Consider the following 142,705-nt stretch of genomic DNA (forward strand, 5'->3'; position numbering starts at 1 on the left):
ATATTTATAGAAATACGGTAAGGTTAAAGAAAATTGAAGCTGATATGCGACAATATGGACTTTTGTTTATAAAGCGAATAGGTGTTTTTTCCTCATTTTTCTTTTTTTCGCCATCCGTTTTTTTTAGGATTGTTATGAACGAGCAAAAGAGTCCTAACCACTCCTAATCACATGGATGTTATAGTGCCTAAATGAGCTTTAAGCCTAATGGATGGTTCAGGAAGTGTCTTGTTGCACAGATGTCTAAATTACATTCGCATGGTATAGAAATACGATAACGGAAATGGTGAATTCCTGACAGGACCGAGCAATGTCCGTTTTCTATTCTTTTGCAATCTGCACGCTCGCAATGCTCTCAACTTCTATATTATTTAGTTATTACAAGAAATCCTCGAAAAATCACCTCTTTTTACTTGTTTCTTTTCACCAGCTACACCCACGCTACAGTTTAGTACCATGAACTGTTATCTTATCGATCACGAACGATCAACGGTGCGATAAACTGGGATGCACTATGGGGACTTTTTTTTATTTTAACGAATCCTTTTTTTTCTCCACATTTGAATACAACTGAAAAAAGCAGTTACTGCTTCTGGAAGCACATTAATTCCACAAAATTTGCATTTCTGATGAAGAACCTATAATTAAGAATTGAACGATGTATAACGTAACCGCGGGTAATGGATGGAAATTATGAGACAGTGGTTAATTGAAAATTTATGGAACATGAACTGAATGCTGGTAGCAGAGATGAAATCCAATATGAAAAAGAAAGAGTTAAATTTCCCGCTTAATACCGGAGGCAAAACGTTGAAATCCTGGTAGCTACATGACTTGAATGCGTTTTTTTCCTCATTGGTTCCACTGTAACTCTTTTTCTTGGACTCTCAGCATTTCCAGAAACCCCAACTTACTCACACGCTTTAATGATAAGCTAATGCTCGCTCGTTCGTACTTGTCGACCTATCACCATTCACAAATTATTCAAATTATCCATCCAAACAACAAGCTATTCAAAAATAAGAACTATTCTTTGTCCTATTTTCTGTAGACCATAAAAAAAAAGGTCGGACCGGAAGAGCTTGTTTCTCCGGTACAAAATAGGAATCTATGTACGATGCAGTTCTACTACTCTATGCAGCTTATTAAATTATATTATTAAATTAATTATCATTATTAAATTATTATTATTATTTATATCGCGATCCAATCACTCTAACAATATCATCCTAAACACCGAAATTGTACTAAGTACTAACACTAAGTAACTACTAATACTTTGGGGGAAAACATGCTTCAATCTTGCGTCCTTTAATAACTAGTATACTGCGGTTGAAAACCGATTTTCAGCAGCAACACGTTTTTGTCTGCGGATTAGTCCTGGAATTTGAAGGTTAGGGACCTTTGTTCTAGATGGTTATATTCGGGTTAGAAAGGCATGAAGTTCGGTGCAGCTGCATAAACAGCCGTACTCGAAGCGGTGCGATGAAGTTCGTGGTGGTCCCACCGTGGTCCCAACCGTTACGCTATGACGCACCTCTTCGAACGCATTCATTTACGTAATTGCACCTAGCTCCATATTGTTCTGACTTGGCTATATAAAGGGCCGCAAAAAAGTCTGTTTATCACGGCGCTCCAAAAATCTCAAAAGAAGAGCTGAGGATCCGTGGAGGATCATGTTGTTTGGTACAAGTAATTGTGAAGAAGATGGAGACGTCAGATAGGCGGACTTCTGCGGTTCGCCGATGAGGAATTAATCTCATCCGGTGGATGATATATAGCGTAGCAAGGAGAATTGCGAGGAAAAACAAGATGGAGACTTTGCCTCCTCAAGAAGGCACAAAATTTCGCATATCAGTAGCCTTGGGAAGAAAGAAGTGGAAAGATGGTTCGAAAATAAAAGAGATGTGAAACACGTCGAAATGTCACCGCACATGGATTTGTTGCATTGTCCCAGAGCGGAAGTGGAGGCGTGATCCATTCGTTGGTCAGAATGACGTCATCGAAGATGATGATGTCACACTTATGGTCCGTAAAAGATGAAGGAACTGATGAAATCAGGTTTGCTCCTACGTTCGCAGCACTATCGCGTCCAAGCTATTTTCATCTTTAAAAAGGCCGGATTTTGAGGTTGACTCAACCAGGCTTTCTTACTCTCTTTGTTCTCTATTTTTCTTTCCTTTCTAGGATTTCGGAACATGCCGCTCGCTTATTTTCATGTGTTTTTTCTTGTGATTATCGCCTTTGTCTATTTATTCTTGAATAAATAGGTATGGAGTTTGTCGTGAACGGTCCAATTCCGGAAAATTTCATGATGAATAAGGAAAATCGTCTCAGCGCTTTTCGTTACGATAAGGAGAGTAATGAACTTTCTGTGCTTGGTAAGTAGTATCCTTCTAAATTGATCCACGACATGAATTAATTGTATTTCTTTAGATCAACTACTTCTTCCCCATCGACTCGATTTCATTCCGGTTAAGAACACTATGGACGCTTTTAACGTTATTCGTAATATGCAGGTATTTATTTGTGATTAAATGTAGTTGGAGGTGGACACTCAACCGAGGTCTTATTTCTGGAATTAAATAAATAAGTCATTCCGTCCCTTAAAACCTAAGCGTTAGTCTTAGAGGAGACTAAAGTATGTCTGTGATATGTTGGCTAAAGCTCATAAGAGGAAAAAAAAATGAAGGAAGAGCTTCCAGAAACAAGACAGCGGTTGAATGCCTTCCTCTTCTTCTCAACTACACTTTACCCATTTATTTGTGTGGTTTTTTTTTGAATTTTGAATTATATCTGTCATGTAAAGTGACGATTTCCTTAATTATATAAAATTTAGGTGCGTGGAGCACCATTGATAGCTGTAGTAGGAGCGCTAGGATTACTGGTTGAGATGACAGGCTTGGATTTTAAAACTCCCGAATCACTTATAAAGTTTCTGAAAATAAAGGTCAGCATTTGAATGCTACTTCTTTCCCGGATATCGTATCGAACATTACTAACAAGTTGAATTAGTCCCAACATCTGCTTGAATCTCGTCCGACAGCTATAAATCTCCGTAATGCCATGGAACAAATTGTGAAGTCCTCTCAGATTCCGGGCGATGTGGCCATGAGGAAGCAAAGGTTGATTGAGATGTCCAGAAAATTCTATTTCCTGGATTGTTTTGTATCCATTTTCATTTTTTTAGTGTGACTGACACTATTCTGAAGATACTTCACGATGAGGAGAAAGAAAATCGAAGACTTGTATGGAACGGTTGTCAGGAAGCAAGTTTTTCCTAGTTTTAGAGATTTCTGGAATAAGCACCCAGCTGAAACTATCCAACTGTAAATCTAACACATCTTTCCCAAATGACAACTCTATGTTGAGATAATTGGACTCAAACCTCCCGGCTCGAAATTTGTCCTGATGACTATTTGCAATACAGGATCGTTAGCGACCTCATCCTGGGGAACAGCGCTAGGTATGAATTTTCAATTGGAAACAGGCAATATTGTTTTTCTATGGTGCCCATTAGATTCATGATTATTTTCCAAGGACTTAAAAAATTGTACTTTAAGGAGTTATTTGCGCTCTTCACCAAGCAAACCTCGTCGAGATGGTCTACGCTTTGGAGACCAGACCTTATAATCAGGTAAACATATGCGGAAAGAAATTTTTGTTTTGAAATTTTTATGTACATTGTTAAATGTACATAAATGATAAGCTGAAAAACTCGCCTTGGCTCTATATATAACATCGAAGAACTCTCAACTAAGAAATCTTGTCACATACATAGCTATGTGGAGGAATTCCACATCAGTGCTGTAAAAAAACATAAGATCAAATTTCTCCTTTAATTTGCCAGTGGTGATTCATATTTGACTGTAATTAAATCATGAAAATCCTCATTATTGTGCAGATTCATGTGTTGGAAAAATTTAGCTTCCGGCGAGATCTTAGTTTAGTTGTGTGTCCATTTTTTTACTGCTTCGATTTCTCTGCACGAAATCCAGAAATTAGTTCTCTGCGAAAATTGAGTTTTCAGACTGGTTCTGGTGGACAAATTTCTGGTATGAATAGTGCTCATTACGTTCAGATAACTGTATTTGGTGGTGTCTAATTAAATTTTCTGTCGGACTACCACCTTCATTTAAAAATTCCTTCAACTGTTTTCTCTAACAATAAAATATTTATAAAATACCATACATTTGCATTTTTTAGCACATCCCCTTTCTCATAAATAACCATTCGTCTTCTATGCAAATCTCTTTATTGAAAATTTAAAAATTGGAGGGAGTTCGTCTCACCGCTACCGAACTTCGTCATTCCAAAGTACCTTTTAAAATAATCACCGATAGTATGGCTGCATGGACAATGAAAACACATGAGGTGGACGCTGTACTCGTTGGTGAGTCTCGTTATTTTTTCGTATTAATTGAGTTCATTACACTTTACGATATCCTGCCTCATCCAGGTGCTGATCAGGTGACTCTTAATGGAGATACTGCTAACAAGATTGGAACGTACATGTTGGCTGTGTTGGCCAACTATCATAGCATACCATTTTATCCAGTTGTAAGTGATTTTAAGAGTTAATTTAGAAGATTTGCTTCGACTAAAAATTGATACTTTTTCAAGCGTGTCGTAGTCCCTTTGAAATTTTATGCCGGCTGTCCGTCGGTTTATTACAACGTTGGTTCATTACATCAGCTGACTAGATCGAAGCAAAACATAGAACGAAAACCATCAGAAAGAAATCACATGTTCTTGGATCTTTAAAATTCAATATGACATGAGGAAGGATCCAGGAGCTACTAGGAATTCATCCATCTCTAGTTTCTGTGTGAAAATACTGGCAACTATCAGCACTTTTTCATAGTAGCGACGAGATTCGCAGTTTCCTTTGGAAAGAGTACAGCTCTTGGATTTCCACATTATTTGCGGTAATATACCCCTGATTACCGACTTTTGTCCATGTTCAGAAATTCCCTTTGTTTGAGTTATTTTATGGATGTTATTAAGGTACCAATTACCTCAATCAATCTTTCACGACAGACCAGTGACGACATTCCAATTGAGGAAAGACCTGCAAAAGAAATGCTTTGCGTAAATGGTAAGTGTTTTGGTAAAGATGGTAAGATTAAGATGAAATGAATATTCATAGCTAATTATTCTATCGAGTGCCTTTCTCGTCTTCTACTTTTTTTTTGAATCCTTAGGCATTTTCGTCGGTTCCGAAGATACTCCAGTATGGAATCCAGCGTTCGATGTAACACCGGCGGAACTGATCACGAAGATTATCACAGATCGTGGGAATTTCACACCAGCTGAATTGAAGGAAAATATCCATTAGTCCCTTCCATAGAGAAGAGTTCAAGAATTAGCCATTCCTTTCTTCTGAACGCGGATTTTTGTTGTTGTTACGTGTTGTTTCTAATTTCGATATTTCCTTCAGAACTGCCTATTTCGATGATGCATCATTCATATTTTTCTCCTACATTAGTCTTTGTTTCCTTAAATTGTTGCGAATTTTTGTGAAGCATTAAAATTTTGTTAAATATACTCCTATTTCTAACCGTGGATACTCATAATCGCGTGGATTAAACCATGGTGAAGGGGACGGATTCAAACGATGATGTTAAAGGTGCGCGTGTCAACTCTTTCACATAATTTACAGCGAAAAACCCTGAATTTCGAAATCTGGAACATTTTTATATGTTTTTTTTTCCCAGCGAGTGTTGCATTTCCGACCACAAATCCACTCAATTTTTTTTTTTTTTTTTGAGTGGGGCTCAGAAAGTACGGCCACTTCTTTTAAAAGAGAAGATAGGAAGCACGAATTTTGTTGATTCTAATAAAAGCTGTTCGAAAGCAAAGTAAAATGTGATGTTTCAGAAAAAAAGAGTAGCTTACTTTCATTTTTTTCTACTGAATAAATTCCATAAGTATGGTAACAACTTCATTTTTTTTTTCAATACGAGTTTCACTGACGTAAATTTCGAGACATTTTAGCGTCATCCACAATCACCTTGTAAATTCAGATCTCGTAAGTGAATGAGACAGAAATAGAGGAATTCCCGGGAAAAAAAAAGGAATAAGAATTTAAACCATGAGCAATCCGTCTGACGCGATGGATCTCAAAACAACCAGCGCACTTGATTGAAAACTTGAAATTCTTTTCTCTCTCGATACCATCTGCAAGCATTCCTCCGTGCACAGGCTTTTTTTCAGTTTCTTTCCGGGACCCTCGAAGGGTGGAGACCTTCAATTTCCCCCAGTAAAATTTTAACAACACAGGAAACGAAATCCTTATCACCGCATAATTTTCTCTGTAGGTGGTATACCAAGTCAAATGAGGTTCATTTGTGTAAAAATGATAAGAAAGAGAGTGATTTAAACAATAAGCTAGATCTCTGCAGTAGGCAGCTCAAGGAGCAAACTGGTATGTTACCGTATATCCATATCCATACATATATATCCATTGTCCTAACCTACAAACCACATAAGAGGTCTCCTAGTTTCCGAGAAAAATTCTTCTTCGAAAAGAAGTAGTGACATGGAAATCGAAGTGTTTCTTTACATAATACTATATTTCTTTTTTTTTTTTTTTGAATTTACTTTATCGAAGGTACAGATTTTTCTCGATTAAAGAGCGAAAACTTCATGCACTACGCAGATAAAAAGCTACCAAGGAACAAACAGCACTTAACAGCTATGAAATCGAATGATCAACAGACGTTCCTCGGAGTGATCGATGTTTTTCAAACAATTGATTGAATCAGTGGATGATGTTTTGTAGATACTGAATGAATACATGATGTTTTAGTAACGATTAAAGTTTAGATGCCCTTAAAAAAATTATTTAAATCCCCTTATGTGAGTAATTTCCCCTTAAAGAGGCCTTTTTCCCCCTAAAAAAAAATATTTAAATCCACTTATGTGAGTAATTTTGCAGTGCAAGAGTTTCGCAAAGATATTCACAGTTTAGTTACGATATATGCGTCGGATAGTACTGCTTACGGTAATGAAAAAAAAAGTCATGATTCATTTGATAGTCGACGTTAACATCCAAAAACAAACATTCCTATACCATAATTTGTTTGTTTAGTTCTCACTGTGACAACAGAAAGTGACAGCAATATTGATAGAGCTGTAAAATTCTTTTATATTGACGTTAAACACGTAAATAATCCTCGATTATTATCGGAGATAACCAGTTTCGGAGTTCACCGACTAGTTTTGAGAAAGCGTGTATGAAAGTCTGGAATCAGTTTTTTTTTTTAGGAGTTTTGAGCGCTGACGATTAATGGTGTCCTGAAAATTTACAGGTTTTTCCTAAAAGTACAACTTAAGTCTACTCAGAAATGTTAGGATTTTTTGAACTAAAAATTAGAACCAAATTGATGTATATTTGTATGAAAAACTATTACAAATAATGATAATATAATATAGTATATAATAGTGATATAATAATGTTCTTTCCTCGGAAATGTTCAGAAATGATCAGGGCACCGTTTCCGATTTCGCAGGCGATAGCGTAACCGGCATGCTCCCAGGATGGTGAAACATGGCGCCACGATCCGAAACCCGTTTCGTCTTCTGTTTGAAACACTCCCAATCTACTCGAAACTGCTGAAACTTGGCGCTCAAATATGTTTCTATCCTGGGTTTCATTTGACCACATAACATCAATTGTGGATGTCATCTTGATCTCAGAGTAACACCTGACACACACCGCTATAACACTCGGATCATTGATGTCGTCCGTAAAATAAACAGCGAGAATTTATACTTCTTTGTTCTTCTCTTCCTCTTCCTTCTTCTTTTACTTTCATTCACTACTGCATGATCATCCGTGGAAATAACCTGACGAACAATGTTTTGATGTTTTCTTCGAGTATTACATTTTTTCCTATTGTATTAACGTCCTCACAAATTACACAACGTCTCTCGTCCGCTGAATGCTACGTTGAATCCGGTATTTGCGAACCTATCAACATTATTTTCTATCCAACATAATTCCATCTCTGCCAAAAATGCCGAAGCAGTTGGCAGAATAGTTGATGAGGAGGAGGAGGGACGATGTCCTCATTAGTTTTATTTGTTGTTAGGCCCGCAAGACATATCATCGAATTGCTAGTCCAAAAATTTATTTGTTCTAAGCTATTGATAATGTTATAGAGAAAATAATTAGTGTACTGTATTAGATGGCTTTCTTTTCATTTTATTAATTTGATAGAACTTTGAAAATTCCGTCCGGATACGAAACGAGCCACGGTGAACCATGGTGTGTGTCGCATGAGGACATCAGCTGAGCGTTGACTGCGTATTTGCGCGTTAGTGTGACAACGTCTACGCAGTGGAATTCCATGGATCATGCGGATTCAACGGAAAATTGTTATTAGAATGAGCTGCTCATGGCTTTCTCAAACGTTCTAATTCTTTTTTAATAAGCATAAAACACCTCAAGTTTAAATCTTTGTCTACTTCACGTCTTCATTGTCCAATATGAAACATTGTAATATTTTCTGATTTTTTTTTCAAAAATTCCTCCGCTTTACTGGGAAATATTTGTCGTTGAAAATGAATATCGTGTCATTTTGTCGTAATTTTATCGAAATATCAAACACATATTTTATTCTATTCATTCTATTTATCGCCACTCTCACTTTCCAAACAAAATCGATTTGTTTTCGGTCGCTTTCGCACCTTCTCCTCTTCTGTCGTCATCGTTTTCATTGCAGTATTGATCGTTATCTACTTATAGATTGCATGAAGCTTTCCGATTTTAATATAACGGATAGGCTACATAATCGATGGTGTCGATTTATTATCCAGCGATATCTTGGACAATTCCTGGAACAAAATCTTACACTTGATCAACTTTCAATTGAGCTTTACGCAGGAAAGCTCACTATTAATGAAGTCAAGATCAATGCTCATGTGAGTGCTCGTTTAAAAGAAATTGAATTTTTCATTTTAACTATTTAATATATATTGTATATGGGTTTCTATTCGTATTTTGTTACGAAGATATAGAACGAGTCTTAGAGTTCATGTAGAAATAAATGGAGCAGTTCCTAAAGTAAATGACGAGTACAATTTCCGCCTTTTGCATGTTGCACAAACGGAAGTTGTTCGCTTCAACTTCCTGGAACTAGTGCTTTTCAGTATATATAATTATAAGTGAGAATTGTGAACGTAGTTATAAAATGTTGAGGAGTTCTTACCATTGTAATTATTTTTACTCAATGTTGAATGCGTAAGGGGGCGTGACCTTTGGTGCTGATTGATTGGTTGAACCATGCAGTCGTGGCGCATCTCTTTTCCATATTTAATTTAATGTCCAAATGTTAAAGGATTTCCAGTCAACCTAAAGTGAACTGAGGAAAAAAACAGTTCTTTGAGTTTCACTGAATCTTCATACACTGTGAGAATAAGTGAGGAAACCGCATAGGTTTGGTTGAGTTACCAACCGTGTAGTCCTCTCTATTTAACTCATTGTCACAAAATTAAGTTCTTGTATGAAATGTATTCATTTCATTACTTTTTTCAGTATGTAAATGAGCTGCTGACGTCCATGAATGTGCCTTTAAGGCTTACCGATGGTTTCGTTGGAGGAATAACAATTGGTATGTCATGGTGTTTTACTGTTTTTTTTTCACATTTTAATGTGATATCGGTTTTCCTTAACATTGCTTTTCTATTGTTGTCTTCTGTACTGACTTTTAGGTTTTGGAAACATGACATCTCTTGATTACCTATTTGTTTTATCAACGACACACTAAATTCGTCCTTTTTGCTTTGTTGGAGGACTTGATTTCTGGATGTTTTTCAAGTTGCATTCTCTTTTCAGAGGTCCCATGGTTCTCATTAGCTTCCGAAGCGAGCAAAATGAAAGTTCATCAGCTAGAATTGACATTTCAGTCAAGAGAAGGTGTGAAGCTCGACAACAAAGATCTTGGTTAGAATTGGTTGTTGACGCACACCTATTATTTTCTGACATATTTTTTCTCCTTTGCAGTTTCTTCAATGATAGGAAGTGTCGTAGAATCGTTAGTGTCGTCGAGCGATTTAGCGAGAAGTTTCTATGAGAATGAGAGGCAAGCGGGAGAAGAAGAGTTTGACACCGAAGCTAAAGATGGGGTCAAAGCGTTCACAAAGGTCTGGTGTTTCACATGATATTTCCGTATTTTTTAACTGTTGATACGGTTACCATAGTGGCTTCTTGAAATTATAGATAGTATTTGCTTTGACTTTGGAATAACCCATCGAGTTCACACCACGAATATTTTAGGTGATTGACGCCATTGTATCTCGTTTTTGCATGGAACTCACCGAAACCACCATTCGATTGGAGAACCCACCGAAATCCATGTCCGATTTGTGTACTGCCATTGAAATCCGTTTAAAAGAGTCAGTATCTGGAAGAATCATGGAAGCGTTCATTGGGCGTATTTAATGGAATTTGTTTTTAAGGGTAAGGTTCATGGATGAACAGATGCGAAATTGTCAACAAGAAGGAAGAAGCGCAGAGACGATTACAAGTCAACCTCAAGGAATGGGAAGTATAGCAAATCTCAACAAATTTATCGATATGTCAGGTAGGTGTTCTGGAAGGAATTATCCCAAATATTCCTTTTTTTTGTTTGCGTTACTCGTTCATTTGCCGCGATCATATCTGAAACTTCGAAGCATTTTCTTGTTTGGAGTGTTGTGCCAGAATTCCTATAGATTTTAGAACACTAGTCTTCGACATAGAGCTACTCATTTATTTTATTAAATTATACTAATTATTCTACTGCGACCATGCACAACTTCAGTATTCTGTCCAAATTTCGTTTGAATTCGGCCTTTTTGAAACTATGACCATTCAACATCTCGGTTTCAGGTGTTGAAATATTTACCGATGTGTTTACGGAGATTGAGGATCAATATTCTGATCCCAACTCTAGTCAAATTGTTACGAGTATGTACATAAGACGTGAAAAACAAAAACATGTAAGTCTCACATTTTATGAAAATTAATTCAATTGGTTTCTTCATTTTTCACTTTGCAGAAATCACCAACACTTTCTACTCATGAATCTGTATCGGCGGATCTTTTTACCTCTGCACTGTCTTCATCTACTGCCAATTTCCAGTCGTGCTATTCTAACTGTAAGTTTTCACAATATGAAAAAAAAAAGAAAAACCGTTAGTTCATCTCTTCTCATTCTAGTAAATGCGGGCGAAACGTTGAATCAGACAATCGGGGAACAGTTTAGGGTTGCTAAGATAGACAACGATCGAGAGTAAGTAACGTTTTTTTCTTAATTGCTTTCCTGCTATACTCTTCTTCTCAATTTTCGTCTTCCAACAACTCTTTCTTACAGGCTTATGTCTAATCCTGTGAAATTCGCCGAGTTCGTTGGAGAGTCTCGTATGATTTTTCGTATTAAAAATTCGGACGCCATAGCTGATAAAAAAGATAATAGGGTATGTTTGTACTTAAAAGTTTCAATTTATGTTGGCTTCTAAAAGTTTGCTGCAGGTCGAAATCGAGTCCTTCTTTACGGGTTTGCATTGTTTTCTCTTGCCTTCACAAATTGATATTTTGAAAAGGTATGTGCTTATTTTCTTTTGCCATTCAATTTTCTGGTTTCATTCCTCTATTACCTGCAGAGATGAAGAAATTTATTTGTCCCATAGGATTTTGACATTATTTCGGCTGACAAAATTGTCGTCCTTTTTCATATTGCGAGACCCTTTGTGAAAGAAACTCATCTTTTTTCATGTTCAGATTTTTCTCATCAATTGCTCTACCCCAAACGGAGAAATTGAATGACTTTGGTAAGAAAATGGATAAGAGCGATTACGACGCGATGGCGAAAAATATAGAGGAGGAAACGTTCCAAAGAACACGGATGACCACATTAGGAATGCAAGGTTTGTTTCGTCCTTCTTCTTTATCGATGCTTTTTTTATTTCTCTTTCGAGACATAAATTCAAGGACATCTTCTTGTTCATTGAATGTTTTCTCTTTGTTAGATTTTTCCGCTACTTTTTGTTCCTGAAAGTTTTGCGATCAGGTTACATCTTTGCAAGATCTGCTCTTAGAATTGCGGAATACAAGCTGTCGTGCTCAGTTCGATTCCTTAATCGTGTTTTACACGGACTTTTTCTAGGGACATGGAGCAGACGCGAGGATTTTCATGAGTTTGATTCAATTAATCTCGAAGACAACCGAACATCGAGAAAATTGAGCGAGCCTTGCCGTGAAAACTACAAGACGATTAGTTAGTGATATTTCATCCCTATTTTTACCTTTCCATTACTTCCCATTCGAATTTTTTTTGAGAACTGCTTGCAAATATTTAGAATCTGAAAGCACCAAAAAGGAAAGTACGCTGTTGTGTGCAAAGATTGGTACCGTACTTTTTTACATTCCACACACTGACACCATGTCTGCTGAATTCGTGAAATCACTAAGTAATGGCTATTATGAGGCAATCGACAATGCTATCGAGGAATCTAATGCGTAAGTTGTTGATGTAGCTGAGTACGGTTCATCATTCCTTTCTGAATAGGTTCTTCTATAACTTTTAACTTCAGATTTTTCACTAAAGCGGCAAAGATCTCATTAAAACATGGCAATTTGCATACAGCTAGAAATATGTTGGATAAATTATATGCTAAAGATCATTTAAGGTGGGTTTTCTGACCTTTAACCATATTTTCAGCTTTCATCTTTGAAATACTCTTGCAGGCTTATTGGATCGTCGGTGGTTTTCCATTACCAAATGGATAAAAGTGGTTCCGGTGAGCATATGAAAGCAAAACTAATTTTTCCGAATGTGGATTTCATCGAATATCTAACGCCAGATTCAAACCCCGTGTGTTTTAATTTTCATCTCGTTTAATTCATTACTTCTCTTCCTCTTCAAAATTTTTTTTATAGTGTGATCCTCAAAATACGCACATACCTCTTCTTGACTTCTCGAAGTTTGAAAATCCTGATCAGGAGCCGCAGTTGAAATTTGTCTACAGCACTTCTTCTACTGTGGTTGATGAGGTGGAGTCATTGTTACTGTTACTGTCTTTTCGAGGTGGTTCCCTCATGTTCATTCGATATTTTTAGTCGAAGACTTTCATTTATATTGGAAATTGTCGCTGTGAGCTGGATTTAAGTATTGTGGATCGCATCGCTGACTTTTTTGAACCCAGACCATTCTTCGATCTTCCCTCTTATAGACGTTCAAGGTTGGACAGCATTGTGAGGTGAATGTTGCGAATAATTCCTTTGTAATTTTTTAGTACTTTCTGCTTCCTACGTATTTTGAATAGTTGTGCTTCTTCATTTCGTATATGTATGTTTTTGTTCAAGCTACCGCAACTAGTATTCTCTGGCATATTCATTTTCAAAGACTCTGAGTAGATACAAAATTTTACCAGTACGTAGAAGAGGTTTTGCCACTTCATTTGACTCATAACATAAGAAATTCTTTCAGAAAAGATCCCCTACAGCTCCGTGAGGATTTGTTCAGCATCCCTGTTGTTGAACAATCGAGCAAATTGATGGTTGTAGTGAAATGTCAAGCTCTTGAGCTAAATCTAAGGTTTTTCCCTTTTTTTTCCTTATGCTTGTTTTGGTTGTTGATGAATGTTTACTGATGCTCCAGAGTTCCTGTGGCGGATTTAAGAAATCCTTGCGGTGCTAGAATGCCGTATCGACAACGACATGTACATCCAGAATACATTGGTTTGCACGTGAGTTCGGTGACCGTGGAGGTTCCTCTTGGTGGAGAGAGCACTGTCTTCGAACTATTTGCTACCGAGATTTACGGTATGTTGTATGTTTTTTTTTCATTCCCTTCCGTTTTAGTAGACGATGTATCCGTTCAGGAAGCTTCTGTGGAATTTCTGACAAATTCTCATGTTCCGATGAAGATCGCCGTTTTCTGTGGGGTGGACAAATATCGGTAGACGAGCCTGTTCAGTAGGTTTTTGCCTTCAAACATATTGATATGTTCCGCTCTTTAGCTTATTTTTTAAAAAATAATTTTGGTCCTACTTGCGATCCAAACTTTGGAATCTAAGATGGCTTTCAGGGAGTAGATTATATGTAACAGAGGATGTTCTCTGTTTGAGGCCATCACTTGTAAACTGAATGTTCAAGAGAAACGTCCTATGCTCATTGTTCATTTTAGAAAAAAAAAGACTTGTTGTGAAGTTCTTTCTATTTCAGCATGAAATTCGAGTACGATCCACGGAATAAAGCTCTGAAAGCATCCGGTACGAAAATTCACTGTGTGACCGGACTTGGTATCAATGACGATATGGCAAAGAGTATTTCGTTATCGGTCATTCAGTCCCTACCTCAGAGAGAGGGACCATTCGCGCAGACTCATAGATCATTCCTGCATAATCATGAAGAGGACAATGATGTGAGTTTTTAGTTTTGGAATCTTCTGAGTGATTAGGACAATTTCTTTTTCACTCGAACTTTTCAGTTAATCCTGGCTGGATCGCGTGAAGAAATGACGTCGTTTGGAGCTAAATGTGTGCTCCAATCTGTTATGGTGATATCGCTTGATATCCCGATCCTTCGAGTTCTGATACCAAATCATTCGTATCTTGAAGTGTTATATAACAGACTGGTAAGAGTATGGTTTTCTTATTCACAGTGAAAACTTTAAGATCATAAGTTTTCCAAGGTAGTATCGTAATTTTAGGTAAACGATCTTCTTCTCTGGCAGCCAGCCGCTCCTGCTATGAGGCCAGGAGATGAAGAATTTAAAATTAACGCTCTTAGCGATGATATGTTCCACGAATGTGGTGGTGACCCTACGGATCGGTGTAAGTTTTTCAGATGAACAAAACTTATTTTCGGATTCTATGGAATGGGTGGCTTCCAGTTTGATGTTTAAGTGGGACTCTTTTCTTCTTTATTCCATTCATAGGGTTATTTTCTGCCGTAATTGTCTAAATAATCTGCAAATACACAAATGCAAATATACTTTATCTTAGTGTTAGCATCTAAATCCTAGCTAACACTGTGGTTTGGTCTTGTAACTCTTTACTTCCCCTGTGATAGTGTTCTAACATAAGTACATATGTATGTATATTCGACGCTGAGTTAGGCGTTGAGGTAGAACAGAGGTAACAGGGAGTGCTTGAAATATAGTCACCTTCTTATTTACTACCATCTAATTTCTAATCCAGCAACCAGCTAATCTAAGTGGAGTCATTTTTCTCGGACCTATTTGTCCCCTATCTGGATTCTTCCTGTTTCTCCTATCTACAGTAGAATATTTTCTTTATAAAATTTACAATATGACATTATATTCTAGTTTCAAATAAGGTAATCCAAGATTTTTTAGATGAAGAAGAGTGCGAAGAGGAGCGTTTTAGTACCTCCGTCCAATCGAATGGCTACGACAAGAATAAGTCGCATGTACTCAGTTTTCTGCTGAATGTTAAAAAGGGAACGATGGTTATGTGCACTGCAGTGAAAGAGGTTTGTTCTCGTTCTACGTTACGAGTTCAATTCAAGGAATTCCTGCCTCTCTGTCTTTGTATAACTTATTATTGCGGGAATGTTTATGCTAATTGAATTATTTTCTGTGTCTGGCATGTCTCACAATGTACATTTCAGGATTCCAAAGAAAAAGGAACTGGTCAAGTTTCTGTTGAACTCTCGGATGCACAACTTTTTGCTGTTGGCGGATATCATGGAAGAATAACTGATACTTATTTCTATTTCACCACTCATACCGTTGGCGTTGGTCATAGAAGTGAGAATATTTTCGCTTAGAAGTTCTTGTTAGCTCCTATTTCTATATCTTTTATTTTTTTACATTTGCTTGTTCAGACGTTTGTACAATGCCGAAGGTTGTGAACCAACCGGATTTCGGAAAATGGAGTCGCGATGACACACAAATGGAATCTATCCCGTCTGGAAGCGAATTCAGTTCACAGTCCACTGATGATGCTGTTGGTATTGCGATATTCCTGTGCGAGCGACCTGGACAAAACATCAAGGCAAACGATTTCATCGAGAAACTCTTTGTTTCATGAGTAACACTCGTTCCCTATTTCAGGATGTGCTGTTGGCTATAGCAATGCGTAACAGCTGCTTACAAATCCGCCCTTTCTCCAAAGTGGAGGAGACGTGGGTTCTACAATTAGCAGAGCTTTTCACTCTACAGGATTACCCTATCCCTGGATATGAACTCCCTGTTGTTACGGTAGGATTCAATGAATGTAGTACTAGTTTTGAAACCCTTTAGCATTGTATCTTCTTTTCAGACGGACCTTCACATTCATTTGGACAACGTTGTTATAGCCTATGATCACTCCTGGACAAATCCTGAAAGCGATATTCGATTAAGGTTTTTAATCTAGATATTTTTTCTTGACTTTCATACTGACTTCACTTATTTTACAGATTGGTACTTGGAGAAAGCGATATCAGTAGCTCCATTATTCAGGATATGAACGTAGCTAAGGTGATTTCTATTTTGCACATGTATACCGTATCTATTTTGTTATTATTCTTGAGATTATTTTTAGTTCTGCTTCAGGTTACCTGTATTTTCGAAGGTGCTCGAGTTTTTATGAGTAACGCGAAAAAGTTCAAAGAGAACGTCCGTTTTAAAGAGCAACGGTCATCCGAGAACATTACTGGTAGCTCTTCCTCCATGAGGAAATTCTTCCAAGTTGTTGAAGTTGGGCTTTTTCAACTCGAGGTGTAGTGAAAACGTCTTTTTCTGTTTTTCTTTTTTTTTCTGCAGTTTGCAAACATACCTTAATATGTTCTTTTTGCAGTTACTATCCTCATTCATCCCTACTAGGGAGGGTTCACCTCTTACTACTCCGCTTCTTGAAATTCGCTGTCGAAACGATATAATAAAGGTTATTTGGAGTAGTTTTTAGTTTTTCGTCGCTTTCTTACATGTATATGTATATTTTAGGCTTGGGCATGCGCCGATTCTCTCGTTGCACTACTAAACGTCGCTTCTGAGATTGCACAATCCGAGAAATATGTCGCTCTTCCTCATAAGAAAACCTCCAGCGCTAGACAGTCCACTGATACCTATGAAAGCACTGTATCTGTGGAGGTAAGATATGTTCTCCTTTCATACCGAATACAAAAAAGACCTTATTTTTCTTGAACTTATGATTTTTTCACTTTCTTTACATTAGCTAATTTTATAAATGCATTACAAATAACATAATTGCTAACTGAGTTGTATAGTTGGCCTTAGAGTAGTAATTTAGCACGACAGTCAATCTTCATCTATCAACCAGTCAGCTGTCAGTATTCCGAAACCAGTTGAGATGAAGATGAAGGTACGTGCATGTTGGAGGTGTTTTTATCTGTTATTTGCAGTTATTGTTATATTTTTGAAGCGTTTATTGGCATCTGCTATGCAAGAACGAACTACTAGTGGTCATTCCGGTGCTATTCCTTGTGGAAGAGATGCGCTTGAAGAGTTCTCGCCAGACTTCTCGTCAAATCAGGCGAAAACGGTACTTTTTATATGATGAGTGTGAAGTATGAAGGGAGACAAGATTGTTGCTTTTTAGCATATTTTATTTATCATATTATACATTTTATATATAATCAGCATTGATCTCAGTTTATTATAGGATTTGCTTATCGATGCCTTAGGGGATATTTCACAGTCGGACCGCAATCGAGCGTATTCACTATCAACCGATGATGAGTTTTGTATGGTGGATGAGGATGTGATAGGGAGCGGTATCACCGTGAGTTCCACTAACACGTCGTTCCTGAATCATTGCATGCCCTCCTTTACTGTATTTTAGAATTCTGCTGGTGAACCAAATATAAAATATATTGGATCTGAAGCGAATAAATCTGCATGGAATACTGCTCTAAACATTGATCCTCACCACTTTCGGGTTCCGAATGACTGGCGCGGGGATGGTTTGGCCGCGTTACCGGCTGACTTCCCATCACCATTAATAAGGTTGATCTTTTACTCATAAGGTTCTTTAAGGATTTATAGCGTCTTTGAACTACGGACTCGATTTTTTTGATAATAAAATGATCTTGTCTTTGAAATGAAGAATTAGCTGAAAGGAATTGATTTGTTTTGCGGAGCTCAGTGTTCGAAACAGCCATTTCTGAAGAATCTAGGATCTACTTTTTAGGTATTTGATTCGTGACATTTCCATAAGCCTTCATTTATATGGAGGATCAGATCTGAGTAAGTTGTTAAATACAAAGTTGAATATTTTGTATTGATATCGGATGTCGTCTTAATGCAGGTGAAGATCCTCCAAAAGAACGAAGCTATAGTACAAGTGAGTATCGTGAGGGAAAGGGTAGAAATCAAGTGGTCTTGCCTGATGCTTTCGGAGGAAAACATCGTGACCACTCTGTTTGTGTCGTCTTGGAGCTGAACAAGGTGCGCTCAAGTACTTAAGCGCTGATTATTTTCTGGAAAAAAAAATTGGACAGAAAGTAATGGATGTCTTATCGATAAAACCAGAATCATGTCCAGAAACTGAGATGGAGAATTTTTTTTCAGATTTCTTGCGTTTACCAATTGTTCAATAAGGATGCCCCACTAATGTCGATGAAACTGTTTACTATCCATAATATAACTCTGCTTGATAAACTTACAGCTAGTCAAATAAAGGAAATGATGTATCAGGTAGCAACAGTGTGTTTTTCCGTAGTTTGTGGGATGTTTTTTCTCAACATCTCTTTAATCTCGTGCATACCTCAATGCTTCTCTCACATCTTTCCGTACAGTATTCGTCCGCGGAGCAACCACGAAGAACGTGTGCACCCATGTTAGCCGTACGGATGGTCGAATCTCATAAAAGTGAAGGAAAAATAAGGGTCAGTTACTAGACAAGTTTTTTAGTTGTAATTTCTCTAAGTGATATCCTTCATTTTCACTGTACTGCAAGTTTTGCCGTCATTTTTTCTTTGTGGTTCTATGTGATTTTTTTATTTTTATTTTTACGACTTTTACGTTTAGGTTTCGATGCTTCCCATAAAGTTCAACATTGATCAGGACACCATGGAATTTTTGGATGATTTCTTCCAAGAAGTTCGAGCAAGCGTAGAGTTGCCTAGTGAAGGTAAAAATTGTTTTTTTTTTCATCCACCTCACATTCCTGTAAAGTGAATAGATACGAAACTCCAAACACTTTTCAAACCGAAACGTAAACAATTTCTGTAAAAGCTTGACTAAATTTATTCTAGTCTTAGCCTGTATGGAACTTCAAGATGTCAATTATTTTCGCTATCTATATGAGGATCTTATTGGTTTTTTGTATTCGCGAAAATTTTACTGAACACCTGTCTAGAAATGTATAATTTATTCATCTTGCTCATCAAATCAATCACTTCACTTTACCGGAGATAAAGATCGAGTCTAGAGATCCTTAATAGTCATCATAACCTTTTCTGTTATTCACTATTACCTACAATGGCGATTTTATCTATGTGCTTCAGTGTCTGATGCAATTGCCAGTCGTCCTATTCTGGAAGTACCTGCAACTGTGCATTCAAGTGCTGATGAACCTTCCATGGAATCCAGCCACATCTATCCTAGCCTAGAACGTGGCGTTTCATTGAACATGGACGTGTTGACGCCAGCAGCTGCACCATCTCCAATTTGTGAATATTTTTGTTCTGGTTCGGTCTTCCTTTTTCGGGATTACCAAGGATTGCGTAACTTTCGTGTTTCAGATGATCTTTCGTATCTGGAACATCGTAGCCATACGGAATCACCTGTCAAAAGACCTATCGCAGATGCTCCTCTGACAGCGTCGGCTGTTTCCATTGGTGAGAGTACTGCATCATGTTTTAGTGGAGTTTTGATTTCAATTGATTAGAATTATTGATTGTGTACACGACTTCATTTGTTTCTGGTTGCATTGGTTTGGGTATTTTTACTGCCTTATTCTCCTTCGCTTCTAGGAGACCTTTTCGGGACGAAAAGTCGTGCTTCTCAGAGAATATCACCTGTGGAAGAAGCTTCATCGCAAGTAAGACGATTTCATTAGAGAGATTTCACCTGTAGCTTCTTTCTTCCACGTCGATTCTTTCAGTCAAGTAGCCCGGATCTCGTTCGTGCGGCGATATCCATAGAAGAAGAGACGTCACCATCTGATGATCTTCATCTAGCAGGCGACTGGAGTTCTAGTAGTGAGATTAGGTTAGCAGCTTTACTTTTTAAATTACTTCTTGGTAAAGTGGAACAAGATTCCCCCTTTATCTATTAAATTTCTCAATGGTATGGCGTTATTATCCTCTTCAAAATTGCATATTTATCCATCCATTCAGTTTTGGTTGCAGAGACTACCGTATACAAATTGAAGTGTTAAAAATCACCCAAACATAGAGATTCCTTTTCATTACAATGTGATCTTTAAGTTAAAAGATAAGAAATTTATGCCTCTGAATTAGTTAAGAACTACTAACAACTAGAATTGTGTTGTGTCCGAATACCAGTTTTTTCAAGGTTTCCTGATTTGGATCCTCCTACCACTAGTGCATCAATCGATAAAATGCTGATGGGTGCTTCCATGCACGACTCGTTCCATCCAGATATGGTTGTCCCGGATGAGGACATTAGCCCATCAGCGTTACTAACCGAAGAGCTTGTCGATACCAGTAGTGACATTGCTGAATGCTCCAATGATGCTGATAGGGTAAATACTTGCTCATTTCTGAAGCACTTTTGATTTTTCTGATTAACTTATTAATTTAGTCCACGATCTGTGATGAAGAGGCATCAACACAAATGGCAGGTTCGTCTTTTGAGCGTCAGTACACCCCCGAACCTCAGGAGACAACCCGTGGTAGCACATTTTTCAAGTAAGCACCTTTAAAATACTTTTTCTCTGTGCAGAACCTCTCAATAGGGTACGTCCTTATAGAGAATTCATTTTCTCACCACCTGTATCAATCTACGTTGATTATCATGGAAAAAACAAAATAAATGTGGAGAAGAATGGACCAGTTCTCGGTAGGATAAGGTCGTCTTATATGTTTTACCCTACCTCATGCTTATGGATTTTCATCTAGGTGTTTTAACCGGGATTGGACAACTCAATCGTACAGAATTTGTCCTCAAAGAGATAGTTAATCGGAATGGTCTTCTAGGAGTTGGACGTTGCGTTAATGCAAGTGTTTCTATTTTAAATCTTTTCAAAAAACGTTCTACTAGAATTTTTTGCAGGTTGCTGTGGATGAATGGATTGCCGATATCCGATCTAATCTTCCAAATGTTCTGGCCAGTTGTGGACCAATAAGTCCTTTTGTACAGATTGGTTGGTTCTGTCTGATATTTCCTCTTCTTCTGTTTTGTTACTGTATGTCCCAAACGAGAGGCTTTGTTAATTTAAAAAAATCAATGAGCTGAGATTGAATTATTTTGGTTATATTTCATGTTTAATTTTGTGCTTTTTGTCGCGCATATCATCTGGTGTCTTCTAGCATCGTTTAGTTTCCTGGATTTCTGTTGAAAAATAAATTATCCACGTACACTGACGTGCTGACACTTACTTCCAAAAAAACAACGTTTTTTGTGGTTGTTAAGCTTCATTATAGGGAAAGGAGTGATGGATCTTTTCTGGCTTCCTGTTGCCGAACTACGGAAAGAGGATGGGCATGTAGTGAAAGGAATTCAGAAAGGTGTTGGGTCATTCGGTCTGTCATCCGCAGCTGGTGTTGTCGGAATGGCTCAAACGGTTGTTGGTGTAATTCAGGTAGCAGCTTTAAGGATATATGAGTATAAATTCCCTGGATATCTATGTCATTGTGTATCTAAAATCTTTTCTAATGTTCCAGATGCTTGCTGAGTCAGTACTTCGTGAAGTTCAACCATCTGCGCCTTATCTGAACGAAAGGAATCGTCGAGCCGTTGCTGCCAGAGCAGCTGCGCCAACTGATCTTCGTCACGGAATGCAACTTGCATATGATATTGCATCAGATGTAGGTTAAATCCGTAAAACTTACAAACTTCTCTTGGATATTCTTTCTATTTTTCCACATATTTGAATATTTAAGGGTTATCGACAAGCACGTGACGATTTGGAATTAGCAGCGCAAGAGGATCGTGCTTCCGGACAGTCCTCTTTCCGTAGTGTTCTCAAAGTAGCTCCAAAGACTTTCATACGACCACTTGTTGTGAGCAGTCAAATTGGTTACCAATTATTGGGAGGTATGTGAATTGGCTTCTACTGACTGTTTTACACGTTTTTGAACATTATTTCACCTTTTTTTAGAGAGTAGCTGAGAATGTCACTCACTTTATATTATGCACATTTTTGTTGCTGTTCCATCCTCATATTTCCAGGACTTCGCGCCCAATTGAGGCCCGACGTCTATCAAGATGAACGCCATAAATGGAAAGACGAAGAGGTCCCCGGTGGTAGCGGACAACATTGAGAGACAAGGATCAACTCGCCTCTTGAGGGCTTTCATAAATTGCCTCGCTTTCCTGTGATAAGATATCAGTTAACTCAGTCGTTCCTAGAAATTTACAGGTGCAAATATTTCCCTAACGTCAGCGCACTATACTTTCTTATTCAATCTCAGTGCTAATTCTACAGACTACTTTAGTTTCTTGTAAATAAAACACTAGTATTTGTAGGTTCAGTTTTACTGCCTTGTTTTAATTCGCGCTTCTATCAGTTTGTTGTTGCTGTTTCTGCCTGCGAGGCCTTGGCGGTTACTGTATCAAGATACGTGTCGTTGTATCAATTCCCTCCCGCCACGAAAAACCAAACCAGAACCCTATTCCGGTTTTAACGAACATATAGGCTTTGGTTTCATCTGCACAGTTTACTTCTCGGTTGTCATTTTTAAGTCGGATAGCTTTCCTCCTTTTTTTTTGTGATTTCCTGTATAGTTGTTTGCCTTTTCACTGTGTAAAACGGCAGCATTGATGCTACTGTACTGTACTGTACTTTTCGTTGCTCTCTATTGTATGTACATTTCATTCAGCTTTCCTATAATTCTGTGCCTATATGTTAATATCACATTCGTTAGCTTTTTTTTCCCATTGTTTGCGATAAAACAGATTCACTTTGAGGTTGTTAACAGTTTCTAAGGATTTCTTTAAAGATACTGCTGTGGAAAAAAAAAGGAAAAGAAAATGATAGAAGAGATGGAATTAGTGGCTTTTTTCAAAAGGAAACTCGTTAAATTGAGGATAGGTGGAGGCTGACCGGGCGGCTGGATGTTACGATCTTCCATGAGTCCATAAGATGACCCAGGTGTCCTAATTGTCACTATGGAACCGAAGCAGGTGGGTTTCTATAGGACCCATGAGTGAAGTGCCTTTTTCCAGCTTTTCAAAAATCGCAGAAGGAAATGCTAGCTTGTCGTTTAAAATATATATTTATAATAATACAAACAGTAATAAAATATAGTACCTATATTGCGCTGGAGCATCTTTCCTTTCAAAAAGAGAACCTCTAGCCTTTGGAGGTAGTTTCTATTCAAAAATGAGTTAGTGCTGAACTCGTCTGAGTGCTATGGAAGGGAAATTTGAAACAAAAGCAGTCTTAGCTGGAAAAAAAGTACTTTGACACTCCATTTGGAGTGGAATTGTTTGACAAAGTACTTTTTTCAATTAAGAATCTCAACGCGATAACCTAAAATAGTGAATGAGAAAGAGTACAAGAATAAGGGAACCATGAAGTGCGAAAGTTCGACTTTCCTTGAATCTTGGCATAGAGATTGCTTAAATTCGACTATCAACAAGGGCACCATGAGCTGATAAAAATAAACAAAATAAGAAAAACGAGAGTATATCGAATGGAAGAGAACGTGAAGGATTGTGAACCTCATTTTCCAGAACGTTTCTACGACTTTGAATGTCTGCCTTGTTTCGCTCCCCAATCAAAATCCCGCTTTACCAGGTCCCGGTGGCTACGTAAAATTCGCATTTGAGCACTTTTTCATGTACGTTGAGTTCCTTGAGGCTACGTAAAATTCGCATTTGAGCACTTTTTCATTTACGTTGAGTTTCTTGAAATCAATTTTTAGAGGAAAAAATTGGAACGAAAGAAATGGTCGTTCGCAACGTAAGGGTTGTTACTTTTGTGATTAACAAGGATTATGTGGAATATAAATGAAGTTATATGGGATTTTGAAGTTATCGTTGAGGATAATGAACTTGAGGGAAATCCTTGTCATTCTTTTTAACTGAACAAAAACAAAGAATCCAGTATCTCGTGTTTTCGTGTGCTGTATAGTGGACACTAATTCACATTCACCTTCGTATTCCACTCTCAGTTCCTAATTATGAGTAAATGTATAGAGATTTGAGGGATATTGTAGAATTTTTGTCAACTCGATCAATTGTGGAATTTTCCTGCAACAAAATTGGAATACAATACTACCAACACTTCAAAAAGTCAGATTATGTGCGCTGAGAAATTGTTGGAAGAAGGTTATTTTTTTTAGAAAAATCAACAATTATGACAATTAAAAATTATGACGTTACGATGACGTTAAATAAATCTTCAAGAAGTATCGTACTCTGATATTCATATTTTCACTTTCAAATATTTAAGTGCTAGGACTTCACATAGCAATCCAAACGATCTTTTGTCTTGTAAATTCGACATACTTTTGTTCATATTTTCTATATTCATGCCTTTGCAGAAGGCGAAAAAGTTGAAATATCAGGATAAGGAAAGGCTTCATCTGAAAATATCAAGATAAGGAAAGGCTTTGAGGCACACTAGTAAAAAAACCTTTAAAAACTCTAATAATCGATTTTCTTCAAGTTGTCGAGTATTTGAACAATTTCGAGCATTCGAGCATCTGGCAGCGTGTGACGTTTTCATCCGGAAAGCTGCCATAAACAAGGGTGCGGGCTAAATGCGAAGTACAAAGTTGTCTCCAACGCTACTGTTCCAGCTAACTATCGCTCCGCGACGCGATTTATGGCGATTGTACAGGAATCACACAAGCCAAAAAAGACTTACTTTTTGGAATTCGGAGAACCTAACCCCTAGCAATATTACGAGAAATCTTCTGCTCAAAATTTAGAGCTTATTTCTCAGTTATTCTTCCTGAGAAGTCACCAGCCTTCATCAAAACTCACCTTTATGTTTTTTTTTTTGCAATTAAACAGCACAGATGTTTTTTTACACCGTTTGGGCGTTTATGTTCAGTTCGAGGCAGTAAGAATGTGAGAAATAATCGTTAAGGGTTCCCATAATTTTCCATAGTTCAAATTTCCAACTTTCTCCCCCTTTCCCGTCGCGTTATCGCAACTCGAACGTCATAGGCGGCCCTACGACGAAGACGCGACAGTACTGACAGTACTGTAGTGTAATTAGCGAATACAGCAGTCTTGGCGACAGTTCGGTTGGTTCGCACCTTGTCTATGGTGGCTTTCGGGGTGAGAAATCCGTCCATCCGGATATTTGAATAGATAGATTTTCTGGGATCTCGGAAAATTCCAAGAATTTCGAGATCGTTTGCCAGGATATCTGTGTACTTAGAAAAATAGTTAAGCTTATCATAGTGATCTACTCACAAATGCTGTGTTAATCCTTTTATCCTGTTAAAAATCCAATAACTACGTTTATTTTAAGAATATGTTCTTACAGAATAATATGGTTGTATTTTTTTGTTTTATTTGGGGAGGCAAACCCAACATTGAAACGATGAGGAGTTCTTTATACTGTTATCGTCAGTATATTGACAGATTCAATATAGATAAGAAATTAAAGAAGGAGAAAAAAAATCGGTATGAAATGACAGATAATCGATAGTATCTAGGTTTCAAAGCTATCCTTTTTTCCGGAAAAATTCGAGAACTGCATGCTCAACCAAACATTTTTTGGGAATACAACAGAAAATTTATTAGATGACGTCATTAAGCCTCAAAATGTACAGAACGAGGTGGAAATATGCATAAAATTATCTCGTTTTGTGAGTAATCTTGTTGTTCTTAGTTTCTTTTCGAAGATAACCCCTTAATGCTAAGATTTCCGTTAGAGCTAAAGTCAGAGTTCTTTTTCTTCAGAAAAAAAAGAAAATGGGTCCAATATCCGATTTTCACTTGTCCAAACTGTAAGTTATAAGTTTTAATGGATTTCTTTACATGTTCAATAAAATTCAGCAAACAGTGAACCTATTTTCATACCAGTTACCATATTAAAAAGAGTATATCTCCTCTATTTTGAAGAAATAATCCGAGAAAACACATATCACTTGGCATCCACAGAAAAAAAAATCGTGAGACAGAACGAAATCCTGTAAGGGTTCTTTGCCTTCTAGTTTCTCCACATTAAAACCTAGGACTCTATCAAGGATTTGGTTGTGTTTTCTGTGTTTTTTCTACCACAAAAGCCTGAAAAAATACGTGGAAGAAAATTTCTTCCTCTTGCTATATTTTGTTGTATTTTTCAAGAAGAAAAAAAAATCAGACTTTAACATTCAATCGCAAAGGACTCGCATGATTCCCCAAAAGATTTCCATGTCATTTGTTCTTCTACTTTAATTTTTATCAGTAGCATCACTGTAAGCGCTCTGAGGAATTGATATCAGGATTGATAAGAAGAGGTTTTCGTTGCATTGTGTGTCACTTTCGTTGCTCATCTATTCACTATGTTACATATTAACAAATTGGACTCACTTATGAGAGAGGAGTTACACATAACAGCTACCTCATTAGAACGGAATGAGATATACGAAATATATCTGAGGTATATTTTCGTTCTAACATTTATTTCATTATTATATGAACTTTATTCCTTTGTTATTATATTAACTTTGTTTATTCGTGGCAACTGAATCCAAAAATTAAGGTTACTTTACAGATTACCAGTAACTATCCATATACCTGTGACCCAGCAAAACCACGCACTTGCAAACATGTGATCTTATCAGCGCTTGCTGGAAATTGTACTCCTGTTGACATCATATTCTGGACTAAACTATAATACAATCTCTGGAAGAGCTAAAAAAATCACGTGAAAATTGGTTAGGATTCAGAATGAAAGACAAGTAATTATCTGTTAGTTTTACTGAAATGTAGACTTTTTCCTTGAAGTGGAAAATTTCTTATATGGACCGGAAAAATAGCAAATAATATATGGAGAAATTTTGAATTTGTAGAAGAATGAATAGAATTGGAAAAAAATTTTAATCAACGCTAAATCGATTGATATCTTAAAGTTGTAAGAATTTGGCAAAGGCTGAAGTTGTGTGGTTCTGGATTTTGGAAAATTTTCATTAGGGGAATTATTAGGAAAATTTTTATTTTATTAGGGCTAGAACACAACTTGAAAATTTCTTCTTCGTAAAAAAACACTTTACATTTAAAAAATATATGCCCCCTCGGATTTTTTTCTAAATGCTAAAAGTCTTTGAAAAACCAAAATACTGCATTCATAGATCAAGATTATGAAATTCAGTAGCATCGATCAATCTCTGGATGACTTTCCTGCAGTTGATGTACAACGGAGGAACCATACCTCTCTCAGAAGACGTTTTTCACGAGTTCTAACGTTGCAACTCGAACCTCTTTAGTGACCGTTAAAAAAATGCAACTAATATGTTGAAGCCAGGATCACTGATAAAGGATAAAGTGTCTGGCCCCAATCAATCCGCTTGGGATGCGCCTTCAGCGACTTGAATGTCTAATGTAAATAAAGCTTAAAAGTGTTGAAGTGTTGAGTGTTACTGAAGTTTTTCTCACAAAAAAGAAGAAAAAATTAGAATTTCTAGGTTGCATCACTTTATGGGCACATTCATGGGTAGTGGAATATTCAGGGCAAATGAGCTCGGAGAGATTGATTTGACTAGGATGGCTCCGATAAGAGGAACATATACCGGTAGGGGATTCCTATCGATAGGGATTTCATCCTCAACAAAGTTCACTCATGTTCACCTCCTTAGGTATACGACCTATGGGACTATTCGAAGGTATGCTACCATGTGAAGATTTTCGTTACGGGGACTATTTCAAGTGTACACCACCAAATCCACTCAAATGTGAAATTGAGTGAGCTCTCCTTCTTAAAATTTTTTCACTGAGATGTTTTCTTATTTTTGCGTGCGCTGTGAGATGCTCTCAATTCCATTTTTTTAACAGACTGCGTAACAGGACTGGAAAAGTCTTGTACTCTCTACCAATTATAAAACGATGGATGCATCCAGACGTAATTCGACGAGAAATCGATGAAGATGGATTATGTGGAACACTGTTCAAACCACCAGGTGAGAAAAATTCAAAAGTTCATATACAGAAAAAAGATACGAGAGAATTAAGTTAGATGTGAATTTCCCTTAGGAGATGGTCCATTCCCTACTATCCTTGATATTTGTGGAACTGGTGGTGGTCTTAATGAACAAAAAGGTGCAACATTATCGGCGGAAGGATTCTGTGTACTCTCCTTAGCGTTTTTCCAATACAAAACACTTATCGAAGATTTGAATGATCTTGATATGAATTATTTTAAGGTTGGTTTTGTTTTTTTTGAGTAGATCAACGGAAATTTGTCATAATTAGAGTTTTTCCCTCAAGAACACCATATTTTGACTCAATTTCAGAAAGCGATTCATTGGTTGATAGCATTACCGTTCACTAAAAATGAAATTGGTATACAAGGAGTTTCACTTGGAGGATTACTTGTTAATATGCTTGCAGTGAGGAATCCGGAGGTAAACACGAGTTCCTCTTTGTACTCTTTTACCTCAAAGCGACTAACGTTCATATTATCTTTTCATGAGTAAATGATATTAAGTGAAGAATTTGTGAATTTTTTTTTTTTGCAAAAGCGACAACAGCAGATTTTTACCTCACAAAGTTCCTCACAACACTAAGGATCTTTCTGGAAGAGTAGGAAAAAAAACAGCATCATAGTTTTTCTAGGATGTTTTTCTCCATCAAAATGCGCTGACATAAAAGTCTTCCTATTTATTTATTTTGTTTATTTACTTTCCAAAGAAAATGTTTTTTTCTTCCCATAGAGAAAGTTTATAATAATTCAGATAGTGGCAGTGTGCTCTATCAATGGTACTCATATACTCGGTGAAACGACAAAGATTAAAGAAAATGGCGTGGATCTTCCCTATGGAGAGTGAGTACTTCAAACTTTTCTTTTCTATTTGTTTTCAATTTTATTTTATTTTATTTTATCCTAATTTTACCTTCGTCTATAGTTATATGAATTAATTGCTAAAAGTACCACATGATTAGAGTACATAGATTGCGTATGTAACAGAAATTTAGTTATTTTCCTGTAGATCATCGGCAATTTCAAGGATTGGAACAAGATTGGAGGCTAAAAATTGGACTAGAGGGTGTAGACGTGGAGGGCGAGATCGCCAGCTATCAATAGTCCCAAATCAATCAATCAATCAATCAACCAAACGTTATCAGCTGATTAGTGTGGCCACATTCGTGCTACAAACTTAATTTTTCGCAATATTATGACATTTTTCGTGGTTTTAAAAAAAATTCTCAACAAACAAAATTGAGAAGAAGTGATTTCTTCGAGAGACAATCATAAAATTAACAAATATTTGTAATAAAAATGTATTTTATACAAAAACAATGTCTCAGTGGGTACAGGGGAGCTGACACCAACAAAATGTGCCGATAAAGATAGCTGAATAATAAATAAGAAGAAAAGACGAAAGGAAAGCATTACTGTTTGTTTTCTATGAGATTGAAAAGTAATAGTTACCGATTCGATCAGTCGATTCGAACGATTCGTTTCGATTCGACTGATCGAATGTTTGCATGGGCGGTTTATAGGAATTCTGTCATGTGCCGAGAGATCACAGACAATGAGCAATTTTCTGAGAACGGATTTCTGGAGTACGTAGCAGATTTGACTTAATCTTTTGCTGTTTAATTTTATTTAATTATGATGAAAGGAAAACCTTCCATCAACAAGGGGAACAATTTTTAACGTGAGCGCTGGGATCGAGCATAGTTTTGCTTGGAATCACACTAGAAAGTATTTCGATGACTGAAGGTCCCGCAGAGAAGTTGACTTTTCAATCAAAAGTGATGAATATCACAAATTTTAGTTTTGTTTCAATGACAATCTTTCATTTTTTTCCCTGCTGCTATGAGAGATTTGACAAAAATTTCGACTTTTTCAGCATTTTAAATAGTTTACCAATAGTTAGCATCCATCTACGTGATTTCATAATGATTCCTTGTTTTTCAGGACTCCAGTTGAGAAGATCTACTTCCTCAATCAAACTTTGTGTAACGATAGAGCGGTAAAAGAAATGACATATACTGAGGATGCAGATATCAAGGTGGAAACAGCTCCAAAACGCACAGCTTTCAGATATGTGGTAGGTTTGATTTTTAGAGGATTTCATTTTTTATTTTGGTGAACAAAAAGCAAAAAAGCCTTATTTGAGCGAACTCTGTGGATTGTACGGAAAAGTAGAAGAGAGGAAGGATTTCTATGTAAAATAATCTAGGAGCAGGTGAAAAAAGCAGATATAAAGCAAAGATCTAAATCAACTGCAGAAATCCGAGAAGAAGTGACTAAAGTCGCCACCTTTTGGATGCCCTTTTCTACCTCCAATCAATAGTCCTTGATGTGTAGATCAGGATTGAACGTTACTTTGTGAATCAAATTTTGTTCTCCGGAACTAACGTTGTATTTCCTTGGAATACTACTTTAAATTAGTTTTTTTTTTGTCTTCTGTGGAGGTGTGATACCGTTGACGTTTCTTGCAGTGCTGACCAGAATTTTTCTCTGTGGATTTACGGTAAGTGAAGCAAAAAAAAAAATTAATCCATGCAATTATCCATAGCGATAGGATTATCTGTAAATAATGACAAATAATAATAATGTTTCTTACACCAACAGCTTGTTATTATTTACAGATTATCTCTCTAATTTCTATTTTCCAATTTTGATCAAAAGTAAAACAGTACTTTAGGCTTCCCTGGATGACCTATCCACTCCATCAATATTTGTCACACGATTACACGAGAAAAAACTAAAGGACACCGGTCATTATGTTGAGGTAGATTTTGCTCCAGGAGGACATTTAATGGAACCACCATATTTTCCCTCACAACCATTTGTGTACGCTAAATTTACAGGTGACTGCATATATTCGGTGAAAGATCTCGGATACTGTATTATATTAAATATATTTAGGTTGTTACCATGCATACGGTGGTGAACCATGTTTACATGGTGCATCACAAAATAAGATATGGCCGAATACAATCGCATTTTTTAAACGATTCCTTGGTGAAACGAAACCGTTACCGGATTATTCAACAACAAACGAAGCACCACGTTCACATTTATAACAATAATTCTATGTAAAATTGTTTGCCGGGATGTTCAGGAGGTTTCCAGGTTGTTCCTATGTTAAATCCACAACATTTTATCGTTATCAGCAGCCTCCAAGGAAGGAGACAACGCTAAGTTGGCCGAAACTTTAAGCATTGTACAATAAATATTCTACCTCCAAACCTCACTAGGTACTCTAATATAAGTAGAATATATAAATATGAGAAGTTTCTTTGAAAAAGGGATATTTGAACTATTACATGAAAGCGTAATCAATACCTGCTTTCGGTTTTACTGCAATCCATAAAAGTAGAGTAAATACAAATAATTCACCCAAATTTATGTGGGAATGCTTTTTTTTCAAAATCATTTATGAAACGATCCAGAGGAAACCAGAATTTCTACAATTCACATGTCAACTTCAGTTAAATAAGTCCTTAAAGAGAATCAGAACCTTTGTTAGACTTAGACTACAAACACAAAAAAAAACAAAAAAAAAACAGGATATTCATGAAAAATATGCAATGAATAGAGCGCTCGAATTCATTTCAAAAGGCTTTTGAAAGCGTATGCGATGCGCCCTATAGATGTTTTCCAGAAGGGACTAACCGACACATTAGGTTAGTAGCCCTATCCTTGCAGAGAAATTTAATGTCGTTTATCACCCAGGAAGATATTCTTTGTATAGATCTTGAATCCAACCTCGAGTATACCTTTAAATCTTTGGTGCAGTCATGTGATCCGTCTTAGACCGACTTTTCCAGATTATCGTGAAGTCTCCTTTACTGGATAGTATGTCAATCCTTACCCAAAGAAAAAGTAGTCCATGAAGGATGGTGAACTTGGTGCTTTTCGTTGCAGCCTACTTCGTTTAGAATTGGTTGAGAAAATAAACAAAAACAGACAACGTCATTAAACAACAAATTTATCACATATACACCAGTAAAGTGAATTTGTAGAGGTACTCCATGAGTGCAGTGAAAAAACATTTACTCGTTAGTTCATCCCGCAAGCTCGAGGAGATACGCAGCCAGAGTTTTTGTTCCCTGAAAAACGGTGGATTTAGTGACAGAGTTCCAGAGACAAATGTGGTTTTGTTTATTTACATACCTTGATGTAATTGGAACGATCCAGTTTTTCGTTTTGAGAATGCGCCATGTCATCACATGCACCAATCGGTAACAACATCACACTACGACCCGTAAGTTCCTGGAAAAATGAAACCCCAAAGTGTTTACGACAAAAGAAATCGATATACATATTTCATATAGCAATTACTTGGAATGCAAGAGTGATAGGAATGCTTCCACCCTCACGAGTGTAATCAGGATCAACACCGAAAACTGAAAAAAAGACAACAATAATTTACTCTGCCCCCCAAGGAAAAATTTCGAAGCATTAAATAATTAATATTAGTAACATTAATTAAAATAACTCGTCACTTTTAAAGCTGACCTCTCTTCATAGCACGTGCTCCTGCTCGGAAATTTTCATCCTTATAATCAGCCAACCATGGCATTCCACTATGGCCAGCGAATGGACTAAACAAATTAGTCACTCATTTAATTACTATTAATTAATTATAATTATTAAATATCTTTTACTGGAAGTGATTTGGAGAACCGCGTTTGGCCCACAAGTCATTAAGGTAGTCCAGAACGAGTTTGTCCACTACTTCAGGTGTCATATTTGGCACAAGACGGATCGAAAACTTCCCAATCACCTTAAAAAATAAACATATTAAAAAGAATTATAGAAAAAAAAACAGTCTTGCATAATATAAGTAATAAGCATATACCTTACCTTGCTAGGAATGACAGTCTTTGCTCCGGAACCGCTGAACGCACCCTCGATTCCATGGATCGAGAGAGATGGGAAACGCCAGCGATTCATTAGAATCTCTGCTTTGGTAGGTTTTAGAAGTCCATGTGCAGCGATATCATTCCTGTTAAACAGATCATTTTAATGAATTTAACTTAATCGAATTTTTAATGGATAACATTTACTACATATATACAGCTATAAAGTAAAAATGTTAGAGATCGAAATAGTTATAGCGCTCGAGGAGGCGCGGCGGAGATAGCGGGTTTTAGTCGTGGTGGGACCATCGCGAACTATAGCGATAAATGGTCCTACCAAGGATCTCTCAGTGATCTTAACCGCTACGCTTCATCGCGCTGTTTCGAGTTTACGCAATGCAACGAGCTTCATTTCGTTTCGATCCTACTACAAAGAAATTCCTCCGATTTTGAGGATTCGATACTAAAAAAGGTTGTTCAGGTTCAATTTCAAAAGTAATTCATGAATTTCTTAATATTTCCAACGAGTTGTATTGTAAATCTACTACTCGCATAAAACACAAGGCTACAACAGAATACATACACAGCTGGTGTCAAAGATGTTCGCCCAATTGACCGCGACGCGTCCGCCGCAGAACAAACCCTCTTCTCTTCACCCTACCCCAACAAAAAACACAAAAAGACTACGAAAAGCACACATCACTGTTGTCCAAGATGAGGGATTTGGTCCCTACCGTATTATTGACATATTCTACTTACTGATAAGTTTCTAGGCAGAAATCTATATCCTCGTAAGTTTTCTTCTCCTCTTCAGTGAGAGGCGCAACAGTACCATAGATATGAGGAATCTTGATAGTACCGTCCTTTTCAATTAGTTGTGACAAAATCCAGACCATATCATTCATCGCTTCCGGGCTAAAATATAATCGTCTTAGAGTGGATGTTCAAGAAAGAGCAATGTAGCGACGAATTTTATCCCTAAGAAAAGTTTCTCAACGAAAAAGTCAACTGACACACTGCCTCCGTATGTTCCCGAATGAAGATCTTGCTTTGCACAGCTTATTTCGACAAAGTAATAGCAAAGTCCTCTGGAAAATAAATTATTTATTTTGTTGATAAACTAGTAAACTTGTAAATAAAAAGTAAACTCATTTCAGTGAAAATCTGGGATGATTTTAGATCTCGACCACATTTATTTCAGTGCCGGTAGCTGCACTATGGCCCCTGGTAAGCCGCGACGCTAATCAATAAGAACAGATAGTGGGACGCAAGAAAGTCGCAGCGCTGTCACGTTGCGATATAGCGATCCGCAAGACAAAAATCAAGGCAAGGTTATAAAAATGCAACGAAAAAGACTTATGTAGGATAGAAATCTTGCATTCCCGACAGCAACAGGGATTTCTGCTGTTAGTGAACAATTTCTGGCAATATTTGCCCGGAGTGGGAGGGCTAAGGTAGATATGCCGTCACCTCCTCATCCATTCCCTCAAAAAAAGAGGTCAAATTAATACTATACTAATCTGGGAAAGATTGCGAAAAAAAGAACTCAGTAGGAGCTAGATTATCACCGCTTCACCATACTCAGTTTATTGCGCAAATTTGTGGTTTATCGTAACCCTGGCCCCTACCCCTCAAGGCAGATAGCGCCCCTCAAATATTGGAAAAACAGGATAATTTAATATTCTTAAAAACTCGAACCAGAACCTCGAACAGAAGTAACGTACCTCAATCCATAAGTGAGACATGGTTTGTTCTTTCCAAGCCAATAGTTATCCGAAATACATGTCATATCAACATTGGTGAGGAAACTGTCCTTATGATGTTGAAGAGCTGGTTCAAGCCCTTGAGAGCCAGATTCTTCCATGCATTCAAAAACGAACTGAAATTAAAAATTATTCCGAATGATACAAATAAATAGTATGAAAAAATCAATAGCAGCACACCTTGAGATTCACAGGAATGGGAACTTTCTTTTTCTGGAGGACGCTGATAGCGTGAATCCATGCAATAACTGGTCCCTGATATCAGGAAAACATTTTCAGGAAGTAAATTGACATATTAGTAGAAGTGTTGTGAAAATGATGGGAAAGTAAAGGAATCTTCACTTACCTTATCGTCGGTCGAACCTCTTCCGAACAGTTTTCCATCAATTTCTGTTAATTCGAAAGGACTCGTATTCCATCCGTCATGAAATCAAAATGTTATTTTAAATGAAACGAGGAGATTAGATCGGAACAACTATTTACATTCAAGGTTATGGATTAAATAGAGTTAAAAAATTGAAATGAGATGTAAGCATAAACTTAGAAATAGTAGTTACATGACTGAAATAACGATTCCAGGAAAAAATTCAAAGTAATTAGACGGTCGATACCTCTTTGGCAGCTGGCTGTACATCAAGATGTCCATAAACGAGCACAGTCTTCTTATTTGGGTCATTTCCTGAACAGGATTGATCGATTACTATTAGTTGTACATCTATAGATGAAGCATAGTCTTTGATTTTCAATAATTGCATGAAGAAACGCACGAAACTACGGTGTAATTTTCAGGAAACAAATAAATAGTCCAGAATAAACGTGAAATCCTGAAAGCACTACGCTTACCTAGACAACCGAACAAAATCGGCGGTATATCAAGTGTTTGACCATCAGGATGAGTCTGCTTGCCGGCTTCCACAATTTGCACTGTCGCGCCAAGTCCTTCAAGCTTCTGGAAAAAAGGAAATATTCTTTGCGTAGTTTTCTCCAGTACTAAACAAAACACAGAAAGACAGTTTGGAAATATCACAGTGAAAACCGGGAACACTCACTATAAATTTATACTTCGGATGGACGTTAGAGTGATCGATCTACCCGACGAAGCAACTCTATGCACGAAAAATACTGTTGAAATAAAGAAAATGAATTGGATTTAATAAACTGAATGGATTTCGCTACTTTTGCTGGTGTGAAGTGTTGTTTCGATAGGTAATATTATTATTAATTTAAGTTACGGGGTTTTGTTTCATTACTCATTGGTGTATTGTTGTATTCTATTGGTGTAAAGAGTCTCTTCGTCGTATAGACTGATCGCCTTGAAGCTCATGTTGTATTCAATTTTTATGGAAGTTTTTAGAGGTATTTATTGTGACACTGCGAATCCACGGAATTCTCCTTTTACTAGAGAGAACCCAACCACGGAAACTTCACGAAAACGTTGCCTCCAACTATAAACTTAGTTTACTTTATAAGTAAAAGGCACCGGGAGAAAAAAATTGTTTTGCTGGATCCTAAAGGCTGATAATTTGGTGTGACTTAAACAATTCACCTTTCTTAACTTTAGCATCTATCCTGTTTTTACCATATATTTTTAAGGATCATTCAATCAAAACATGTTATCTGGAAAAGAGAATGGTACATGGTAAGGAAAAAAAGCGCTTTTTGACGCAGAAAACCAAAATTCTAACAAAAAATGTTCATTTATAACATTTCCTTTGTAAAAAATAACATTACAGGAGTGAAAGGACGGTTAACTGACCTTTTTCACCCACATAACCATTTTTACACAATCAGAACGACGATCTGGATCACTAGAGACGGATGGGATGGCGACAGCTTCCTTGAGCACTTTAACGAACTCATCCTGACGAGCATCTATCTCACTGAACATTCCGTTTACTCAAAAACTATAGGAAATCGATGAGTTCTCAAAAAAAAAAACAACAACATAAAACCTACTCGAATATGATTTTATAGGTTTCGTCATTGATTGGCATGATTTCTAGCGTGAAATTCCTGGAGAAAGGAAAAATCAGTGAACAAATATCCTGGAGATGAACGCTATTCGAAATGAGGAAGAGAGAGGAATGCAATAAAGGTTGAAGTGTTTCATGGATGAGGTTATCCACAAGAGTTCAACGGTCAACAACAATGACCGGCTAGCGGGGGGAGGGCGGTGCGGAGGTCCGGTGCAAAAAAGAAGTGGACGATTATTGATCGAAGCGGTGTGCGAGATGACGGAATTACGTCATCGCGTATTTCCATGAAATTATGGATTCATCAGACAGCATGATTGTAATAATCCGAGGATAAGAGGTGAGCTCAGTTCGGTGCAATATCAGCTTATTTTCCACGTTTAGCCATGGTGAGTTTACGTTCACTTGGTCGCACATGGAAAATGAGGAAGTGAGTCTAGGTTGAGGTGAAATGATCCACCTTTTCATTCGAGCCTCTGTCTTTTCTATTTTCTGACCTTTTTTAGTGCAGCCAAAAAACATAAAAGTAGATTCGAACGCTTTTGGAGGTGAGGTCGAGTATAAACCGTGGATAGAAGTCATCCAGACTCCATCATTTTTAAATTATTTCTACTAAATTAGTGTAGATTATTTCTCTGCTTACTTTATTTTCCTTACTCTAAAAATTATCTCATCTAAGACTAATTTAAATGAAGTTTCCACTCTCCCCACATCTAAACGGTACCTCGGAACTTCCACAGGAGGATTTGAGTTAAAATGAGTAAAATGAATGAAGGAAAGCTCGCCAGGAAACAGCATGGAGATATGGACGTAAGCCAGAACCTTGAGTTACGACAGCAGCATAACAGCATTTTCGCACACCGTACAACGATTCATCTACCGACGTCCTGCGGAAGTTCCGGTAACGTGTCCGAGTAACTGAAGTATAATGAGATAAGCGTTTTTTGTCAGGATCTCATCCAGAGAATCTAGCATTTTTTTTACTAATATCTATTAATTGCGGCGGTGCTTTTTGCAGTGGGAGGATATCTTTGAGGGAATGAGGTGCCAACTACCGGAAACGTAACATGAAGTAGTGTTTGTAGTCAGGATCTTAGGATACTTCCAATCCTTAAGCCATAGAGTTGGAAGATCTGTCCGGATTATCAAGTCTTATTGTTTCGTTTTGAGATTCTAAGGGGAATGAGAGTGCCATAGTATCCATGAGATCCCTCAATCTCATCCTCATTTAACCTCAATTAATCCCAGAACGCTACATAGCTAAAGATCATACGCCAAAAATGCAAATAATCGTCCGTACGTAGGAAACACGAAGGCCATACGTGTTATCTGATGTTAGGATGACAGCTATTCCAGTTTTTTTTTCCAGAACTGGTAAGATTGCGAGGTTGCAGTTTTTCATATCGCAATCGGGAACAAAACGAAAAAAGCGATAATCTGAAAGAAATGTCAAATTGGGTGCAAGAAGAACCATCCATGGTTGAATGCACGCAAGAAATTGTTGATATGAGGAACAAGAGGGGGAAAAAAATGATTTTTTTTTGTGGATTGAATAGATGTGTAGAGGAAAGTGTGACAGTTTTCAGAAGAGGACAATTCTCATTGTATTTGGCCTCATTAAGAGATAACCATGGAAGAGAAAGAAGATAAGAACGTGTTTGAGCGGCTAAGTAGATGGTGATAATTCGAGCGTATGTATTTGGTGAACGTCTTAGGACCCACTCGGATGGTTCACTAATAAATGATAGCTAATAAATAACACGATTTGATCACTATGTCTGATAACAAAAACATTAACTGAGTATAATAACCACAAATCGTTCTTTATCTAGAGTTTTGAACATGTTATTGTCAGGAATCCAGAAGAATTCCATGAAAACCTATTATGCTGAGGAAAAAGATCAGTATTTTTATTTTATTATTCTGTTTTTATTTCTGATTTTTTTTTCTTCTCAAACTTCAATTTGAATCTACACTATGATTTCTTTCGCTCGATTTCGTAAAGTTCCAAAATATTGAAACATTTTCTCGATCTTTCTTCCTAAAAAATCTAGGATTTGAAAACTAAGTCAAGGAGGAAATTTCACTGTTTCCTTGGATATAATCGCCAAGTTTTATTTATTTTTATTTACTTACTTTTTGTTCTTCAAAGTATTGGTTAAGGAAGTGCATTCTGGAGAACCTCTCTCATGAAGTTCGTTTATCACATACAGATTCTGGAACTCTGCTGCGCAGTGTTATCCTTAACAGTGAATCTCTGGGCATGATGTCATCCGTCTATTTCTTTAACACCTCCTAGCATGTAGATACTGTTAATTCTATTGAACTCAAGCTTGACTCAAATATTTTTTTTTGCTCTTCATCTTCCGGAATCATAATCAACGACGGATGCATTCAACGGAGTGGAAGAAGTAGGGAGTGTATGCGGAGCAGCGAAGGAGCGTGCGTTGCGCGTCGCAGTCACTCGGATGAAGGTGATCGGGGACGACTATGTGGCAAATGCACAGTGAAGTGGTATTTGAATTATACACCATAAAGTAGACAAATAAGTAACTGATAATAACAATAGCAAGGAAAAAAAAGTAGATTCATTTTAGATTTCAATAAAGAAGGAGTTTTGTAGGACTGACATCATTTTTAGAAGGATAGTTGCTTGAAAACCAAATAAAAGAACATATTTATGTAAAGTAGTCTTCAGGATTAGTATCCCGAAAAAATCGCATTCGTAGAAAATGAAGCGATTTGTAATCATACGCGTAATCACTGAAGACATCGTGCTCAATTTCAAATCGACTACACTATACGTAGATGCACCTCGCCGCTGTTACTCAATTTTGTTGGATCAACTAGAATAGCACGTGTTCCTGGAGAATTATTGTCGATTTTTAATAATCTGTACTCACCTCGGTAGTTATGAAACGGATGCAGAAGCAGAAATGTTGGTTATCTCGAAATATTTTCATATATACGTAGACCTAAGGTGCATTGATGTACGTGCAAGAACACTGATAAAATTCCATCCAGAAAGAGGTAGTAGCAATAAAAGATGAGTGCGGCAGCTATCGGAATTCCTTGTCTGTGTCTCGTCAAAGAACGACAGCTATTCCAAAAAGAAAATCAACTCTTATCAAACATCAACAACAGAATCACGAGAACAGAAATTAATTGAAAATTCGAGACATTCAAGCCAGGTACGGTAAAACTTCATGCGCAGGTCGCGAGCAAACCGCGAGAAAGTCGGGCGTATGTCGCGATTATGGAACAGGAATCGAAGCGGCTACAATTGTCAGTTATTATAACTCTACGGAATCTCTCTCGTATTTTTAATTTGTTCTGCAATCATAACGACCCTGAATCAAGGGAAAAGCTCCAGAAACGTTGAAATAAAATAAAATCTTTGATTAAACGCGCAGAAATTTATGACTAGGGATGAAAACAACAACTTAATAAGGATTAAATAGTATCTGTAACTCCGTTTTCCACAACGATGAATTTTTCAGAACAACAAGAATCTCTAAGGAGGATTTGTCAGGACAACGGCAATCTCTAAAGGCTTCAGCATCTAATGAAGTGCTTGTCAGTAGAATTTATCAGACCGCAATAACCTCACCGATTATACTAGAATTTTCAGCTTTTTAGAAAGATTGCTTTTTGCTAGAGGAACCAGCGGAAGTCCACCGTCCTATTTGGTCCGGAAATCGCGACAGGGGGTGACGGAAGTCGCGCTACCCACTCTATTCTAAACTTTTTTGAGCCAGCATTCAATCCTGTTTTTTTTAGAATGGCTATAGGGTTGATTTGTCTCATCTACGAAGAGGTATAGGAATGATTTCAAAAAGAGAAAAAAAAAATTAAATTATTAGTGTAAAAATACCAGCAAACTACTTCACAAATTTACTTGCACGCGAAGATCGTGATCATATATTTTTTTTTCGTCATTTCGAGTGTTCATATCTCTCCTAGTCATCAGTCATAACAAAGGACAGAATATTTCTGTACTTGACGCAATACTGGATAGAAAAAAGTTATGAGCGCACGGAATTGTACAAAATAAAATTGTTTTTTCTTTTAAAAATGAAGAGATTAGATAGTAAAAGCAAATAAATCAGAGAGATAGACGTGGTAGTTGTTTCATTATTAAATCATAATTCAAATTAATTAATTAGATTTAAATTATGAAATGTAAAATTCTGATTCTTTATTTCTTCCTGTAAACTGTAAAGATATGGTCGTCCCATAAAAAGAAGCGACTTCAGAGTTCTTTGCTCGGATGACTGCGTCGCCTGACCGCACTCACTCACTCACTGCTTCACATGGATCCACATTCTTTTCATTTTACCTTGCTCCTGATAAAACGTACGACGCCGATATCCAGGCAAATGATTTCTCCTTAAATTGTAAATCCTTGCTTCTCCGTTCCTTCTTCTTCTTCTTCTGCTTCTTCTTCTCTTTTATTCTCACTCACATACTTCACAAGCGTATTATGTGTATATATAGTCGAGTTAAAACGTGAGGAACCTGAGGGATGGTTCGGTTGCGTAAACAGTTCTGCTCGAAGTCGTACAGTGGACTAGCGGTAGCGATCGATGTGGGACCTTTGCTCATCCTCACAGCCCAATAGCAGCCGTCGAGGGTCTCAGCACGATCGCAGCTGCTAGCTTCGTAGCGCCAGCGCTACTAATTCCATTGCATCGAGTTCAAGTCGTTCTGAGCCGACCATAACCTTATTTTGATTGAAAAGTTAGTAATAACGAGGATTTTGAGATCTTTTTTTTGATAGCAATACACTTCATGGATAACTGAAAATATGCGTTGAAAATCCCCTTCCAGAAGAGATAAAATCTTGTGGAATTGTTCTTTGTAGTGCTCTCACTGTGAGCTATACATTAATTTTTCGGATTTTCGAGACTTCTACTTTTAAACAGTACAGAGTCCGTTTTTACCTCTGCACAGTTTTTTGTACGACTTCAGCGATCCATTCTTATTCAAAAATATGTTTGGTAGGAGTTGTCTTTTTCTACTTTTTCCTGGGATGCCATCGGAATCTGTGTTGCTTCTGTTCGAACACAGTTTTGAGCTTAATCACTTACCGAAAGAAAGTGTGAAGAGCTATTCTGGAAGTAGTCGGGTTTTTTTCTTTGCAAAATACCAATGTACTGTATTCTCTGAGACTTATAGAGTAATTAAAGGTGGGACCTTAGAAGAATAAAAAAGCCATGAAGTGGATGTGAATTTTGAGATCATTTCTAGAACTTCTGAAGAAGGATCACTATTTTTTCGGATGCTATTAATGTATTGAATGAATTTATGAGATAAATCCATGTTTAGCTTAGCATAATTTTTGTTTTCAACTAGCAAAAAGAAGTCGATCAGCAATCCTGGCTGTCTAGGCTGTCACAAGCACGACGATGTCTGCTGCCACTGTCACGTCTATGATGTCCTCCGTGGTGTCGTCCCCAGTAGAATGGAGGATAAATACCAGGAAATCCAGGAAATCCGGGGAAACCTAGATGTAAATAGCATAATTCCACCTCGGTAACGAAAGAGTTTGAGTCCAGAGAGACCCTAATCCTTGTGATAAACCAATTATCGTTCTGTGTTCCTTACCACCTATTGGATAACGCATGTGAGGACCGTCGAAGATGTCAAGGAAACGTCCGTAATCACGTCCACCACGTACATTAGCGACGATAGGTCTTTAATCAAAACATTTCACGATTGAAAATGAAAAAAAAATCGAAGAAATTACCAACTCATTGATTGTGGGTGGAAAATAGACTGGGAATGTCTGGACAGGAGGAGCTTATTGTACTGGATACGTGGGCGGTGCGGCTTCTGGAACGCCATAAGGGGGATGTGCAGCTACTGCGCCGAGTAATGCTAGTACAACTAATGTATGCATAATCCTGAAAATAGTTGGTATGCATCCAAAAGAAATATTGTAAGTTCTTTCCAGGATTTTTTTTTCAAAGGAAAGTAGAAGAAAAGCTGAAAGACAATGTAGACGTTGGTGTTTGAATTTCAGTAATTCCTTTTAAATTCCTTTTCCAAATTATGTTTTTGTTAGAAGAATAACTCTAGTCAAAACAATTATTCGGCATATTCAAACATTTTTCGGGAATCAATAATGTTTTATTACAGAAATAAAAATCGTACTTGTGGAAAACTGTTAATCATCGACAAAAATTGCGTCTTTTTTGATATTTAACAAATTGAATACTTGAACTCAACCATATCGCATAGGAGCGAACATTTCGATGAATTATAGAACAAAATTTTATTTTCTATATATTACCATTTTCATTTTATTAATATCAATATTATTCTTTATCGTACTATTTTTACTTATTTCGTGGATTCTGCCTCTTAATAGCTAGGTTCCAAGGATAAATTATGCAACAATGAGCAATTATTGTCTAATAATTGTTTGAAATAATTGTTCACCGTCAGAAATACTGCATTTCCAGTCGATGAATAAGTATTTTCTAAATGTTTGTTGCTTATTTCTGTAAGAAGACATTTTTATTTGTTGAAAAATGCTTTTAATTGCCGAATAAATGTTTTGACTGGAGCGATCCTTTCAACAGAAGCATAATTTGGAAAACCAATATAAAAAGAACCAGTGGAATACAGAAACCAACGTCTACAATGTCTTTCAGTTCTTCTTCTCCTTTTCTTTGAAGGAAAATCCTGGAAAAAACTTACACTACTTCTTTTGGGTTCTCACTAACTATTTTCAGGATTATGCTCTCATTTATTGCACTTGCATTACTCGGAGCAGTAGCTGCACGCCCACCTTATGGCGTTCCAGAAGCTGCACCGCCCACGTATCCAGTACAACAAGCTCCTCCTGTCCAGACATTCCCCGTCTATTTTCCACCTACATTCAATGAGTTGGTATTTTGTACGGATTTTTCTCATTTTCAATCGTAATATTTCTTTATTGAAGGCCTGTCGTCGGCAATGTACGTGGTGGACGTGATTACGGACGTTTCCTTGACATCTTCGACGGTCCACACAGGCGTTATCCAGGCTATCCAGGTACGAAATGGAGGACATTAATTAGTTTAGCCAAAGAATTGGGATTTCAGTGAACTCTAATTTTTTTGTTACCGGAAAGAAATAATAGTAGTTGTTTTCAGTTTTTCCCGGTTTTCCTGGATTCCCTGGATTCCCCGGATTCCCCGGAGGTTTTCACCCTATCGATCCCCTATCGAACCCATTCTACACGAGAAGACATCACAGAAGACATCGTAGACGTGATAGCCGCAGCGACAGCAGACGTCGTGACGATTGCGACAGTCGTGACAGCAGAGATTGCTGATCAGGATATTTTTTTCCCCGGTTAAGGAAATAAAATGAGGCTAACTACTGTAATCTTTTCAGTTGTCCTTTACTTCCTCATCATTAACAACGATAACACCACACACATATGTGCTGAACTTACCCTCAAAACTCAACGAAACCTCATTGCTATGCTCTGCCGTCTTGAAGGTATCACCCCACGAATCTGAGGTGGTACGGATTTCAGGTGGAGTATTCGTATACGGGATGGAAGACTTTGGAGAGGAGGGTGATTCCGTCCATTTCTTCCTGATTGCCGTAAAAAACGGCCCGGAACATGCGGCTTCGGGCTTTCTGGCGCACAATTTTCTACAGGGAGTTCGACGGGGCATCTTCCTGGCCGTTTCCTAGGCAATTAGGAAGAAATGGATGGAATCACCCTCCCCTCCATAATCTACTTCCTTATAAGAATACTCCCCAAACAGTCGCTTTTTACGTGGAAGGATGCGATCATCCATGGATCAAGTTTGGATTTCACAAGCCTAGGTGTTCGCGATAATCGCATTAAGAACTGACAACACGAAACAAAGAACGGGAATCCCGAATCTGACTCCGGGAAAAAGACAAGCTTGAAAAGCAGTTCGTGGATTCTAGTGGCTTAAAAACATTTTATATACCTAACATCACAAAAAAAAAAATCAGTAATGCTTTGTTCAACATTCATGAATAAATAAATAACAAAACTCATTACAAAATTGGTAAAAATAATGTACAGAGATTCATGGTACATTACGAACATTTAATTGTTCGTATTACTAATTTTCTACAAATATTTCCTAAAAATTTCCTTTTATTCTGGATGTATGCCAGGCTGGATAACGAACGTCACTTGTTTCGTAGGGTGACAAAACTGATTGACCGTCCCATTGCATAATTGTTCGAGAGTACCTATAATTAATTAATCGATAGATATTATTAATTATTATCAATTATAGTTAATTAATTAGTGTTCATGTTGTGATTATGTCGGGTGCGAAGAATTCGAATTTGACTGTAATTAGATACTTTTGGAGTTTTTGGTTATCTTTTTAGGATAAATATCATTTATAAAAGTTAACTATAAATTATTTAATAAAATTCGTCGACGTAGAGTGCAAAGCATTAAATTACAAAATTTAAAGGCAAAATTTTAAACTATAGCAACTTCAAAAAAATTGTAGTGCTATTTTAATTATAGTAAAAAATTGTAAGGCTATTTTAGTTAGAATCAGTCTGAGGAAGTTCCGAGAAGACACAAATTTTGTGCAGTGCCGGAGAACAATTAGCAAAAAAATAGCTTAATAATCTTTATTTATGTGTTTATAATTATTAACGCTTTTATACAGTTAAAGTTAAAATAAGAGTTAAGATTAAGAGTTAAAATAAATAAAATAACTAATGCTCTAATTTTTTGTGAGAGATAGCATTTAAATTCTAAGGCAAAATTTAATTTTTCCAAGTTTAAATACAAAATTCCTTCTTTTTCTTTAATTAATATACTTAATTCCTGCCTATACTTCTTACATTTTTCTTATCCACAGTGAAAGCGAAGAAATCTCGCGAAAGCAAGGATAAAACATCTGCTTTGTTCCTAAGATCATTCATCATGGATGAGAACCGTATCCATATCAGAAAACTAGCATTTTCTTGCAATTTTTCTTTCTTCTCGCTCACCATTTTGGCCAATCATGAGGGGCGTATCTGGCTAGATATCCTTGTTGAACCTTAGTATGTGGATGAGGATGAGCATATGCTAGAAATTCATCGTCATATTTATATGTTTGCCGTTTGGAACGATCCATGAGTGCACAATTGGCCAACAGAAAACCTGGAACAATGTCGGTATTTTAGGGAATTTTACTGCGGGAGGTGAGGATCGTGAGATTCTTCAAGGATTAAAATGTTCTTTTGATATTTCAACAGTTTCCAACGAGGAAAAAAAACCATTATGAAGTGAAAAATTACAGCTATTTTATTTGAACTAAATTAAGGAAAACTTGGATAACTAGGTCACCTGAGAAGACGACAAGTGCGAGACGAAACATTATTCGGGACAGACAGATGTGGGCCAGTTCAACCGACTGATCAGCGATTTCGTTGTCGACTGATCGATCTTATCGCGGAAAAAAAAACTCGTACGAGCCCAGGACCGCCCCTTATTATCCTATTATTTGGCTAGTCGTCAAAACGGGTCGTATATTGCATAATCTCGAAACGAGTTCACTTTTCTCTGGCCAGTTCAGAGCTGTGCTGGTTTCTCTCACGACTATCTATACGGGTATTTTTCTTGTTCATAGAGATATGCTCATGGATTGAGATAGCTGTGGAAATGAGATATTCTTACTAAAGGGAATTCAAACTCCAGAAACGGTCGAAATTCGTGGAAAAAGTTAGAAAAGATATAGAATGAAAAGTAACCGGGCAGTTTGAATCTATGGTGTTTTCCTGGAGATAATTCTGGAAATCCAACCTATTAATAAAGGAGTGACAGTGAAGGAGAAGTTTTTAACTGCATCTAATCTTTTTTTCTAGTAAATATTAAAATTCAAAGCAAACCGTTTTACTTGATTGAAATATAGGCATTAGGAAATTTAATAAAATTTGATGATTAAAATTTTAAAAACCGAATAGAATGCAACGCCTAAGGGAAAACCTTGCTTGTTCACGGCTATGATTTTGACACGTGGATTCACTGAACTCATTCCAGAATTCAAATAGTAACAGTTCTCATAATTATTCTCATCGTATAAAAGATTTTTATGCAGAAATAATTATCCCTTTCGTTCTAGCAGAGTCTTAGAACTCGTCGTAATTTTTTTTTCTTAGGAATAGTCAGATTTTTGACACATGAGATCCTTCTTCATGACGTTTTTTGATTATTTAAGGTTGCAGTAATCCAGTAATTGACACGAATTGTGAAAGTTTCCAACACCTATGAACATGTCATGTGTTGCTCAAAGGAATGTCTGAGGTTTATTTTTTTCTGTCTTCTCTTCATCAGGCAGATACAAAACAAGCTACATGTCTAGGATTTTTCTATAATTGAGTCCCATTTCTCGGGAGAAATGTCATTTGTCGATGTCATCAAAAAAGTTGGACAGGATCAAGAATCAAGGATTTTTCTCTAAAACTATGTACTTAACAAATCTACTTAATTTATCCACTCTATAAAAATATTACTGAATAAAATTTGTTCCCATGAATGAGTGTGTTTCGTCTAGAATATAATATATTCTTCTACTCTATTTCAAGTACGTATAGTAAGTAGTAGTATATGTATAATATAAATTGCAGGTCGTCCTTTGTTTAGACATATTCCATTTAATGATGGTCACTGAAAATTACAAGAGAATGACATAAGTTTAAAAAAACAACCAATAAGTTAGGAATGAGTACAAAAAAAGAAAATTCCGACTGAAGGCGTAGGGAAAAGCTGAACTATTCTTTTTTTCTAGCGATTTTTATGAAACTCGCTCCTTTCTGAACGCAATTTTTAATTATTTCTATGACTGTCTACGCAAACACGCGCTAAGTTCGAAACTACAAGTTAAATTACTGTATTTATTTAACCATTTATTTACTTCTTTACTCTACAGTCTGCGGTACGGTAGTCAATTGTTGCTCCTTTTAGTTAAAATGCAGTATCTAAGTGCAATCTCCTAGTCTATAATAGTAGAAGAAAAGAAATTGTCGGATTCCCCAGGATCAAATAGCGAGGGTTATATTTTCATGTCATATCTTCAAGCATAGTCAAAGAAGAGTGGAAATTCTTCGGATACACGATCCTTACACTCGCTTACACATTGTCATGGAATCTGTTGATTTGTTATGGGATCATTGTCATGGAATTTGTTGTCTGTTTCAGAGGAAAATTTCCCTCTCCATTGACTCAGCTATCTTCATTTCATATCGTTGCAATCCGTGTAATGACGAGAAGATTGAGGAAGTCATGTGAGGGAAAAAGTGGACTCTTGGAAGCATTGGATTTAAGAATGTCAACATTTCATCAACAAATCGTTCCTTACTTTACTTATCTGAAATTAAATGAAAAACACAGGATCTGAATCGTGGATATGAATAGGAAACTTGGATATTGTAATATAATTAATTAAATAATATATTATATATTATATATAAATGTTGCAAGCACAAATACATACAATACCGACAACATCAAGACATACTAAACAACTAGGTATTAAATATTTGAAAAAAAAATGAATGAAAAAGTGATTTAAAAAAACTTGAAATGTAAAGTGATAATAATTTATAAAATATGGTTAAAATAAGTGTAATGCAATCATTTATTCATTCATTTATTAATTAATATATTTTGTGGAGGGAGAGAGAGAAAAATAAAGACAAAATGTATGACAAACACGTTCTTCTGATCCTGGCCAGATTTCCAAAAATTTGATGTTGAAAGTTTTTTTTAGGAAGGGGAGCCACTTCTCAAAAACCGATTAAATTATTTAAAAAATTCGAAAGGAGCATTTATCAATCCGTGGAAAAATCAAATTCCACATTTTTTTCCATCAGTAGCTGTAATCGCATCCTCAGTTCACCATTTTTCAGCTTCAGCGACTTTTTCTACTTAATACTAAAGTTTCGGTCACAACTACGTGGATTTGACCCATAAGTTAAAAATTAAAAAAATTGAAGTTTATAGTAGTAATGGAAAAAAATTAAACAAATCATAATAATAAAGAGTAATGACTTCTATGAATAAGTAGTAAGTATTAGGTTAGTAAATAAGGATAAGTAATAAGTACATAGTAATAGGTATTCATAGAAGCAATTAATTAAACCTCCTAAAACTGTTCCTTATTTGCCGGTGACCACCCTATGTTTATTGATCATACCTGTTGATCTACCGCACGCCGATGGGATGTCAGAGCTCACGTCGGGTCTTTTTATTAGCAGCTGGTTTAATTTCTTCTGCAATTTTTTTGCTGCTGTCATCCAGTATTATTCCATCATTTATTATTTATTTTATGAATTCGGAAAATCCAGAATATTCTCGATAGAATACGTTTTGTTTTCTGCGGTTTGGCACTGATTTTATTCGTGTAACTGATGTTCAAAGAATGTTTACGCTTATCAATCATATCGATTTTCACGTTATCTTTTGTAATTCAAATATTGGTTGTCTCGATTTTTTTTGTCCTTCTATTTTTGCACGTGTATCATTTCGAAATTTTCATATAAAAATTAGTGCTGCTTCTTTTCCTTGAACTCCTTTAAATGGTCCTCTTTTTTCCCTCGTTTTCCTCACATTTTCAGTTCATAGCTCACTTATTTGAATGAAAAATGTAAAAATTGATTGATTATTGTTTTAAAAAATCTGCAAGAAAGACGTAAAAGAAATAGAAAAAGAAACAGTAGAAGGAAAAAAATCTTTCGTACATATACATAGGAATCCTCTTGTCCATAGATGAACTACTAGTAATCCTAGTGAATTTAAAAACAACTAACGATTTGCACTTTCAGCTAAACTATCATTACTATTTTGTCAAGAAACTGCTTACATTGGATACAACTCGTGGTTGATTTACAAATCCACGAATCTATTCGCTGTCAACTTTTTTTTCCTGACACCCAAGGACAATCGATCATATGTAGTCAGTCACGTACTCGAATTCCATGTTATTCGACATTGCTTCAGTGAAACCAATTCCTTACAGTCCTAGGACAGATGAGAAAAAAAAAAGAAAAAAGAAAAAGAAATGTCAGAGCGTAAATGATGCTGTAATATCGAATGTTGCAAATACTGTTAACAGTTTTATGTTCAATCTTTAAATGTCTTGTTGATAATAAAAATATTAATATTATTAAAAATATTTGATATTTAAATTATTTCTTAGTGCATACAACAGAGGTTTTTGAATACAAAAATTTTCTTTGCTCCTATTCGTAGAAAAACTACGTGCTTTGTGCTTTTTGTATGTTTTTTTTTGTTTTGTGGGAATATTTATTTCGATTTTTTTAAGGCTTATACATAAATTCTAATGATAAAAATCTCATAATTCTTATAATAATTCTTAAAAACATAATTCTACAGGAAGATCTCTGAGCTGAATGTTGATGACTTGAGTTGAAAATTGTAACCGATAATGAATAGATGCTTTTATTTCTAATTTTACAATTTTTGGTTCCTAAAGGGATATCCTGGGCGTTTTATGCAGATTCCAGAAAAAATTATGCAGAAATTAGACTTTCTATTTGCTACTGGTTAGTTTAAAAAAAGGTCCCGTTGAATACACAACAAAATATCATCCGAAACCTAATAGTGAATCATTCTATCGCTAATACTTTGAGAAATTCCATCATTTCTCGAACAAGCTCCGGAATTCCACACCCGAAGTACAATAAGAGAGGGCGTGGCCGGAATGACTGACAACATACTATTCATTTAACGTCTTGTTTTCATTTTTCTTACGTGTTGCATGGATATTTGCAGGATTTTTTGAATTAATTTGTGTTGCAAAAGAGTTTTGGGAAGCTGTACTTTCAAATCGCAAGTTGTTTCCAGGATTTCGCTCTGATAATTTTGTGAAAACCGTTTATTTGTGCATGAATATGGATCAAACAATCAATTTCTGAGCTATGTAGATCCGGGTTTTTTTTAGGTTCTGGAGTTGTTCCATTTTAATTCGCTATATGTTTCCTCTAAGAGCGAAATAGATGATTCGCTGGTCGAAAAATTTGTGAACAACTGGCTCGCGACAGGATTTTTTTTGAAATTTTTATTTTTAAAATTACTCGAATAATTTTGTTAGTCTTTTTTCAAAATTCCATGTCCTTGGATTATTTACCATGGATGCTATGTTTCTATTCATCACAAATCCATTGTCGCAAATCAACTTTTATTCAGTAGGCATTTTCCTGGTATTTTGAAATTGTTTGAATTTAAGGATGACTAAGAAACTACTCGAGCGAGTCCTGTAAGATTTATGATTACAAGTTCGTAAATGTTATTGCCGTCACTTTACAATATCTGACTCATATAGGTTGTTTCATCAAAGGATTTTTTTGCGAAAACTATTTATACACATTTTAAATTAGAATTATTAATTAATTATTACATTTTTGGAGAGGTTTGATCGTTTCCGATTGTGAATTGAATCGATCGCATATTTTTGAGGGTCTAACGAAGGCGATGTGCCGATACGTTGGCCCATAAAATTAATTAACAACCTCATGAACAGCTCATTAAAAATTAATATGAAATATTTATATGCAAATTGGAATTTCGAATTTTAAGATGACAGATTCTGAATGCGTTCTTTTTTTTATGAGAATTTCGTTAAATCATCCACATAGTTGCTTGATTTTTGGTCGATTTCTTTCTGTTCTCCAGGATCAATTGGGAAAAAAAATTTCTTCTCGATAAACAATAGAGAATTTTGTTGAGCAATGTCCTGTATTTTTCAACTGGAAGTGTTTTTTTTCAAAGTAAAAAAGAACACAATCTCTTCATTTCGTTTTTTTTGCGTTCTCAGAGTTTTCATTATTCACATATATCACATTTATACGTACCACTGCTGTAGAATATACCATGTAAGGAAACTATTTGTGGCTAGAAACATAAATTTTCGTTTTATTTTCATTTCCCGAGCAAAAAGAAGTGAAAATGAATAAATGAAGAAGATGATAATGAATATAAAGCACCTAAAAGAGATTTAACATAAAAGATGTTTTGCACCATCGGAATGTAAATTAAAAAAAATTGTTGTTTGACAAATGTAGAGATTTTTAAATATTCGTCCTTGAAATTTGAGAAGAAAACAATACAGTGTAAAGGAAATTTGATAAAAATTATCTGTATCGTATTGTATGTAAATTATACATGGAATTATTTAATTATGTTATAATCATATGCGGAATTGTAACCATATATTATCTCTATATGGTCTTGTTAGGATTTGCCTCAGTTATTTGAAACTCTATTATTTTTCATCATCATCAATGTCTGAGATTATTTTGCGGTGCTGAACAACCTTGTCATATTTATCCAGAAATATCCTCCTCCAACTGAAGTCTGCTACTCTCAGCACAGGACCTTTTCTTTAAATTTTACATGCCTTCAACTTGATTTTGATTAGCAGTGGACAAAAGGACCTAATCCAGACTAATCCTTTGTCTTCTGTAAGTGAGGTTACTTTGGCGTTTTAGCGTTTTTGGTTCATGGGCGCCATAAGAAATACATCTTCCTGGAATTAGTCCTGTTGTCAAAAATTGTTCCAAGCAAATATCTGTACGAGTCAAAGTAACCAAGATAAACCAACTTTTCAGCTTCTTTTTTTTCCGAAATCAAAAGAAAAATTATCCAGCATGTGCATTGTAAAGCTTTTTGAGATGATTAAACTGCATCGTTGATTCGTCCCTTTGATTTGATCAATATTTTTTGTATGTTCCTATTTTTTTCAGTATAGTTATAATCATTAAGAGCCTAAATATCATTAGTAGGATCTTTGTGTTAGAATTTCTATAGCGCTGGTTCCACGTTAAAAGAGCAGCTTTCCATTTAAAATTCAATTTTTTTTTCGCAAGCAACAGCGAAAAATTCTTGTCCTTGAGTAAATCGTTGGGCTTATGAGGTCCATTAAGTGTTGTCGATCCAAATCTGTCGGTTAATAAAAGAAAATCATGTGCTCAAGATTGTCGGATACACAAATTGTGTATTGTACCGGAATAGGCGGAGCGTTTTAGACGCCCCTTCACAACAATCCTGGGCCTCGGAGCGCAATATGCGCGGATATGAGGTTGCGAATATGGGTATTATTACACTTCAATGGATAACTGCATTGTATTTGCTGACGTTCACGACAGGCTGCTTTCTGCCTTTAGTGGTGGTGGTCCAGAAATCGCGTAGGTTCATCCACAAACTATTGAATCCATCAAAGAGTGCTTTATGAGTGTTTCCTTATGAATTCTTCTTCTAGATCCAAGGAAACCGGTAAGATTAATTGTTTTTCTTAGCTTTTCTTCCGTAGCTTAATAGACTTATGGAAAGCTGGAGATCCAAGTAAATTGGTATGTCCTCAGTCTTTAGCAATCTTCTGGAAATGCTATTCCAAATTCCATTAAACTTTATAAATAAAACCCACGCGAGGAGAATATGCCGAGGTATTCTATTTTATTTAAGTTATTATCTTCCTAGAGCTGCTTGGAGCATGTAAATGGTGTTGTTTCTATCATATTTCTCGGTTCTCCTTCAAAGAATTATTATTTATTATTTATTAATCATTTTTATTACTCATTTGTTAATATTATTATTAAATGTTTTATTCAGTTATTATAATTTTTTATTATTTATTATTATATAGTGTTACCATTCATTTTACTAATTATTATTGCTAATCCTTATTCCTTCTGATTTAAAAAATTTTTTGGTGATCCAACATCACCCGTTCTATCCCACTTCCATTCATTAACAGGAAAAATCCATTTTTATCCAAAATCGTTTCTGTTTCTTTAGTGAACGCACATTTTTCCCAGCTGATTTCAAACGCATTCCTTTAAACGCAAACACCAATGCTCAATTTGTGGCAATGTCCGTCGCAGGATTAAATTTCAGGACGTTTTAACAAAAATCCTATTTTGTTTCTTCTATGTAAATATCTACATAGGTGGTACGGTTATATTTCAATTTTTATCACATGCTTTCAATATCATTTTGTGAACTCGAGGAATTTATGGAAATATGCAAAGTTTTTGCTAAAATCTGAAACTACTTAATTTTTTATCCAAACAATTTTTATGTTATTTCTCGGTGAGACTTTGTCTACGGCTGTTACGGTTACTTTTTTGTGGTATTCTAATCTGGAACTTTTAGGATTCGCCTCTCCAGAATTAATTTTAAAAAACAACAAAAATCGCTAAATTTACATAAAAACTGCGCCACATTAGACGATTTCTCAACTCTTTGCTCTTTAGTTCATTTTCCTGAAGTTATTAGGATCTGGAGTCGTATTTGCTTCACCTTGTTCACTATTCTATTGGAATAACCTAAATCGTATCATTCATCTGAAATTATTTACCCTTCAAATTTTCTAAAAATCGAAAATCTCTAAAAAAAAATCCAATCACTTTTTTCCCTTAGGGCAATAAATTCTTTCAACTTCTCATGGGAACATCTATATCAGCACCTCATCACTCAATGTTGAGGTCACCTGTTCGCTGGATGAACGTGAAATATCTGGAAGTCCACGCCTATTTTTATTTAACGCATGACTAGAGCAACCACTTCTACGCTTCCAGAAAAAAATTACTGCCAAGAATTTTTCTACGCTCCCATAAAAATGTACTGTAAAGAATTTATCTTAGGAATAAGAATTCTGTTCAAGATTTTTTTCGATTTCTTTTTTATTTTGAAAGATTCATTTTTGTAGCTCCAATGACCTTGTTACAGAAAGATTTCCAGGAATTTCAATCACGTAAAAAATATTCCAATTATTTATGGTTAGGGATGAATATTCTTCCCGATAGATATAGTCATGAACTAAAATCATAAATGCTGTCGCGTAGCACTTCAGAACTTCCTAAAATTTTTCTTCGTGAACTGATTATTTCAAACTTTTTCTCATAGTTGACCAAAAAACGATCAACTTCATTTAATAGTCCTCATCAACCTTTTCTGGATATTCTCATATCTTTAGGAATCAATTATAAATCCATAAAATGACAATGGTAACGGCGGTGAACTAGTACCTATACATCATCCTATTTTCCCTGATGACGCCAGTGTTCATCATAGGAGACAAAAGAAGAAAATGATGAATACGTAATCGATTTCAGAATACTTGGGATGAATCCCTGCATTCCCTATTTCAGATCCAGTAACATTTTCCTGTAGGAAGGGATCTATGGTTAATGAAACTTTTTCATCCCAACGTTGACTAGACTTAAAATGATTGATTTGAAATGATTTAGTTGGAATCCTGATGAATATCCAGGTACTGGGATGACACTCCGCTCTATTTTATCTGCTCCTCTCTTTATCTATGAACCTCATCATCCATTCAGGAAAACAAATGAATTTTAAGGGGAAAAGATGCATCCACAAAAGAAGAAACATGCTGCATATCCTTTTTCAGCTGGAGTCCTTTAACGTCGTTAGGTTTTTCGGATGAGAACCTTCACCCTCTCGGGATGCTTCCGGTAACAAACGAAATTTAGAAGAATTCCAGAACAATTTATTTAAAAGAGTCGTTTATTTTCTAAAATATGAGTTATAATTCATGTGGTTTGTGTTGCTGCGAAATCTGTCGGAAACCCATGGGACCATATATTTACTACATTGTCATTACCATTTATTATTATTATTTACTAAATATACTTCATTTGCAATTTCGAAGTTGATAGCCTTTTAGCGGTTCTTTTGAGTTCTTAGATTTTCTATAATAAACAATAAACAATGAACAATTGTAAAACAAAGTTTTCCAGAATTATCTAAAGACATTTGCCCAAATCTGGAGTGTTCGTTTCTTCTTATGACTTCTAAAATATTGAAATAATTACATACGTCTCTTGAAATAGTTCCATAATTCTACCAGGATATCCTGTTTAGTTTTCTTGTCTCAGAAACACGTGAACTATCACCGGGATGAATTATTATGTTTCTTCACTGTATGTATGAACCTACCTCGAACAGCTGACATGAAACAAACAGATCGGTAATGACTTGCGTTTGACTCGAGGAATGCCAGCAAGTCATCCAGAATGTCCTCCGCATTCGTTCGATGACATTCTAACATTCGAGGCGCTCATCAACTCAAATCCATCAAAATTTGAGATGATCCTGACTAGATTTTTACGTGGTCCCGTATGTAAAACCAAGTCTGCTACTCATTTCTTTTTCGGACAAGAAAAAAAAATCTCAGGATTGGTAATAGATTAAGTGCGTGTCAGCGAGGATTTTGTTGTTCTCATGCACTGCTGTGAATTGGCTGTTAAGAAGAAAAAGGAGGACTGGAGAACTGGCGTTTATATGGAATAGCTCGTTTCAGTGCACTGCAACTTTTACTTTCTTCAAAAAAAAAAGTTTTGTAAAATTTATGAAACCAGTTCTATGCGGACAGGTTCAGATCTGCAGAGGAGGTTCTGAGTCACACAAAATGCGTGTTCGAGCGTGGGATGCGAAGAAACAGTTGTTGTTTTGGTGAATCGAAGAGAATTGGGAGGGTGACGTGAACGAGCGGTTGACGGTGGTCAGATGGTGAAGTATTGTGTTCGAATCGTGGATCGTTCGGGCACATCCTGAAATCCTACTATTACTATTATTTTCCTCATCAATATCATCATCGCCTCATTTTTATTATTAGCACAATAGAGATGACTATGGTCAGAGTAGTGTTCATTTTCGTAGTTTGACATTCATTAAGAAAGTAAATAATTATAATTACTATAAATAAATTTTAAAAAAATAGATAATAATATCTCTTTTGCTTATTAACATCATACACTTTTTAGATATTTCATTTTATTTTTGTTTATAATTATTTCTATTTTTATTTGATTTTAAATGCCTGTCCTTAGCCTTTTAAACTCTTCAAATATACCTATGTAATATATGTAATAAATATTAATTTCTAATATAATAAGTAGTGATGTTATATAACGATCAAAGAGTTAATTATATATTATTATTTTATTATAATACATTTACAAAATATTTTAATATAGTTCCTGATTACTATACACTTATTATTGGATATCGCCTACTTGGAAATATGGATATATATTGTTTAAAAATACATCGTATCATATTACAATAGTCCTGAAAAAAATTATTTTGACAAAATTAGAATTCAGTAAATATCATGAAATATGTCATCACATCCGATTTACGTTATCAGCCTCCATTTTTTGGAGCAGATGTCGATTTTGTGGAATCATATCCATCGAATATCTTGAAATTTTCATTTTCTGTTGTAGATAGCTTCTGCAATTCTTCTAAACTGCTTCTCATTTGTATTTTTTTAGCAATTTTAACCAAAAATTTTCAGTTATCATAGCTTATCGTATTAAAAAATCGTCAAATATAATTCGTACTATGTAATGTTTACGTTTGAATATGAATTTCTAGGATTTTCACCTTTCCCATGTCTGGATTGTGTCCACTTTTCCAAAGTTTTTCTAATAATTGCTCGAATCGCTGCACCTTCACACCAAGTTTGAGTCAACATTGTGTTCAGAGATTTTCTCAAATTTTCGGATTGGGCCGGTCCTATTGAGTGTTTTTCCAGCGAATTTACTCACTATCTTATATGGACGAATATTTGCGTTCACTGCAGGATCCTCTTGATGAGTTAGAGAGGCATTTGTGAACTCTTGGTTACTAAATTTAGAGTACCAGTAGTTTTTCTCGTTTTTTTTTCACTGAACCACTTATTTTAAAAAATTCGGAAGTGTTCCCTCTAAGATCAGTAGAGGATCGTTGAGGTCTTAGCACTCTGGATTAAATGATATTATTGAGAGCTATCCGGGCTTGGTTAGTTCCAATCAATCGAAGTAACTGAACAACGTATCATTTGTAATGTTAATTAACCATTATGATTATCGGTATCGTCCAGATGTGAGGTTTTGTGACTCATTCCCTCCTGATACTTACTCTTTTAATCTGTCCGTCTCTTGTTCTCGGTTGGAGTTGTTTAGAACTATCTCTATGTATTTGTCAGATCGTATCTTTAGTATTTATTTGAATTTTTTTCTATTTTAGAGGAGCTCTTGGCCTTCTCCACGCTTTTTTAAGTCAATTTTATCCTAACAATTAAATTTTGTTAAGAGCAGCGTTTGGAGAAATTTTGGTGTCTGGCTGAATGTAATTTTTATCTAATTTTTAGCTTTTAGCTACAGCAAAGGCCAGAAAAAAAATCCATACAAATTCAGGAATCAAATCTACAGTCCTGAGCGTCAAACTGATCATCTTTTCCGACAAAGCAAGTTAGTACATATAAACGTAAGAGTGGTGAATTCCACGATATGTGCTCTCATTATTGGTGTAGATGTAAAGAGTCGTTTCGTTAGGTGAAACGATCAGTCTGCTGCTATTGATCCATCTAATGCCAACCTGCAAAATACCCGCCAGTCCTGCTAACCAACAGAAAGAATCCACCATGAAAAATTTTCTCGAACGCTCTCCGTAAGCCCTTTAGAGGTTCAAAAAACGAGCAGTTCAGCGGTCAGCTGTTACCTGGTCGTTAATCCAGCACTATCCGTCTGGAATAGTGCTGCACCACTCTGTAGGTTCAAGTCAATGTTCTGGATGGAAATTTATGTAGAATCACTTTATATCTGTCCACCTGATAACCTCCTATAACTTCTTTTCCTACTTTGCTGAGATGAATTTCCTTGGATTCGGCGGTCGAGCTTCATCCTGCCGATTACCTGCTGGAGAATATCCAGACTATAATAGCGCGTTTCCGAAAAGTTGTCGGCTCTCGTACGATCGTGCATGCTTTGCGTGTTAATACAGTACTTGACCGGTCCTCATATGGTGGAGGGTAGGAGAAGTCGCGTTGAGGCGAGACGGGGGTTTGACCGCGGGGGTGGCGGGCGATGCATAATAGCCGGCTGGTTGTCCACCACCACCACCACCAGTCGTCCATAACTCTGTCTCTAAATGGTAGGCCGAGAGCAAACAGAAGTGTATGCATGCATTCGGCCTACATGTTCGCCGACACCTCCACATATCCTCCACCATCTAACTCACTTCCTCTTCAAAACTTCAACTACGTTTACTTTCGTTCTCCCCCCTCCTGAGAGCGTTATTGAGTCATCGTACGGCAAATTTGTACTGTAAAGTTTTTGTTGGAGAAAAAGCTAAGCGACCTCGTTTCGATCACGGCATGATTCCATTTCTGCAATGCTATTTTTCTGTTCAGGAATTCTTGAACGATTCTAATCCAGCAAACACAAGGAGGTCCTGTAGTTTTACTACTGTAACAGTTTGACTTTAAAATTCGCTATATTTCACGTTTTTGAAGTGTCATGAATTACGTAAAATTTTACTCGTAACAACTACGTAAAATTATAAAACTTTTAATCTTATATTGATATTCAGAAGCATGAAGGTGCTCGTTCTTTTCCTGCTTTGGGTGGATTTCGCTAGGATTTATGGAGAAGAGGTAAGCTTCCTTATCACATCAGTGCTTTTTTTCTTTTGCGTATCTTAGTTGGATTCTATTGGATTTACGATTGACTAGCATTACTAGTTTGCAGAATTAAGAGTTATTTTTTACTGTTGAGGGTCTGCTAAATTTTGTTCATACAAAATAATTAATAATACCAATGAGTCCTGGGAAAATTAACAGATAAAAAACTGGAATTATGCAAAATTCAAAATTTGCTATTCAAAATTAACATTTTTACAGTAGAGCTGAGTCATAAATAAAGATCGTAGTCGTTTTGATGAGATTTTGTTTTTTTTTTTTGATCTCCCAATAAAGAATGGCATGTTTTCCTGAAAAAACGATTTGAGAAGAAGGTAACAGTGGTCTACAAATGGCCGTGTGGCAACCACTTGTATATAAATCCATGTGGTATGTTTATTTTAATGTCCTTCGACGGAAGAATTTCTGTTTATCTCATCTATACGATCTGTTAGCAACAAAAATATGAAAAATTTAGTTTAGTGTCAGTAATCGTAAGAATTATCTGGATTATAGAAATGTTTGCAAATTTTTATTTTACAAATATATTTTTTCGGCTTTTAGCCGTTATTTTTTTTTTGGTATTTTTTCTCAAATATTGCCGTAGTTTTTCACAATTGTACGAAAGTGCTACCACTTTTTTTTCAGGCCTTCACGTGCGACGATACGGGTGAGGAATGTCCGACGAAAATGTGTTTCTATGGAATTGATCATGAACATGTAAGTGTAATGAAGTTCTATAGGAATTCTTCGTTTATGGTTCACATTTTCTGGATTTTATAGTTGTTAAACGTAAAACATCTCCGTTTTAAAACGAGCAGTTTAAACTCGTCTACTCCTACCATTTGTTCTATTTTCATCATCAACATGTTATTAGACACCATGACGGGACCCAGTGTCCCTGGATTTGTTGTCTATAATTATGCGATATGTACCACTCTGAACTAACTTCGTGGGTCGCCATTCACTTTGTGGATCGAACGATTAACAGACGAGACAAAGTCGAGGTCGACCCATTAACAAAAGCGTTTCGATGAGTGCATATTTTCGAGAGGAGGAAAACCTGTTTTGCTTTTATTACTCGTGGAGAAAATACATTGTTGTTAATGTGAAGCATTGATTTCACTATTATGGATCGTTCAACGTTGTCACTTTCACGAATCAGTTCTTTTCCGGATTTTTTAGAGTTGTTATCGAGCTGGTTGCGACACGAAAGAACAATGTAAAGGACGTCGACACAATGAATGCTTCATAGGGAATGGATTGGTAAGTAATTGATAGGTAATTAATAGGTAATTTCTCCAGTTAGGGATCTTTTAGAAGAGTACTCATGGATTTTTGCAATAATTTATTGGAATAATAGAATTTAGAAAGGAAATGTTGCTGTTAAGTCACGGTATGAGCAGAACTTTGCTCGAGTTCCAACGAAAAAAGGAAAGAAAAAAAGAAATTAGAAAAAAGAAACTCTTGAAATACCTAAAAATGACAAATATCTTGAACTCCTAAAATCTGGAATCTCAGAAATAGCATAGGTCCCAGATAGATTCTACAGTAACCGTTGATGAATAAAAATGCTCCGATTATATTCGTGAATTATTGTTTTCAACTACTATTACTAGTTTTTCTTTTGTGGTAAGGATTTTTATGAATGTGAGAGGAGTGTGAGAGTTGTGCAAACGTTACTCGAACTGGTTTCACCATGATTGTAGTTCTCGGTAAATTTAGTCTTACGTGAAGGGCACTACGACAAAAATATATTTGTCTACATATTCTTTGCAAATTTTGCTCGTTCTATATGAAAAATATTTTCTGTATTTTTGTGTTATATTTCTATATTCTGCCGCAGCATTGAAATCACTGACCATCGCCTATATGTACTTTATTTTTTGTATTTGTTAACTATTTTTTATGCAGCACCAAAAGTTTTGTTTCGTAAATTGAGTAACAAATTCATACATATAATGAATACGATACATAATAGAAATATATTACTGTGATTAATATTGTTGAAAATATGATTTTTATTTGTTTACGATTTTTGACCACCGCCGTCCACCAATCAGATAAAAATGGGCGGATATTATCAACCAATCATGGATCAATAAGCGAGCTGTAAACTAGCGTGCTCGGTCTTATACAACCTAAATTTTTATGATTTTGGTTTTTTTTACGAGTGAATAAATTTTCAGCTTTTCTAGCGGTGTTTGAACGTTGTTTGGGATGTATTTTATAGGCTGTTGGTAAAAATTCTTTTTTTTTCTAAAATATTATGTCAAAAAATTCCCTCTGGATTCCAATATATTCTATTCGTGCTTGGAAATTACACGAACGCAACGCTAAGGGAAAATGCTGTGATTGCCCTTTTGATGGAAAAATCGTGAATGAAGGAAAAATTAGCTGAGGAAGAAAAACTCTATTATGGAGGCGATGTTATTGCACCGTAACGGAAACTCGTTAAAGAGTTGTGTTGCTGATGCAAACGTTCCTCACATGCTAAAGTTTTAAACGTTTCGATTTTATCCTCTTTAAGAAAAGGAAAAGAACTCGCAAGCAAGGTTCTGAGCGAGTATTTCGGTTCCATTCTCAAGTATACCTCATCAACGAAGAGGGAAGTAAAATCCCGAGAAAGTTGAGATTGGAACATGTATCCGGTATGGTTTTATTCGGTTATTTATACATGAGGTCAACCTAGATAGATTATGGACAAGGATACAGAGTTAATGGATAAAAAGTTGTGCGATTAAATAATTTTTCGTTTCTATTTTTTTTTAGAAAATTGCATGTGCACTAACGTTGCATATTTCAGGATGCAAACCATACAATTTTTCTCGGGATTTTTTTCTCCTTCTGAAATAGAAACCAGCAATATTTTTCCTAATTGTAATACGATCGATCTGATCAAAATAATTGATTAAATTGGTGAAATTCCACGAGTTTTGGTCATCAAGTAATTTTTTGTTGAGATCATGTTGTTCCCTTTTTGTCATGTGACTCATACTAAAAAGATAATGATCAAAATTTTCCCCTTCTTCATTTTTTTCAAAAATAATTGCATTGGAGAACGAAATTTCGATAATTTCGGGTTATTTAGTCTGCACCTCGTCATTCTGTATGGATGTACTACATATATGACTTAGTTGGTCGCAGTTAATCTGATTCCGATCCACTTGACATATTTCTGGATATAACGTGAAACATCCGTATGAAATTCAAACAATAGGACTCTTCGCTTTGTTGAATTTCACGGAACTATTTGCACTTCCGTAAAATTTGAATCTGGATTATTTGTGGTAAATATTTAGTAGTTTAATCTGCGCTTTCGACGGTAAGTTAAGATAATCGATATGCATCTTCCAGCTTTATCCATTGTAGAAAGTAACGCGGTAGAAAGGTTAAAGTTTTAGATTCGGAGAAATTAAAAGAAAACCATTATGAAAAATATCTGGACATTGCCATAAAATTTTTTTCTCAAGCTTTTATGTTTTTGGATGATTTTTCCTGGAAATTTGTGCAGGAATGGATTTTCCAAAGTTGTGGATCTGTCCACAATGTGGCTATTTCTCTTTTATCAAATTTTAAAAGAGAATGAATTTTTTCCGAGTCACGTTTAACGATTTTTATGAAAATACAAAAAAAATTTCAAATCAATACTTTTGTTCTGGATGGAAAGCTCTACGTTATTATTACGCATGAAACGGTAGATCCGTCTCTGAATAGACACATAACCTTTCCATGGAAAATTCTGCCGTTTTATCCGGAATCGTTAGGAGCAATTACGGTAGTAACACTTCAGAATTGTGTAAATAAATCATGGATGCCGCCCTTTAGTAGTACGATCCTTGCAAACATGGAGAAATTTTGTCGAACAACATCGGCAACGGTGGTTTTGAATAGTTTAAAATGACCTTGAAACTCGTTCAACTCTTCCAAACTGTCCGCATTTCGGACATTTTCCCATCCATCCAGTACATTTCATTATTATAGCACACATGTTGTTGTATGGAACGTGGATGCGCTGCCAGCTATAAAGGTCTTAGCGATTGCGTTGATGATCCGAAAAACAGCACCGAACCGAATGATATAACGACTTCCGTCACAGATGTGGCCACGGAGGAGGAAAATGCCGGCAGTGAAAAGGAAGAGTTAACTACTGAGTGAGTAATAGGTTCTAAACAGGCCTGTACTAGTTGATAAGTCCTCTTTTTTGTAGGAGTTACACATTACCGGCAGCGACGGACGTTCCAGTGACGTCGGCGGAAGTTGTTTTAACCACCACCACCACCGCTGCCACCACCACAGAGACTCTTTCCACGACATCGGAGGCGGATGAAATTACCACTGCGTGGAGGGGGACCACTTTGGCAGCAATTTCAACGGCATCAAAGGAAGAAGAAACTTCCACAGAAGCGGCAAGGACATCTACGGAAGCGATCAGAACATCAACAGAAGCCGTACAGACATCTACCGAACCGATCAGAACATCAACGGAAGCGATAAGGACATCTACGGAAGCGATACAGACGTCAATAGCAACGGATCGAACGACATCCTCACCCACTCCTTCCAGAGAAACGACAACCACACGTGGTGAAACCACCACATCCAGAACAACCCACCCAGTAATCGTAGCAACTCGAACGACAACCGTATACACTCCTAGGACTACGAGATATACAACAACCCAAATCCATGACGAAACAACAACGGCTCAAATTGAAGAATTCCGATTGTTACCGGATATGCCGCATGTTCAAAAGCAAACAGACCCGCCTGAGCAGAGTAGCACTGAGAAAAAACAACTAACTACCTCCTCAATGAGGACGACAACTCAACGTTTCACTACTACACCTGTTAGAACAATACCACCTGCTATAAATGAGCCAATTGTTGAACCGTCTAGTGAGTTGGAACCAGCACGAACAGAAAAATCTCATCTCATATCCACAGCGAAGAATCTGGATGAAGAGCCGGAATCTGATCCGCCCACTATCTCATCCGAAGAGTATGAGGAGGAGGAAAATAGCACACAAACTAATGGTGAAAAAATTGATACGTCTTCACTCATCTCTGTCTATGAAGTGACAACATTGGCGGTGAAAAATAGAGAGGTTTGTTCGAATTTTTAGTTTTTTTTTTCACATATTAAACGGTAAACGAGAATTTTAAGATTCAGGAACAATGGAAACCGTCTGTACCATGGTGGGCCGCTGTTGCTATGGGCTTTTTAGTATCTGTGATTGTTGCGTGGGCGGTAGTGTTCCTGCTTCGAAAGTAAGTCGCCTTTTCACTTAAATGACTACATAGGCTATTGTAGCAAGAAAAAGATTAATAAAAAATATATAAATTGCCAGAATTTTTAATGGGCATAGTGGAATCCTGTCCATTGGTTCCGTTTTTTGATTTGTACGGAGGTAAATCCATGAATTTCTTCTCAGTCATAGAGTTCAAGAAAATTCTAAAATGAACGGCGAGCACACTGAGGGCGCTTCTTTTTTTTTAAACAAAACGCACTTTTTTTTCGGAAGAACTTTTGCCGAACGATTCCAGGATTTTTTTCGCTACTTCTTAGTTTTGATATCTTTTAATGTTAGTTTATCTTGTAAATTTTTGTGAAATCCTTGTTGCTGAGCAACTCTGTATTTAAGATCGAGAAGACGATCAAATCCAATGAATAATTCCATTCTTTGTTATTCTAATAATTATAAATCCAGGAAGTTAATTATTCGGATAGTTATAAAGAACAATACGATTTTTCTCCTACCGTGAACTAAGGCAAAACCAAAAAAATATTAATGTAAAAAAATTAAGTGTAAAAAATATGAGATATTGAACAATTGTGGCTATTAATGTTGGTTTTTAATGAAGAAAAAAATTTTAGTGCAAATAGCTGGATAAATTTATCCAATCTGGTTTATTCAGCAATAATCACCTAGATTCAATGTAATTTTACAGTTCTGCCTGAAATCCTGAAAAATTCCTCTAAGTAATGTTTGTTTTAAATAATTGCAGGACAATTCACCTTGAGGTTACATGCACTATATGTAAATATCGTCAATTTCATCTGAGATTACACTTCTGCGAACTTTTTTCCGTAAAATAACTAGTATTGTTTATAATTTTTAATATTAATACTATAATCGATATTATTTGAAGTGCAGTAATCAAATAGTGGGCCATAGTGTCCTAAATGCTCCTATGGAATTTTTCATTAGGTTTATCAGAATTTTTGAGAGTGATTGGGATCCTTGAAATCCTGAAAATATAGATTCTAAGAGCAAATGTTTGAAATGAAAAGGAAAAAAGTGGATTTTACACAAAAATAATCTTTAATTCATAGAGAATTTTTGTTTTCAGACTCATTACGTGTTCATTTTACATTCATAGATTGTATTTTTTCGATGCAATAAGACATTTTTTTCTCCCAAAAAACGAATAAATATATAAATGGTTTTCTATGAAATTAATTACTGACAGTCTTTCGAAATTATGCTTTCTCTTTCAAAATTAAGGGATTTTCAGGAAAAAGCTACGAGAAGCTGAGAGTGCGAATCGAAAATCGGCGGACAAGGAGGCGGCCGTTGCTGATCCATTATTGAAACCAACAGAAATCCCCGACAATTAGTGTTTTTCTCGATTTTCACGAAAATAATATTGCTTTTACAATAATTAATTCGATGCTTAGAACATCTCATCACAACTTTCAGCATACTGTACCTGCCGATATAATCGATTTTCTCATTGTGATATATTTAAATAATAACTATTAGCTTTGAGCTTTTTGTGATATTGCAATTTTAATACGGAAAAAGGGTACATTCTTCACATATATCTTCTCTGTGTGTGTGCGTCTCTGTTTATTAGTATTTATAGTGAGATTTGCACCTTTGTTGGGACTAGCTTTATAATTAACCATAGAATTGATCATATCGTTTTCTTCTCCATTTTTTTTTCCAGAATCAGGTTGAAAAGATAATAAGAACTCATCAAATAGTATTTAGTTGATATGATTTTGTAGATTTTCACTTGCTTACATGACATAAATATCAATTTTAAACTTTTGTTTATTTGTTTTCTGTGTTGAGGTTCAGTGTTCAGAAATGGTGAACAGATGATCGAAAACAGGATAATGGAGTAATCAATAGTAATAAAATAATAAATAACAATAAAAAACAAGTAATTATAATGTAACTAATATTATTATTAATATTAGTTACATTATAATTACTTGTTTATAATGATACTATTAATAAAATAATGACTAATTGTAAACTTCTTTAAAAAAAAACTACTACTTTTCGATATGCTAAGGGCGATACAGACGATTAGGGAATTTTTTTCGTTGGATCTGTTTTCGAAGAGGAGTAGGAGAAACCCCTCCATAGCTTAAATTTTCACCTCGGATGTATTTTGACTCAAAGAAGAGTGTCCTACCTCGTATTTCAGCTAATCATTGAACAAATTTACGGAAAATACCACACCAACTGTTTTCTGAAAGGGCACTCATGAGTATAATAAACAGCACTATGAAATTTTGAAGCCATTTTCCACCACTTATCCTGGATTTTCTGCCTGGATTATCCCACTTTCAGACAATCATGTGTTTTGAAGCTTTTAAAGACTTTAGATTATGATTCTTAACATACCCCAAAGTCATTCTTTCACTTTCAGCAACTCTACACTCTAATTTTATTTATTTTTTCCAGAATCGTTAAGGTTATCGAAGGTTTTTTTAGATTAAATCAAGCACAGCCAATTTATTGATCAGAGATCACAAATTCGGTACAATTATCCTGAGAAATTCCTCCTACAAAGCTCCCAAAAACCGTACGTACGGAAAGTTTGTGATTTCCTTTATGTCATGCTTTCTGTATCTTCCTGTAGCTTCCTGTAATCCAAAGCCATGCTCCAGCGGATCAGGTTATTCCTGAAAATTTTGTAAAATTTGGGACTCATTTTAAAATTCCCCTAAGATTAAGGAGATTTTACTATCCTAAATTCTCATGCAGATCATTTTACATTTCCTCCCTTCAGCTCTTTGAAGTAATCCAGTTTTTTTTTCATATTTAATTTTTATTTGAAGAACTTAGGAAAGAATATTTGTAATAATTATTTAAAAATAGCAGTAACACTTGAAGTGCAGTGCCTTTAATTTTTCGCGGACATGTTGACTCAAACTAGAGGAAAAATGAGATAGAAGCGGTTTTTTCTTGAAAGTAGAAAGTATTGAATATCACTGGAATTCATCAGGATCGTAACTGCTCTCAGGATATCTATTTTGTATATGATCCATTTAAGGATCGACTAGACTATTTTTTTATTCCAGAAATTTCTGAAATTTCATTGTAGAATGAGCGGATTGGAGTCCGTTTGTCTGTCGATCCTGAATAGCAATTCAATAAGGGTTTCATTCCAGAACACAAAGTGAAGGCCGCGCAAAAATCCGGTCATAGCTATGGACACAATCCACACAACCACAATCCGCCAGGTTTCCACTCTCATATTTTAAACCAGTTTTTACTAATAACATACGAGTGGTTTAAATCGAACCGATAAGAAATATGGATTTTTAAGAAGTTTCTATTTTTATTATATTGAAAGTAGAGTTGGTACAATAATAGTAACCAGGGTGTTTATGCTGACTTAAAATTCAACCGTAACCACCAACTACAGTATTTTTAATCCTACACGTAGGTATAGATTTCTAGAGACTATTCTGCTTAACATTCTCTCGTGATTAATTACTTTTTTAAATAAAAAAAAATCCTATGTGTATAGAATTCCGGACTCCACACCACTAGAGAATGATTTCTTTTTCATTTTTTTCCTACTGTGGTAACCTTGTTTTTTTAAGTGTTTGAAAGTAAAATATAAATTATTTTCACTCTTTATCAGAGTGCCTAAAATTTGTCTAAAAGTTAGGATCTTTAGGCCACTCCGGATAGAATCTTCCCAACCATTACGCTCATAATGATTTTTACTAAGCTTCAAGAGTTTCTTTTTTTAAATCCAGTCTTTATCTTTTGTACCTTGTGCTGTCTTAACCAATCAAGTTTTCCTTGATTCGACAAAAATATCATAGCTTTTTTCCAGATATAATATTTAATTTTTTATTGTAATTTGCAGATCCTAATAATGGTTTTTTAATGCTAAACCCGATTATTTTTTTTATGAAAGACACTGTTTTAAATTTTTTCCTTGATAGGAATAGCTTTAATTTCTCCTTAACCGGTTAGAAGCTTAACGCATATCCTTTTTTTTTGAATCCATTAAGTGCGTCAGGATGAAATTGACACCCCACTCAGACATGGAAGCCCATCGAAAAGGCAAACTTCCGCTTCGACACCATTCTTGTTCAAGCTTTCGTCTAGTATGACTAGTTCAGGGAAATTGTTGTGTTGGGATTTGAGGGTCCCATAAAGCTATAGAGTTTAGCTAGTACTAAAAACACTCAGAAGTGTTCAGCCTTAGTGAATTAAAACTTGAACGCACTGTGTTTTTCCGTCATCTCTTCCGACACCACAATTTTTTTCTTCGAGTGGTTTAAGTAATTTAATTGATTATTTAAGGGAAAATTAATTAGTAGTAATTTAATTAGTAGTGTAGTGTACGCACAGAAGCTAAAATTGAAGTGGATTGTATTTCTCCAGTGTTTTTAGGGATATTTGCTTTGTAAATCATCTAAAACTATCAAATGAAAATTTTTCTTTCTAAAAACAAAGCATATTAGTGCAATTTTTGTCTTCGGAATTGATTACTATGTTAATTCTTTATTAGTATTTATATATTTATATTTATATATTAAATTATTATTTCTTTCAGTTCTTAAAAATTACGCATATTAAGCGACTATTTAACTATCTTATAGAATTTATATACAGAGTCGATTAAAACTCTGAACGAAAACAACAGAGCGATTCAAGAGGAAATAATTAAATTTGATTTTTTCTATCTTAAAAAATTCAATTTTTCTGTAAAGCTGCGTTAATATTTCTAGAATAACTTCGCAGATGTTGTTGTAGAAAAATATAACCAAAATTCTTGGAATTAGATATGATTCTATGAAAAAACATTTTTATTAAGAGATTTCTTTAAAAGTTGAAACAAATGTAATGTTGTGGGCATAACACGAAACTTATCGATTTCAAGATATCGAACTGAGATCAAATCCGCTTAGTTTAAAGTAATTCAACACTTCCTAATGGTAGTTTTTCTTCTATCAGTTAAATATGGAAGAAAATCAGGACGTCCCCCGCTTAATCCATAAAGAAACATAATCTGAATAATAAAAAAATTGAGTTTTTTTTAATGGTCCGAAGTTTGTCACGTCGTTGCTTTGAGCAGTTGGTTGATCAACGTGGCGAGCACTTACGATGAGGTGGTCTAATCATTTTGTTCGTATTATTGATGGATCAATCATTTTTCTTCTGGATTTTTTACAATTTCTATTTTACCCTGTGGTTTTTGTAGTGTTTCAGCAATTGAACGTAGCTTCGTACTATCTTCTACAATATTTCGTTTCTCACTTGTCGAATTCTTTTTTTTTTTGCCTGAAAAAACTTGTTTGGTGACTTGTAGACACTGTATATCCAGAATTTATAGTTCTTTTCCTACATCCAGAGAGTTTTGCGCAATTATACGTGCGAACAAGTTTGTTTAACAATACCGAGCTGAGCACTTTGAACGTTTACCTACATACTTGTACCGCAGAGAGTGGTTATTTCGAAGAAGTTGACCAGTTTTCTGGAGTTATTTTCTAGGATTCCCATGAAAACTTTACTGCAAAAGCAAAACTTAGATAAGAAATATTTGTATCCCATTTCTTTCGACATCTTCTTTTTTTTCCTTTTTTATTCCTTCACCTTCATTTTTTCGTGAAAACCAGGGTAGCCCCGCAGTATGAAAGTTTGTTTTAAGCAATCAATTGTTTTTAAAAATTCCAGCTAACTCGTCTTTTCTGGAAGTTTCCAATAACATGTGTTGGCTGTTTAACCATATTTACGTAATGTATATCTCTGTTGTTTGCGATTCTCCTATTTTTTCGTTGAATTAATTTTTTTTTCAACGAAGTTCCACCCAATTCTTCTTTTTTTGGAAATTTCCACTATTACATATTTGTTATTTCATTGTATTTACGTGATGTACACATGTCTGTGTTGTTTGCCATTCTTCTCTTTTTTTTCGTTGAATTATGGGTACTCCTATTTATTGTTGACTATGCGTATGCGATGATTACCGGTAAATACAAGAAAACTCGTTCTAAGAGAGGTAGGAGTTTATTTGAGCGCGTATACGGTTAAGTGAAGAATTTTCTGCATTTCTTCAGGATTCTGAAGTTTCCTGAAAATGAATCACAGACTAATACAAATGTCTAATGTTTTGTCTAAACCGAAGCCGAATTGTAGGATTGAGTTTCGGACATGTATATATACTTTGCCGAATAATAAACACCTCGGGAACAAATCCTCAAATGGCGACCACGGCTCCGACCCCGATGTGATTCAACTCCACGGTCATCTTCATCGTCCTTCATCGCCAGTTCCTGGTCATCATCAGCGCTGAAGGAGCCTGACTTCGCAACGCCAGATTTCCTCACGGAAAATTCCTCAACACGACCTCCGCCCACCGCTCTCCAGCGTCCTCAAGTCATCAACAAGGAAACGAGAGCCTACCTACACACATCTCTTCTCCACTGGACAAGCGTGCCAGGAGCACCGATCATATTCAAAGTGCAAGTGAAACAAAGCCGGACGAGAAGGAAGCTCAAGTTCCAGTGAGCGGCTCCAATCCAGGTACCACTCCGAATCGATTCACATATATGTACAGCATGTCCAACAGTGGCAAAATCCTGACATGGTCGCCAGGATGACGATTTGTTCCCAAGGCGTTTATTACGATTCCGGCAAAGATATATTCATGTCCGAAACTCAATCGTACAATTCGTCTTCGGCTTCGACAAAACATTAGACATTTGTATTATCCTGAGATTCATTTTTCAGGAAACTTCAGAATTCTGCACAGATGCAGAAAAAATGTTTCAAGACAAGACATGTTTCCACTCTTTTTTTCCACAATAACTGTCTCTCTCTATTCTTCGATTTATTTTCTTTTTATTTTTTCTATTTGTTCTATCACCTTTCTTGGAGTAGTAAAAAAAATGACTACATACTTCCTGTTTGTTTTCTCACTCTATTTGTCTATTCCTAAGAAAACTATAGGAATTGTTTTAATCTTCGTTTAACTCACAGCATTTTTTCGTTCTTTTTCTAAAAAAAAATCTTTAAGAACTAGTGACATAAAAGAAAGGATTGAGCTAACTACTGCAAAGAAAGTTTCTGGAATTTTCTCTAACTTCTCTTTTATAATCTTGAGAATTTTTTGTGCATCCTGAATCTCAGTTAAGCGTCGAGAAATAACAATGTAAACTACAAAACTAGTACATTCGTCGGAATAGCAGCAGTTTGAGTTCGATTTACCCTCCTTGAGGGCAACGCATGCAATTATTTAGCAATTTTTCACTTCTGGACGTTCCTTGAAATTCAGTCACTCTTCCTTGAACTAAACAAAAAATGGGGTACTAGACATTTTGACTCGTTTAAATCGTTTTCATTATGTTTGCCTTTGTTTACTTATTTATTTAGTTTGGATTACCAAAGGAATTATAATTATTCACTAATTTGTGCCGGAATGACATAATTTACTTAGTTTACCTCTGGATAATGTGGTAAGTACAAGTTTCATGGAACATGCGACATGTTGTTGGTAAACATTTGCAATGCACATCGATTGCGTGTGGCATTGCGACCACTGAGGCTATGCCCTTTGGCAACGAGCCTCACACTCACCTCAACGAGTTACCTCATTTTATTCGAATTTTCCCACAGTTCAACACATGTTAGAATAGATTAGATTACAGTATGCTGTAAACAACTTGGAAAACATCACAAACTTATGAGATTGAGGGTTTCTCGTTGCGTTCGTGTCGTTCATATTCCAGAAACCTCGGATTGCCGGCTAAGCCGTTTTCTTTGGCCAGCTCTCGGCTTATCCTCAAGAAATTCTCACATTCATTAGTTGGAAGATGTTTAGAGGTTTTTTTCTCTCACAGTTATTGCTGGATTTATTGTTTTTGGAAGTAGTTTCCGGTTTTATGAGGGATACTAAACGCGATCGAATAACTATTACTCGTTCACCGCATTATTATTTCCGCCTTTCGTTGATTTTTTTCTCAGAAATGGCTACTTTTTCCCGGAGAAAATTTTCTTTCTCCCATTTTTTGGAAGAAATGTATTATGCACGCAGGGGCTCATGCGATCCGCCTTCGATTCATCAATAATCCAGAGAATTCTGGAGTTGTGAGTATGCGGGGAGATTTTTCGCGCTGGCAGCAACCTGAGCTGAACGCCATTCTGTTTGCTAACCAACAATTGACATGCATGCATGTCAACTGACTAACACATCTCATTTCACCTGCTTCAGCTTCATTTTATTTAATTTACGCATTTCATATACGTTATATTCATGTAAAATGCTGTAAATTAGACACATTTTTTTCACCAATTGTTCCCTATCGATTTCTCGCCTTCTCCTCCCCGAGGGTAATGAAGCAGCTCTTCCGTGCTTTGCTCTTCAAGCATCACATTCCAGCAATTTTGCGATGAAACCACCATTTAAGCCACTTATTCGGGTTTCGTTGTTTGTGAAATTTTCACTGAACTACTGAAAAATCCAGAAAAAGGATTCTTTATTTGTATACTTCCAGTATGTAGATGTAGAAGTTAACATCCAGGGGATTCCTATTTTTTCAACTTATTCATTCATCCATTCATTTCCTCAGCCTACCATTTCTATCTGGATTTATTCCTCGACCAATTCTTTGATTTTTAAGCACTAAGAAAAAAAGTTTTTTTTTTCAACTGGCTGAGTAACAGAGCTGGATACAGCATTTTTCTAATTATTTGTGTAGTTTTTGTTTTATTAGTGAATAGTCAGTAAAATAGCATATATTTTTGTGTATATTAGTATATTTCCAACAAACTTTTCTTCACACTAACTCAAATAAATTGTCAAAAAGTCAGTCATTAGCCTAAGTTAAGTAAAAGTCAGTAATTTTCCTTTTTTGGGTAAACGATCAATTCTCGTATATTGATGGAAAAGTGAGTTCCTTTTAAAGTTTTTGAGTATAGAATCTCATATTTTCCTCTCTTTCATCCTCCAGTCTTTCTCATTTTTTCCTATTCGATTATCTTTTGTGGGAATATATTTTATAGTGTGAAGTATATATGTACTGACCACAACTTTTATATTCTTATAAAATTTGTTTTCAGGAATGTATGTATGTTTCCTTGAATTCCATGGCGTATTTCGTTTGCTTTCGCTTCGCACAGCATCATTCCTTATTCATAGATGTGCAAGATGTGTTTCTTTTCATTTTATTGTTTTTTTTTCCCATATCGATGCATTATATTCGAATGTTTCATTCGATGATCGTGAATTTAACTTTGAAAAATCCTAATATGATCATCAATGTGTACTTTCGAGGATCTGTTTACGTCAAAGATGCACTTTCCCATCCTGTTTTCCATATGATTAGTGGATTTCAGAACTCTTATTGACAACAATTCACTTTTTCTTTTATTTGTGTACTGATAAAAGTCGCTTAGTATAAATAATATCTTGTTAATATGCTTACTTTTTAAAGTATATTTATTATTGTTAATATATTTATTGACATATTAGCGTATTTACTTATTGTTAGTATTTTTTGTTATTAATTTTATGCTCAATTAAGCTCTTCATAACTCGTGATAACAATACTATTGCCCCGAGTAAAAATATTACACATAAATTTTAAATTTTACAATGAAATTTGGCATGAATGCGGTCTCTTTTTCTAGGATTTAGGTTCCAGTGTTCTTATTTTTGTCAGCTTCTCAATTTAAGGATAATTTTTCCTCGTCTCCCCCTGATCTTTTCTTTTCAAGACCGTACAGCTCCACACTACCAGCTAAAAAGATATTCATTATACATAATAATGTATTCTAATGCTTCTCAACCTCACTAGATCCTAAAAATTTTTATTTTTCTTAAAGGAAAAAGACCTTAAAAATAAAAACGCATCGTAACCATATCCTTGCGTAATTTTTCACAACCGTTCTCTCCAGGAAAGCGTGGATAGTTTCCAGGAAATCGGTGAACTTATGATTCACAATGATTCAGTTTTCTTTCAGAGAATGGCGATTTCGGATGACGAGGATCATGATGAATTCAATCTAACAAAGAAGAATTCAGGTGCTTATTCAGCGTTCTTTGTAGTTTTTCTGGATTTTCTCCGTCAATATCGTGTTTCTTTTCCAGCGATGCTCTTCTCAAACGAACTCACAGCCCTCTACACACTTCTGGCCATACTTTTAATAGCGAGTCTGGCTTACATTATCGTCAAAGCAGTAATACATTCACGAAAAAACGGTTTCCTTTCGTCGGTAAGCAAATCCACATATTTCTTTCAGATCCAGGATCCAGAATTTGAGAAATTGCATCTGTCATTTCTTATTTCAAATCGCATGTTAAATAAGTATTCCTCGGGATCGCGTGACTAAATCGACACTGACATGGTCGCTGTGGAGCTGTGTACATCATGATTAGCAACGAATGTCCAGAAATCCATTAATATCTAGGATATGTGAAAACGTTAGCAGTGAAAGATGTGGGAAAATGCACCTATATCCCGGGATAATCGAATTTTACCGTTACCCGTGATTGAACTCTAAATTTTTTGGTGGTTTGGCTTGGCAAGACTGAGGGAAACGAAGTTTTGTCCACATTATCCAGGAGAGCAACTTCTTACCTCAACGGCCGAGTTACCTCGTTTTATTCGATTTTTTGGACAGTTCAACAGATGTTAGAGATGCGTGGGCTACAGTATGCAGTAGGGAACTCGGGAAACGTTACAAACTTATAGGATTGAGCGCTTTTTGCGGACATTGAGACGTGTTCGTATTCCAGAATCTTCGGAGTGTTGGCTAAGCTGTTTTCTTTGGTAGGTTCTCCGCTTATCCTCAAGAAACTCTGACATTCATTAGTTGGAAGGTGTTGAGAGGCTTTTCACCCTCAACTACAGCCGCATTTATCGGTTCTGGAACGAGTTTCCGGTTTTATGAGGGATACCAAACGTGAACGAATAACTGTAACTCTTCCAGGGGATCATTGTTTCGATCTCCCAGTGATTTCCTCTCACAAAGAACTTTTTTATTTTTTTTTTCTGAAAATTTTACTTCCTAGAAGATTATGATTTCGGATTTTATGATAACGATTCTGAAACATTTAAATCCTAGCGTTGCTCGAGGTAGAGCTCTGAATCTTTTTTTTTTGCTGGATCAGCTCTCTCAGACTAAGCGGAAACGAAGTCCCAGCCACATCATCCAGACGTGCACCTTTGTTTTTCGTTTCGTTGACGTCTGTCGTCGAAGCTGTCGCAATCAAAACAACCAAGACACATTACTGAAAGAAAAAACACAGAAACAAAGATTTTCAAAGGCACCGCCGCTTGGAACATGTGAAATTTGCTATTTGTTTTTCAGTTTCAAAGCCTCAATAACAAAGTTACTATTATGAAGAGATGGTGAAATTTTGTAACGGTAATCATTAACGTCAGTCAGATATTGTGGAAGTACTGCTCTGAACATGTATCCTAAGAAAAACTCACAAGAAAGGGATGCATGAAATATATTTGAAGTCCTAGGAATTGTTACCAATAATTAATTTGCTCCTAACATCAAAAAGTTGAACTTTTAGAGTTTCCGATTTATGGATGAGGTAATTGTGAGGTAGTCTTCTTTTGATTCTGATGTAAACATGGAGAGATTATTAGTTGAGCTGTGTTAATTTTTTCATAACAGGTGCTATTTTTTTAAATAATAGTTGCCTTCACTCGCGAATTAATATAATTAACTTTCGAAAAAATACTCTAAATATATATCGATTCTGTTCTTTTGCCTCTTATTCTATTCTCTTTTTTTCTTTTTTCTATTCTCTTGTATTTTCTTGATCTCTCTCTCTGTCCTTTCTCTGAATATTATCATCATTATGACTGAAATTAATTAAATTTGACCTGGCCAATTAGTGCCCATCGTCTGGAAATAAAGAAGGAACACGTTTGACTCCTTACCTCATTTTGATGTCCTTCATATAATTAATTGTACTGACGTCGAAAGTAAAATTTTACTTCGTAAACAGTAATTTTTGTATTATTTAGAAAAACAGCTCTAAAACAGCTTTGTCTATAACACATTGATCAAATTCGACTAGAACTCAAGAGTTCGTGAATTATAAAAAATGTTTATGACAGAGAAAAGAAAATTCTGGAATATTCGATTCGAATTTTCTTCCATTCAACAGGAATGAGATAATTGCAAATATCAATGAGTAATTGAATTAATAAGTTACTCAAACTTAATTCCTTTTATATTAGATAGAATTCAGGATTAATGAATCGGAAAAGGTCTTGGATTTGAGGTGGATTTAGATTGACTGGTTGGAAACGGTTGACGAAATTGGTAGAATCGGTAAATAAATCCATTACATAGATTTTTTTCTATCGATTCGACGAAAGATTCCTATCTTAAGTCAATTAATGATTAGATTTTGACTAAATTTATTTATTTTTTTCAGAATTACGCAATGATAGAATCAATGGATCCAGAAATGATTTTTAAATCCTTAACAACGCACATATTTTTAGGGAACGAAATCAGAGATGACGCCGATCAAAGGGAAATCGATTGTGAATGCAGCGTAACCGAGAAGTTCTCTGGAAATGTTTTGTAGAGTTAGCTACCTCTATCTGTGTAAAAATTATTATTTTTTCAATTTTAAGCATATCACCCGCATTTCTGGTAGTTAGCATTTTTAGACGAGTTTCCGTTGACAGCTATCCTGTGCTTTAATTGTTTTTTTTAAAAAGTAATTCCGTAGTTTAAAAAAGATTTCGTGATGTAATTCGTAATAATCTCAGCGATTAATAATCGCAACACTTCATATTCAATTATTTAATGCCGGTGAATTTTGTTAATAAACAGTATGATTTATTCGATACTCTTGGATTTTACATTAAAAATATTTATTAGGTAATCTACTGGAGCACCTTTTTTTTTTCCAGCTCCTCAACACGCTCTTGTTTCCAGTTGTCCGCCGATCGTTCGAGCCTTTAATAAAAGAAAAAATCAGGTATAAAATAAAACTTTCAATTTCCACACATTCTTCGGAAGAGAAAAAATGAAGTAAAAATAAAGCTTTCAATTTTTTCTTGGCCTTTGCATGTTTAAATTAGGATAATCAATGTCATTTTTTTAAACAAGTATTTCAAAAATACTCACCTTTACCCTCACTCCCTTGACATAGAAATCACAATCTGACCATTCAGAAGAGGAGTCTTCCTAAAAAAAAATCCCCAATTTAAAAGCAAGCCATAAATATGTGAAAATTTGTATGTTCAACAGACTAAGAGATTTCTGGAACGGAAGTTCGGAAAAAAGAGAAAAAAAAAGGAAAAACAAGCATTATGGCTTTGTGCTTGGATTTGTTGAAGTTAGGAATTCTAAATTAACCGGAATACTCGACACTGTATGTAGTGTACAGTGCACATACCGTAATTAAGTACACAGGTGGTAATTTTTGTAAGGATTTCATCTAAAATCAATGCTTTTTCCATAAATCAGGAACGCTTCGGGAATCTGCACAAAAGAAAAGGATTCAAATCGGAGTAACTGAACTGTGTACTTCCTTAGAAAGAGTACAGAACAGTTTAAAAAGACGCATAGAGTTCATAATTTTCAGGATGTCAATAGCAGGATTTTACTATATTCCATGGGTTCACGAAAGAAAAATCTATATCTTGATATCTACACAAAATTCTAACATTTTAATCACTACCGTAGACATTTTTCCTATTTTTTAAGACATTTTTCTTTTTTTCTTCGAATCATGCTGAAAATCTATTAGGAAAGACGAAAAATTCGTCCGACTGAGACTGAGACACTTTTCCTGAATTATGAAGGAACGGTGGGAGTTCAACTAAGAGGTTGCAGTTACTTTTGTTTTGCGGCAGCGATTAAACGCAGATGTCCGAGATATTAGTGGGAAATTTGGAAAAAAATCCGAGAAAAGAGAGGAAAATTTATGGGAAGAAAAATAAAAGCAAAATAGAGTGAATTAAACAATTAAAAAATAAAAATTGAAGGAGGCGAAATAGAAAAATAGGTTTTTTAGTCGATTAACCGGAATTTCTGAGCACAGTACCGACAATTTCTCTAGTGCTCTTACATCCAAACGAAATGAGCCGGGAAATCCTAAATTTTCGTTTCTCGCCTTTATATCTTTTGTAGGTCAAAGAGATCAGAAACGATCAATAGGCGCGCGAAAAAAACGCGGGAAATCCGTTGGTGGGTGCCCAGTAGGTGTTCTGAGTTTCCTTTGTGTGTGGTCTCATTTTTCTTTGTTGTGTCCTCCGTATCCTCATTGTCCAAAGAGGATTTTTCCTCTTTATCCGCATTAAATAGCTAACCTCTTCTGAAATAATCGTTTTATGATTTTGTACAGGTCTTCCTCTTACTGATCCTCCTCCATTTCCATCGCATCCATTTTCAATCATCACAAATCCTGGCGGTGTATCGATGATGGATTCTTGTGATTTTGTAACTTTTTCACTGTACAGTTCGCAATGCTCTTTTATTGAGTTGAATACAGCTGTCTGGAAAATGAATGCAAAAAAAATTGACTGATCCGAAATTATTACAAATTTTATTTCTGTACCTTACAAGCGTACACGTTGAGGCAAGCTTGTAGACAAGATGTAATACTTCCAGAAGGTGTTTGCTGGATTGGAATCCTAGACAAACTCTTCTGTACGTGAAGAATGAAAATCTCGTCGTTTTGGCATCTTTGTGTCGACTCTGCAAAGTACTCATTGGTTAGTTACATTAATTCTTCCCCTCAGGGTAAAATGTGTTATTTTTTTGCACCTGGTAAACAGAATTTCTCGGCATAAATGACGTCCTGATTTTCCACTAAGGTCCCAGGACCATGTGGTTCGGCTAGGATACTGTACAGTTCACATTTACGTGTGAGTGGGAAGTAATTTAACGAGTTGCATACGAGATCTTCCTTATTTGGACCCTGAAATATGGATAGCGGATTTCAAAGAGTTAAGAAGACTAAGTCTTGTTGTCCTGTACAGGATTTCCTTTTTTCCAATGATTTCTTGTGAAGAATTTGAAGCTTTCGTGAAAGAAAATCGTGCAATTTTGAATGGAGGCCAAAAGCAGATACAAAACATTTAAAAATAGATTTTAAAAAAGTGGAACTCCAAAAACATTCTGGACGAGCGGTTTGATACTTTTTTGTAGTAATAAGATGATTTAAAAAACATTTTCAACTGTTTTTTTTAAAATGAAGAATCCCATACAAAAATATTCTAGCTTAAAACTTGATTTTAGGATTTCTGGATGGATTTAATAATACCCGTAAAGTAAACGATAATTGCTGTGCGACCATACCTGATTACTACTGCAGAAATTTGCACAATCGCCTTGATCAACGTTGTTGTAAACCTGAACCATGGAAACGTGGATAAACTTGTATTTCTAATTCTATATGGCTACTAAAGTTCAATTCTCAGGTTAAAGGCAGCATTCCAGGAATCTGACGTGGTGAGGGAATTCGCGGTAAAAGCTAGAGATGGGGTTGTAGATTGGGGGATCCAGGGTGGTTCCGCTTACCTCCTCCTAACCGTGGTAAAAAAAACGGCGTGGGAACCGCTTTAATTCCTACGAGGTACGTTAGAACGCTGCTCTACGTGCACGTTCCGGGGTCCCCTAACCAGCCTAATCATTGATTTCATTTGAATAGACTGATGAGGTGAGACTTCGACCGCTTCATAGCTGGATGCGGCACGTGCACAAGCGTGGCACCGTGCAAATGAAATCGTCCTAGGAAAAAAAACTGCGCCTTCCACGTTGTCTTTTTTTACGACGATAAGTGAGAGATGAGCGGAACCAGCTCGGATCCGGGAATCTATAACTCTAACGTTTCCCGTGGATTTCCTCATCATGTTGGATTCGTGATATGCTATCTTTAATTTATGTGGAAAAAGTACGCAAATGAAACCTAAACAAGTTCCTCACCTTTACCGTACCTTCGTTATTCATCGGTCGAACGATTTCATCTCCGATTACTACGTAGTATGCATTACTAGTAAAGCATTGTTCTGAAATGATTATCTTCCATATCTGCTTCTTATAATTTATCCGTGAATCCCATACCGCTTTCGGCCACATCCTTAGTATTTTTGCTAATTTTTCCAAATTCTTTTGTAGGTTTTTTCTGGAGTACTTTAAGATCGCCATCAATCGTTATAGCTCTGAAATAATAGTGGACTCTGAATCTGTAGCTACCTCTTTTGCTTTTCGTTATTGATTTATTACAGAAGATCCCACAATAACAGGAATAGAATGCCACAAAAAAAGAAAGAGGTGGAAAATGTAGCCGCTTTTTTGGATCTATGTCCACAGATCCAAAGGTGCAGATAGAAGCGGTTTTCCAACTTGTTAGCAGGTTTTTTTTTTGGTCTCGTTAATCATTTGCGAATAAAAATTCTTGAAATCCATTTTGAGGGGAAAAAAACCGAAATAAAGAAAGTTATTCAGTCAATTTCTTGAAGAATTTCTATGTAGATCCAGATGAATGAGGAATTTATCTAAGTTACTGTGTTTTTCGAGCGGTAGCTATGAGAAAGTTTTGGAAAAAAATAGAGATACAGTAGCATTTGCTTATTTAAACTCACATACTAATCCTTTAAGCAATAAAATCCGTCAACGATTATGATTTCAGGAACGTATTCCGGAATTTTAGAAAGATTTGATATAGGTCTAAAGATATCGAACGAAATTAAATAACTATTGTAAAAATAATAAAATTCCCGCACAATGTAAAATTGATAGGAGTCTATTTGCCTCCTGTCCTCTTCTCGAAGGACCTCCTAAATTGTTTAGCATTCTCGCGGCAAAATATATACATAAATATATTATATTATATATATACTAAATATATTATTATATGAAAAGGTATCACATAAAAATCTAAGATGGAACCTGTATTCAATCCATCCTAGAATTGAGAATGTTCGGAGGAAAAACAAAAAAAAAATAGAGAAGTAACTAATAAGAAAATGAGGAAATTTATTCACTTTTCGTTTGGGATATCCTGGTTTCGAATGCGCGAACTGAAGGTCTCAATTTCGCCGAGAGATTCGAATTCCTGGAATAAATTTGCTTTAAATCAATATTTTACTAATGAAAGTATGTTGTTTTTCACCTCATTAGTATTTTCTTGTGCAGATGTAGGCGATCCAATGACTGCGAAGTTAGCATTATTATTTTTGAAAGGAAATGTACCTGTATTTAGTAATAATTAGTAATCAATAATTATTAATAAACCAAAAAAAAAACCAAAAAAACCAAAAAAACCAAAGAGGTCCAAAAAAACCTTAAGAAATGTAATTATAAGTCACTTACTCCTGCAAATCTCATCTTTATCGATTCTCTTATAAAAATCAATACCGATTGCTGGATAAAGAATTGCAGGAACCTGTAAATTTTATATGTAAGAAACCAGGAAAACAATTACAGTAACATAATCAGGATATCATTTTAAAAAATTGGGAAAAACCGTGAATGAAATGAATTGCGTACCTTCATCCCGTCATGATCATAGAGATGACATATCTTTAGCGCTATATTATAAGTGAAAGAACGACATAGAGGTTCCTAAAAAGTTTTAATAAGAGGATTTGAGGTTAGTGTGAGTGATGAGGAGGTAAAGAATCCCTTACTTTTTTCCGCTCATTTCCGGCTGCCATTATACAGTAATCAGCGCAAGCTCTAAGCGTTTCCATTTGATATTCGGCCAACGGTGGATAGTTGTCGATGGTTCTTCTTGTAATTCGTTCGAAACATCGATTCACTGTAATTTTTTTTTAAATTAAGATGAATTTACTAAAATTAAAAATGATACACGTGAGGTGTGGACAAGTTGAATATTTATTTATTTTTATTTACTTGTTTATTGAAAACACCTACAGTTGTGCCATAAAACAAAAAACAAAATGGGTCAGAGCTCACTAGAATTTCTCCTACATTTTACACAAGAAGACTGAATATTTTGTTATATAAATATTTTATGTTTTTAAGTTATTTTTATACTTATTTTAATATATTATATTTAATTCCTTGAAAATCCTGGATAAAAGAGTAAGCCTTCCGAGTGCTAACAGTCCCTGGACATTTATTATCGGAAATGGAAGATTCAAAGTATGTAGAAATAGGTTGAATATTTGATTTTGAGAATATTTTAAGTTTTTATGTTATTTATGTTGTGATTATTCGCAATATTTTTATATTTAAAACCTCAAAAATTCTGGATAAAACAGCAGGTGACACTTACATGTGGTAGCAGTGCGTGTTGATCCAGGAATAACAGTAAAAGCGATCAAAATCCAACATATACGAATCATGATTGTTAGGAAAGGGAACACTTTAATTGGGTCACAACGAGAATCAGTTGCACAGTGGCGATCACGGGGGGAATCGCGAATGATTTGTATCCGATTTTACTCACTTTCACTCACATTTCGCGATCACCGAATGATATTCACCATATGGAAGAAAATTTTGATCTCTAACACTCTTCGAGTCTTCTCGGATCGCGTCTATCCAATTAATGGTTGATCTGGAAGTTTTTTTCTTCAGGATTCATGTATTACTCATTTAAGAATTCCTTTAAAGTTCACGGAATGAAAAGGCTAGGGAGGGAGTTCTGCAAGTTATCTAAGAAACTTGACATTTTATTCAAATTCTAGGATAAGCCGTGAGATAAACGAGGATGTAAGGATGAAAATCCAGGAGGAAAAACAACATTTATTTATTTTTATTTTTTTCTCGTTTCCAACTTTGGTATTCGGGAGATGAGGCTCAGAAAAAGCGAAGAATTAAGGCAATTTCAAGGCCCACTCGAATGTTTTATTGTTGTTCATTTATTGTTTACTAAATTATAAGTTCAGATTGTAAATAACTTGTAGGTTTTGATTTAGAAAACAACGAAAATTGCTTTGGTTAATACGAAATGTAAAGGTATTTATGCGTAAAACGCTAAGCAAGAAAAAAAATTCAAAAAAACTGCGGTTGTGGAAATGATTGGGTAAACCAGGAAAAAAGAATTTTAGTATGGCACCTGGGTTTCGGTCCATGCTTTGACCTCCTGATTAGAAATTGTTGATCCATTATAATAATTATAACAAACAATTTTGCTATTATTTTAATTTTATTGTGATTTTAACAGTTTACGCACATCTCACCGCTTAATACAGGATGAAAACTCCCTAATTATTCCTAACTGGCTTCCAAAAAACCAAGCTGTCTCCTTTTTCACACATTAACGACCTATTTACTGAAATAGTATGAAGAAAGTTGACGGTAAAAGATATCTAAAGTAAAGATCTGTATTTCTAAAGTAAAATAAATAAATGAAAGTAATAGGTAGGAAATAAAGTATGCTTCATTCTTGTGATCACAGATTCTGTGTCCATTATTTATTTCTTATGCCTTCACACAGATGTGGGAATGAAGCATAATTTCATTTTACATTACACTTAATTTATCACTAATTTTTCGCAATTAACCTGTCGATTTTTGTAGGAGGCAATTTTTCTCTTCTTATTTTTTCGGTAGGCACCTGAGAAAAGTTTACCGTTTCTAAACATTTTGAAAAACATTTTAAAATTTTGAAAAAATCATTCATATTGAGAATAAGAATGTTCGAACCCTTCAAAGATATTGGAGGAGAATTGTCATTCCTATCGATTAATTTCCTCTATAACTTTAGTAGAATGAGGGAAAACGCGGTGCAAAGCAGTTACCAGTTAGAAAAACTTTTCATGTACTAAACATCCAGGCAGCATCCTACTAAGAGTATTGCTGGAATTTGCTACATTTTTTTTTCTGGAAAGAGAAAGAAGGGCAATTAAAGGGGCACTGTGCCCAGTAGCTTCCAGAAATAATCACAATATATTTATTAGAATTTATTATTATCATATGACACAACAATATCTCAAAAGAACGGTTTTTATTCAACATGGCTGGACTTGCAAATCTTCACAATTCGAACATTCTCTTGAACGCACTCTCATCTAAAGTAAATCGTTGTTATCCTGGATAATTATCATCGAAGCTGGAAATTTTGCATACCCGATGATTCTCGGTTCCGAATTCGCATGGACCCCATTCGGACCATTGTGATACGTCAGGTGAACTTTCTGGAAAATTTCGATGAGTTTTTTTTTTGCGTATGAAAAACACACCTGGAATAAAATTCAGGGAAAAAATTGATGACATTGTTTTGATATTAGTTTACCAGAGCCTCTTCTTACCAGGAGTTGGTAATTACCATTAGTTTGGATTGTTTTTTAATTTTTTAAAAATACTTTATACGTTTTTCTATAGTTTTAACTTTTCAAAATCCCTACTAACGTCCAAATAATGTGAACTCGGGTCTTCATTCTACTTAATAAATCACTAATAGATGATAATAATCAATAATAATAAATAATAATAATAATAAAATTTAATCCACTGAATCCTCGATAGTGCAGAAGTTCGTCCAATCCAGAAAAGCGTTGATCATTTCACCCACCTAACATATTCGATAATAATGCAGGAAGAGTTGAAGCGGTCAGCTGACAGCCGTTCTCAATCACCATAGTCTGCTCGTTTCCCTGCACGAGTAGTCCAGAATCAGTAGCCGGAGATGCCCCGTGAAGGATACAAAGTCCAATTTTATAGGTGACAGCCTTAAAACGAAAGAAATCAATAAATTCGCTGAATTTCTGGACGTTCTAAATCGTACTAACCCTACACTTTTTGCTATCAATACATGCGGCCACGCAAGCCACAACAGAATTCATTCCAGGATATGAGGTTATAATTTTCTTATGCATTTGTTTGAACGGATAAACGATGTATGGAGTTTCGGCTGAGCAGTCCTTTTTCGCTAAAAAATTAGGAAAATCCATGGATTCATGTAATTTTGACTTCCGAAATTCTCACTTTCAACACAAAATTTGTCCGCAAAAATATAATTGCTGTCCTCGGCCAGATGAGCTGTATGGCGATCGGATCTGGATCGTTTTCCATAAAGATAGCATTTTTCCTCTATGGGTTCATAGTTTGCCGAATAGCACGGGACAACATCGCCATTTGCATTCTGGAAAAGTTAGTTATGGATCTTCACGAAGATTAGAGAAAAATTACGTTTTAATAATGTAATATTGATAAATTTTACAATGTTTTGACTGCAGTACATCACGCAGCTACTTTGATCGATTCCTTTCAATGTTGCGGCTACATTTCTGGATGCCAGACGATATCCAAACAATACGAAGTAGCTGATTTTTTCTTTCTTCGAACACTCTAAATATCTAAGCGGATAGTTTATCCTGAACTTCATCCTAAATATCAGACTGAACGATTTTACGAACCGCTGCTATGCGTTGGATTCAAAAAACTAATAGCGTTTCGCTGTTCCTCATGAGGTATTCCCTCATCCTCCTCAACCATCGGAATCAATACTGAGGATGTACTACTAGCTTCTGTAGCAGTTGTCGTGGATTCCTGGAGAGAAGCAGAGGTTTACGGACGCATTCTTGGATAAAGCAGAAGAATATACCGTTGTATGTTCTCTTCCTGCTCGAAGATCCAGAAGATTACTGTATTGGGAGATATCGATAGGATTTCGAACAGGCGTTAGGCTGGCAGCATATTGTCGTGGACGTTGCTTGTAGCCACGTTTAGGCACGAAAATAGCGCTAAGGATTAGTAAACTCAAATAGGAGATTTTTTAAATTTTTATCAGTCAATTTTTTTTTATAATTTTTATCATGTTATTACTTTTGTTAATTTTAACTATCACGAATCAAAAAAATACGGAAAATTTAACATTTTTCTCGGATGATATTGCAACTAACCAACTTTGTCCTGACATACACCTGCCCAGCTTGTACGCTCATAGAAATCATGGGTATCGGCTGGTACCACTTGTGATCCTGGAATCCGTAAATTTAATTGGAAAAAAATGGATGGCCAACAGCAAAAAAAAAACAGGAGGGAAAAGAAAAACAGAATTTATTGTCCACTACAGCAAACCATCATGAAATTCGCCGTTTGCGTTTTGTTTTTGATTGGTTTCGGAGATAATTTCAAAAATTCTTCTCGTAAAATCAATTTTGATTATAGTTTTTTTAAACTGCATTTTTAACACATTTTACAATACAAAATTATTCAGGATACTCACCATTATAATGACCATTATGTCCATAAAGTTGACAAGTTGAGAAACGTTTATGGTAGACAACTGCCGCACAGCCATCCTGTATTCTTCATTATAATATTATGAAAATATTGGAATAAAAAAAGAATAAAAAAAATATTTTATTCGAAACTTACACCCATTTTTGCAGCATTAAGAATACAGTAATTTAGACAATCACCAACGGTCACCCGGAACAATTCAGCGATTGATTGCGAATTCGACACCGCATGGTTATGTTTGGTGGAGAAACATTTCGATGCTGGAAATATAAGGTAATCCACGATTTCTCACAGTATTTTGCCAAAAATTAGGTTAAAAACCAGTAGATAAAAGATTTTTTCTTCACGAATCAATTTCCTTGCGATATTTTCGGCCTCACTTGTTCGATGGCAGAAAACTATACTAGTTTTTCTTTAATCAGTGAGTTAATATTTATTTCTTTTTGTAAACATTTCAGGTGAGACTGTTTTTATGATTTTATTTTAGGATTTATAAGGATTATAGGAGTTGGGATTATTTTAGGATTATAGGATTTAGAAGAACAAATTGCAGATGAAATTGCCATATGTCACTAGGTCAACCACAGGAAACGATAGGATAGTTTAATAAATGCATCTAGAGCTTCATTCTAAAATTATTAAATTAAATAAAATAGAAAAATAATGCTTACTGAATGTGCTTGATGAAACAGAATGAAATAAGGTTAGGAAAAGCGAAATTCGAAGTATCATTGAGGTTGCAGGAGCGTACGTATGGATTGGTGAACGGATGAAACAGTGAAAACGTCCGACGCAACCATGACCTAAATAATATAGTCCAAAGATAGCCTCAGGATTCGGATGTTAGTAAGAAACAAAAAGGTAAATACTTGAATGAATACACTTGATAGAAAAGTTTTTCCGTTTTTTGGAAGAAGGTAGTGTTTTTTTTCTGGAACATTTTTTCCGTAGTAAAAAAAAGTACAGGTTGCTTGTTACTGGTTTCCCATTAATTTTGAACTTGAATTCAAAAGTGATAAATAAATGAAAAAGTAGTGAAACAAGTAAAAGTAGCAAAAGTAGGAAAGAAATATAAGTGCAAAAAATTGAACAAAGTTAAATAAATAAAATTTAAAGTTAGTGACTACTGAGACTTTAGTCAATCAAAAGTCATTTTCAATCAAAAAATGAATCCTTTTATTGATAAATAAACTAAAAATTAACCGAAATAGACTAAATTCCTATTTTTTGTTGGTTATATATTATCGCGCATCAGTGGAGCATATTTGAATATTTCTTGGTTCACAAAGGGGTTTTTTTCTTTACGAAATTCTTCAAAAAAACATTTTCAGGGGATTTTCGGCCTGCCGAATAAGATTATTATTTTTATTTTAATTTTTTATGCTCGTGTTTTCCTTGTGTTTCCATACAAAGCTTTTCTTACTTTTAGAAATAATGACAGATGAAGATGCCGAATAAAATAAGCGAGATTTTTTTCGCCTATTTGAAATTCCATCATTTTTCCAGACACTTGATGTTTTGTTTTTGATTTATCAGAAACGGAATTCCTAGAGATGTCTCCATTTGATTTCAGTGGATTGCACTGCATGGAATTTATCCTAGGAATGAAAAATGAATTGAAAAAAAATGAATCCTAGAAAAATGTATCATTCCTGATACAAAACGATTTTGTCAGCAGTTAGCGCAGATGTCATACGATTTTTGTTTTTGCACCGGAGACAAATGTCAGTGCGGGCAGATGTTTCTAGTCTTTTTTCTTTCTTCCAACCATGCTTAACATCAGAAGTCCTTTCGCTTCATCATCACTCACTGTAACACCGAAATTCTACAGTTTTCAATTCGATTTGCTCATCTAACGATGGAGGTCATGCTTAAAAATAACCACATTTTAATTGTAAACACTTCTCATGCTTTCCTGTTAGTTTCATGCAATGAATTGTTACTTAAAGTTCCCAATAATTAGAAATATTAAGAAATATTTTTGTTTATATGGCTTTAAAATTTGCTTCCAAAAATTCCCTTGTAGATTTTCAGCAGCACTTTTCCTCTTATTTTCAGCAGCACTTTTCCCCTTATTTTCTTCTGCAAAAAAAAAAGAGAAATGAATCGCTGGGATGTAACGATATTCCTTATTTTCTGTGCGTTACCGTCAACGAACCAACAGATCGCAGTTCTCGTCGAGGCTTTTAACTTCAAAAGTTCGGAAAAAACTCACTTCAGCTGTTCGCGTATTCATAATATTACGGTAAGACATTTTCTTACGCCCATGTTTTGTGTTGTATTTGTTTACTTTTTAAAACTATTGTGAATACAGTCTGCTAAGTATCATGTTTGTACAATTTCGTAGTGTTCTGTATGAAATTAGAGAACTAGGAAATTTTAGGGATATCTGCAAACTCTTTTTCGATAAAGAATTTTTCCATTCTAAATTAGTATATATATCAATATGTTAGGCAAGAGCGCGTATTAAAAATTTTAATGTTAGTTAGAAAAAGATTAGAAAAGTTGTCGTTGTTGTTAGAAAAATTAGGAAACTTTTCATAGAAACAAATGACAAGAAGTTATGGCTTTGAAAGATTATTCCTATTATTTATTTTTCTTCGATCAATCCATATTTTTTTTAAACAATTAGTTGACAAACACTGCTAATATCCAGAAATTAGGGTCTTTTATTTTTTTCCTCTATATCGCCATAATGGTTGGGCCTAACGATTAAAGGCACAGTAGTCGAATAGTACCGTGTAAAATTTCACCTACTTTACAAACTGGTTATCTACATCCATGATTTCCTGTTGGAATCGTACCTTGTACGGGATGTACATAGCATCCTGGGTTTCCCTGGTTAAAGCAGAATATCGATTTATTAAGGAAACAAGAGCATCCTACATACTATAGTAATTTGTTGTAAGATTTAAAGTCAAAACACTGAAGAGATCGAAAAGTATTGATTACTGTAACTAGTAGTACGAATAGTAGAGTGGTTACTGTGCATGGTATGATGCCATTTATAGCTTTTTTGGTTTTTTTTTTTGAAAACATTCTCATTGTTTTCGAGTATACCTTATTTTGATCCTGCAATTTATCACTGGCAGGAATGTTTTTCAAAATACTAGCTCTTTTTACAAAAGAAGAATTTAAAAATAAAAAGTAGGATTTATGTAAATTCCATATCAGATTGGTGAAGAAGAATTAAAAGACTGGCATTGTATTGGTGGAACGTTGTCCAAGCGGAATCAAGCAGGAATGTGGATTATTATTACGGTAAGTATTGTGGATCTACTATACGAAATTTGCAGTTTCTCACAATACGAAGCTCTTTTTTCTCGGAATGATTTTCCTTTTTCCTTCCAATTTTTCCTTCCAGTTTCTTTTTCTATTTTGTTCCTTGTTGTTCGATATTCTTCCACAATTAATTTAGCTATTACGATTAGTATAGACCCTAGATACTTCGAAAAATAAAAAATAATTTAAATAAAAAATAAAAATAAATATTTTCTTCCAGATCCCTTTCACTTTGATCACCGATGAAAATCAAATTATTCTGGAAATTCAGTACGATGGTGGAACAATCGCTGCTCCATTTGATCTCGAAAAATCTATCTATGAACGATTAGAGTCATTCTCGATTGTGAACGTGGATTCAATTCTTCCCACAGGTAAATAGGGTGGTATTCTTGAAAAACGGTTAAGTAGTACTGTGTAAACTGCGTGAAGTGGACCAAAATCCTGGGTAATTTTTTTAAAAGTTATCGCCTAAAGATTTGTAAGCATGTTGTTTGACCTCAACAGTTATTTTTTTAAACTGTAAAATCCAACAACAATTGTTTTCCTAAAAAAGCTCCGTCCTTGGTTGGTCGGTCGTACGAGGACGTTACTAAAGTAATCCATAAAGTAATCCATGAAGAAAATATAAGAAAGTTATGGTTGAGGATTGCAATATTATAGCAGAAATTGTCTATTTTCTATGTTTAGACTAAATGTAAGGACAAAAGAGTGCCTCTTTAGGATTTTTTTTGATTAGCCTCAAGTCTGGGCTTGATCCTGGATTTTTGCATCTGGGCAAATGCAGATGTATACCTTATACCGTACACTTTGGTTTGTAAAGTAAAAATCGTTTAGGGTGTATCTGTATCTCTCTACTCTATAAAAACAATTCCTCAAAAGCATGATGAACAAAAAATCCTGAGACAATGTAGATCAAGTTCATTCAAATCATTCATTGAAACGACCCGAATACTAGTGTATGTGTGTAGCTCCGTAGGCGATTACGCTCAAAATGGGACCCTCGCTAATCAAATTGATTGATCAAATCCAGACGCTAGTAATTTTCACTGGAACTAGCAAGGGTTCCACTTCGAGTGCAACCGCTTACAGAATTGTGTCAGGCTTCAGATCATTTCCAAGAACTCTTTAGAAAGCCTAATTTGAATTTTAGGTTCATCAATTTCAAGGATTCTTCCATTCGACGCTCAAAGTCAATTGTTAACCAGTTCAACGCCAAGGTTACTTTTCTATCTTTGTTGTTTTTGATGTAAGAGAACAATACATTTTTTCATTACTCAAAATTCATTAGATTTTTCTCATATGTCCCATTTGTAAGTATATAAGGATAAAATACCGTAAAATTTAATACAATATAATGACGCGTAATCAAAAACTCTCTCTCAGAGGGACAGATCCATTGGCTGGACAATACCTGAGCTCGTACCGAGTATATTTTTCTTTTTCAGGATAAATGGGATGGAAAAAATTACCTTTTTCTTCTTTCCAATGGTGTTATCTGTCCTACTTGGTTAATTTGTTGACGTAAAATTGATGCAATGGTGGTGCTTCGTTGTGAGACTTTTTTAGACAGCATTTTTTTTTTCTTGGACAACAGCTGTTTCTGGATAAATATTTCCAACGATAGACAAGTGGATAAGCATTTCCGCAGCTTGATGAATTTGTTCGCAGACAGGATAGCCCAGATTTTTAACCCGGATAAAAGTTATTTCCCAGAGGGTCTTTATCCAGATGAGTAAATGATACCGGATACAGGCCATAAAGTTCAATCAATTCCAATCGATGCGAACAATCTCGAAATGTGCAGCCGCTCACCTTAACAGGGTATTGTTACCGAGTAGACATTTTTCGGGATAATTTATTGCAAAAATACTTTTGTATCAATTAAAGGCATCACTCCACGTATCTGAGGTGGTACGGATTTCAGGTGCAGTATTCTTATACAGGATAGTAGACTACAGAGAGGGAGTAATTCCCTCCATTTCTTCCTAATTGCCATAAAAAAACGGCCCTGAAGATGCGGCGCGTGCACAAGGCTGGCACGCTCCAATCGAACTCGTTGTAGAAAATAGCGCGCCGGAACGCTTGAAGCCGTATTTTCCGGGCCGTTTTTTACGGCAATTAGGAAGAAATGGACGGAGTCACCCTCCTCTCCGTAGTCTCCCATCCTGTATACGAATACTCCACCTGGAATCCGTACCACCTCAGATTCGTGGAGTGATGCCTTTAATTTACCCACTAGTACCTGGGAAGCTATAGTGGGTTGTGCCAAATATTCACTGTTTTCGGATCTTTCGTTTGGCTTTCGGATCGGAAACGCTCAACTTTGGCAAAAATACTAAGATCGCTTGTTCGCTAATCCATAAAATTCAGGAATCAGATTTGATCACGCCGAAACAGTATTCTTTATGAATTTTGGAGTAACAGATCAGCTTTCTAAGAAATTGTTCTTTAAAATGGATTTCTTCCAAATTATTTAAAGTTGTGCTTTAATATGTCTGAACTTTTTTTTTTCAAAAAAATTCTGCTTTTATTGATGATACTGCTTGTTATAATTAAAATTCCCATCCTCAACTTTGTGATTAAGAATGCTTAGTTCCTTCCCTCCCTTAATCCAGCAAAGTAAACAATAGAAAAAACGTGTGTCATGATTATTTTTTTTTTCTAAAATTTTCCAGATCGGCTCCAATCAATATCACTATGAGCTATTTCCAGTATCCAACTGATATGAATGGAGGAATAAAATGGTGGATGGTTTTACTGATAATATTAGTTGTAGTAGAGGTGAATTCATTTAAAAATTTCATGTATGTTCTTGATTAAAAGAAAATTTTTGCGAGGATAATGTTACTGAGAAGGACTTTTTTTTAAAATGTTACTTCTTCCAACTTCTTCCAGAGTTTCCTGATCATCATTCATCTATTGATAGTATTGGGTAGGTACTGCCTTATGGTGCATGCATCAAATCGTATTACGGTGGAAATGCGTGAACGAAGGGTGAGTTGTGATTCTATGGATAAAATCAAGGATTCGGAAGAATTATTTTACTGAGAATTCCGCCTTTTTCAGAGTGAAATGATTCGACGATTTCGTGAACAACAACTTGTAGAGTGAGGTAAACATTTTCATAAGTAAGGAAAATTTAGTGGATATAAAGGCAGTATCCCACAAAATTACGGCGATGTAGTGATCTTTCGTGGATAATGTATAGGGTTAGAGTTGTGGATTACGGGTAAAAGCGTGACCACACTCAATTTTTTTCTAGTCGTCTTGAAAAAAAAACAAGTAGAAAGGTAGCGTTGTAAGTTCAGTTGTAGGAAAGTTTTAATAAAGGAAAGAAAGAAAGGAAAATTGCACAAGATGGACGTTTCTCAGGATGACTAAAGGGGGAAGTGAGTGTCGTCACAGTCATAGACGTAATCTATGTACATACAGAATCCTGTAATATCCATAGGAGATCGCAACGTCGTTAATTTCTTGGCATACTCTCTTCAATAGAAGTCTTTTTTTCTTGCTTTAGAAGTATATACAGGAAAAAAAATCATGTCATCTGTGAAGTGATGAAGAGATAAAATATTTCGCAAAAGTTTAAAGTATGTCGAAAAAGAATCGAAGTCGAAAAGAATAACTTTTTTCAAGAACTTTTTTTTTGCACTTTTTTTTTGGTGGCAGTTCAACCATGAACGCCTTTGAGATCTAAACGTTGTGGTACGGTACCACTGAAGCTCACCACCCCCTCTAAAAATTGGTTCCAAGCCGCCGAGGAAATTGGACTCTGATTCGTTTACATCCATTCCAGAAACGATTTTTGGTTCCTGATTTTTGGAAATTCTATAAAATAACATTTTTTTATATACCACTACGTCGAATAGTCAGCAAAGAAAAAAAAACAATTTTATCCATGTGGGACCCAAGAAAACTGTAAAGAGGCCCATGGAACCAGTTTCTTACACCTTACTGAATCGCAATGATCACCGGTGATCTAGTTGGTGATATGATACATATGTTATTAAAATATTTTGTGTCCGGTTGAGATGGAAGTGGGTCCCATCACGATTTCATGTTCCATGCAACGTGCAATGATTACAAATATAATTTTTAAGAAATTTCGTAAAGTTCATCTCTCATTTAGGATCCCGTAAAGAACCACATTGAAGAGTATGTATACGGCAGTGATGGTTTTTATGTATTTGTTTACAATTTGTTTAGGGCAGATATTTCACGCGTCTACTGCAAGAAGCAATCAAAATCCTAGGAACAAATGAAGCAGCCGGAGGCGAATATTTAGAAGCAAATTAATTGCACTAAGAAATAATTAGTTTCTAGATGTGCAAATAATTTTCTGGAATATATTTACCTTAGTTAACAGGGTTTTTTTTTAGCTCTAGTGTATATGTACTTGCTATTTATTTACGGATCGCAGTGTTTTTGAATTAATACATATTTTACTTCCAAACCTAGATCTACGCTTGAATTGCTTCGTTCTCTCAGTCTTCACCGATCCTCAAAAAGAGGCCCCGAAAAGTCTGCGGACTTTTCGGGACCTCTTTTTTGACTAAACAACTGGTCACCCATGGACTATTGATCCTTCTTAAGAAAATCTCTGTCAAATGTAAACAGTTGCGGAAAAGTTGCTGTAGCAGGAAATATCGTATGTTTTATATCCTGGAGAAAAACGTCAAAAATATCCAAGAACCGGAATGTGTAGTTGGTGAATATCATTATCGCTTTGCTAGCCTTTATAACTAACAGAGTAGACCAACCACTTCTTTTGAACAACTTCTTTTATCTTCTCTTTGCGAACAAAGAGAACATGAAAGAAGTTGTTCCAGTCGACGTCAAGAATTTCTGGAGAGAAAAAAAATCAAAGGAATCGAGTTTCTTGAGGTAGTGAGTTCTTTTGGAATGCACACCAAATTGCTTATAGACATTCCTGCTTGTAGACGTTCCGCAAAAGGTCAAGTATTTCTTTTTGATTGTAACCGGGTACAAATAAAGAATCCGTACTGGTAGCAGATCCTTTCTCATATAGAATATAGGAAGTTCCCGATAAAATTGAATCCCATTATCCAGAGGAGGAGACATAAGCCGTTAGGATCTCAAATCTTTGGTCATTAGGATCGTAAAGCTTTAAATCTCTAGAAATTAGAAATCTAAATAAAGGAATAAGAAATCAAGAAAGTAGTTAAAAATCATCTTTCAATTATTTTCATTGGATAAGATTCCAACAATCTAACAATTGTTTTCATGAAAAGGGGGTAATTTATTAGGAACATCAAGGAGAGACGAAAAAATCCATGCAAGGTTGCAGTAAATAGAAAAACTACTTAATTTCCAAGACTTTCGTGATGTTTTCGCTCATTTCGGTATAGAATGATGTTTATCAGTTGTTTATTTTGGATTCACAACCTTCTGGAGTGTTTCGATCCGATTTTTGATCAAAACTATAACACTACACATGTAGAGTTTAAATTACTAATATATATTAGTTATTTAGATTTAGGATGTATGTTTTTAAATGAGAAAGTAAGTGAATGTAAATTTTTAGCGATAAAAACTAATATAATTGTGAAATAAATGGAGTAGTTAGAAGGGTGATCAAAAGAGTGAGGAATTAGGTAGATCATAGAAGGGCGACCACCCAAGATCAATCGATATCAGCCTGGTCTCGTCATTGTCTTCTTTCCTTTGCGTGGAATGATCCGTTTTTTTTTCAGTTTTTCCTCTTCCGTCCAGTATCATTCAAAGAATAAATGTTTTCGCTTTTGTTATGTGAATTTTGGGGTAAAACCCGAATAATTCTGGTGTTTTGGTGTTCTATGCGTGAGTGTCGTGGATTTATTCAAACGATTTTTCCATGTCTCTGTCAGTACGAATTTCTCCTTTATGATCTCTCTTTTCGCTCTTTTATCCTGATTTTCTGTGCTTTTTTCCGACAACTATTGCTTCTCCTAGAAGGAAGGAATTAAGTGCGTTGCGGTAGAATGATATTATTTCCTTAAATTCATATTTCCACATAATTCCTTCCAGAATTTTCTAGTAGGTGTAAAAGGTGACAAAATTTTTCTAAATAGTCTTCTTTCTGAGGATCATTGCAATGTTGGATCTGGATGCGATGTTTTTATGTATTGGGGAAAAATTTTAACTTTTACAAGCACTTATCCCAATATGGAATCAACCGTTATTATTATTATTAATTATTAATTATTATTATTATTCTATTTATTATTTATTATTTTTTATAGGGTTCTAGCAATATCAAATTATTCTATTTATAAGTTTTTCTTATTTTTTATAGGGTTCTAGCTCCCTGATGTTTCTTCCGAACTTTTTTTTTATACTGAACAATAATTAATCACATTCTAGAATAATTAATTATTAATAATGATTCGATAATTTTATCTATGTATGTACTCCGAAAGTAAATTCGCGTCGGCATCGATTAGGGAGGAAAACTCAGTTTTTCGTTCAGCTACTGTTTGTTTTTGTCAGGAACGATTCTTTCACTACGATTCATTCTCTCCCTCATTCTGGTTGTTCGGTTTTTACGGGAAATTTCGTGTCTTAGATTATATTGAAATAATTTAGCGACTATGTTCATTCCGTTTATCACATATTTATTTATTTATTTATTTATTTATTTGTATTCCATAATGATCTCAAAAATTTACAGGAAATAACCTTTCTTAAAAGAACAAATTTTCAATCTTGTTCTTGTCAAAGTCACTGGAAATGTCAGGAGTTGTAAAGAATTTCTGGATGATTATTATGCTGTAATTTTCTATTAGAAATGTGTTCGCAAGAAACAAAAGTTTTTTCGCCAAAATTAACTGCGAAAGTAGATCTCAGTTCTTGTTTTGATGTAAATAAAGTTAAAAACTCGTTGTTATTTATATTTCTATATACTTTCTATATTTTCTATTTATATATTTCTATATACTTCTATTGCATATCTATGTTTCTTTTATTTATATTTCGAGTGGCTGCACTGTGAACAGCTGTTTTGTGAAGAAATAAGCAAAAGAAATCTTAGAATGATTTTTTCTGGAATCTCTGTTTGAAGAACTGTTGGATAAGGGCCTTTAGGCTCATTTGAGCTATAAGAACTCTCCAAATTAAAGACATTGCTTACTTCATTCTCTCGTGGAGTTTTTTTCGAACGATAATTTCGCGGATTCGCAGAAAATTTCTCGCAGAACACTATTTCGTGTCCTGAGTTTATGTACTTTCACATGAACTACCAAGGAACTAAAAAAAAACGAGTCGTAGTAATAAACTTAGTGCTTACAGTCTGGAACCTATTGTAAGTTGGAATGTGTCGAAAAAAAAACGGAGTAATCATTTTTTTTTTGTGATCGTACATGTTCTGAAGCAAAGCAGAGGAAATGGTGGGGTGCAACACATCATTAGCTGCGAGAAAACATTCCGAGCTCATTCAATGTTTGAGGATTCTAGAAAGTTCTATGCACTTTTCTTTCTATGGTTCACGTGAACGAATGTACCGTGAACAAATTTTATGAAATGAGCCATTTGGTAAGTGAGGAGAAGGACATCTTTTGTGAAATTCACATTATTTTGAACGTGTCGGTCATTTTTCCCCATAACCATCTTTTTTCTAACTTTTTTCTTTTCCAAGCGCATAGTTCATTCCTCACCGTTCAATCTCATGAAATAACTGTTCAACGCTTTAAAATTGAAATGAGTGAAAATTTGAAGGGAAAAAAGTATGAAGAAGAAATTTTGGACAATTGGAAGAGAATTTTTTTGTAAAATCATGGAAGAGTCTTGGAAACTACATATTTAGATAACTTTTCTTTTCTAAGGTGTCCTCTAAAAAAAAAGAAAGTGTGGTTATAATTGGAAGAAAATCCATTTCTAAATTCCTGGAAAAGTCTTAGAAGCCTACTTGTGGCCTACTTATGTGCTGAGTAAGATCTATTTCAGATTCATGCCGTCTTTGACGGAATGCGGAATAATATAATGATAATATAATATAATATAATATATATAATAATATAATAGTATAATAATATATATTATGATAATATGTGTAAAATAATATAATACTAATATGAAACACTTTGATGGTACGGAATCGTGTACAATATATGCATGCACTCTACCTCGAATGTGTTTTTTTATCTAACAAAGAAAAAAACCGAAATTTTCTAGTATTTTAACATTCTGCACTGTTTTTTTTTATGGAAAAGTAATTTTTCCACTTGAATGGAGATCCATGAAGCCATCAATCACAATTTGAGTATAGCTTTTGCTCATGTAGTTTCCCAATTAAATTTTGTGCAACTGATCCAACGAATTTCCTTTTTTTTTCTTTAACTTCGGCAAAATAAGGTCAGAATAGTCAATTGACGGGTCGGATGATCGCCTCGAATTCGAAGACATTTCCTTTTCGCGGAAACAAAATCATGTGGAAAAAGTTAAGCGGGACTCAATCCGAGGAGTAGAATGAATGGGAAATTAGTTCGGATTGGGTTGAAATGTGGTCCTAGATCTTTCAAAGAACAATAAGTAGTGAAAAAACTGGGCGTTGTGTTATTCCTGAAAATTCATTGGAGTTGCTGCCCTCTAATAATGACCAGAAAAATAGCAAATCATAATTCAAAAAAAATTGATGAAATAATAAAGTTACGGTGTCTTGCAAGGTATACACTGCGGATTCATATTTTTATTTGGAATTCGAATTTGCGGGTTAAAAAAGAAAGAATAAGGCACCTAGTTATACTTTGTGCTGCAGTAATACGGTTTCTTACCGTAACCTTAACCATTATTCGGCTGTTCTCCTGTAGTATTCAATTCTAGAAAAATTATTTGAAACTGCACCCATGTCTTCCTACAGTTCTTCGTTCATCATACATATTTTGCTAATATTTCTTTCTTATTTTATCTTAAAGTTGTAACCGTTGACATAACCGCTATTGGCTTGGTTTCTTATTATTGATGGCGCTGTTCGTGCCGTAGAAAAACAAATAAACAACTAAATAAACAAGAAAACCGAACAGAAACAGGTTTTAATCTTTTTCAAGTAGTTGGCATTCTACACTGAGGAGCGCTTTGATGTCTATTCCACAGTCTTTGAATCTAGTTTACAAAATCCGAGCTGAAATTCTCTATTCACAGTCAGTTCATTTCGTTTTTCTGCAGATCTTGACATTTATGTATTCGGAAAAGTAAATGACCATCAAATTTTAGCTAAAACTCAGAAATTGGGAGAAAAAAGTTCTTCTGGAAAGTTTTGATCTAGTTGCCATAATTTTTGGAGAAATGTTCCTCAAGAATTTTTATTAAAATATTTTGAAAAAAAACAGCATTTTTGCTGCTTATAGCTGCAAATTCTTCTGACAATTTCGGTTCATTATTTCCAAGTTTTCATGAACTTTTTTCCATGAAAGTAAAGTAGTTGAAGTTGTTATGTTAGTTTTACTCAATGTGTTCACAATCGAATATTATATTAAATGAGTTCAGTTAAGATAATATTCAAAAACTCAAAAATAAAATAAACAATAAACGTAAAATGGAAGTTGACAGGTTATAATAGATTTACTATTATATATAATCAATAATTATAATAGTATAATCTATTATATGTACCGTAGTATTACGTACATTGTGTTGTTCATTTACTTGATATAATTATATATTTTTATACTTTTATATTATTTATTTTTATTTTATATATACAGCTAATATTGTCATTCATAAATTTTACATCTTTCAAATTGAGGTCTTAGAGTTTCAAAAAAAAAATCAAAGCAACATATTGCTCCACATGATAACCCTCTGCTTACAGTTTTTTTAGCGTACCTCAAATCGTATTATAGGGTCACAAATTTTCATTATCATTGGAAAAATTGTGGAAATTTTTGTTTGAAGTCATGGGTTCTTTTTTTCTTAAATACAGTATTGAATTTTCTGCTTTATGTGGTCAGACATGTCGTATTGAATGACTGACGATTGACTGGCTCGGTTAGCTCGCCACTGTTTGCCGATCAAACTAGAAGAGCCCCCCGAAGACTAGCGATGCCCAGTTTGAATACTTGAAATCGGCCAACGTTTTTTTTCCCCCTTCTTCTTCTTCTCCGTTCATTGATGAATGTCCAGAACTTGATGCATTAAAGCTTATTTCCTATGGATCAAACGTTTTGTTTTGCAGCTATAGGTATAAAGATTTCTCTTGAACCTGCTACGATGTCATTCCTCATCGTGCAATTGCTCAGAATCTAACGAGAGAATTTTTCGGGGATTTTTACGGTGAACTGCTGGAAATTTCCGTTAAAGTGCTTCTTTTTTCTCTTTCCTTCTCCTAAATAGATTTGTTTCTATTCGTTTTAATTCAATTATAGATACCTGCCCTACTTAAATATCTGCCCAATCCAGCTGATCCAAATATCTATGTAGAGTGCATCGTTCGACAGGAAACATGATGTCATCATATCTTTTTTTCATTTATTTTCGCTTATGTTTCGTGGATCATCAAGTTCTGGATAGTTCTGTTTGCGTCAGATATTCGGAATCTGAAACCGTAACGAAATTTCTAATTTTATCCCACATTCATCCATAAGAGATGTATGTAGAACAAATAATGAGCGTAGGTGACCAAGGGTCTTTTCCTAAACGATGTTAAAGAGTCGAGTCGATTTTTTGATCGAAATGTACACATTTAGAATTGCTTGGGTGGATTGTGCCCAGGAGAATACCACAAATATTTGTGGATATTTAAGGAAAATTTCAGGAGAAAAGAATAGAGTGAACCACAAACAGAATTGTTTCCTTTCTCGTTACGATGCTAAAGTGTACACTAACGTATCTGGAGTGAATTTGTGTAAATACGTTGGGACCTTGCTAAAATGGCTTTTGTTTAGAAAACCGGTACTATTTGTTAAAGAAGTAATAGAAATGTTAAGAAACTTTGATTCAATTAGACCAGAGAACTTCTTTTGTGAAAGCCATGCTTTTTTTCCCGCTGACGCTTGCGTTGCGACTCCGTAGCGGACAGCGGCCTTCTTCCTTCGTTGATTTCTCGATGAGGAACTCAAAACAAACGGACGGAAGCTTTTTTTATTCACTTCATAAACGAAAACAAATCAACTACAGTCCAGAGAAAATGTTACGATCGCGAAAAGTACGTGATATTTTGTGGTTTCAAGCGTATTGTTTACTATACGAATTCTAGGATAATCCTGGGGATAAGTCGCATCGCAAGACAATTAATCGCACAAAAGTAGGTGAATCTATTTGAAAGTGGACTATGTCCTGCAACCATTGACGTAAATGATCGTACTCTCGAACTTTATTACGGTTATTTCGTTCCATTTAACATTTAAGAAGTTTAGTTTTTAGAAAAAAAGAAGGATAATAAAGTTGCTGACCACAGCGGATAAACCCGCAAAATTAATTATTATTATTTTGTATACATGTTCATTCGAGCTTTTATTATGCGTAAAATAGTTTTTTTTAGTAAAAAAATAGTTGCACTTCGTAAAATATTTTTTTGCAGGTGAAAACATCTAAGTATGTGTAAATATGGCAAATTTGCAGTAATCTAAAACAATATATAATTATATAATTTTAGTTATATAGTTATATATAATTTTTCACATGTGTTTTTTTTAAATTTCTTTTTCTTTTCTTTTTCGAAATAAACCTTTGTTTTAACGTTATAGAATTTTTATATAGTAACTTTGAAGAAAACAAAAACGTTTTGAGTGGAGTTCTTTGAAATTCGGTTCAGATTTCACTTTAGCAATGCTTTGGCAAGAAAATATTTTTAAATAATCTTGAAATAAGGGTAAATAACCTAAATAAAAGGAAAAAATAAATTTCTGAATAGAATACTTCTATGCTTTACTTCTCAAAACGTTCGAACTCCGATTAAACTGATCTACCAAAACATGCAGTTCCTATTTTTGATTATCTTCAGACCAAATTATTTGTTATTTATTTTACTGGTAAGTTATGAGATTTATATCTGTTTTTTTAGAGAGAAAATAGAAACTAAGGAAAACTAGGCATCTATCAATATCCTAGATTGTTTTCTATGTAAAATTTTTGGGAAATTGTACTTAATTAGACAAATTATCTAGCCACCGCTTGCTGAAGAAGATTTAAGAAGATTCTCGGAGAAAAGTCGCTCCGTGGTCCTTTGCTGTGTTGAAAAGAAATGATCTTAAAGAACAAGAATTGCTCACTTTCAAGCACAGACTCATGTGTAAAGAAAAGATCTGGAATGTCTGGAGCAGATCTGGATTCTTGACATATGAAATAACGATTTGATATATCGACTTATCGATCAATAAATTTAAATTCTTTGAATTCATTCATTCTATCCGTATGAGTTCTATAAAATATCCGCGAGCTTTTTTTTTTCGGAAAAATAGATTTCTGTAATAGAAAAAGATCTAGCTTCGCTCAGATAAATTTTTAAAAAAACCAGAAAAAAGGTATTTTTTTGCTAATATGTTTATTCTTATTATATTATTACTTTATTTATTAATTTTTGCTAATATTGTAGGAGATTTTGGAGATATTTAAATAGTCAGAAGATAATATATAGCAGTTATAATTGGAATATACATTAATGTTATTTATTATTATATCATATTAGTGTAATGATTTTACTTTGTTGTATTAGTATCTCGAAGTGAGGAAGAAAGTTTGGTCACAGTAGTGACAAAAATGTGACTCGTACTTTAGTAATGAAAGGAGAATCGACACAAAAACCTGTGTGGGAAAGTAGCGATAAATTTTCTTTAACTTCTAAGAACTTCTAGAAGTATTTCAGCAAACAAATGACTAGAACGTTTTTGCTTTCGGCTTAGTTTCTTCAGTTTTTATGATGTGAAATTGAGATGCGCAAAGTAACTGTGTTCTTTGATCGTCCTAAGAGGAGATTTATTCGTGAGTTGAACTGAAATTTACCGAGGAAATGCTGCGAAATATGTAAGCGAATCTGTCCAGCAAATAGAACGTGCGTTTGTTTCCACATCGTTCAGCGGCTTCTTTCCGATAGCAGCAGCAGCAGCAGGAGCAGCAGCATGCGTGGGCGAAAAAATTCGAGCGACAAACATACGCAACGAGCAGCGGCGAAGAACGAGAAGAGTTTGAGCGGTGACGTTACGCGTGCGCTGCTCAACAGCAACGTATTGGACAACCACCACCAGCACCAGCACTTGAAGCAGCAGCGAACGAACGGACGGACGGACGGACGGACGCTGCTGCTACTGTTTCGATAATTGTTCGATCATTCAAATGTGTTCGGCCAGTGTCTTCTTCCTCTTCCTTCTTCTTCTTCTTCGCCGATGCTCGTCTTGCTATGTTTGATCACTTTCCTTTGAATTCTTCGACGTTTCACGCAAACCAGTTCCTGCTGACGCTGCTACTGCTACTGCTGCTGCTACTGCTGCTGCTGCTGCTGCTTCGGCGGCGGCGGCGGCGCCGGCTGCTGCTGCTGCCGCTATCGTGTTGCGTCCATACAAGGATCGTCGTCCGTCCCTGGATTGGCACCAGTCTTCGGCGTCGGCCAGAGTGCTTTCCAGTGATTGATGCGATATGTGCTAGTCAGCGCTCTTTACTAGTTATATGGAGTTGACATGCTAAGTAGTTTAGTTGACGTACTCATCATTCTAGTAGCACTGTAATACCACCATTGAAAATCCCTTAAAAAATTAGCTACAGCTGATAGGCTATGGCTAGATGCCTGATATTTCGCTGAATCATTCGATTTTCCGAGAGCTTCTGGATTTCCGGTATACTTTACACAATTCGTTGTTTTTTTTCCACCGGCGCACACTTCTACTTGCGAACCAGTCTGCAACAAACAACTTATATTGTATACTTGCTGAAGAAATCTGCACATGTCTTGATGGTTCCGTTCATATGGAGAAAAATTTCGTGGATATTCTTACATATTACGAATTATAAAAAGGAAATATACTATTGGATTCAATAAGATTCCGAGATTTCGTTTGTTTTTTGACTGATATAATTCGAAAACTATTACAAGGATTTTTCAATCGCTCATAGGTGCTGATCCTTAACATCAGAAATCCTGGTTTTTGTGGAATTTCATAGGACTCACTTTGAAACTTTCTAATTCACAATTAAAATAAACTTTCTTATTTTGTAGTATTTAAAAGAACAGTCTTGATAATATTAAAGTTTTCAATGCTAAAACTTCAATTTCTCATGTTTTATTGTTATTTTTTTATGTTTGAGACATTTGTATCTAAGAAAATCCTTGATATGATTGATATAGACCTATGAATTGCTGATGGGACTTTTTTTTTCGAAAAAATTGAACAAATATCACTGGAAAAGTGTATAATGCTTAAGTGCTACTGACTAATATTAACTTCAGAAAAAATATAGTAATATCATAAACTGTGGTATCGTAAATTATAATAATATTCCATCCAATCACTTCTCGGTTCCTTCACAATTTTCAAAACTCTGTCATTAGCCCTCACGTGATTTCCTGGCTTTCTCCTAGGTAAAAAAATTTCAACCAGACTGGATGGAGTTTCACTGATCCGTTGAAGAAAGAATTATTTGTATAATCTCATATGGAGAAACTAGCTCATACTGTATTTGAGGTCCTTTTTTTTGTTCGTAAGGAGGGTTTGACGGTTTTTCTCCTCAATGAGAAAAATTCTCTTTTATGTGAGAAATGTGCTCTTCAGATGAGCCATTTAAACATCTCATTAGCACAATTGTTAAGTCCTTGTCACTAAGAGTTGAGGAAAATGTTGGGATGAGACTCTTGACCAACTTACTGTCAATTATCTAACCATCATTTTTTTTTTCACCCGTTCTTGAAGTGAAGTGATTGTTTTATGGAGTGTTGCGTGAAGATTTACTATGTCCATGACCTGTCCGAATGAACTCGCGCCCTAATGCATGTCTGTCTCGTTTTTTTCATTTGCTCTAAATTCGTCTACCACTCAACGTCCATCTTGTTTGTATTGACAGTTACGCAACGTCCAGGGCGTGTTCATTCAGCTGAAAAAAAAGCGCACACACACCATCTCTCTTCACGATTTATTCATGGAGTGCGAGGAGAGGTTGGTGACGACGGGGGCAACGGTCAACGGCCTTGATTGTCCTCAAAATGTCACGCCTCTCCACTTGGACCTTTCAATCCCATATAGAACTCTATTCCCGGGGAATTCGTCGACAGTTCACTCGTTACGATGTTTGCGGACGACAACGACAACGTGTTTTCGTTGTCGTTGTCGTCGTCGTCGTCGTCAGTTTTTGGTACATCGCTTGGATTACCCGAGGAATAGAGTGACGGACGTCGTCGTTCAAGCGAGCACCGACGGGCACCGCTTGCTGCTGCGTTGCGCGATGACTTCGTGACGCCGATGAAAACATCTTGTAAACTGTCCTCCTAATGGATGCGCAGCGTCATCCATTACCTCTTTGTGTCTACAGTACACTCCCCCTCCCCCTCCCATCATTTTTTGACACTCAATTTGCACTAAGAGTACATTTAAACGTTGCAAATTTCCTCATTTTGATCAATGTCCCATCCTACATTCAACTCATTCCTTGTTGATCCGTAATATAAGTATTTATTTAAAAATTCCCTAAAATAAATTACGATTTTTATAAGTCTATTGAAGAGATGGACTACGCTATTGAAATATTAGCTTTTTTCCCCCTACGATGAACATTTGCTTCAAATATCTACGTTAGATTAACTTTTTACTCTTTAATACTACTTCTTACATTATAGAAACCTATAATTCAATTATTTCCAGCTTTGAAACTAAACTTGCTTTGCAGTCGAAAAATTTTATAGACGTACATTTTGTCTGTAGATGACTAAAAAGTCTGTGAATCTGTAATTTGTGCTAGTTCTGGAAAATTACTAGGTTACTTCGGCCGTTTAGTACCTCAGCTACCTACTCATTCCTCCTAAACGTTAATATTTTGCTAGTTTTTGTTTTCCTTTGGAATTTGTTTAACATACGCCATTTTTCAAAGCACCGGTCTTCGCGATGACCTTTCGTCTGGGAAAAAAAGCGGTCTTAAGCTGTACTCTTAGAACACTTCTTTATGGAATCATTGAATAGAGGAAGAAGATAGAAAATTGAATAGTGATTCTGGATTTTGTACTCTGCTTTGCAACAGAAAAAGAATCTCATGAAAATTTGTCTCTTGCTTATCTACCGTTTATTTGGCTTTTTTTTTAACTTGTATATCATACATCGTCTGTCAATAAGTCCAGACTCTTCCATGTTACAGTAGAAGATTTTTTCAAGGATTTTTTTTTATTTTACATCCTATTTAGATTTGAGAAGCAAAAATTACTTTAGCTAGCACTAGTTGCAGCTTTACAGATATGTACCGTTAACTCTAGTATGACATAATTAGGACTGTGACCATCTTCATGGAAAACAATGACGTAGAAGTCTAATGTCCATACATCTGGATTCGCAGCGTGTTACTTACAGGAAATGACATTAGTGTGATCTCTGGTTTTAGTTCATCCAATTTCCTTACAGTCTTCGAAAAGAAAACACCTTTGCATCTGCTACAGGTACGAATCTGGTCCTAAAGTCTTTAATTTAATAAAATTATTAGGATCAAGGGCAAGCTAGTCGTGATAAGTTTTAAACTTTAGTAGTACGACCACAAAATATGAACAAATCATTAGGTGTTTTATTAAGAACCTGCATTTATAAAATAAACTCAATTGTTATGAACAAAAAATGAATGAGCAACTAAAAACCAAAGTGCTAAAATATAGCTATAAATATAGTAAATAAATAAAAATTATAGCTAACTAAACCTAATCTAAACTTAACATTTGTGTGTTTTCTTTAAAAAATCCTTGATTTGTTTGCTAAGTTTCATCTCTCTTGTACTAAATACCTTAATCCCGAATCTATAGTTCCTTCCTGCAACTCTATCTCATAGGCTTTTCTCACCTCTCCTCCGCTTCCTTTTTTTTTGCTCTACTTCCACTTTCTCAACCCATAATTTTCTGGGACTTCACCTGGTCGTCCTCGGCAATTACGTTTACTCGAAACTTGTTTCCTGTTGTTATTTATGTGCGATTTCGACGCAAGAATGCGACGATGTATAAGTGGAGGCTGGGCGCGACCACATCGCTATCGCTGGAATCGTTGCCAATGAGAGAACGGCGACAGGAAGAGGAAGATGTCGTTCCCAACGAAGAAGAAGAAGAAAAAGAAGAAGCAGAGAGAGAAAAAAAACAGCACGACTCTATATCTAGCTTGCTATTTATCTGATTCGAACACAAACGATTCGAAACCGGGTATCCTGGCGTTCTTCTGACGATCTCTTCAAAACGCTTCGAATAAATCAACATCGAAAAAACATAGTCCTTTTGTAAAAAAAAAAGAGAGAACCGCCGACCAGACCCGTTGCGAGCTCGGTTAAGCGCGAAGGGCAGGTATTTTCCGGTGTTCGCCCCACAAAACAACAAGTTTCCAACTTATATGACCTAGTTTACCTATTGTTAATGCGCTCATTAGGCGACATAGTGTGTAATACTAGTATGAGTCTGGTTTGACGTTCGCTCCATAGAAAAAAAAACCCCTCCAGCAACGTATTTGCTGTATTCTTCGGATATATTGTCGGTATGGTCGATCAACACGATTCCTAACCACTACAATTCAAACATCAAAGCAAAAGGATTCGATGAATACTCTCGGAAAGAAGGCGTGACCGACTTAATGCTATTTCGCATGCATTCGTTACACATATCCGGTTTCATTCATGATCCACCTTATCAGTATTGATTGATCACTATCTGTATTGAAAAGCATTCTAGAATCTTAAGGAATTTTGTTGTTAGAGGAAAGTTTAGTCTATTACAGAAATATTCTAGAATTTTCATTGGTGATTTTATTGGTTTAGTTCTGATTCGTGGCTGTTAAATCTTTTGATTTTCTAATCCATAGAGAATTTTTTTCTGTTTTCTTATTCTTTGGATACGGGGCAGAGGAGTACAAGCTGTGTGAAGATGACCATAGCTTCTCTACTGTTCAACTATTCCTGGAATCGTTTGCGATCTTCGACGTTCAAGGCCGTCCAGACAGGAATCCATCCATTCATTGAACAGGTGGGGAACGCGCATGTGTGTGTGTGTGCGTGTGTGTGTGAATACCAAGTGCTAACGGGAACCAAGTGAAGGCTCTTTTTGTTCTCAATTCGACGATGCTCCGTTGCTTGTGTGTGGTGTCTGTGTGTATTGTGAGTGTGTGTGTATGTATGTATGTATGTATGTGTGGGTATGAGTGCGTCCTTGGACGCGCGATCCGCTCCGTCCGAACAAGGCCGCCAGCATCGTTGGGAAGGGACCCACGACCGCTTAGCATCCACGGCCGATGCTGCGCAATGCGCACGTTTTTCTGTGTACGCATACTTGTCTTAGCGACTTTCACTTCGAGTCGAGTGTTTCCTCGTTACTGTGTGGTTTTTTTCCCCCCGTGACCCACTGAGGTTTCGCTACGTTCCGATCCGGCCATCATACGGCGGCAAAGATCGTCGTTGACTTTCTTCCGTCTCCGACGATACTCTTTTGATAATGTGAGGAGGAGGGCGATAAGAGCATTTCTTCAACTGGTACACACACACACACACACACACACACGCATATGTTCTCATTCATGATACAATTTTTCTTTCTTCTTCTTTTTTTTTTCTAAATTTCCCGGCTAATAAATGAAAAACCTCTTATCTCGTGAACAGATAACGGAATTTGATGAACGGTTTGCTCGTTTTTCTCTTCCCCCCTCCCCACCTAGTGGTCTAGTAGGCGTTGTACAATAGTACGAAAACCGTCACCAAAACTTCTCCACCACTTCATTAGCTTCAATTATATCTGTACCTGTGTGCAAGTGTGTGAAACCAGTGTTTACAGTGTTTACGCGTACAGATAATAGTTGTTAGAGCAGAACTGGTCGAATGTTGTCGAGGATAAAATGTTTGATGGCTCAATGTGAGGAGACGAGCCTCTTAATCACGTACTCCTCTCACTTTCACCTCACATTCTCCGCTAATAGCTTTGTCATATATTTTTTTTCTTCGGATACCTCTAGATCTAGTTATCTTTGATGCCTATTGCTTTCCCATGCTGTTAAACATGGTATTCCATGGTATTCCATCGCGCAGTACTCCTGATTATCTGGAAAGAAGTGCAACCATCCCATGGATCTGAAGAAAGTCCTTTGCTTTAGGGCAGTGACTTCTCTTAACTGTGGAAGTTTCGGGAGTCGAAACTCTTCGCGTGGGCAGCTCTCAGTGATTTTTTTTTCTACAGAATTGCGGTTAAGTGCGTACATATTTACATGCGTCAGCTGGAAGCAACAATCATTCAAAAGAGAAGCGGCCCAACGCTTAAAAAACTAGTAAATCCAGAGGCATTATGTACTCGGTTCGGTTTTGCAATTCGTTGATGTCTTGACAGTCTCGACTCCACAGCCTAAGCACATCCGTTCATCGCTCTTTGAAGTACTTCTAGCTTACTCAGAGAATACAGTAAGCCTGGATCAGTTTTAGTGGTTGGTAATTTATGCAAAATAGTGGTTGTTATCGAAATTGCATTTTATATCCTACTAGGTTCTACGATCTCCAGGAGCACTCTTGAAGTTATACTGTCTCATATCCTTCTAAATTCATTCCTACTCTGCTCACTTGAAATCTCTCTAAATATAATGTTGGAAAATATTTTTAAAATTTCAAAAAAGACTGTTTACTATTCAGAATATAAAGAATTCTGGTAAAGATAGCGTTAGAAAATACCTATTAGACATTTTTATGTGCTTTCATCTCCTTTTTCCTCATTGGCTTTAAACATATTTCAGGAATTTTCTTTTAAAAATTTAAAATCGTAAAATGTTGCATCAATTGGTCTTTCCCAATGTTTCGTAGGTTTCGCTATCTTTAAATCGCGACTTTCTTATCTTAAGCGTTTTCTTTTCGAAGATAAAACTTATCATTGAAAGTTAAAGTTTCAAAATCTACATGTTTTGAAAAATAAAAGTACCTTAGCATAGTTCTAATAGTTGTAAACAAAAAAAAAAGTCCCTTGGAGGCCTATACACATGATAACGCATATAAAATCTTTTTTATTTCACTGAATGACAGTTCTTCTTTCCAGTCCAATATCGGAAATGTCGTTACACATTGTTCTTCTTCACACTTTTCTTCGATGACTGCCAGAGTTTTCCAGTCAAGGTTATCCTTGAATAAGCAAGTAGTCAATTTAATAAAACTTTAAATATTTTCTTCTATATATATTTTTTCAAAAGTATGATAGCAACACTTATAATTCACACTAAAATACTTTTTTAAGTTTTTTTTTCTTTGTTAACCATTATTTCAATGAAGCGAGCATCTAGAAACTGTGGAAATTAGTTCTCGAATACGTCTAAGAGCTTGAATTTTTATTAAATTAATTTGAACGGCTACAAATATTTATTAATATTTATAACTATTGTTAAGTCAAGTTATTTAAATAAAGAGTCAATTTTTACGAAGAAAAATTGAATAAAGCTGCTAAGAATTATCATTATAAACGTATCCACTGCAATATTCGACGAGAAATTTAGAAGAGATTTTCCGTAACATTTTCTTTTTCTGGAATCCGCCTCATCCTTCTTAGGTCAGTGTTGAGGAAATACCTCAATTTTATGGTTTAATCTATGTTAAAAAATGTTAAATATTCAAGTTTTTTGAGCTTAAAACATTTTGGTTACAACTTTGAACTAAAGCGGTCTGATATTAATAGATAGTGAGGCGTTTATGATAAACTTTTCACTGTAGCAACTGTACTTTCTCTATAATTATCCAGAAAAAAACAAATATTAGTTTTTTTTTGTTGGTACGAGGAGGTATATTCTTATAAGGAATTAGCCCGTGACATGGTAAAAATTATAGAAGTACGTGCGATGTGAATATTTTACCAATAGCAGTAGTTTTGAGGAATTTTATATAAGTGCAAAATTACATGAGATTTCTGAATTACCGTTTCACTAAATACTACAACTACTTGAGATCGTTCTAATGGAATTCTGTAGTGGTTTTTTTTCGTAAGAGAATTGTTAGCTGAGACGAACTACTAGAGAATGTTTGACTTCACTTTGAGGAAAAAAACTGTCTATAACGGGTTCAATAATGTTTTTCTGTAGGGACACGATGTTATTCTGATGTTTTACGACGGTACTTATCAGTTTTTCTTCACCACCTTTGTCATATTCTTCAAGTACAACCTTCTCGTGGTTTTTGTTCACGTGCCGATACGATTTTGCTACACTTTCGTTTGTATGCGTGTGTGTGTGTGTCTGTAAATGTCGTAAATTTCGTACTACAATAATTCTACAATAAAGATTTTGATACGATCAGTATATTTCACATCGTTTTCAGGATGACACGTTATGATATGCGTTACGTATCGCCGGTAAACATTTCCGTAGTGTATCATCATCATTCCTTATTTGTTTAGTGCCTATTTGCATAGGAATATTTGCAACAACAACACATTCCCAGAACAACAACGATATTTTGAAGATGAACGAAGGGGTAACTTAAAGGGTTATATTACTTTGTTAGGAAATTCTAAGAGTACTTGTAGGTGCAAAAAAAATTGTATTTTTGTACATTTTTTGTAGCAATAACCTGGTCTACTTGTTTGATAAAAAGACAAATTATTTTGCTCTAAAAACAAATGAGATTCTTTTAAAATGCGACAGTTTTTTGGATCGAATTTTTATTTTACTCGTTTTCTATTTACTCCAAAAGTTTCTGTATCTGAGAAAGTGTTGGTAGTTTGAGAAGAAATAATTCGTAACTACTAGTCCTGTAAAAAAGTAGTGGATGCAACCAGAAGGAGTCATTTTCATTAAGAAAGATAAGGAGTTGTGAAAAAAATGAGCAGCTGACTCAAAAGAACAAACAAAATGAACTGCTTGGAAACTAATAAAACACCTTTTTTCTTCATCTTTCTTCTCACTTTTTTTTTGCGAGTTTTATACTCTTTTCTTTCCGATCCATAATATTATCCGGTATTAGTAATAGTAGTGTACTTAGTTTAATCAATTTTTGTTTTGTTTTAGAAACTAGTAAGATTGTGATAAAATGAGTTAGGTTTTACATTTTATTTTTACCTTATTCTTTTTCTATTTATTCTGTAAATTGTATATCATAAAATTCAAGGTTAATGTGAATTTTTCTATTCACATTATACTGTTCATATGTGGTGCGGTTAGCATCAGGAAATCGTTAAGAAACTGTACGATCGTACTGTGTTGTGTTTATCAGTGCAGTCCGCTTTGAACAACATGAGCCTATCGTTTTATAGCTGAATATGGTCGCATTGCACATAAAATTTTTCGCCGTACCACCGTGTCAAATTAAACTTTCGTAGTTTCCCCCTTTGTTTGTCGAAACTCGTGTGATAACGTTGTGTTAAATCTCTCGTTTTGATAACTTCTTCGACTTCATGACGCCTAAGACTCTTACTTAGTAGTGTATGGATCTTCTTATCCTTCGGAAAACTTCCACACCTCTTCTATACGCCCATTTTAGTCTTCAGTCCGAATAAGTCAGGCAGCGATCACTAATTCCATGATTTCAAGTCTCAGCAACTTCGGGAGAAAGTCAGTGGTCATAGATACAGCCATTCTTCTTTTTCTGTCATGTGTTCTTCCTTAAAACTCATCCTCATGGTTCCTTTATTTTTTTTCTGGCGCTTTTCTTCTATGATTTTGCTCCATATCAGTGTTTGTACTTAAAAGTACAACAACATTGAGTTTCTAATCGTGAAGCTGACCATTTTCTGTACCTACAGCCTCAACCGCCTCCTTATCAGTACCGAGTATTTCCGGCGATTATCCGAAACGTTGAACAAAATGAATGCATCAGCAAGTTTTGATCGGTCTCGGATCGGTGTTAAGTCACAAATGAGTCATTACCTCACTTGATCAAGGTACTTGTCCACCGCCCACCCACTAATTTGTTCACTCATAAGGAGAGATTGGTGGGCGATTGGGTTATCTACTTTTTCATCTATGTACCTACCTCTTTTCTTATTTATCTATTGTTTATTTAATGATAAAACCTGGAGTTTTCCCTATAAAAGCACGATTTTAAGCGATAGTTATTTCTGCTTTATTATGTTGCAGTACTGTTTGTGATCGTATCGTATTTGATACAGTTAGTCAACGATCCAGTATGTACATATATAGTTCAGTCGCGATAAAATCGCTACCTGATCACGGCTTAACTTTGCACCCGTTGTTCATCGTTATGTATTCCGCTTTGTCGTATCATACCATATGTTTAAACTATCGCTATTCGATTCCGTACACATTTATTACAGTATTACATCATTCTTTCTTCTTTCTTCTCGTGTTTTTTTCTCTCCTCGTTCATAATGTGTGAATTTTTTCTTTGTGTTTAAGGCTCTATGCCTGCTGCAAAAACGGGATTCAATCGGGTGTTGGACGACTTAGCACGTCGTCAACTACGTCTCGATTTTGAATTCGGTACAGCTGCCGAAAAATATGAGCCAGTACGTAGCATCGGAGCCGGAGCGTTCGGTATCGTTTGTGAAGCAGAAGAAACAACCAGCGATGGGAACTTCACAAAGGTATCAAATATCAGCTCCTCTTTTCCAGAAATTTCCACACAAAACTGACGTTGACATTGTTGACTTGTTGTTCGGTGGTAATTTTTTTTCTTGCCGTCGCTGTATTTTCCCTGTTTCTTTTTTTTTTTGGTTTAATATTTTTGAAATATGAGCTGTAGTTGAATCTAGCAAGTACAGATCGAACACATCTACGTCATACTCTACAATTCCGGATGAATGTCTGACGTACCGAGATATCCAGAAAAGACTGATTAGCGCCAAGCATTTTGTATCTTTTTTTTTCTCATTTTTTTAGTAGCAGGGAAAATCATGACACGTCGATTCGAGCAATATTCTTTGAAACTACCATACTCTTCTCTCTACATCTACCATTTAAAAATTTTATATTACCTTAGATTACAACTTTCGAATATTATCATAGTAATGAGGAGAATAACAACCTTTTTTCTTCAATTATCTTAACATTCGAAATCTTCTCAGGAAAAAAAAAACTCTATTTTTTTCATTGTGTATCGTCTAAACGTGCACAAAGAAGCTAAAGTGCATTAGGAATCGATGCATTTAGTCTGACGTAATGTCGTTCAATTTAATTTGTTTAGAAAAAAAAAATACAGTTTTGGTCAGTTTTTTTACGAGATGAAAAAAAAGTGTCATCTGCACTTAGTCAGAAAATCATCTGACAGACCATAATCATGGACGAAATTTTGGCCTTAAGGGAGGAATTACTGTAATATTTGTTGCTGCGTGTTCCACTCTTCATCTCTGCGGACCACTAAATTTAAAAAAAAAAATCATTAGCAAGAAATATGTGTGCTTACGACCGAATTTCAAAAATCAGCACTCAATTTTTGTTACTTAGGAAAATTGCAACTCTTTTTGGTTGTGATGATGCATGTGGTCAGAGTGCTTCTTTTATTATATTGATCTCAAAATTAAAGTGAAAAACTAAATCAGCATAAAAAACAAAAAAAAACCTCTTCGTCGAGAAAGAAATGCTGTTTCAAATGATATTTTACAGGAGAAAATTACAAATGTTGCAATTAATCCTACATAACGCTAAATTCTCTTATTCAGTGTTTTAAAGTTTAAATTTAACTTAATTTAGTCAAGTTAAATAAGTTAGTTTAGTTAGTTATTAAGTTTAATTTGAGAAAAGCGCCACTACTTATGCATCAACCTAATAAATGTAAATTTAATTCTGTTAGTTGAAAAATAAGAGGTTTATTTTTTTTCTATCATTCTCCGCCAGTAAGAAAGGAGAACAAAGGTGAAGTAGTTTTCAAGAGAAATTCATGAAATTCGGAAATCGTGTCCATGCAATCATTGGATGAGAACTAAATCCAGACAACATTTATTTAGGTCGCTATAAAGAAGATCGGTCATGCCTCTGCAACTCCAACGTTAGCTCGTCGTACACTAAGAGAAATCCGTGTATTACGTCATGTACAACACGATAATATTGTGTCAATGAGGGATATATTTCGTACACGAGGACCATTAGGAATCAATGTTTATTTGGGTAAGCATTTTTGCAGTAAACATTCCTGAATATCTTTCACGTCGTGCAATTCTCCTCTCTCTATCATTTATTTGAAAAAAAAACTATTTGTTAATCAATGGGAAAGAGGAACATGTCCTACACTATCATTTACTAATAATATATGTGTAATAGCAGTAGTAATTGTATAAATACTAGTAATAATATAGAAGAATATATAATAATATTCCTCGTTGTAGTAATGGATCTCATGGAGTACAGTCTTCATCAAGTCATTCATGGATGCGCAAATGAATTGGACGATTATTTAATTAGAAGATTTCTTCATCAGCTTCTAATGGGACTTCGAGTAAGTAACACTCTTTCCTTCTGTTCCGCAATATAAATCCTTATTGGCGAACCCTTTGTGAGGTAGAAATCCAGAAAATCTCGATGTGAAATTCGTTAGTGGTCGTGTTCCATTTCCATTCGTCTCCTACTTTTTGAGTGTTTGTTTATGTAGGTAACGTTGTTATGCTAGGTATTCCGGTATAAGTGGAGTAGAATTCTTTCAAAATTTTTATTTTGCATAAATTAAATGCGACTGTGCCGAGGATTGAACATTAAATGGAAACAAGCTTTTTGTTTTCGTGTACATTCGCAAAAGAATCACTACAATAGAATATTTAACGTTTTGCAAAAAAAATATCAATCATTTTTTCACTACTAAAGCTGCTCTTGCCAAAGGCTTTGAAAAACACGAATTCCGGAAGCATTAGTCAAAAAAATCTGTTATTGAACTTGTGTACAGGTGTACTGCGCTCGAATCCTGAGGTTGATCAAAAATCGAACATTCCAGTCAATTATTTTGCCCTCGAATAGCACTTATTCCAGAAAAAAGTTCACATTTTAACATTCCATAAAGGAACCAGATCACAGCCTCTTTTTATATACGTCGTGTTAATTCCTCGTTCCAATTAATACCGGGCGTATTTCTGTGACGACTCGTTCGTAAACGAATCTATGTTGAATTCGTAATCAAATCTTTTAAATTCGACTTGAAATGCGCATTTATTTAAAAATTTATGCATAGACTTAATGTACGATAATCGTATTCCACGGTAGTACTTCTCGGCACAAACTTACTACATCTGTTCTGTTTTTTTTATTAGAAAAAAATTTAAATAAAATAAAATAAACTATCCTTGCTACTAGTGTTGGGTTAGCTTTTTAGATAAATTTAGTTTTAGATCTTTTTCAGATTAGCGACGTTTTTGGGATTTCAAACGAGAAATAAATTATTTGAATCTATTCACAGTTTACGCTTAAAAAATAATTTTAATTCATTGAAGTCTTAGTTAAGTCAGAATTAATAATTTAAATTTAATTATTTGAGCTAATTTACTTTAGCTTTAAAATGACCTAGTATATAAAATAGAATACAAGAAAAATTAATATAAATAAATACAAATAAATAAAATACAAGATTCGATACGTATATCATACATACCGATTTTTTCTGTTATTTTTTGCCGCAAATGTGAAAACCGTAAAAAAAAGAAATCGTTCGAATGAATTTGTTTTTTAAAGGTTAATTATTGAATAAATAAATAGACAATTATCGTAGAAGTAATCTTTGTTGTTAACGTTCTATTTTGAATGATGAGCAATTATTCGTGGAACCGTACTCTTTAGCGAATTGTCTTCGCCATTTCCCCAAGTCGTAGAGTTGCAGAAATAATGGAATTGTCCTAATTTTGAGTCCGTCTAAGGGCTAAACCTTCTAAAAATTACTTTTCACCAGTCAATTTTTTTTTGGCAGAGATCCATTCAAGTAGATGGGATCTTGTGAAAATTTTTATTCTGCTGGTATTTAGGAGGGTTTTAATTTTTGGGGCATACGAGCCACATTTTGTGAGCTTTCCTTCACATGACGTCACGGGTGGTTCTTTTGATACCTTTTAAGAGTTAGGATAGTTCGAATCGATATCCAACGAGTAGTACATAGGTGTGGTTATTACTCCCAATTTGATCATTTTTCCATATATTTAATTTTATTTGCTATTTAATTGCTTGCACCGGTAATTTTTGTGAAATTAACTCCATTGAATATGAAGATAAAATTTGAAGAATAAAATTGAATAGTTACGGAATAATTCGAGGAAGCGCTGAAAATATTCCCGTAAGGAACAATGTTTTTTGGTTGTGATAAACATGGATCATTGATTTTGTGTTAGCCAGCTAATCAAATCTCCGAAAGAAGCCAGAATTTCTAGCGAATCCACACATACGAACACATGTTTGCTTCCAGTATCTGCACACAGCTGGAATCGCTCATCGTGATCTGAAACCGTCAAACCTGTTGGTGAACAGTGATTGTACGCTACGCATCGCCGATTTTGGCATGGCAAAACTAGCGATGAAGGATCATATGGATGAAGCCGACGAGCACTGCTTCTATATGACACAACATGTGGCCACACTACCATACAGGTAAAGAGCAAATTGAATCCATCCGAAGAGGACGAAGAGAGGGGAAAAAAACGTGTTTTCCTGGATGATTTTAGCCGAAACTAGCTTCTATGTATACGTAGCTTATTGGTTGCTTGGTTCTGACCTAGAACTGGTTTCGAGAAAGCAATCTTATTAAATGTTCGGTTATGCGCATGTACACAACGTATAGTTTTGAGAGGGAAATCCTCCAGAAATTCTATAACGAGGAACCTCTCAGAAATGCTGTAGACGATTTGAAAATTTGAAGTTGTAAATGAGGTGATTCCTCGAATTTTTACCACGCAGATACTGTATTTTATCTAGACATTAAATTTAAAACGGGAGCTGTAAGTTTTTGAATACATCGTCTTCTTTTTCACCTTAGTATAGAAAATATAATTAATAATAATATTAATAAATATTTCTATTTCTTCTTCCTCAAATGAGGATTACTGTAGTCTTTAGCTATTTTCCGAATGTTCATATACTTTAGAAAGCGAATCTACAAAAAAAGAAAAGAAAAATACTGTTGATGAAAATCTAAAAAAAATCAATCAGCAGCCCTTGTAGTTCCGAAGCCTCATAAAGTCAAATTTCTTTTTTCTACTTTACTTTTTTTTGGTGAGAGAGCCCAAAATCCCCAAATTTGTTGTTCCATTTTGAAGTAGGACACATTGTGAGGGGAAATATACTTCATAAGAAAATGAAACCATTGATCTCAATTTTTTTTCGGATATGTTTAGACAGAAAAATTGAACACAAAGTTCTGCAGGTTGATTTTTTTTCATTTTGTGAAAAATTTTGAAAAATCTCATAGTCTTATCCTATTGGAGAACACTACTGTTTTTGTGAAAAACGATATGGCATTTTTTAGTCTTATTCTCCCTTAGAAATATCTACTACTATAATTCAAGATTAGCTTTGTTATTGCATTAGTATTTTATTTTCTAATAAATCCGCGATAATTGTGTTAAAACTTACTTTATTATAATAAAAGTATATGCTATATTAAGCTTCCATGTTTAAAATATCCAATAGAAAAAGGTGTCGTTTCTGTGGAGTCCTTTTTTTGCAAATACTTTGAAGGCTGTCACAGTGATAATTTCTCATGTATTAAATGAACTTTTGTTTTTTAGGGCACCAGAACTGTTGTATGTCATGCCAGAGCACTCAACCGCCGTTGATATGTGGGCAGTTGGATGTATATTTGCCGAAATGATCCTGAGAAGAGAATTGTTCCCAGGTCGTAGCGTTAGCGGACAAATAAAAATTATTCTTACAATGTTGGGAGCACCATCACAAAAAGTAAGGAGATTTTTTTTTCCTCTCGCAGGTACTCTCTTCACAAAAAAAAGAGTCCTTGTCATTTTAGTGAATGTGAACGACCTTCAATGATGAAGTGGGTTCTGTTTTAGATTCTGGACGAGATTCGGTGTGAACGTACGCGACGACTCATCGAGAATTTCGGCGACCACGCCCAAAGACCATGGGCAGAAATAATGTATTGCAGGGAGAGAGAGGTGACTGATTGTTGTACCGAGTTTGTTTTTAGGATCGAAAATAGAAGGATAGGATGCGTCATTACTAGTAGGGAACCTACAACAAACGTATGGATGTTTTACTTAGTTGTTTGGTTCACTTCAACGTCTCAGATCACAGCAAATAATTCGTGGGAAAAACTTGAAATTCATATAAAAATTGGAGCTGCCACAATCCAAACCATATCCTCGTTTGCTGAGAAAATGACAATTAGAAATGAAATAGACAGATCATTTTTAGCCAATAATTAGCAACTGAGTGGATTGTCTTCCTGTACTCAAATCGAATATTTTTGAGACGGTCGTCTAATTTTTCCATCAATTAATTGTACAGTAAATTTGCAATGTAATTTGCAACTAATGTGAACTAATAGGCACGACCGTACTAACAGTAACCTGCTTTGTAACAAATCAGAAAAATAAAATTGGAAGTAAAATTGGGGATAAAAAGTCCGAATAATGATTATGTTAATCGAAAGGAAGTTAGGAACACTATAACAGTACTTTTAAGCTTGTAAGCAGAGACATTGAAAACTTTAGGTACTTGGAGGAAAATTTCCCTAAAATCCTAACTATTATAATTTTCTTTAAAAAATTCTTCTGAAAAAAGGAATAATTGAATTCTCTTGAATTTTGGTTTACCTCCATTAATGTTATTTCCTCGTTCACGGGAAACTTATCTTATCTAGGTAAGCACACATCCTCTCTAAAAGGTACATATATACCTCCATTAAAATATATATATATACCTCACCCTTGCATACAGAACATTCTCGAGTCTACCACTGTAATTATATGTGCCTCTATCTTTTTTGGAAAAAAAAATCTTAAAGTTAAACTTACGGTAATTCTGGGCGGAAACCGATTTTACCGTATATGTACTACACAAAATTGGAATAGTTTTCGTGGAAAAAGTATTTAGCTGTTACTGCAAGAGGTTCCTTCAAAGTTATTTCATTAAAAAAAAGCCTTATCATAATAGGACCTACTGCTAAGCTCTGAAAACCTTAGTCCACTTAATATCCCATTATTCATTCCTTAATTACGTTATTTGAATCATCAAACTTTGTTAAAGAGCTGTTTTTCCCACACAAAATTCACTCACGTTTTGCTCTTTGTGTTAAAATTTGCACGCTGTGCACTAGTTTTTAGGATTAGTTGTCGGTGGGAGAATTTAATCCGTAAAACCCCTAAGTGGATCATTTGTACTTTTATGTATACGTATTGAATGGATCTGTTCTATGGTGAAAATGGATACGAGAGAGCTACCGTATATTTATCTCAGTAGTTGTTCACTTAAACGGTGAACTATGTACATATTCGTGGAAAAAAATGACAAGGGTATTAATAACTTTTAATTTTCTTTAGAGATTGGACCACTTTTTTTCGTGAAATCAACATCTTTTGACTACTTAAAATAATTTTTTTTTCTTAAAAATTTCCAATATTATAAAATGTACTAGAAGGATTCTTCCCGAAAAAAAAACTCCCTGTGTCTCGTAGCTATGCGGCTATATTTCCAAAAAAAAAACATTGGAATTTCTACAGAAGTATTTTTTGTGTCATAACTTTCACTTTATGAAATGAATTTAGAGAAAATACAAAAAAAATAAAAAAATTTGGGGTTATCTCTCTTATCCTTTTCCCACATTACTTTTACTATGATATTATTTCTGTCATATTATTTTTGATAGTTATTTAAATTTTTCGGTACTTTCTTCTTAAAGCTCTAACGTGATCCGCGTTGTATAGATGTGTTTCAGGTTTCTGAAGAGGTTATCGACTTGATTTCAAAGTTGGTCGTCGTTGACGTAGACGATCGTATTGACGTTCATGGCGCTCTCAATCACACATACATCACGCAAAGTATCAGCCCGGACGAGCTCCGCGCCCAGAAAACTTGCCCATTCAAGGTGATCTATCTATCCCTTTGGCAGTCACATTCCTCAACAAAACAGCAATAAACGACGGATAAAATATGGCCCACAATCCCGCAATCTTTTAGGTGAAAATGGATATGGCCGCCGTTGAGACGTTAACACATCAGGAATTGACGCAAGCGTTGAATAGGGATGTTCGATCGGCGGATTGCTCTATTTACTCAGTACATTCCGGAGGTTGGTCTGTAATTATGTTCCTAGAGGTCGAATGTGTACGTTTGAGATGTCAGCGAAAAAGAGCGAGGGGGAAAAAGTAAATGCCACTGAGAAAAAACTGCAAATTCATCTCTTTTGATGTTCGGATCAAGTTAAAACGGGAATGAATAAAAATGTGGAGAGTACATAGTTACAAAAATCGATTTAAATCAATCCTAATTTCTGTAAGCAGCAAGGAGAGGGGGGAGTAATATATCAAACATTTTTCGGAAAGGTTTTGAAATTATTAGGGTGATTTGAGAATTGGTTACCTTATAAATTAATTCAGTAATTAATTATTTCAAAGAAAAAACCTGCAATTCAGCTTTTACAGCACTACGTATGGGGCTAGAACATAGTTAAGTACTAGTGCATTCAAATCTGTCAGCAATAGCTATTCCCAAATTTTATTGCATTCCGGGGAAAAGCCGTGAAAAAAATTCGTGGATTCACTAATAAGGGAACATAGGTTCTTAGTGAAAAATCTAGCCTGAAGTGATCTTAATGCTTTATCAATGATTTTCTTTCTAGAATTAAAATACCAGTCCTGAAACTTTTTAAACTATAGGAAAAGCTAGAGGTATTTCAGGAATTCTTCCTGGAATACCTCTAACTCTTCCTATAGTCTAAAAACAAACAATAAGTAAAAAAAACATAGTGAAAACAAATGAAAATATCAGGCGGTATTCAGTGGCGATAAGTACACTTAGATTACGATCCTTTAGCGTTACCCTTGGCATTTCCACTGTTCCCAATGGAAATATCCTTGCTCAACGTGGATTTAGAATTCATTGTCGCGTATAATATTTAGCGTATGCATTTACTGCTTAGATGAAGCGTGAAATTTCATATATTTCTTGCCAAACTCTGTAATATTTATTTTTTTATCCGTAAGTGAGTGAGTTCGGGTTTTTATAGTTCTCTGGGAACCTGCATGAAAATGGGATTTCCGTGGAAAAAACCCTATTTGTATCAGTTCTCCGTAATTTCCAAATGAAGGATATGAGTTTGCTATCGCATAGAATTATTCCTACAGAAACCTGTTTGTTACTATGTTAATATATTTGGCAATTATTTTGTTACGTTTAGTATCAATTGAGCTACTCATAGCATATATTTGGCTTATATACCCTTTTCCAAAGTTTAGTAGTAAGTTATTGGCAATAATATAAGTTTAGGTACCAATTAAAAACTCGTAAGACACTAAAATTTTATTCACTTTGTAATTACACTACTTTTTGGGGACAGTAAAGTTGAATAGCTGCGGTTCGGTTTACTACTGTTGTTAGTTGTTTTTTTTAGGGAGGAAAAAAAAAGGATTCCATAATTTTAGCATATACTAGCCAATTAAAGAGGTAATACGTAAATCTGTTCTTCAAACGATTTTCCAATCAAACCAGCATCCGGCAGTCATCGGTTCCACTGTGTATGCGCGGCTAATGGAACATTCTCAATTGAAACCGTTAAATTACATTTCTTCCCGTTTCCTCTTGCGATTTTCTTTCATCTGTCGTCAACCGCTATTTCAGGTTCCGAAGGATCGAAGAACTCCACCGAATGCTCGTCGGCTGAGTCTGAAGAAGGTAGCGGTACACGATGCGAGTTTGGCGGTGGTCTGAGTCCGATCATGACCGCTCTCTGACTGAACTGATAAGAAAGGAAATTTATCGGCGGGTACAAAAGAAAAATTAGCAGCATGTACTCGCATTATAAATTCAAGAAAACTAAAAAATTCTAACGGTATAACCAGTATCAACCCGAAAACGGGAACGAACGAGCCATATATGTACACTAGAAAAAAAAGGATTTTTTTTTGATTATAGGTTTCATTAATGCTGTCCTAAATCTTCTAGTCTTATTTTATCTATTTATTCATCATAGGTACAGATACTCTTCTAAAACGAATAACTCTCTTTTTTTTTGGTCATTTTGCTACTACTACTACTTCAATCGTATGCTTTCACTTTAAAATTATGCTCAAATTATGTTCACATTGGAACTGCTGCCTAATTTTTTTTAGGTATGTAAGCTCTTAATATGTATGTTTTATACTATTACTGCCGTATTGTACCCTATTGGGTATATGTGCCTTAGCATAGTGTCTTCAAACTTCTTTATTGCTGTGTGTGTGTTCTTTTTTTTTGTTTTTATTTGTACCGAAGGACAGAGGACAGTTCATCCAACAACAACAACAACAACAACTTTCAATTACGCCGTTGTTGCTGTTTTACTCCCGTGCTCCTCTCTGAATCTCATCATAAGGAAAGGAAAAAAATAACAGTCATTTACAGAATATTGCTGTTATGTGAAATGGACAGCTGAGAATTGTATATTTACACTTGAAAAAACCTCGTTATTGAGTGTTTAATGAAATATTTTACGCCTAACATCATATGTTGTCATGTTACCAATTAAAACACATTAAAAAATCATTATTATTGCATGGCAGGAGGCCAGTGTGGATCTGTCAAAGGATTTTTCACGAGGTGTTAACGGTTACTACGGGAAGCAACCCTCAAACAAAAAAAAAAAGGAAAATGAGGAACCCGCTCAAATAAAGGATAAAGTTTCTGGCGTTAATCAATCCGCTTGGGATGCGCCCCCACGTTCACTTCAATTCAGAATCGTTTGAGATTTACGAACGTGTAAACTGGCCTATACAATGACTTGCGGTGGCTAGCCGATGTGTCAAGTCAGTGCTTTTATCCTCCCAGACAAGTCCGGTACCAATTTATCGACCCCGGAGGGATGAAAGGCTTGGTGAGCACTAGGGCGGATTCGAACCTCCGATCGATCGTGCAGGAAGCGGAACCTCTAACCGCTACACCACACCCGCCACCCGCTGAAATATACTTAGAAATAGATCTCAAAAGTGAAGTTATCTAAATTCAATGAAATCGATGGATTATAGCATAAGAACAGATTAAATAAGAGATTTTTTTCTTGGGAATTTCGTGGAAAATCTCAAACACTATAAGAGTTTTTCTTGGAAAGAAGAAAAAGGTTGTTGTTCCAGAAGAAGTCAACGAATTATCAAACCTTCAGAGATTGGTGGAATTTATCAGTATTTTTTTTTGGTTTTCTGAAAAACGAGGAAACGTTCCCAACAATATTCAAGTGTGTGTGGTGCAGAAATCCACAAATCCTTGAATAACATAGGATCGAAAGCTAAGAGAAAATAGAGAAACCCATAGCATCAAAGCAAAAGAAAACCAACGGTAGGTTTTTACAATGAAAATGAATTATAGAGTGTTCACTATCCAGTAAAAGGGGAGTAACTGGTACAGTGAGTAAGTAGTATATAAGTGATTGGACAGATAGACTAGAAAACTAGCCTATAAATGGAAGAAGGCAAAAAAGTGAAAAATGAAAACATGTTTATATATTTAGGCTATTCAAACAATTTAGGCTCATTATACCAAGTCTATGCGATTGTTTTCATTTCTAGAATGAATAATTATAATAAGTAATTTATCTGTGCTTAAAATAAACAACGGTTGGACCGCTTTTGCAATCCTTTTCATTGCACATCTTTGCATCCAGACAGACTTGTAGACAAGCATGAGAACCCTGTTGTCCTTGAAATTGTTGCTTACGTAAGAATGAAAAGTTTGCCCTTCCCATGTTTTTAGCATCAACATAAATCAGCTGGTTTTTTTTTCCCATACGAGAAGGTATTAGCATTCCAATGCTGGAGGCTTTGAAATTCGGCTAGTTCTCTTCTTTCAACTTTTTTTTAAAACACGACCAAAACGTGGAGAACAACGTAAGGATGTGATTTATTGCCTTCATGTTATTTATTGCAGTGAATCACACTGAACCGATCCGTTTTTTAATTCTCGTCAACATTGAATGTACTCAATACAATTTTAAGGGATTATATCTGAGATTCATTGCTGATGGCGCCTTAAATTATAGGTATTTCAAAAAATCTTAGCATGTTTTCGAATTTTTTCGTTAAGAGTACGCCTATTTAATTGATTCCATAGATAAAAAATTTACATCCATAGATAAAAAAATTACAATGGTTATTTAGAGGTCTGGAAAAGTATTTTCGGCCAGTGAGCTACTTTTTGCTCTTTTTATCCAAATGGTACTATATCATTTCATATTTCATTCCTGAACCGAAAAAGTGATGCGACCGTTGTGAAGAACCAATAGTTCCGCCAGATAAACAATAACAAACGATTTTTCCCAAAAAAGTGGTTCATAGAGTTTTAGGAGGATTTTTAGACCTTTTTCAGCCTTATCACCAGAAAGATATGTATACAAATATATATATATATATATATATATATATATATATTGACTTTAACAAGGAATTGGCACAGTTTGATCTCTTGTGAAAAGGAGCCATATCGAGCGTAGATCAAAACTATCGCACGGGGCGCTTTTGTCCTCTGCCACCGTTAGTCGTATTCCGGCCGCTCTGTCCACTACATCTTGGTCCTCGTTCCTGGTTGTGTCCTCCTGAAGCTCCCTAGCGACGACAATAATCCATGTGAAGTCAGTTCATTATTTCTGGAAAAAATGTAGTTGAGGGTGTTGTCACTCAGTGGCGCCCTTATTTCTCGAAGTAAACAATTAATGACATCACCCCATGAATCTGAGGTGGTACGGATTTCAGGTGAAGCATAGCCGAAGCGATAGCCGTTGCTCTTAATTTGTAGCTGATGGTACGATGGAGCATACTTATCTTCGGAACAAACGGTGATTTTTTTCTTTTTCTTTTCTTTTCTCTTTTTTTTCCTTTTTTATATTGGTTTCTTACTGCTCGTATAGTGATGTTGAAAGAAGCACTAAATACCTTGTACATAATATGCTAAAATATGTTATTGTTTATTTATTTACCATTTTATTGTCAGAAATAGCTGTTTTGGGAGTAAGTTCTTATTTTTGATCGTTCACGTAAACGGAAGATGATCAGTAGATCAAAGAAATTCGATAGCATGACATCGGTTGAGGGCACTCGAATGGCAATCGATTTCCAATGTTGCCTATTTTCTCGTGAGCCGCATCCTGTCAGCTTCCTTTTCCCTTTCATCTTTCCTCAATGTCCTCCTTCATCTCACTTCATTTCATCAAACCAACTAAGAAGAGTTACGGATTCAATTGCAAGGTCATCTTTTCCAGTCAAAAAGAAGTTCTCTTACTCGTTCAATGGCAATATACGTTTCGTTTTTTTTTTCAAAAAAAAAAAATAATAAAGCGAATGATTCTATTTCATTATTCTTCCTGAAAAAATCGTTTTGATAGGGGTATCAAATGAAGCGATTCTTCTGCTTCTGTGTACCCATAGAGATCACACATATATGTGCAGATAATATCAGAAATTATTGAAAAATTGATAATAAAGTTTTAAAAAATTCGTACATTTTGCTTTACTACACATAAAATGTAATATACTAACTTCTAGGTTTTGTAATAGAAAATTCCAAATGGAATATTCATTTCTCTTTCATATGCACCTTGTGCTGATAACAACAAAAAAAAACTAGGCATTCAAAATAATGGAATTTTAACATAACACGAGATCATAATTGTGATTGTTTGAATTCACGGTAGATGATCAGTAGATCAAAAAAATTCGATAGCATGACATCGGTTGAGGGCACTCGAATGGCAATCGATTTCCAATGTTGCCTATTTTCTCGTGAGCCGCATCCTGTCAGCTTCCTTTTCCCTTTCATCTTTCCTCAATGTCCTCCTTCATCTCACTTCATTTCATCAAACCAACTAAGAAGAGTTACGGATTCAATTGCAAGGTCATCTTTTCCAGTCAAAAAGAAGTTCTCTTACTCGTTCAATGGCAATATACGTTTCGTTTTTTTTTCAAAAAAAAAAAATAATAAAGCGAATGATTCTATTTCATTATTCTTCCTGAAAAAATCGTTTTGATAGGGGTATCAAATGAAGCGATTCTTCTGCTTCTGTGTACCCATAGAGATCACACATATATGTGCAGATAATATCAGAAATTATTGAAAAATTGATAATAAAGTTTTAAAAAATTCGTACATTTTGCTTTACTACACATAAAATGTAATATACTAACTTCTAGGTTTTGTAATAGAAAATTCCAAATGGAATATTCATTTCTCTTTCATATGCACCTTGTGCTGATAACAACAAAAAAAAAACTAGGCATTCAAAATAATGGAATTTTAACATAACACGAGATCATAATTGTGATTGTTTGAATTCACGGTAGATGATCAGTAGATCAAAAAAATTCGATAGCATGACATCGGTTGAGGGCACTCGAATGGCAATCGATTTCCAATGTTGCCTATTTTCTCGTGAGCCGCATCCTGTCAGCTTCCTTTTCCCTTTCATCTTTCCTCAATGTCCTCCTTCATCTCACTTCATTTCATCAAACCAACTAAGAAGAGTTACGGATTCAATTGCAAGGTCATCTTTTCCAGTCAAAAAGAAGTTCTCTTACTCGTTCAATGGCAATATACGTTTCGTTTTTTTTCAAAAAAAAAATAATAGAGCGAATGATTCTATTTCATTATTCTTCCTGAAAAAATCGTTTTGATAGGGGTATCAAATGAAGCGATTCTTCTGCTTCTGTGTACCCATAGAGATCACACATATATGTGCAGATAATATCAGAAATTATTGAAAAATTGATAATAAAGTTTTAAAAAATTCGTACATTTTGCTTTACTACACATAAAATGTAATATACTAACTTCTAGGTTTTGTAATAGAAAATTCCAAATGGAATATTCATTTCTCCTTTCATATGCACCCTGGTGCTGATAACAACAAAAAAAAAACTAGGCATTCAAAATAATGGAATTTTAACATAACACGAGATCATAATTGTGATTGTTTGAATTCACGGTAGATGATCAGTAGATCAAAAAATTCGATAGCATGACATCGGTTGAGGGCACTCGAATGGCAATCGATTTCCAATGTTGCCTATTTTCTCGTGAGCCGCATCCTGTCAGCTTCCTTTTCCCTTTCATCTTTCCTCAATGTCCTCCTTCATCTCACTTCATTTCATCAAACCAACTAAGAAGAGTTACGGATTCAATTGCAAGGTCATCTTTTCCAGTCAAAAAGAAGTTCTCTTACTCGTTCAATGGCAATATACGTTTCGTTTTTTTTTCAAAAAAAAAAAAAAAATAAAGCGAATGATTCTATTTCATTATTCTTCCTGAAAAAATCGTTTTGATAGGGGTATCAAATGAAGCGATTCTTCTGCTTCTGTGTACCCATAGAGATCACACATATATGTGCAGATAATATCAGAAATTATTGAAAAATTGATAATAAAGTTTTAAAAAATTCGTACATTTTGCTTTACTACACATAAAATGTAATATACTAACTTCTAGGTTTTGTAATAGAAAATTCCAAATGGAATATTCATTTCTCTTTCATATGCACCTTGTGCTGATAACAACAAAAAAAAAACTAGGCATTCAAAATAATGGAATTTTAACATAACACGAGATCATAATTGTGATTGTTTGAATTCACGGTAGATGATCAGTAGATCAAAAAAATTCGATAGCATGACATCGGTTGAGGGCACTCGAATGGCAATCGATTTCCAATGTTGCCTATTTTCTCGTGAGCCGCATCCTGTCAGCTTCCTTTTCCCTTTCATCTTTCCTCAATGTCCTCCTTCATCTCACTTCATTTCATCAAACCAACTAAGAAGAGTTACGGATTCAATTGCAAGGTCATCTTTTCCAGTCAAAAAGAAGTTCTCTTACTCGTTCAATGGCAATATACGTTTCTGTTTTTTTTCAAAAAAAAAATAATAAAGCGAATGATTCTATTTCATTATTCTTCCTGAAAAAATCGTTTTGATAGGGGTATCAAATGAAGCGATTCTTCTGCTTCTGTGTACCCATAGAGATCACACATATATGTGCAGATAATATCAGAAATTATTGAAAAATTGATAATAAAGTTTTAAAAAATTCGTACATTTTGCTTTACTACACATAAAATGTAATATACTAACTTCTAGGTTTTGTAATAGAAAATTCCAAATGGAATATTCATTTCTCTTTCATATGCACCTTGTGCTGATAACAACAAAAAAAAAACTAGGCATTCAAAATAATGGAATTTTAACATAACACGAGATCATAATTGTGATTGTTTGAATTCACGGTAGATGATCAGTAGATCAAAAAAATTCGATAGCATGACATCGGTTGAGGGCACTCGAATGGCAATCGATTTCCAATGTTGCCTATTTTCTCGTGAGCCGCATCCTGTCAGCTTCCTTTTCCCTTTCATCTTTCCTCAATGTCCTCCTTCATCTCACTTCATTTCATCAAACCAACTAAGAAGAGTTACGGATTCAATTGCAAGGTCATCTTTTCCAGTCAAAAAGAAGTTCTCTTACTCGTTCAATGGCAATATACGTTTCGTTTTTTTTCAAAAAAAAATAATAAAGCGAATGATTCTATTTCATTATTCTTCCTGAAAAAATCGTTTTGATAGGGGTATCAAATGAAGCGATTCTTCTGCTTCTGTGTACCCATAGAGATCACACATATATGTGCAGATAATATCAGAAATTATTGAAAAATTGATAATAAAGTTTTAAAAAATTCGTACATTTTGCTTTACTACACATAAAATGTAATATACTAACTTCTAGGTTTTGTAATAGAAAATTCCAAATGGAATATTCATTTCTCTTTCATATGCACCTTGTGCTGATAACAACAAAAAAAAAACTAGGCATTCAAAATAATGGAATTTTAACATAACACGAGATCATAATTGTGATTGTTTGAATTCACGACGAAGTTTCTCAATTCGTAGATCATTCATCAACTGTACGGGAACATCTTCAGCTCCATACAAGTATTTATCGCGTAGCATATCGTCTACAGCCGAGTTTGACTCTTCAACATAGCAGTATTCGAGCATCACCTGTAAAACTCGAATTTCATTGCGTCTCAAGGATCATACCTTTGACAATTTGTCAAATAACCGTACTTATAGAATATCACCGTACCTGAGAATTGTCTCCTATCAGCGATTCATCTTTGGAATTATGCCAATGAGCACTTTTTGTACTTTCAGTACTGAAACAGAAGATAGTAATTTTTCCACTTTTATCTATCTAAATATCGCGTAAAATAGGCAAAAGAAGTCCGGAATGTGGTGTAACATTTCTCGATGAAAGTCACCTGGATAAAGTTTTCTTTCATCGGCGACGCTTTGATTTTCTGTAGAATTGTTACGACAACCACAGAGTATGTACTAATAAAAGTTATGTCATCATTTCTTTTAAAAATACAAACGAATTTGATCAGAAACGTGAACAATTTCCTTTTATCATGACGTTCGCTGTTGCTTTCAAAAAATTGGTTTATATTATTAATTTAGGATGGAAATTTGTGAAAAAAAAATCTTACGGATTCATTGACGCCGCGTACATTGTTTCTGAATGTGGCTGGAAAGATGATGGACATACTAAAAGGTATGTTTCATGATCAAAAATTGTATTTTTTGGAGGTATTGGTTACCGTAGTCGTTGTATCGCATGTCCTTCTTTCTTTGTCGAGTTATATATTTGCCATACCTTGAATACATGTAAAGAAATAAGAATATGAAGAAAAAGAGGACGCCGCCGAAAACCGCCCACCACATCGATGGTGGCCCATATCCTGGAGAAATATAATTGTATGTACTTCCATAATTTATATTCCACATTTCGTTATGTGGAAGGCAGTTGTAGTAAAGTGTTACCGGTTGATCCATACGTTATCGTTCTACTTGGCAGGCTTGGTTCATATGCATCTCGCAAGCTTCGAACTCGAAAACTTTGTCCTTGTCGAAATTGTGGACGCATTCGAAATAGCGGATCGAATACTTCGCCCTAAAAAAGCAATGCGAACTATTCTTTTGATTGTGTCGGAGAATTGAATCTTAGGGAACGTGAGAATCTGGGTGTTCCAAAAATTCCACAAGTTGCAGCAAAGGCAACTACATCATAAGAGAGTCGTTTTAAACAAGAGATTTAGAATTTTCTCCGCTCTGTGTCAATACATATCGCTTGATTATAATAGAGTAATGTCCTGTCCCAGGAATAAATTTCTAGGATATATTAAGTAAACAGAAAATTGTTGTCTACTCGATAACGTAAAGGAACATATGCGGCAGCTAGCATCAGAAAAATCAGCGAACTCACAATTCCCTCAAAAGCAGACATCTTGTCGTTTCGTGACTCGACTCGATAAGACTTCGCGACTTCCACAGGATCCCACCGTAGTTCCGACTCACCGCTGAATCTTATGTTCAGTGGAGAGGGAAGTGTCGAGCAGACTGAAAATGGATATTCCTTGCTAAATTTCGTGGAACGCCGCAAGATTACATATATTCTTTCTCGCTTGGCGAATCTAAATGTATTGTGTTTTTCTTGCTTTGTAGAACACGCGCTATCCATCGTTCGCAGCATCACATACTAAGGACTAGAAAATTTGGAAAAATATATTCGTGATTAGCACCGGTGTTTAATGCACTTTCAGTTTATCTTCAAAAGGAAGTAAGTGGATGGTTTGTTACTCCCGCAAAACTTCACATTAAAAACTTGTCTATCTTTTTAAATGGACATCACTTATCGCTAATCGGCAAAAAAGAGCTTCTGGATATTCCTCGTTTTCATGACTTTGCGGATTTTCTGATTGGATAAATGTAAGAATGAAAGAAATTGGAAAGATAAAGTGGAAATGAGCAGACTTTCTGCTCTTTTTTGGTAACATAGTTTTATTGAGAAAACAAGGCTTACTCGGGATTCATTGATTCGCAGATGTCTGAACAAATGTTAAGAATAGGAAAACAGTGCAGAAAAATGAAGGAGATGTGTTCAATGTAAATTTCTAGATGTAATTCGGCTACAATAGTCTGATAATACTATTTGTAGGAATTCCTATTCTCCCTCTTGCTGTAAAACTATAACCAAAAATCAAATTGAACTCAATGCGCTAAAAATAATCATTTCTATCTGATGCTGTTTTCTTCAAAATTCCAAAAAATTATAGTTAATGGAGAATTTCCCAACATCGAATTAATATAAGTTAATTTTTTTCCGAACTATGTACATATTGAAGTTAAAGAGTTTTTACGAATAACACTTTGTTTAAAAAAATCATTGCAAATGGGCAGGTTATGCATGTTCGCTTTGCCTCAATGTCTCAGGATTCATTTACACTAGTTTTTGTGCTCAGCTCTGAGAAATTTTACAGGATACATATGAGTGTTGGGCAAAAAAGATTCTGTAGTGTTTTGTATGTCACTATTTTTTTCATCGCACACTTTTGTAAGTCACACTGCGTCAGCAGCAAAATATCCCAAAGATAAGTAGAAGCGTTGTCTAATGACTTAGTTCTCGTGAATGAAAAACACACGTTCATGGATAGTTTCCTCATTCGATATATTTATGTCTTATAAATGCATTACATTATTGCACAATGATTCCACTTCTATTAGTTTGCTGTTCCAAATCCCGATCGTTTGAATCGAAAACCCTCTTCCCTATGCCACCAATAGCGTCATTAAAAAAGTCACTCTTAGATAGTTCATCAGACGCGGGCTTCATCATAAAAAGAGCAAAGCTTATCCATAGACCCGTCCACAGTCATTCCTCTTCCAGTTCTTGACTTCTTTTCAATGAGTCGATGTTCCGCCGTCGTTGCAATGAGCTCTTCATTTCCGATCCAAGAAGTTCTCAAGTCTTTTTTCCATAATCAGCGACCTCGACAAGCATTTTAAAATGATACGAAAGAAAGCCTCCTTGTCAAAGTCGGCTCCACTCAATGTGTTCGCGGATCGTTGTCCATCATCGCCCGGATGAAACTGGGACAGTCGAAAACAGAAAGATAATCTCCTATATCGTTATTTCTACTGACCGTGTTTCTCAACTGCACTTGAGTTGGTCGAGCCTTTCTGGTTCCGGCTTTCCACATGGATCCGATATTTCGAGAAAGCCTTGAGATCGCCAATAGTAGCCGAATGTGACGTGGTGAGAAGACTCTTCTCGGTAGGATCATCATCAGACGAATAGTGCACAACGAAGGACTGCAGATAAGATCCGTTGAATCCTGGAATTCTCGAAATAAACGCCAAAGACACACTCAAAAAATAATGGTTTTGTGCATTGATAGATTAATTAATTCTCAGGTGGTAATGTTGTAATGAGTTTCTAGAAAGAAGAAAAAGTAGGTTTGATGTTGATTTCAAATATTCTTATTCAAAATTCCTAGGGTTTGCTAGAACGTTCTCAGTTACTATTTTACGAGAGCAGTTGCATACTCGGTTCTTGTCAACGATGCTGTAATGGAACTGCAAAAGGGACATTTCGTCCAGCTCAGAGACCAACTCTCTATCTTCCATGAAGATGTATCTAGCATTTCCGCAAAAACTGACGTCATAATTGTAAAAAGAAAAAAGCGCAAATAAACAGCCGTCTATCATTACCTGGTGTCCAATTCACCATCATCGCTTCGTCGCCTATGCATTCAACGCTGTCGATAATTGCAGATTGTGGACGAGTTCTCTGAAATTTCTTGAGATCTCTATGGAACTGCAGAGTCTACAACTATTAAAGCAAATTCCTACATCGACAATTAAATTCATCGCACTGGATATGGATGAAACAGCGTTGCTAATAATACATTCATATACTCCGTGATCACTATGTGAAACCGAAGGAAATGATAACACAGACGATGATATCCTTTTCTGAAACAGTTGCTTGTGGTTTTTCATTTGTTACTATTACTTATTCGTTAGCTACCATAATTTATTAATTTCAATTTGACTTTCGGAAATAAAGTCGAACAGAGTCAGTCTACCTCGGAATGAACCCAATATACTATCGGTAAAGGATCGCCAAAACCATCGCAAACAACATTAGCTGGGGCTCCTTCGAAGACCCTGAGCTCAGGAGGCGGTCGGGTTATAAACACTGGAGGCTCTAAAAACGGCTCTTTTCAGCTATCATCAGTTGTCAACGATACGTGAAGATCAAAGTATCTTCCTACAAAAGGTGATTTTAATATACCTGCTATGATGACGTGGGTTTCGAGCACAGTACTTCTTCCGATGGAATTTTCGGCTTGACATCCAAATATTCCCCCGTCTGAGTCTTTTGCTGTTCTGATGGTCAGCGATTCCTATAATACTCGAACTTTTGAGTAAATAAAAAAATTTGTCGTCCATTTTCCTCGATGCTCTTAGATGTTTGAAAAAAAGGACAAACAAGACAGAGCGGAGCACAAATTTCAACTCCATTACGATTTTAATTTTGACTGAACTTATTTAAACAGTTTATTTTCCGTCTTACTCCTAGAATTACTTACCTGATTTTTTAAACTTTATTTTCAGCTTCGCCTACGATTGTGTTAGCTTCTCTATGACATCTACGTTTTAGCAACGGTTTTTGTAGTTACCTCCTTCTCTAATTGAATCTATCTTTATTTTTCTATTTAAATTCCCATCCTCATGAAGGGATTATTATGAAAGAGAATCAAGTAGCAGTGGATTTACGGCTGTAAATTCCATTTACCTACAATTTTATTTATAATGTTTGTTCGTTAGGATACGTCTATAACGTGCTTCCAGTGCATTTGCATTCTCATTCCAATCAAATGTAAATGGTTGCTCATCTTTAAACGATAAAACAAACAAGGTAAGTCCCCACAAAAAAAGGAAGAATTAAGCAATATAATGCGCTGTACTACAGTTTGAGTCAAGAAAACACAAGCAATCATTTGAGAAAGTGGGGTGACTCCTTGAAAATTTATTTTCGAGGAAGTCTAATTTTACTCTTGCCTGCTATTGAAAGATTTTGTTCATATCGCTGTTTTAGTCCATATTTGCTTGATCAGTAACATAAAACATAACATGTTGGCAAACATAGCACTCATTTCTGATTATTCTGAATTTTGGTCATGTAATCTCGGAGATTATCTCCGCTCACAGAATCAAAAAATCGAGCTGCAGGAGCTGCTAAAACTAATTGGGAGCAAAATTACGAAACAACTGAAGTCTTTCAGATAATTGAAAGATAACTACTATGACTAATTGAATCGAATCTCAAACAGGCAGGATTGATTGCGGCGTTCTCTACATTATCACATCCTTCATTATTGTTCAGCATTTTTCGCTGGTTATCTTTTTAGGACGTCGCAACTAAGGGCAAAGTGACAGAATTTTTCTGACAAATATGAATAATCGAGCGGATTTTCAACGAAATGTGAACAAACAAATCTTCAACTTGGAGGTGTCTTTCAATAAAGACAACAAATAAAAGGAATTCTTGAATTTGAGTGGTTGAACACCTGCGTATTTTCTTCGCCATTTTTCCTCTTCCTCAGCAGTAAGGAAAATCGTCGAACTGATTTCCAGGAAAAGTAGTGGGAAAGCAAAATAATACTTTCGTACTTTCTAGAACAAAACACAAAAGTGGTGTATTTTTTGAAATTCGAACTTTATTTCTTACTTTTGAAGTCCCTTTCTCGCTAACGTCATAAATGCACGGAAAACTGTTGAATTCTGAGAGGAAACAGAAAAGGGTATTCGGATAAATAGATAAAAGGAAAAACCTAGCCTCCTGATTAATCTTGTTTACTAAATGAATCGTTTTCATTCTGGGTGCTCGAATGCTGACATAGTGTTCGTTTGACTGCATACTCCAACACTACTGTAAATTCAATCCCAACAGTTTTTCGTTACGCATGACATCTTTAAAAATGTCCAGCGAAAAGTGCCGAAAGTAACTGATTGTAAGTGCAGAATATGGCGATCAATCTCTTTTTAGAGATCAAGGCAATGAAATGCTTTGCCCAAATTTGAATTGCTCCTAAAAACTGTTTGAGTTTACTTTATATTCCCCAGTCCCGGTTGAATAAGTCCTATTCAGTGTTATTTCTGTAAAAACTCGAGTAGGACTCAATGGAATCCGGTTAAGCTAACCTCAGATGTTGTAGAGATAAAATGGCCATTCTTGGACCATGTATAGTGAGTCGGTTTTGGATTACCATCCATTGCGCATGAAATTGTTCCGTTCTGACCGTATCCAATCGTAAGCACAGGCCGATGCGACGGTAGTGGTTCAGGAGCATCTAAGCGACAATAATTGCTACGCTAATCCCAAACTGCTCATATGATGTGGTGACCTTGTCACGACATATCATGAAATTGAGAACAGTTCTTTGTAGAACTTGTTCCTACAGGAAATTTATAATAAGATATCGTGGAACTCGTGATAAGTGACCGTGACGATTAGGTGACCGCATTAACCTCTACCATTAACCATTATTATTATTGTTGTTACGCAGTCGTTTTGATTGTAATCACAAGGAGTATGATTGATGTTCAAAGAACTCTTTCTTCGGCTATTTTTACTACGCCCACCGAAGCGATAGAAACGAGAACAATGCTGATAAACTTGAAAAGCTCTGACGTTTGTACGGAAAAACCTAAAGGTCATGGAGCACTAAATTACCTTATCAGACGGAGGCGTTATGGGGGCCTCGCCTTTTCCAGGAATCATTGCGGAAACTACCGTTATGCTCTAGTTAATTCATTATTTATCTTAAGTTAACAGGACAGGAAATTTAATAAACATCTCTAGCAGATATACGATAAAATGAAGATCAAAAGAAAGTGGTATTTTTGGGAACTCAGCATTCTTTTTAAGAACTAGCAACACATCAAAGGGATTTATTCCTGTTTATATGTGTGTTTTTTTCAAAGTTAAAGTATTGGCAGTGGTGACTGAAGATGTCGTCAGGCAGTTTTTATTTTCAAATGAAATGATGGAAACCACTAACTAGACTGTGGGAAACTGACTCCGTACTTGCATTCAACGTTAAGAAATAAATAAATTTGAAAACAGAAAACTGAGAGTACTAGGCGTGTTGTAATCTTTTGATGCATTGTCGTTCCAAGATCTATCCAGTATCCGCTCGTATTCGTGTATAAACATACTACGCGAGCAATTAGGAGGAACAACAGAGAATAATTGTTAAGACACCTAATAATTACTTAATTCCACGCGAGTTCCTCACAAGAATAAAAAAGTATCCAAATAGCAATACTAACGGCTTTCAGGAAAAGATCACCAGCTATTTTAACGACTCAATGATTGGAAACAATGATACGAAATTTCCAGATATGTTGGTTTTTTGAGCAGTGCTTTGGTTTCCGAGCAATCCATTCTTGAAAGTGAAGTTCTGTTTTCCCCTTCTAAAAAGTGCGTGTGCGTAGATCGCGTGTTACACTGAATGCTACATGGACTCGTGTACAATGTTTTGCGGTGCTCAAAAAACTATGAACAAGTACTGAGTACGAGAACAATGTCATGACATTGTGTATAGGAAGGAGGGGAAAACCCCACGTTCTTGCGATAATCTTAAAGGACTATTGCGTTCTACCTCTACCATCTAAAATCAACTCCTTTATTTCTTGATTAACACTTTTCACATGTAAATGTAATATAGAAAACTCACAGAGAACATCGAGAAAAGCCGATACTTTTGACTGTTCTCCGGATGGACTGTGTGCCTTACACACATACCAACCGCGATCGGATTTTCGCACAGCGCGTAACGACAAATCGCCCTCCTTAAAAATAGGAAGTTGCTGCAAACCATTTTCTGACTACTGCAGATTACAGTTAAAAAAAGTAAAGATTACCTTGATTTCGACTCTCAATCCAGTCTCAGTTGTTTTGATTGGACGATCACGAAATATCCACGTGTATTGTATGCCATTTGGTTGTGTATCTGCGTGACAACGCCAAAATACGTTCGACCCTTCGATGACTGTTTTGTTTGTGGGCACAAAGTCGAATATCGGCGCTTCTTCAAAATGACTCAGCAACATTTCACACACTTTGCATGAAATTAGTAGAGGAATACAACTTTTAACGTACTTGAAAATTTTAGCTCAAATTGGGATGTCGCTTTACCCTCGACGTTCGCTGCTAGGCATGTGTAGCTGCCCTAACAAAACAAACAATATCATAAAGAGAAATGAAGTGAAAGTTCACAGAAAAAATGGGATAACTGACAATGGCGAAAGAAAGAGGAAATCGCTAAAAAGTAGAGCGAAGAGAACTAGTTGGACGCTTTGTAAAGAGAAAAGTTTGTAGTGGAATATTCTGTACATGGTTCTTTTTTTTTTGTTAGGAATTTCTATTTCTGATAAATTCCTACTCTGCACTTCACGCACTGAAATGATAGGTTTCGTTTTTTGTTACTTATTACCTTTTTCGTTAGTATTGTATGCGAAAGTCCAAAAGACCACTGCTTCGCCCTCGAACTGGCCAGCAATTGAATTCAAAAAGATAAAACATAGTTGAATATAAGAGGTGCTACTTTAGGGAGTAGCGGTTAAGACCAGGGATGAGGAGAGACTCAGAAAGAGAGAGGGAAAGAAAGTAAGAAAGAAAGAAAGAGAGGAGGGAAGAAGAGGAAAGATTCCTTTAAAAAAAAAAACGAAAATCAGCTTTTCGAATATGAAACAAGGACACAGCCCTCCATTGAATCCAAATAAACCTTTCGCAAGAAGAATTGGTTGTGAGTGAGGAAAGTTTTAATTATTGAAAGGAGTGAGAATAAAACGGTAACCTATAAAATAACCGCCACTGTGCTTAAAGAAGTGTAAAATTGTGTCACTTCTTATCTATGCATTATCGAGAGAAACATCCAGGAACTACTCACCTCATGGTGTTTCTCTAGTTTTGTGATATTCAAAACCGGTCCTGTGCTGACTATTTTTTCCTTCTAAAACAACTGTCACTTAACATTTGTTGAATGGTATTAGTGAAACAGTTCCTCGTACTAACCTTGGTCCAAGTGATCTCAGGCGGTGGAACACCATCTGCTTTGCACTCTATAGAGAGAGAATCGCCGATTTTGTTGTAGTTCACGTGGTGATCTGTTGGCGATGTCACTGTCGGCGACGCTACAATACGTTCTTGCGAAAATGATTATAAAAAAATTCTTGCACTATGACGAATATCTTGAGAAAGTGACTGATTGAGCTCGATATGATGAGCCAATTGTGTGCCCTACCAAAGATTGTGATTGAACTTCTCGTTTTTTTTTTTTTGTAAAATGCACTCTTTCGAATTCTGTTAAGGTCAAGGAAAAGGCCACTTATTTCCTTTTCAGCATCGGCACATCCTTATCTTTCGGTATCACGCGTGAATTCTGTTTTCTCGCCTGACTTTTTTAACCTCACTTTTAAGATGAGCTGATGTCATGCTGGAAAACTGCATATGATACTGATTTGCGTCATCGCGGAGATAAATGTTTGCAGTGTTGGAAGCGCTTCGGTTTCTTTAAAAAGTGGTTTATGGAACAAATCAGTTCTCTAACAAGCTGATGAGAAAAAGAACACTAAAGTACTTGATGTTCCTAGAGAAAATTAACACCTCAATGAGTAAGAAAGTATTCTTATTATGCTTTTAATATCTCTATTTGCATATACTCGAGGATGTGAATACTCTTTTTCTAATTTCATACTGCTCGGTTGCAACTTCTTTAACTTATTCGCGGTTACGTTCACAAATAGTTGCTGTATTTGCTGATATTCCACGTCAGAAGGTCAATCCATTTTGAAATATCCCTGAAAACTTTGAATATATCGTTAAAATTTTTCCAGTTGCAAAATCCGACAAAATAGTCATTCGGAGTGAGCGTTTTCCGTCCATATGTTATATCGTTGTCTATGCATACCCGTTAACCTCTCAATAGTGATATTATTCTATTATTCTGTTCTATTTATGTATTCCTTGAGATGGCATCTAAATAGATTGAAAATACGCTGCTAATGGAGATATAGAACTATATTGAGAGTGGTTTTTCCTTTTTTGTAAACTTCAGCTTTTGTTCTTCAATTTCAAGCGAGAGAACCAACTCCTTGCGCTCTCAAGAAAAAGTGGTCTTTCCGGTATCGTAATCACCAGAAAATCTTGTTCTAATTAGGTTTCTTTTCTCAAACAGCTTAACGATTGTGCATGATGAACCTGTGACATAATACTAGTGTTTGTTCTTAGAGCCTTAAAATCCACATTCATAACTTCCTGTTCCTATTGGAGATTTTGATTGTCAACTTCTCTTTTGCTTAATTAAGGAGCACAACTCTTACCGTTAACGACAAGTCGCAGAGGAGGTCCGTTCTCAGGTCTTGTCGGTTGCTTTGCGAATCGAGTAATGACGCAGTGGTAGCGGCCGGCATCGTCGCCGCTGACCGAATGTATGGTCAGACCCAAGCCAGATCCGCGCGCAACGCTGCCTGCAATGGGAAAAATTGGACGGGAAATCAACAACAGAGAATATTCTAAAATTGTATAAGTAGAATCAAAGTATAAGTCTGACTGGACAAACAGAGGACAAGACAAGTCGACCTTTCGCCCGATGCTTATCACTTTGCGAACCCGTTTCGGGGCGGGCGGTTGGTTGGGATCAAGACGCGGCGACGGGCAGGCAATCCCTGACCCACTTCCGATGAGGCTGGCCTACCTCGTCATGCTTGTGCTGTACGACCAAGCCTCCTCTCACATTGAGTCCTGTTGCCGGAATCGTGGTGTATCGGAAGTTTGCTCGAGGGCACTTTGCCGCCTCGAATCGCCACCGGGCGATATCGAGAGGTACACGATTTTCGAGGCTCGCAGTGGATGTGCTCAATTTCTGCCGGAAATCGCTGAGTGCATTGTTGACGGTCGTGATTCCAGCGAATGTTGCCAGACGAATGCCGTTCAAGCTGATGAAAGCTCATGTCTCGGTCTTTGCCGAGGGTCATCGGACGGTGTAAGTCATTGGATCCGTTACCAATCTTGTCTGTCTATCAATCTTCCGTCTATGTACAGCTGCATTCAGACTAGTCACACGAACACTCCTACACCACCTCAGCTAATAAAAATTGTGTCGAAAGCAAGCACTTCAGTGGAGATCCAATGGAGCGCACCAGCTAAATATTCCGACCTTGTTCACATTTACAAGGTTCATGTGATCGAGACGTCAGGAATGAAACATGACGAAGTTGTGCATTCCACCAAGCAATTATCCATTACTCTGACGAATCTAAAACCAGATGGGAAATACTCGATATTTGTAGTGGCACATGCATCAGAATTATCTAGGAAATCCACTCCATCAGATGTGCTACACTTTTCTACATCTACTAACGGGAACATAGGGGTTAGCTACGCATCCACTGTATATGTCCCACAGGATGCACTAAAAGCAACATTGGCATGCCGACTAAGAATGGGAGTCGGCGCGAGGATGCACATGGTATGGGAGAAAAAAGTCGGATCCACTTATCGTAAGGTGGACGCAGTTCGTTCTAGAATCACCACCTACGCTTCTGAAGAAGGCCCTGCGGTCCTAGTATCAGCGCTCGATATTCGTGCACTGGAGGACTCTGATTTCGGCACGTACAAATGTCACGTTCGCGGAAACAGCAACGACTATGGAGAGGTCAGTCCACTGCTCATTTGCATAGCAGAGGATAACGTGTTACTGTCGTGATCAGCGGCGAAAATTCAGCTCTTTCATACCTGGAAGACCTCATTTGTGCTCGTTTTCAGATACATCTTGTGGCTCATTCCTTTGCTATCGGGCGCCCACCGTTGAATCCACCAGAAACACCACTTGAATGTTGTTCCCGAGCTGTGTTCAGACCACATTGTCATTCCGTATGCCACGCGGGCAGCGAAAGGAAGCGGGGACTTAAACCAGGTAACTGCGTGATTTATTTATTCATCAAAAACTTTGCACCAAAGTTGGTTGTAAAATTTGTTGATGAACATTTTTTCTCATTATAGCGAGAGTGGCTCGGTTAGGTTGTGAGAAAGACTTTCACTTGTTTATGCGTCCGCCACCCCGATAATCCACGTCAGAGAACAGTGTAAATGATAAAATGTACTCGGATACTTTAGCATGGTATAGTGGTTCCTTACAGTTATGATACGATCCTCATTTAGGATCATTTCTTCCGCAATTCCGCTGTTTGGACGAATTTCAAAGCCTCCTTCGCTGCACGTTGAGTGAAATGAATAGTGCTGGATGCTGCATAAGGAAAAAAGTGAGGCTCTACAAGATTTCTCACAAATAAGTGCGAAAAACATATTCCCTTCAACAATTTTTTGTACTACGCCTGTTTCTCGGAAGAACGTTGTTTCAGATACCATATCACTGCCTCGGCATGTGTGATAGCAATTTCGAGCTGACGAGGCTTATTGGTTCGAATTGCCTAGAGTTTGAAAGCCAGGTAGGCATGTTACGTGGTACGAGTGATGTATCCAGCAACGTAGAGAGATAAAAAATTGCTAGGTTCGTCAGTGTCAAGCAGAAGTTCTGGACTTGCGTCCCGAGGCGGTGTCACATCTTCATACAAGATCGGAAGCTGACGCAACGATATTAAACTGGGATAGGAGTGATA

At 35.6% G+C, this 142,705-nt stretch overlaps 17 protein-coding genes across 28 annotated transcripts in view; 11 read left to right on the forward strand and 6 right to left on the reverse strand.

The window, feature by feature from the left end:
- Positions 1-2,272: 2,272 nt before the first annotated feature.
- Positions 2,273-5,338, forward strand: RB195_026154 (uncharacterized protein; the record flags this gene model as incomplete). Its single annotated transcript, XM_064214581.1, has 11 exons — positions 2,273-2,381; positions 2,437-2,519; positions 2,840-2,950; positions 3,016-3,125; positions 3,191-3,269; positions 3,373-3,466; positions 3,564-3,637; positions 4,279-4,393; positions 4,460-4,560; positions 5,008-5,098; positions 5,205-5,338. The coding sequence occupies 11 exons, from the start codon at positions 2,273-2,275 to the stop codon at positions 5,336-5,338; spliced, it is 1,101 nt and encodes a 366-aa protein (XP_064070462.1).
- A 3,419-nt stretch (positions 5,339-8,757) lies between these two features.
- On the forward strand, positions 8,758-22,408 carry RB195_026155 (uncharacterized protein; the record flags this gene model as incomplete). Its single annotated transcript, XM_013451241.2, has 55 exons — positions 8,758-8,928; positions 9,542-9,617; positions 9,842-9,949; positions 10,010-10,149; positions 10,283-10,401; positions 10,465-10,589; positions 10,877-10,986; positions 11,046-11,145; positions 11,207-11,279; positions 11,361-11,463; positions 11,519-11,589; positions 11,768-11,913; positions 12,153-12,263; positions 12,346-12,505; positions 12,580-12,675; positions 12,734-12,860; positions 12,926-13,039; positions 13,106-13,245; positions 13,476-13,583; positions 13,647-13,810; positions 13,870-13,963; positions 14,213-14,411; positions 14,478-14,624; positions 14,700-14,823; positions 15,348-15,484; positions 15,623-15,761; positions 15,839-16,008; positions 16,068-16,214; positions 16,276-16,358; positions 16,415-16,475; positions 16,551-16,715; positions 16,795-16,881; positions 16,941-17,087; positions 17,248-17,319; positions 17,380-17,499; positions 17,620-17,739; positions 17,800-17,963; positions 18,148-18,203; positions 18,265-18,404; positions 18,528-18,653; positions 18,755-18,844; positions 18,987-19,089; positions 19,466-19,630; positions 19,703-19,798; positions 19,934-20,001; positions 20,065-20,171; positions 20,478-20,667; positions 20,727-20,833; positions 20,896-20,984; positions 21,044-21,141; positions 21,198-21,288; positions 21,569-21,726; positions 21,809-21,952; positions 22,028-22,181; positions 22,317-22,408. The coding sequence occupies 55 exons, from the start codon at positions 8,758-8,760 to the stop codon at positions 22,406-22,408; spliced, it is 6,612 nt and encodes a 2,203-aa protein (XP_013306695.2).
- A 4,185-nt stretch (positions 22,409-26,593) lies between these two features.
- Positions 26,594-31,286, forward strand: RB195_026156 (uncharacterized protein; the record flags this gene model as incomplete). Of its 2 annotated transcripts, none has more annotated exons than XM_064214582.1 (10): positions 26,594-26,691; positions 27,716-27,822; positions 27,887-27,992; positions 28,083-28,207; positions 28,281-28,450; positions 28,541-28,651; positions 28,982-29,070; positions 30,172-30,304; positions 30,905-31,070; positions 31,129-31,286. In XM_064214582.1, the coding sequence occupies 10 exons, from the start codon at positions 26,594-26,596 to the stop codon at positions 31,284-31,286; spliced, it is 1,263 nt and encodes a 420-aa protein (XP_064070463.1). The 2 variants fall into 2 exon arrangements, with proteins under 2 accessions (XP_064070463.1, XP_064070464.1); XM_064214583.1 differs by having other exon boundaries at positions 26,624-26,691.
- A 984-nt stretch (positions 31,287-32,270) lies between these two features.
- On the reverse strand, positions 32,271-37,655 carry RB195_026157 (uncharacterized protein; the record flags this gene model as incomplete). Of its 3 annotated transcripts, XM_064214584.1 has the most annotated exons (14): positions 32,271-32,315; positions 32,380-32,478; positions 32,548-32,612; positions 32,725-32,810; positions 32,874-32,992; positions 33,073-33,214; positions 33,828-33,983; positions 34,082-34,156; positions 34,793-34,947; positions 35,012-35,086; positions 35,178-35,221; positions 35,675-35,780; positions 36,588-36,711; positions 36,788-36,825. In XM_064214584.1, 14 exons carry the CDS (start codon positions 36,823-36,825, stop codon positions 32,271-32,273), a joined length of 1,329 nt encoding a protein of 442 aa, XP_064070465.1. The 3 variants fall into 3 exon arrangements, with proteins under 3 accessions (XP_064070465.1, XP_064070466.1, XP_064070467.1); XM_064214585.1 differs by lacking the exons at positions 35,675-35,780; positions 36,588-36,711; positions 36,788-36,825 and adding an exon at positions 35,240-35,250 and having other exon boundaries at positions 35,178-35,196; XM_064214586.1 differs by lacking the exons at positions 32,271-32,315; positions 32,380-32,478; positions 32,548-32,612; ... (6 more) ...; positions 35,012-35,086; positions 35,178-35,221 and adding exons at positions 35,428-35,510; positions 37,627-37,655 and having other exon boundaries at positions 36,788-36,844.
- A 4,518-nt stretch (positions 37,656-42,173) lies between these two features.
- On the reverse strand, positions 42,174-42,706 carry RB195_026158 (uncharacterized protein; the record flags this gene model as incomplete). Of its 2 annotated transcripts, none has more annotated exons than XM_064214588.1 (4): positions 42,174-42,310; positions 42,412-42,500; positions 42,558-42,592; positions 42,671-42,706. In XM_064214588.1, the coding sequence occupies 4 exons, from the start codon at positions 42,704-42,706 to the stop codon at positions 42,174-42,176; spliced, it is 297 nt and encodes a 98-aa protein (XP_064070468.1). The 2 variants fall into 2 exon arrangements, with proteins under 2 accessions (XP_064070468.1, XP_064070469.1); XM_064214587.1 differs by having other exon boundaries at positions 42,647-42,706.
- Positions 42,707-43,548: 842 nt separating this feature from the next.
- RB195_026159 (uncharacterized protein) lies at positions 43,549-44,128 on the forward strand (the record flags this gene model as incomplete). Its single annotated transcript, XM_013451234.2, has 3 exons — positions 43,549-43,697; positions 43,754-43,845; positions 43,947-44,128. The coding sequence occupies 3 exons, from the start codon at positions 43,549-43,551 to the stop codon at positions 44,126-44,128; spliced, it is 423 nt and encodes a 140-aa protein (XP_013306688.2).
- A 796-nt stretch (positions 44,129-44,924) lies between these two features.
- On the reverse strand, positions 44,925-46,172 carry RB195_026160 (uncharacterized protein; the record flags this gene model as incomplete). The annotated part of the gene is made up of 3 exons (XM_064214589.1): positions 44,925-45,036; positions 45,802-45,955; positions 46,142-46,172. 3 exons carry the CDS (start codon positions 46,170-46,172, stop codon positions 44,925-44,927), a joined length of 297 nt encoding a protein of 98 aa, XP_064070470.1.
- Positions 46,173-55,831: 9,659 nt separating this feature from the next.
- RB195_026161 (uncharacterized protein) lies at positions 55,832-65,904 on the forward strand (the record flags this gene model as incomplete). Of its 3 annotated transcripts, none has more annotated exons than XM_064214592.1 (9): positions 55,832-55,968; positions 57,982-58,074; positions 59,195-59,258; positions 59,931-60,002; positions 60,468-60,548; positions 63,267-63,436; positions 63,493-64,390; positions 64,450-64,553; positions 65,802-65,904. In XM_064214592.1, 9 exons carry the CDS (start codon positions 55,832-55,834, stop codon positions 65,902-65,904), a joined length of 1,722 nt encoding a protein of 573 aa, XP_064070471.1. The 3 variants fall into 3 exon arrangements, with proteins under 3 accessions (XP_064070471.1, XP_064070472.1, XP_064070473.1); XM_064214591.1 differs by having other exon boundaries at positions 64,456-64,553; XM_064214590.1 differs by lacking the exons at positions 55,832-55,968; positions 57,982-58,074 and having other exon boundaries at positions 59,199-59,258.
- Positions 65,905-67,734: 1,830 nt separating this feature from the next.
- On the forward strand, positions 67,735-77,076 carry RB195_026162 (uncharacterized protein; the record flags this gene model as incomplete). Its single annotated transcript, XM_064214593.1, has 4 exons — positions 67,735-67,767; positions 74,510-74,570; positions 74,637-74,761; positions 77,020-77,076. 4 exons carry the CDS (start codon positions 67,735-67,737, stop codon positions 77,074-77,076), a joined length of 276 nt encoding a protein of 91 aa, XP_064070474.1.
- A 253-nt stretch (positions 77,077-77,329) lies between these two features.
- On the forward strand, positions 77,330-79,908 carry RB195_026163 (uncharacterized protein; the record flags this gene model as incomplete). The annotated part of the gene is made up of 3 exons (XM_064214594.1): positions 77,330-77,355; positions 79,142-79,245; positions 79,772-79,908. The coding sequence occupies 3 exons, from the start codon at positions 77,330-77,332 to the stop codon at positions 79,906-79,908; spliced, it is 267 nt and encodes an 88-aa protein (XP_064070475.1).
- Positions 77,441-86,750, reverse strand: RB195_026164 (uncharacterized protein; the record flags this gene model as incomplete). 2 transcript variants are annotated; one of them, XM_064214596.1, is made up of 19 exons in its annotated part: positions 77,441-77,482; positions 78,841-79,026; positions 79,089-79,228; positions 79,298-79,451; positions 80,459-80,541; positions 80,597-80,694; positions 81,520-81,590; positions 81,648-81,727; positions 81,848-81,920; positions 82,025-82,099; positions 82,165-82,295; positions 85,020-85,176; positions 85,237-85,376; positions 85,433-85,589; positions 85,668-85,795; positions 85,864-85,996; positions 86,052-86,190; positions 86,369-86,427; positions 86,676-86,750. In XM_064214596.1, the coding sequence occupies 19 exons, from the start codon at positions 86,748-86,750 to the stop codon at positions 77,441-77,443; spliced, it is 2,121 nt and encodes a 706-aa protein (XP_064070476.1). The 2 variants fall into 2 exon arrangements, with proteins under 2 accessions (XP_064070476.1, XP_064070477.1); XM_064214595.1 differs by lacking the exons at positions 77,441-77,482; positions 78,841-79,026; positions 79,089-79,228; ... (1 more) ...; positions 86,369-86,427; positions 86,676-86,750 and adding exons at positions 80,357-80,406; positions 86,350-86,366 and having other exon boundaries at positions 80,470-80,541.
- A 176-nt stretch (positions 86,751-86,926) lies between these two features.
- RB195_026165 (uncharacterized protein) lies at positions 86,927-93,088 on the forward strand (the record flags this gene model as incomplete). 2 transcript variants are annotated; one of them, XM_064214598.1, is made up of 9 exons in its annotated part: positions 86,927-86,965; positions 87,436-87,453; positions 87,509-87,553; positions 89,867-89,953; positions 90,195-90,348; positions 91,128-91,194; positions 92,653-92,758; positions 92,873-92,971; positions 93,044-93,088. In XM_064214598.1, the coding sequence occupies 9 exons, from the start codon at positions 86,927-86,929 to the stop codon at positions 93,086-93,088; spliced, it is 660 nt and encodes a 219-aa protein (XP_064070478.1). The 2 variants fall into 2 exon arrangements, with proteins under 2 accessions (XP_064070478.1, XP_064070479.1); XM_064214597.1 differs by lacking the exons at positions 86,927-86,965; positions 87,436-87,453; positions 87,509-87,553 and adding an exon at positions 88,794-88,937.
- A 10,032-nt stretch (positions 93,089-103,120) lies between these two features.
- Positions 103,121-105,364, reverse strand: RB195_026166 (uncharacterized protein; the record flags this gene model as incomplete). Of its 2 annotated transcripts, XM_064214600.1 has the most annotated exons (4): positions 103,121-103,302; positions 103,350-103,483; positions 103,633-103,799; positions 105,266-105,364. In XM_064214600.1, 4 exons carry the CDS (start codon positions 105,362-105,364, stop codon positions 103,121-103,123), a joined length of 582 nt encoding a protein of 193 aa, XP_064070480.1. The 2 variants fall into 2 exon arrangements, with proteins under 2 accessions (XP_064070480.1, XP_064070481.1); XM_064214599.1 differs by lacking the exon at positions 105,266-105,364 and having other exon boundaries at positions 103,665-103,708.
- An 8,068-nt stretch (positions 105,365-113,432) lies between these two features.
- On the forward strand, positions 113,433-122,900 carry RB195_026167 (uncharacterized protein; the record flags this gene model as incomplete). The annotated part of the gene is made up of 9 exons (XM_064214601.1): positions 113,433-113,615; positions 114,975-115,134; positions 115,353-115,462; positions 117,404-117,585; positions 118,722-118,890; positions 119,001-119,105; positions 120,887-121,036; positions 121,129-121,240; positions 122,788-122,900. 9 exons carry the CDS (start codon positions 113,433-113,435, stop codon positions 122,898-122,900), a joined length of 1,284 nt encoding a protein of 427 aa, XP_064070482.1.
- A 3,031-nt stretch (positions 122,901-125,931) lies between these two features.
- On the forward strand, positions 125,932-130,928 carry RB195_026168 (uncharacterized protein; the record flags this gene model as incomplete). The annotated part of the gene is made up of 3 exons (XM_064214602.1): positions 125,932-125,968; positions 130,634-130,727; positions 130,847-130,928. 3 exons carry the CDS (start codon positions 125,932-125,934, stop codon positions 130,926-130,928), a joined length of 213 nt encoding a protein of 70 aa, XP_064070483.1.
- Positions 130,016-139,520, reverse strand: RB195_026169 (uncharacterized protein; the record flags this gene model as incomplete). 2 transcript variants are annotated; one of them, XM_064214603.1, is made up of 18 exons in its annotated part: positions 130,016-130,174; positions 130,260-130,329; positions 130,663-130,720; positions 130,774-130,914; positions 130,997-131,126; positions 131,439-131,572; positions 133,156-133,347; positions 133,724-133,802; positions 133,865-133,987; positions 134,101-134,222; positions 134,310-134,421; positions 136,223-136,371; positions 137,761-137,875; positions 137,948-138,114; positions 138,186-138,255; positions 138,976-139,038; positions 139,101-139,219; positions 139,499-139,520. In XM_064214603.1, the coding sequence occupies 18 exons, from the start codon at positions 139,518-139,520 to the stop codon at positions 130,016-130,018; spliced, it is 2,025 nt and encodes a 674-aa protein (XP_064070485.1). The 2 variants fall into 2 exon arrangements, with proteins under 2 accessions (XP_064070485.1, XP_064070484.1); XM_064214604.1 differs by lacking the exons at positions 133,865-133,987; positions 137,948-138,114; positions 138,186-138,255.
- Positions 139,521-140,676: 1,156 nt separating this feature from the next.
- The window catches only part of RB195_026170 (uncharacterized protein), a gene marked incomplete at both ends in the record, with an annotated part of 2,604 nt that continues 575 nt past the window's right edge, over positions 140,677-142,705 (forward strand). The window contains 7 exons of one of the 2 annotated variants that reach the window (XM_013450838.2): positions 140,677-141,069; positions 141,139-141,278; positions 141,612-141,741; positions 141,852-142,002; positions 142,248-142,348; positions 142,448-142,534; positions 142,597-142,705. The exon at positions 142,597-142,705 is cut by the window's right edge and continues 8 nt beyond it. In XM_013450838.2, the coding sequence (XP_013306292.2) occupies positions 140,677-141,069; positions 141,139-141,278; positions 141,612-141,741; positions 141,852-142,002; positions 142,248-142,348; positions 142,448-142,534; positions 142,597-142,705 (1,111 nt within the window). Of the gene's footprint in view, positions 141,742-141,851; positions 142,003-142,247; positions 142,349-142,447; positions 142,535-142,596 lie in introns of both variants that reach the window. The other variant, XM_064214605.1, reaches the window with a different exon arrangement.

Source organism: Necator americanus, chromosome X (assembly GCF_031761385.1).
Source record: "Necator americanus strain Aroian chromosome X, whole genome shotgun sequence".
NCBI lineage: Eukaryota > Metazoa > Nematoda > Chromadorea > Rhabditida > Ancylostomatidae > Necator > Necator americanus.